General features: G+C 36.0%; 4 protein-coding genes across 5 annotated transcripts; 2 read left to right on the top strand and 2 right to left on the bottom strand.

The window, feature by feature from the left end:
- Positions 1-37,206: 37,206 nt before the first annotated feature.
- Positions 37,207-84,192, top strand: LOC127806894 (bifunctional dethiobiotin synthetase/7,8-diamino-pelargonic acid aminotransferase, mitochondrial). Of its 2 annotated transcripts, XR_008024528.1 has the most exons (15): positions 37,207-37,949; positions 40,178-40,348; positions 40,575-40,836; positions 41,015-41,095; positions 55,800-55,920; positions 67,864-68,012; positions 68,751-68,845; positions 76,640-76,755; positions 76,831-76,977; positions 77,854-77,987; positions 78,065-78,196; positions 78,934-79,068; positions 81,964-82,062; positions 82,736-82,848; positions 83,683-83,698. XR_008024528.1 is itself a non-coding variant. In XM_052344465.1 (14 exons), exons 1-14 carry the CDS (start codon positions 37,252-37,254, stop codon positions 83,876-83,878), a joined length of 2,550 nt encoding a protein of 849 aa, XP_052200425.1. In that variant the 5' UTR covers positions 37,208-37,251; the 3' UTR covers positions 83,879-84,192. The 2 variants fall into 2 exon arrangements, 1 of the variants encoding a protein (XP_052200425.1); XM_052344465.1 differs by lacking the exon at positions 81,964-82,062 and having other exon boundaries at positions 37,208-37,949; positions 83,683-84,192.
- A 3,391-nt stretch (positions 84,193-87,583) lies between these two features.
- Positions 87,584-95,325, top strand: LOC127806893 (calmodulin-binding protein 60 B-like). Its single transcript, XM_052344464.1, has 8 exons — positions 87,584-87,986; positions 90,362-90,437; positions 91,379-91,437; positions 92,316-92,809; positions 92,913-93,073; positions 93,153-93,356; positions 93,717-93,954; positions 94,263-95,325. The coding sequence occupies exons 1-8, from the start codon at positions 87,880-87,882 to the stop codon at positions 94,856-94,858; spliced, it is 1,935 nt and encodes a 644-aa protein (XP_052200424.1). The 5' UTR covers positions 87,584-87,879; the 3' UTR covers positions 94,859-95,325.
- Positions 95,326-98,845: 3,520 nt separating this feature from the next.
- Positions 98,846-101,408, bottom strand: LOC127806892 (xyloglucan endotransglucosylase/hydrolase protein 22-like). Its single transcript, XM_052344463.1, has 4 exons — positions 101,359-101,408; positions 100,170-101,143; positions 99,659-99,852; positions 98,846-99,578 (listed from the first exon to the last, which is right to left on the bottom strand). The coding sequence occupies exons 2-4, from the start codon at positions 100,500-100,502 to the stop codon at positions 99,170-99,172; spliced, it is 936 nt and encodes a 311-aa protein (XP_052200423.1). The 5' UTR covers positions 100,503-101,143; positions 101,359-101,408; the 3' UTR covers positions 98,846-99,169.
- Positions 101,409-106,412: 5,004 nt separating this feature from the next.
- On the bottom strand, positions 106,413-109,065 carry LOC127806891 (xyloglucan endotransglucosylase protein 7-like). Its single transcript, XM_052344461.1, has 3 exons — positions 108,657-109,065; positions 108,354-108,547; positions 106,413-107,081 (listed from the first exon to the last, which is right to left on the bottom strand). Exons 1-3 carry the CDS (start codon positions 108,912-108,914, stop codon positions 106,631-106,633), a joined length of 903 nt encoding a protein of 300 aa, XP_052200421.1. The 5' UTR covers positions 108,915-109,065; the 3' UTR covers positions 106,413-106,630.
- Between the last annotated feature and the right edge of the window lie 2,339 nt (positions 109,066-111,404).

The raw sequence follows: 111,404 nt of genomic DNA, 5'->3' as shown, positions 1-111,404 counted from the left end.
GCTCAAGTTTGCCTCGATGATTGGGAAAGAGCTAACATGCGACGTCAAGAAGAACTTATCCATTCATCATCATCTGACGAATGAGTTAATGATGGTTCAACAACGGCGACTTCCGACTCCAATGAAGATGCGTAGGATCCAACTCATCCAAGTCCATATTTTATTTTTTTTCACATTTGTAAAAATTAATTTCTTGTATTACATTTTTGTTGTAATTATTTTTTAATGAAATTAAGTCTAATTCTATTTTTTATTTTTTATTTTTCACATTTGTAAAAATTAATTACTTGTATTACATACTTGTTTAGTTGTTTTAATTATTTTTAATGAAATTATTACTTATATTTCTTCAATTTTTAGTAGTATTTTTTTATTAAAAATATGGTTGAGAATATTTATATTTACAATTACATTTAACAATTAAAAATCGAAACCAAATCGAATCGAACAACGGAACAAGGACCAAAATTGAATACAACAATATTTAAAAAAAATTAAAAAAATTCGGTTTGAACCGGAACCGGAACCGTTGACCGAACCAGCTCAAACCGTTGACCGAACTGGTCCAAACCGTTGACCGAACCGGCACGAACCGGAACCGGAACCGAACCGTCCCAAACCGCCCTTGGGCGGTTCGGTTCAGGTTCAAAGATTTCTTGAACCGGAACCAGCGGTTCATGAACTGGAACCGACGGTTCATGAACCGTGGCCATGTCTAGCTCATATCTCTCTTCTGCATTCAACGGAATTCATTGTGTTCTCCACAAGGAAATTTTAAATTTGTATAAAAAAGAACACATATATACATATATATATACAACTCTTATACTAAAAAATATTGGTAATTTGCAGGTGAATATAGAAATCCTTTCCTAGCAAAAATCCTTGCCCAAAAAAATAGAAAAAAGATATGGAAGAAGAGCTTCAATTGCAATATAAAAGGGTGGCGCAAGAGGCCGCTTCCCTGAAAGATGTTACAAAAGGGATCCATCATCCGATCATTGTAGCAATGAAAGGGCCTCCGTGCACAGAAAGGAGATTATTAGCCCTTTCGTTGGCAGCTTCGTTTAGATGTTTCCTTCTTAAGGCGGATGACTTTCAGGATTGTATCAGCACAGGCCAAGAATTTTACCACATGGTACCCCAAATTGTTGAATCCCAGCTCCAAGTTGGGCTCTCTATTATTATTGATTCTGAGCTCTCTGATCATTCCCAGTTTAGTCGACTGAAGGACGTGGCCAAAGCTTACGAAACCCCACTGTTCATTGTTGAATGTACAATTCAGGATGAGTTGAAATTATGTAGGATTCAAGAAGAAGAAAAAGAAGACGTAGTTATGGCGTATGATACGGGCGATATCCCCAAATTTACAACTGATGATATTAGCAAGTGTGTCTCCAAGTTGCTGCAATCGTTTGTTGCCCATTTTAAGCCGCCTGATCGAAGTTCAAAATGCAATTGGCATTTGGTTCGCTTACAAGATGAGCCGGAGAAGGAGAACTGCAAACAGTGCCAACAAAGTATCTCAGCACCCTCTTATAGATGCAAATTAAACATTGCGACTTAATATTTCATAAGTCGTGCACTGAGCTTCCACAAGAGTTTAAGATAGATCATATGAACAGCTACGTTATGTCCCTTCGATATGCAGATGATGACCACAATGAAGCTGTTAGGTGCAGCTGTTGTGAACAACTGATCAAAGGATATTACTATGACGATTATCGTGTGAAGTTTGGTCAGCTTGACCTCGACTGCATTTTTCTGCCCGTCAAATGCACAACAAAGTTTCACGATCACCCGCTGTTTCTTTGTTTCCGGAGGGAGGATTATAAATGTGGAGCATGTGGGGTTGTTTCCAAGAAAAGAGCTCGCTACGTTTGCGGCGAGGACGAATGTCGGGGTGATAAGTTCATAAGTATAGATCCACATTGTGCTTTTCCACCAGAGACAGCAGTGTATAAATACCATCGCCATCCCTTCAAGCTCACTCTCTCTCCAGTACAGGAACAGGATGATTCTGGTAAACCGGCTTACTGTGATTTCTGTACGGAATAAATAGAGCCAAATTACTGGAGGTACTGCTGCGCTGAGAACTGTTATACTGCTCATCTCCGCTGTCTCGTTCCAGCAGAAAAGGTTTGGCCTCGTCCGGATGCTGATTCATAGTAGATCGTGTGATTTGATAGAACTTTAGTCGGCAATTGCATTCCCGGTTAGGTCGTTAAAGCTTTTATGGGTTTAGTATTAATTTACGAAGCGCATTTTAATGAACAAATGTGATGTAAAATTAATTAGGAATCAGGGAAGTGTGGAGTGTTTTAAGTAAATGATTGCGAGAAATGAATTAGCGAAGGTTTGAATTTGGGGATTTATTGCTGTTGCAGTTTCAACTGCATTTCTCTTTCTCATAACAAAAAGAAACGCCCGAATGCAATAATTAATCCACCGCCAGGCCAGGATTCAACTTTCCTTAAGTTATCCCCTTCTTGTCTTGAACATTGGAACTAATTCATAGGGTAATCGGTAATGTTAAACTAAATTGCATTTATTATTATTTCTTTATAATTTTAAATAATTTTATTATTTCAAGATAAATATATTATGTCTTAAAACATTTAATTAATTAACACATTACACTTAAATTACGATTAATTCGGCATAGTTAAGGGGAAGTGAATGGGATTGAAAATGATATTCTCACAAAATGTTGTTTAATTGTTATGAAAGAATGAAATAACCCATTTTTTGGTGAATGACTATTTTTATTCAAAATGGTAGAAAGGTTTTCATTACAAAATGGGTAGAAATTTTTTTAATTAGATACCATTATATATATAAATTTAATGTTAATCACTTGAGTGATTTTTTTACATAGTTATTCCTTCCTCTTCTTTGGTCTTTCTTTCTCTACTAACACTTAGGATGCGTTTGATTAGCTACATTTTCTATAAAAAAAATAATCATTTTTCATCCAAATTTTAGTTTTAAGGTATGTGGTTGACTAGCAAATTATTTTTCCACTTTTGTTCAAATGATGCCATTTTTTCACTTTTGCTTAAAAATATTTTATAAGGGGTGTAGATTAAGGCTTAGTTTGGCTAAGCTTTTTTTGAAGAGCTGAAAAGCTGGATAGTGTTTAAGTTGTGTAATAGCGTTTAACTTAGTTAGTGTTTAAGTTGATAACGTGTTTAGATAATGTACTTTTAAGCTATTAATGTAAAGTTATGTGTTTGGTTTGTAAAAACTGATAAGTTGTTAGAACTGAGTAAAAAGACTAAAATGGACATAACACTAAATAATATAAATAAAATTCAAAAAATACAATTTTTTTCAAAAAAAAATTAAATTGATGTCCAATTGCTAAAATACTTATAATTATATGTTAATAAATTATAAAAAAATAAAAAAATATATAATTTTTATACTTTAGGTATTAATTCATAAAAATCTTCAATATATATTGAGATATTATATAAAATTATTTATTTTTAAATTTTATTTACCATTTAAATAAATATTAATACTTAAATTTATATTTGTTTCAAACAGTTAGAAATTTGATATATATATATTATAAAATTACAAGATTATAGATGACATAATAATTGATAATTAAATAAATTTAATAATTATAAATTTCAAAATTAGATAAGAGACACAGCAAGATTATACACAAAATTTTTATCAATACTTAAATTTATTTTTGGGCAGCGATGGAGGCTTGCGACGCTGGGCGAAGCTCGCAGTAGGCCGGCGATGGCAGCAGGGCAACACTGGGCGACGATTTGCTAGCAGGGCGGCTTGCGCGATGGCGACACTGGGCAGCGATGGGCCACGTTGGGCAGCGATGGGGGCTTGCGGTGCTAGTGATGGCGGCGATCTATTAGGGAAGATGAGCGCAATGAAGTGAAGGAGAATGTGACAGTAATGAGGCTCGGGAAAGTAAGGGATAGGGGTTGTAAATTTTGATATTATTGGAGAGTGAAATGGTCATTGATCTGGTCAACTCAAGAAGCTCCAGAGAGCCTTTTTGCAAAAGCAGGTGGGTGATGGCTTTTCAAAAACGCTGTTAGTTAGCGTTTCAGCCTTACAGCGTTTAAGCTGTTAATAACATTCAAATATATAAGAAAATAAGCTCTATAGCTTATACGCTAAATAAATAACTTAAAAACGGTCAAACGGCATTGCCAAACTAGCGCTAAGTTTGTTTTTCAAGGAATTTGAAAGCAACCCATCATGCACATTGTCGTTGTTCGCCACCATTGCACTCGTCACTGTTCGCCAGCCTACAAATTGAATCGACGATTTTCATTGAACATGCGTGACCGATGCCAATGGCAAACTCAGGCATTCTATCTTCTTGTTTTTCAATGGTAAATCTCTTTCTTTCCATTTGATTTCTCGTTCAAGTCTGGTGTTGGTGATGGATGATAAGGGCGTCTAAACTAGTGTATAACGATTGATTGATGTAAAAGTGACGGTCTCTGATTTGGTCTTGTGGGTATTCAATTGATTTGGGTATGTTGACGATGATGAAGATCTTGAAATGTTTATATACATATATATATATGTTTGCATGTGAATAGAAGATAAGATCTAAAAGATGGGCCAATTCAAAGTCTGGGTTGGTTTCTCTAGGTACTGTTCCTATTTTGCAGCGACCGCCGTTCACCTTTGACGCAGCCTCCATCGACGTTGAACGGCGGCCACTGCAAACCAACTCCCAAAATCCCTGATGGGAGTGGCTTCAACAGCGGTGAAATTCAATGGCGGAGTTTGCGTCAGCAGCGAATGGCGGGTTTACTACTGCAAGCAAAACCCAGAGGCGAGAGATAGAAAAAGAGAGATGGAGAGTCGCAAAAAGAATGAGTTGGGTTTGGGGAGAGGGGAAGCGATTTGTAGTTAATGCACCATCGGTCCACATCAGCACTATATATGGTTTTCGTTTAACATGTGTGCATATTCGTTAACTTCAACTAATGGTGAGCTAATGAGTGATGGAAGAGCATCGAAAATGAGTGACTAACGGATAATATTTTAAAATTTAGTAACCAAGTGATAACAACATATAAAATTCAGTAATTATTGGTGTAATTAAACCTCCAATTACACCACAAAAAAAGAAAAAAAAATGACAAATTTTAAGTTCAAATAGATACACTTTCAATGGAAAAAGGAACATTTTTCATGAAAAATAATTACTATCAAACAATCAAATCTATAAAAAATTGACTAATTTCATAAAAAAAAGGTTTTTATATAAATTATTAGAAAAAAATTTAGATAAAAAATTAAGATAATCAAACACCTTTAATTAATCATTTTCATATAAATTATTTCTAAACAATTCAATTATCTAATTTTTTTTTTCTTTCTATACAAGTTCGATAATTATAATTAAACTTACCCTTATTGATGGCTTCCTTTATTGGCGTCTAGCTAACAGGTTTCACCGTGAACCTATAGTTGGTTTTGTTTTGTCTTTTAAAATTTTTGTTCCTATTTTGATTTAATTTACATTAAATTAAATTTAATTAATATTATTTAATTAGCACAATTAGTTAGAACTTAAATACCAATATTAGTATTGTGTTTGCCAAAACACCTAAACTTTAAAGACATCCAAAATTATTTTTAAAATACAAAAATTCTACAACTAAATATCTCAAATTACAAAAAAAAAAACTAAATATGATTTACATTAAAGAAAGAAAGACTACTGATATTTTTCGGTCCTCAACGCATGCTTTATTCATTGGAAGTTAGAACAAAGGACGAGTAAAAAAAAAAAAAAGAAAATGAAAAAAGATACATCATTATAAAAGGGCAAAATAGTAATTTCATAGCTTTGTCGATGCAATCATACAAGTTTATGTTAGGGAAATTCACCTTAATTAGGAGTGTTCAAAAAAACTGTTGAACCGCGATTTCCTATCGAACTGAACTGAACAGTTTTTTGAATTAACGGTTCGGTTTGGTTTGGAAAACTATCAAACCGCGCAATTCATAGTTTGGCAGACTGGCGATTAGGTTCAAAACTGAACCGCCCGTATATAATAAATAATTAAAAAAAATTATAAATATAAAATCCGCCCCTCTTCATCTTTGGCTATGGGCTACCTCTCATCTTTCTCTTCCTTTCCCCCCAACCAAACCCTAACCCACCCACCCGCCGCACTGTCTTTCTCTCGGACATCGCCGCTCGACGCCAACCCACCGGTGGCCCCCACATCGCAGGCTCTGGTGGCAGCTGACGCATCTCACACCGAGCATTCCACTCGCCCGACGCCTGTCGCCTTCTTCCTCTTCCCATTTCGATCGCTGGTTACGGGTATGTCGAGTCTCTCTTTCTCTCACAATTTTAATGTTTCTGTTGTTTACTTATTTTAAGTCACAAAATGCTTCTGAGGAAAAACTTTCAGCGACTGTCGATCCTTCCTTTCAGTGATGTCTTGTATTTTTTGCATTTTTACTTATTTTTCAGAAAATGCTATAGCGTGTATATCTATATTAGCTTGGATTTTCGATTTGTTCTATTAACATTATATTGTTCTGGTTACTTGTGTGTCTGTTCAGTGGCTTGATCCAAATAAGTAGTCTAAATCTGTTGTATTGAGAATGCATTTTGCAATGACTTTATTAAGTGAGTCGATCCTTGTGTTAAAATCGCGAAAATCGAACCGAATCGAACCACAAAATGCAGTGCAGTTTAGTTCGATTTTTCACACCAAATCAAACCGCTCGATTTGATTTGGTAGCAAACCGAGCCTGTGATTCAGTGCATTAAACCGGCTCAACATCGGCTAGACCGAACCGCAAACACCCCTAACCTTAATAATTCTTTGCAACCAATATTTTTTTAAAATACCCTATTTTATTACCATCACACAACCACAACCATCCTCACATAGTCATCCTTGAAACACACCTTCAAATCCCAACAACTCAAATCACAGGCTGGTGTTTATGACCAAGACGAGCTTCATAAGAAGTAGAAAACTATAAAATCAGAGGAATAATGTATGGGTATGGGCTGCCTCTTCAAAATTAAAGGCGACATTACAGTCATTGGCGACTGCCACCATCACGGCCACAACCCGGGCGACGGCCATACTCTCTGGTAGCACCCCCTTCATGGGGGTTCAAGGGGCCATGAAGGAGGTGCCATCGACGGGTATGCACACCCACTACAATGGCTGCTTTCTCGACGATCTCCGTTTATCCAGTGTTTACGTGTATATATATGCCAATTTCATGCGTTACGCTCATGCTCGATTAATTCAACAAAAGCAAAGAAGAAAAAGACAGAAGAAACATAGAATAATAAAAGAGCAAGTAGTAAACTCTTGGCAAATTAATTCTTCTATTTCACACCTCAATTCACCTCATACCCATCCTAGCAGCCCCAATTTTATGCGACGTGGAACACACCAAGAGAGGTTGTAGCGGTGCAGAGAGTCAACTCCCATCCACTACCTAGTCGATTACTGAGGTAGTCGACTCCTAGAGCTGAGGAAAGCGACTCTCAGTGCTCCAACATGCTAACTATTTGTTGATCCATAGCCGTAGCCCTAGTGGCTCCGTGAGACTGTCTGTTGAGACCTAGGAATAGGGTTTGTAAACCCACAATGTGGATAGAGATAAAGAGTTGTGCCTCTGCTAACAATTATTACTTTTGGCACGGTGGTAAACACTTAGTCTTGAAGGTTCCTAGTGGGGTCCAACTAGTATCAGAGCAGATTGTAGGTTCGAGTCTCCTCCAGTGTGCTAGAGAGGACTATTAGTCCATAGCCATAGCCCTAGCGGCGTCGTGACACTATCTTTTGAGTCCTGAGGATAGGGTTGCAAACCCATAGTATAGATAGGGATAAAAAGTTACGCCTCTACTAATAGCTATTGTTTTTGCCACGGTGGTAAGCTCTTAGTCCTGAAAGATCCTAGTGGGGTCCTACTTTATTAACACATTGCTATCATTAATACTTAATGACGTATCTGAGACACAATGAGTGCATACATTATTAAAAAAATTGATATTTTGCAGCGTTTTTTTAACATTTTGTTGCGATTTTTGAAAAAGTGTTGTTAAATTTATAAATAATTTAATAATTAAAAAATTAAATTAAATTAATATTTGTGACAGTTTTTAAGAACCGTCGCTAAATTTATAAAAAATTAAATTTTGTGGCAATTTTTGTAAAATCATCACAAATTTTAGAAAATAATTTAACAATTAAAAATAAAATTAGATTAACATTTACAGCGATTTTAAAAAACCACCACAAAATTTTAGAAAATAAACTAATATTCATATAAAAATATATAAAATTTTTATAATTTAAAAAAATATGTTAACTCTTCTTTTTATTTTTCAATCAATTATTTTATTTTATTTAATTCAATTAATTTATTTTTAATTTATTCCATTATTCTTTTAAAAAATATATTTTTAAGTTAATCAATTAATTTATTTTTCTAATTTATTTTTAATTTATATTAAAAAATTTAAAATATAATTCTGAAAAATAGTGGTTATTTAGTATATAATTAATATGCGTGGATCTATAACAAGGAGGCTTCACAAATCTGCTAGATTTGCCCGTGCACGCGCGTACGGGAGGTCCTAGGATTAAAACTGGCGAAGAAGGAATGCAGCTGGAATAAAATTCTAGCATTGCCACATGGCGCATAGGCAAGCGCGCGCGCACATAGGGGAAAGAATGACAATTTCAAAACCGTTGCTAAAGTTCAATGATTTTGGCATTTTTTAGTGATGGTTTTGAAACTAGCGTTAAATGTTTTAAAAATCGTTGCTGTTATGGGTATTTCCCAAACTACTCCTTATAGGCTAGACTCAACCTAGCGGGCTGGTCCAAATCGCCTCAAGCCCAGTAAGCCCAATCCAAGCTCATTAGAATAAGCTCACACATTGCTGAAACCTGAGCTCAGATTGCGGAACCAAACGAGATCCCAACAATGCTTCCAGCGAGCTCTCAACGATATATACCTAACGAGCTCCCAGCAATCCTTCTAGCTCACTGGCCTAACCGTCCAGCTCGCTGGTCAAACTATTCAGCTCGCGCAACAATAAGATTGCGAAACAACCAGAGACAAAGACCCACATATTTTATCTGAGGCATTTCAAATCTTTGATAATGCGGAGTCCATTCCCGATTTTTTGGAGATGATAAGGACACATTGTCCCCCATAATATCATCTTTTATATTTTTGTATTTTAATGCAATTGTAAACACCCCTCACTATAAATGAAGGTCAAAAACACCATTGAAAAGGGAGAGAAATACAAGAATGCTATACTGTTACTCCGTTGGAATAACTAGAGAACAGTCATGGAATAGGTATCGTTCTGCCCGAACCACGTAAAAATTCACTATGTCTGCTCTTTTTTGTTCTTCCTCCTTGCATTTTGGTTTATTTATTTATTGTAAATCTACGAATCACGGTCGACTGATTTTAAACGTCGACAGAAAGTAAGAAATTTTTTTATTTGACAAAGATAAAAAAAATCAAAGAATTGGAGTTATTATTGCAAATGCCAAGTTTTGTTAATTATTATTTTATAATTTTAAACATCAACCGGAACAACTTGAAATTCTTAATTTTTAAGTTAAGTCACACTTAAAATAAATGGAAAGCAATGAAATGAAATAAAATTGAATGGGACGGTTAAATAAGTGAATTGGTAGCCTATCCTTGTGGCAAGACGAGCCATGTTAAGCCACTCAATTCTCCAAGTTTCCAACTAGGGGTTCAAGTTTAAGCATCATTTTTTACAAAATAAGTTAATGTATTTATTTTTGTTTGTTTATTTATATCAACTTTGTTTATTTATTATTGTTTGTTTATTTATGCACCTATAATCCATTTCATGTTTTGCAAAAAATAAAAAATTTAAGGTAAAAAAATTTGTGCATCCATAATCTCTCTCATTTGACACTAACTGTCTATATGCTTAATAATGTCTTTAATTTTTCCTCAAAAAATCTTTGACAAATTATTAGGTCCATAGAATTAAAAATCATTTGTAATTCTAAACATATTGTTATTAAGTGCAATTTAAACAAAAAATTAAACGATTGGGACAATTGTAAATGCCAAATTTTACTAATTACTATTTTGTAATTTTCAACATAAACTGGAACTTCAGAGATACCTCATACCTGTTTCTATTCTTGAGAAAGGTTTTATCTCCAAGTTTGACTACAATGCATGAAACAAAAGACAGAGAGAAAATATATGATTCTAGTATTTACAAACATATACAAAGTAAGGACTTTCCTTGAGCGTAAGGCCTATCTGAATTCTCAAGTTGATTTCCTCGTTTCTGAACTTGCACACTGAAGCCCATGTATATATCACATACATGCTCGTGGAACTCATGTTAACAAGCAATTTCGGTGGGTACTAAACAACATATCAAGCTAGAAAGCAGTAGCTTCTTTGAAACAGAACTGCAATGCAAAGTTTTCATGGATCCTGGAAGAATGGCAAGAGAAACCTTACCAGCATTGCTACAGCAGTTCCTTTTTCCTCTATATTTGTCACTGCCTTGGCCATGCCATTCCAGCGTCGTCCATGTACGATGCCAAAACTTTCCTGCAATATGAAATGTAATAGCAGAATAACTCAACCTTCAGATTTCACAGCATTCACAGGACAGACAATAACATCATTTACTGTTCTTTGCAGGAAGAAAATTAACATAGAAATGTATGAACAAAAAAATACTATATAGTAGTATAGTACTTATATTGCATGATGACGACATTGAGGCCATTTTGTATCAAGAATTGTATATCACCTAATACAAAAATATTGGAAAAATTAGTCTCATGCAAGTACACAAACATAATAGATTTAAAAAAAACCATACCAAGAGTAAAAAAAAAAAAATGAAAATTCCTAAGCCCTATCCCAATTGAAAGTTGAAACTCACATCTATCAGTCCCCCCCCCCCCGGTTGAAACTCACATCTATCTGTCCCCCCCCCCCCCCGGCCGTGAGTCACTCTTCAAAACACAAGGAAAGGAAAAAACTAGGAATGATGGAGTGGCCGCAAGGCAAAGCCTTGAGGGCAAGGAGCAAAAAGAAAGGAGACGATGATCGTCGGTTAATAGTTGACGACAAAGGAGACAATGGTTGATGAGACAAAGGCCGACGACGAAATGGACAAAGGGTGAGACAAGAATGACAATCGATTGTCCAATGAAATGAATAAAGAAGAAAGAAACAAGGAACAAGGGAGTGCGGCCGAAAGGCAAAGGCGACGAGGAAAAAGATAGCAAAGGACAATCATCAGTCAATGGCAAAAGGAAAGGCAGCGAAAGACGGAGGCAACGAAGGCAATTTCCGACAGTACGGTTTCAGTTTCGATTTAGGGTTTGTGGGTCTCTTTTTCTCTCAATCTCGTCGTCTCTCTCGAAGTATTAGTCGGTCTCTCTTTCTTGATTTGACTTTGTTCTTCATTTGCAAGTGATCGGTCAAAAAACGACGTCGTTTTATAGTTCAGTCAATTCATTTAGTTCGATTATTTCAATCCAAGAAATTAAATTGAAAATCGAAAATCAAACTTTCTAAGAAAGGAAATTATTTTTAAAAAAATCAAACCAAATTAAGAGGTTTAAACAATTCGATTCCATTAATTCGACTTGAGCAAAGTTATGCAATCCCCTGTCATGCGCACCTAGGGAAGAGGACCTAAATTGGACCATATCAATTAATGGGCGACATTATATATCGTGATACATTTGTTTTAATATTTAAAAGACAAGCTCTGCAATGTCTCACAAGTTACGAGCAATACGCCCACTTCAACATTTAATTAAATATGTAAAAGGTGAAAAGAGTGGGTTAGGGTAAGTCTGTCTTTCTCATAGATATTAGTTCTTCAAACGATTTATGCAGATCGATCAGCACGAAAGAACAACAACCGGCGCCGCCCCTAATCTATCTAGCTCTTCAATTATTATCACTCTCTTCTCTCTCAGGTGAGGCGATTACTTTTGATTAATGGTTTCTGTTGATTAACATAGAGAGAAATGGTAGTAATGGCTCTTTGCTTTTCTTAGCCCAGAAAAAAAAAAAGATCTTTGCTTCAGATCTGTTCGAATCTGGCTTCTCTTTTTTACATCGGTGCCATACTCATTGAATCTGTATCTATTTTGTTTTTATACCAGACTTCAACTCGAAGACCCTATTTTTTTTATAAAAAAAAGCTTTATATTGCTGTGGAGCATATAGTAGCATCATCATGATATTTTAGTTGATTTTCCTTTCAGTAAATTAGAAGAGACCAAAGCTAATAATATTTGTAATATTCTGAAATTTGAAAATAAATAATAATTATTTAAACTCGTATTTGTGGATATTATTGAATATTTGAGAATTTAAGAGGAAGTATTTATTTATGTAGTTTTGAGAAAAATAAAAAATTAAGGGTAATTAATTAAATTATTTGAGAATGCCTAATTATTATTAATTATTGTATTTGTGGTAATTATTGAATATTGGTGGGTTAAAAGGAAATATTAATTTATTTGGGTATTTGGAGATTTAAGAAAAATATTTATTTATGTAATTTTGAGGAAATAGGAAATTTAGGTTTAATTAATTTAATTGGTGTTAATAGTAATTATTAGTAATTTGGAAGTATTTATGAAAATAAGAAAATAAATTAAATTAGTGAAATTTCTAAAATTTTGGGGGTATAAGTGTAATAAGTGAAAAATTGGATGTGGGGTGTAAGTGTCAATTTATGGAAGTTCGGGTGTAAGATAAATTATTAAGGAGGGCGCGTGTGTAATTAATGAAAATTATGGGCGCTGAAATATGATTTGCGGAAGTGGCTGAGATTCAATATAAAATTAAGTGAATGCATATATATGTTAAGGATGGCAGGTAGCGCAGGCGGGATAAGGTGGGAGGTCGCGGGTTCGAGCAAGGGGAGATGTGCGCATGCTGGAGGATTTTGGCTGACTTTTTAGCCAAAACCTTGCCCAAAACGACGTCGTTTTGGGCAAGGCGGTGGTAGCCATGCGCGGCTGCTGGCGCGCTACGTGGCGCAGGCTGGGCCCTCTGCTGAGCTTCATTTTTAAGGTCGATTTTGACCATTTCGCGAGCAAAAATCAGAGAAGAAATGGAAGATAGAAAATGAAGAAGAAGCAGCGCGCAAGGGCCAATTTTTGGAGAAAAATTGAAGATTAAACTATGTTTAATCGGGGTTTAATTAATCAGATAAGTAAATAAATATGTAATAATTATTCTGTGCAGTTAGAATTTCATTTAAAGCCTAATTTTATTAATTTTGGTAAATTATTGCGGTGTTACAGTTTGTATAATTTTTACCACTTTAGGACAGAACAAGTCTAAGGATATCTTCGTTAAGGCAAGTTCTTTATTCCTTCTACGATGTTTCTTTCGTTGTCAATTTATTTACCCTCTCTTCGTCTGTTTCGGCCCGTTTATTAATTATGAAATTTTGAGTTGTTTGATTTAAATTTAATTTATTAAGCTGGCTTTGATGATTTTATTAGCGTGATTTAATTTAAAATAAATATGAGACTTATTGGAATTTTATTTGTGGTTAGCCTACGTGGGATTTTAGACGGCTAAATTATGTATATCATGATTAGATTTAATTAATGTGAGCCATGATTTTATTAATTGCTAGAAAAATGTTTTACTTGGCAACGGGAGTGCAAGAAATACAAGAAACGGCCGTGTAAAGGCAAACTTCTAACCCTCTCCTCGTGTTCTTTAATTCTCGTGAAAGACCCCGTGATTTCTTGTATTTTATCACCTCTCTTACTTTAATTTGGCACCTAGCCTTATTTGTTGAATTATTATTCATTTGTTTTAATTTAAATTAAATCCGAGACTTTTAGAATTTTATTCGTTGTGAGCCTACGGGGGTTTATACTGCCCCCACACCTCTTGAGAATGATGCCGAACCCAGTTTGGGGACTAGGTTCTTAGACGTGCGGGTTTATCTCCGATTTTCTCGGGTTTATTTATGTTTCAGTTAGAGCTATCGAGCAGTAAGGCAGGGGTCGGCTGTTTGGTGACGTTGGGGTAGACTATTGTACGGCCCTGAAGTGGACCGTCGGATGGACACTCCTAATCACTAGCCGTTGACCGGTGCCGGGCACTACTGACTAACTCTGCTAGTATGTGATTTACTTCATGTTTAGATTCATTATATTACTGTTCATGATTTGATATGCACATGGGTATGAGTTGCATGTTGGGATATTCATTTATTGAGTATGATTGGATACGGACATTCTAGCTTGGTTAGGTTGCATCCAGCACGGGCATATGCATCGCGTGTGGTTTATTATGTGGCGGAGCATGTCTTGATGCCTGGATGTATAGGCGCCAGTGTATCACGTTGATGCTCACTACGCTATTGCATTTTTATGTGCATTGCATGGTTACTGGTAGTTATAGTTCTCAAACGGGAGGACCGTTCCGATGGAGCCTATGGCTCGGGTGTCGGGAGTACCGACACAGATATACGGGTGACAGGAGCACCGACCCGGGATAGCGCAGGCAGGTTTGTTGGAAATTTATGTTGCCTTTCAGGGCAGCGGCAGGTTGGTATGGGACTTAGCTGCCATGTGTCTTGTGTGGGCCCCAATGACCGATATGTGCTTTCATTTACGCTTTTATACTGTGTTGTGCCTCTCATGGCTTGTGTGTACTTGGGGGTTGGTGTTCTGCGAAGAGCTTATTGGATCTATACAGCTTTCAGCCTTTCTTTCTTTATACTTGCTGAGTCTCTTGACTCACTTTGCTTTCCATCATTCTAGGTCGTGGCAGTGTGGGCCATGGCAAGGGAGTCAGCTTTTAGCAGCAAAGTTGATATGGTGTACAGGCAGTCCCATCAGTCCCAGTCAACTCTAATAGTTGAGTATGATTTACTCTATTATTTTTACTATGTCGGGTCTTTCCTTGTGTCTTATATATGTCGGCATAAGAGTCTAAATCCATTTATTTATCTTGTGGCCGTTGTGCTAGCGGTGTTTTCGTAGTGCATGCATGTATATAGCTTTCGCTTCCGCTGTTCTTATTTTTGTGTATGCATGCCAGGGTAGTTTATGTTTTATGTTTCATTCTTCCCCTTCTGTAGGCGCTCCCGTTCGGGTAGTCCCGATGGTTCGGATATCCGGGCAGGGGTGCTTACATTGTTGGTATCAGAGCGTAGTTTGAGTCAGTTTGGGGGGACAAGTTCCTGTACACCAAGATTGTCGGGTAGAGTTAGAGAGGTCTAAGTGAATCGAATAGGGTTAGGGTCAGGTTTAGTGTTCCTGGTTCGTGTGAGAGACTGTGTCCCAATTTATATTTGTGCAGGGGTGATTAGTGCACGTTAGGATGGGACCATGAGGTGGTATGAATGGGATTTATTTAGGACTTATGCCTGCTCCTAGGTGTTTGGGTAAGAGGTTGGTTTAGCCTCAATATCTTTGTCTGCTATTTGGTGCTGCATGCAGATTTTGAGTATTCCCAATGGAACTCGGAGGCCGAGATTCTGGTGTACCCTTACCCAATCCGGATGATCTCCTAGCATTGGATTGTTTATGGTGTTAGTGGGAACATGAGTTTGCTTCTGGATGGGGAGGCAAGCAAGACGAAGAGGAATACCTAGTGAGTTATATGTATTGGCTTGATGAGTTGTTTTAAGAGGCGATCCACGAGACCTTTTGGGAATTGTCAGAGAGACAAGTCATGTTTGCCTATGAGCACATGAATGACGTGGGGAGACAGCTGACTGAAGTAATGATGAATGATGTGAACCTTCATTCCCATTATGATACTTTTGCTAGGGCTGTGAGGCAACAAGCTGCCATTTGGGAGCCTTACCAGGGACTGGTACAGGACGTGCCCCTGATTGGAGCACCACCGGACACCCAGTCAGTCCGAGCCACCTTGAGAGTACTGTCACAACCGACAGAGGGACCTGTTGGACCCAGTTCCAACGTAGCTAGCAATGAGGACTTAGCTTACTTAGCAGATGAAATTATCTTGGTTGCCAGAGGTGATAAGAGGAGTTCTAGTTAGTATGATTATTAGGGGACAATAATGTAAATATATGGTTGTAAATTATGAGTTTTGTAAGGACGAGAATTGTGTGGGAAACACCGGGTACAATGTTTGAGGGTATTATGTAATGAGATATATTTAGTAAACTTATGAGCCTTGGGATCCCTAGGAATCAAGTAGTTATTGCTATTAACAAAGAGTATCCTAGTGGCCTGATGTGATGAATAGTATGGACTTGGAAAGTTACAGGCCAAACCTGTGATGGATATTTGGTTGCGGGCTGTTTTCGCTAAGACCATGTGGATGGGATACCTAATTTGTGGTGGATTTGTTGGGTCCCTAACCATTGTCTATTAATGATGCAAATTAGAGATAACACGTACCTCATCTGAGGAAAGTGAATAAGGGAACTTCTTTTAAAGTTACATTTAGGGCGCACGTTACTTATGATAAGGGCGTGTATGACTGATTTCCTTCCCCGGTTGTGAATGAGCGTGGGATACTCTTGACCTTCTTAAAGATTTACCGAGGAGGTTGCCTTAGTAAGAGATTGATCATGCAATTGAACCGGATAACCTTGAGGCATACATGTCCTTCCTCCCGAGCAAATGATTTATCGGGCTAATTCCGATATGTTCTCTAACAATTGCTTGTCGTACTCGTACGGCTGCTATAACTATGCAATTGGGGCTGACTGACGCCTTCGCAGTATTTATGGATTGGTCGGGACTAGCGACCGAGATAGAGGTCTGGAGCTCTTTTGGTCTTGCTAGGCATTGCTGACGCCCTACAAAAAGCTTGCGTCAATTCATGAGAGATGAAGTCGTGGTAGAATGTGAGTTGGAGGTTTATGATTGGATTTTGCCAAGAGAGGTACGGAGAGGTCCCACCATGTGGGAATGTGCTATAGGAGCCCGATGGTAAATGGTAGATCCGTAGGTACCAAGATGTGTACATGGTGTATTGAGACGAAAAACTAAAGCTTGGGTAATGCGGTAGCTTATGTGTAGTTGACAGTTAAACTGTCTGTACATATTCGGACAAGAGATATGTCATGTGATGGGGTGTGGAGGCAAATTGAGGTTCTAAGGAGTTTGCATTCCTTGGAGATTTGGCATCACTACCCAGATAGGGTATAGGTGTTTAGTTCTCACAGATGGAGTGAAGTACAGGCGACGTCGCAGTTGGCGTGACAAAGGACTAAGGCTGTGAGATTCTGTAATAAATAGGGTAAAACAAGGGGGGTAGCAGACGTTTTGGACTGTCGTGGAACATCTATGATAAAGTGAATTATAAATAAGAAAACCCCTTTAAGATTGTTGTTGCAGGAGATACTCAGGTGTATGGCCAGAATCAAAAGTTAGTTGTATGTCTAAGTAACTATTGGGTTCTGCTATAAGGATAGTGATTGCTATGAGTACGCTAGGTACTAATTGTGAACCACATGCCCTAGGGTCGGTTATTGATCGAGTGAGGAGATGAGACTCCTCTGGGTGCTGGTCAAGTGGTACATCGATGGAAGCATAAGATGGCCGATTATGCTAGTCAGAAGAATGCTTAACCCACATCTTTAAGTTACTTCTCCTCAATAGTAAGACTGATGAGATGCCTTGAGGATTAGAACAGTTATTGATATGGTGAGGTGCTTTAAGTCGCACAGGCTACGGAGTAGATAACACCGGTTCTAAAGATCATATTCCAGCTAACGTATAGAATCTTTGAAGAGGTCAGGGTTAATATTTAGCATAGACTAAGAATCTTTGACTTTTTCAAGAATGCACATAGACTAAGAAGTTGGAGAAATTGGTCCGCTAACTTCAAAACAAGCGATTGGATTAGATACGGTGGCTATCAACCGATGGTGGACAAGAGCATGCAATCAGCTAGTTGATAGGCATATTAACTCGGTTAACAATTTAAGGAAATAGTTGACCAAATTTTTAGGACGGTCGACGATTTTTAAACTTAGATGAAAATAATAGAGAGTTGAAAATTGCTTTGTCAACAATTCAAGAGAACAATTGACTATTTTTGCTAAAAGACCTAAAATAGTCAACCGTTTTTCCTTTCTTCGACAACTCAAAATTCAAATGCATAAAACGATCGATAGTTACACTAACAAGGTCAATAGTTTTCTCCTGAACAACTCTCCACTATATCCCACTGTATACTTCTACATAATGTCATTTGCATCCAGACTTCACCACAATCTCTTTTAACTTGAGCATCAGAAAGCCCACGCGAGAAAAGACCCCGCATGCTTTTTGACCTGTTTGCTATCTCGCAAGGCTTTTTGGGGCTCACTTCAGTTCTCCCAGACAACTCTCTTCCATACAAGCCTTATTCTCCAGTCGAGTTCTACTGATTTTTTAAGCTCCTCTTGCAATATAAATCTTAATTGTTGTATTTAAGTAATGACATATAGAATACTAATGATAATTTTTAAATGATAGGTTAAAAATTAGTGCAAATCAAAAAAGTCAAAACAAATCAGAAAGTTTTTAAAATTATACACTACAACAAAACAAGCTTTTCATTACGATTTTTTTTTTCTACGTAGCAAATTTCGTCTCAAAATGTTAATCTTATGCTATGAAATTATTAAATTGTAAACAATTTAAGAGAGTTAAAATTTTTCCCACCAAATGTAATTTTTGGTTACGAAAATTTTATATACGCTATAAGTTTTGTAATAAAAAATTAATATTTTGTTACAAGAATTTTAAATCATAGGCAATTTAAATGGGCCAAATTTTTTGCAACAAAATGTAGTTTTTCACTACAAAAATTTTATCTATGATTCTAAATTTCATAGTTAAGAATAAAATTTTATTACCAAATTAATAAATTGTAATTAAAAGATAAGTTTAATTTTTTTCAAATAAAAAATAATGAAATTAAAAAAATATAAAATACAATATATCCGCCACCTGCTTGCCAAAGAAGAGGTAGTTTATAAACAATATTATCAATAAGGGCATGTTTGATTGTAATTATTTTTCATGAAAAATATTACATTAATGAAAAATTTTTCATACTTGCATATTTAATTGATTAACTTTTTTCATGAAAAATTTTCATGGTACAACATATTGAAGTATGTTTTGACTCATTTTCTATAAAAAATTACAATTAGGGGAAGATGAGAATTATTTTTCATGAAATTAAAAAATATTTTTTTTTCATCTTTTCTCAATCAGACACACCTAAGTAAGAGATGTGGTCAAAGTTTTGGCTGCACTTCCCCCTCAAGAGTCCTTTTAGGACTAAACTGCTTAGGCCATGTGGACAATACCTTATGTGGGACACAGCTAACACTTTGACCGCATCATAGACGCTAACTAAAAATTCTATAGTAAGTATTTTTTTAAGACGTTACACTCAGTATTGATGCAAACAGGAACAACACAAATTGGGACAGAGCCCATCAAGAGGAATGCATAGAGAAGCTAATTTCATGAAAGGGCAATTAATTAGAGGAAAAAAAAAAAGATTTTAGATCAAGGATTGAGTTAAAAGGAAATTACATTTTGGTTTCCTGGAATGCTTCTCAGAAGTGAGTCAAGTGACTTGAGATGTTTCTGAGCCTCCATCCGCACTCCCTGCATTCATCTTTCAAATACTTCTGTGTGGAGAACTTTTTTGGAAGAGAAGGGAAACGAAGAGAAAGCTAGGAAAAGAATCAAAGATCATGGCTACAAGACAAGATCAATTTTCTTGGGAATTTTAATTCTTAATTTTTTTTTCTTTATTTGACTGTTTCTTTTCTGTTTCCATAAAAAAAAAAAAGATTTTGGTTGAAGACCGGCGAATCGTGCATTCTAAATCCTCCTCTTCCATTTAGTTTGGGATTTTTTGGCCAAAGCAATTCTAATTTTTCAAAATAATCCTTCACTAAGGCTAGAATTTTAATATGAGATCTTTTAGCCAACAAGAAAGAAGAACCAAAAAACAATGTCACGATCGTGATGAGAGAAAAACACATTAAATCAAATAAACACAGCGGATATAAATAATTCTCCCTTCTTGTGTGAATCTAGTAGAAGCCAAATCAAGCAAATATGGAGTAATAAGTGCAGCAACAAGAACACCAATATTTTTACGTGAAAAATCCCCTCAAAGTGAGGAGTAAATACCACGGGACCGAAGTCCACCCAAAATCTTCCACTATTAACGAATAATTGGTACAATAAATCTTCTCTAGATAACATTAGAGGCACATCACATAATCCTCAAGAATTCAATAATTCTTGGCACACTGGAATAATCCTAAGAGCAACGCAACAATTAATCTAACCACAACTCTCTCAAGAATAAAGATTCTTGGAATACTTTTCAAAAACAAGCAAGGTAAGATCTCACCAAAACCATCACTGTTCAAACACTGTTTCTCCCAGATGAACCATCAGATCTCGATCTTAACCGTTGGATTTAAAGATCAATTGTGAAGCTGCTGTCCGAAAATCAGGATGATCGGACCACGGGATGCAGAGATATCGAGGATTAACCAACGACTGCGCAAGCTGCCCAAAAATTCTGCTCACTGTTGCTCTCATTTTTCCTCTCTGTTTTCTCTCTTATGGCTTCCTTGCTTCTGCAAATCCAATCTCCTCTATATATAAGCTGCCGCCAATAAGTGTTAGGCTGCCTACCTCCTTTGAAATTGAAACCAATGAGTGTTAGGCTGCCTACCTCTTTTAAATTTGCAACTAAGGAGAATTCAAACTGTCTACTTCTTTTAAATTTGGAGAATTCACACTACTTTGATCCACCAAGCATGTGGCGGATGCCTAACAGATGGAGCGTTAGTTGATTTTAGATTTTTCTTAATTGCAAAATGACTTAACTCACCCACAAAAATAACTATTCAGGTATGCATTATTAGCTATTAAAAATAATGAAAACATTACACATTACCATAAGAGTAGACGTGAAAAATTATTATTTTTAAGTAATGATATAGTTATTTGTTGCATGATATCGTTGTTTAGCTCATGGAATTGTAAGATGGGTGCTCTAAGAGATACTTCTGTCTCTTAAGTATTAGGACCATTCGCGTTGATAATATTTAGACATTGTAAGAAAAATGTGCTTTTATTTCTTATACTCTACATATTTGCCTCCATATTCATCTATTTTTTTATTGATGTGCATTTGTCTCCTTAAATATTACTAGTGTTTAACCGTGCATTACACGGGAGTTATAATCATAATAAATTTAAAAATTAAATTTTAATTAATATTAAAAAAATTATATATTAATCTTAAAAATATAATATCTTAAATCTTAATTAGTATTGAAAAATTCATGTATTGGTCTTGCATTAAATTAAAGGCAATGATTGATTAATTATTAAAATAAAATTATTTATTATATTATATATTTATTTATAAATTATAAATATAAATATAAATTAAAACTTCTAAATGTGAGAACATGGATTTTTCAATGTTAATTAAAAATTCATTTGAAATTTTTAATTTTTGATCTTGAAATTTAATTTTTATAGTGATAACAAAACTTTGAAAATATGAATTTTGATTGATTTTTCTTTCACTATATATTAATTTTCTTGCGTCTTACAAATTTGATATATTAAATCTTAATTAACATTGAAAACTCATACATTAATATTTATTTTTTAATAATTGAGGAATTAATCAAAAATAATATTATAAATATTTTTTATTAATAATATTTATAAAAAATATTTATTTTTAATTTATTGAGAAATTATATATCTATACATGACTTAATTAATAATTTAAATTATCTATTCAAATTTTCTATTAATAATATTTATTTAATTGATAATGAAAAGTTTCAAAATACTTTATAGGAGATCTCCAATTGTTTTGGAATAATAAGTACTAAATGCAAATTATTTTTATTTCATATAAATGAATAATTTTTTATGACTTAATTAATAGTTTAAGTTGTTTATTCATATTCTTCAGAAATAATATTTATTTTTGATTGATTGAGGGATTAATTGAGAAATTAATCAAAAATAATATTATAAATATTTTTAATTAATAATATTGATAAAAAATACTTATTTTTAATTAATTGATAAGAAGATTAATTGAGTTTAAAATTAAGTTATAAATAAATATTATAAATAGTACTCGAAACTCATGCTTAATTTTTTAATTTAATTACTATCTTTAATTTATTAAAAATATGAGCATTTATTTAATTACTGCTACTTTTAGTAATTAAGGCAAGTTTTGGGGAAAAATTTTTTTTTACAAACTATCATACTTTTATATATATAAAGATATTATATATTATTATATTATATAAAAATAATATTTTATTTAATGGACAATTTTTTTGTAATTTAATTAATACTTTAAGTATCTATTCATATTTCTCATAAATATTATTTATTTTTTATTGATTGACAGATTAATTAAATATTTAATATTCACATAACAATATATTAAAAAGCCAATGATTAGTATTGAAAAACTCATATATTTAAAATCTATTATTAATTTTACAGTAATTAGTACTTATTATTTCAAAACAATTGAAAATTTTAAATAATTAATGCAAATTATTAATGCAAGTTTTGGGGGAAATTTTTTTTTTTAGACTATTCTACTTTTATATATATAAAGATTTCTATATTTATTTATAGGGTGAAGGCATAAAAATTTTCTCATACTTTATCAAAAAAGTCGTGTGGCATCTCAAAATTTTAAAACGTCCCATTAGACACCTCTACTTTAAAAAAGTGAAATTATTAAACACCTTTATACTTAGTTAGCAAGTTGTGTAAGAACATACACTAGTGATCGCGTTTGGCAAGGTCACTCACATTAGTCAAGGGTGTCGTAGTAGGCGATAGGGAGGCATTGCTTGGGGGTATGGTGGTAATCAATAGAGGACGAGCAAAAAGCACTTGGAAAATTTAGCATGGTTTTGTAGCCATTCATTGCAGAGATTTGGGCTGAAGGCTTGGGTACAGAATCGATCAAGGGTGTTTAGTAAGCAGCAAGAAGGTGGTAGTCGATGTAGACGACTAGGGTAAGGGTTTGGGTGACGATAGAGGAGCATGAGTTGTGGAAGGGCTGGGATAAGACGCTGAAGAGGACAAAGTCGTCACCGTAGAAATACAAAATGAGCGAGAGTTGAAGGATGAAATGAGGTTGATGGGGCGAAAAAGGCAGAATAATGTGGTAATGATGCAGCAAAAAAGTGCAAGAATGAATCCAAGAAATACAAATTCATTGATTCCCATAAAAATACTGAAATTGTATTGAAAAGAGAATGATGAACTTCTCAAAAGTTTCAGCAAATCTTATTTTATTAAAATCCCCCTCGTCTAAAGACAAGCTTGGGTTTAAATAGTACACAAATATTACCATGCAAATAAGAGGAATCTACGTAATACTTAAAATAGTCAGAACTAAAAACTGGAGCAATGATAAATTCAAGCCATAAAAGATGCAATCACTCATTGGTCCAGTTAAATGCCTCTAAATAAGCCAAAGCTCGATCTTGGGCGCCATCATTCCCTATGGGGTTGGAAGGATTTACCCTCAAATCGGAAGCATTGTTATCACTGGAATCAGCATCACCATGGTATGGTACAAGATGACGAACAAAGAAAACGTCTGAAGTGTGAATATGACTAAGCAAATGGAGACGATATGCATTCGAGTTTATCTTTTCCACAATCTCTAGCGGTCCAATCTTACAGGAAGACAATTTATTAAATTCATTAGCGGGGTAATGATCCTTGGTAAGGATAGCCCACACAAAATCACTAATATCGAACTCAAGAGGGCGACGATGTGCATCAATCACGGCTTTATATCGATGAGTATTGGTTTCCAAATTCTAAACTGTAGATGCATGAATAGCCTGGACATTGGAGATGAAATCAATAGAATGGCAATGAAGACGAGTCAAACTTGGCAAAGTGAGAAGATCAATTGGGCTTCGTGGTACAATCCCATAAACAACATAGAAAGGAGAAAAACCAATAGATCGATTAAAAGCTAAATTGTGAGCGAATTCTACTAGAGCCAATTTTTGATAGGGGTGTCAACAGTTCGAATTGGTCCGGTTCTATAAGAATCCAGTAACCAAACCATTTTTAACGGTTCTAAAAAAATAAGAACCGTAACCGAACCATTACATATATAAAACCAAATCATTACCAATCCGTTACACCGGACCAGTTTTAGTTCGATTTCGGTTCTATCCAATTAACATTTAGCTTTTAAACATTTTCACAAAATATGAAATTACAAACAAAATTGTTAATTAAAATAAACCTATAACTTCATTAATACTTCAAGTTTTGAAGTAAAAGTAGAACAAAATAATTTATAAACTACCTCATCAAATGAGATTACATCAACCATTCAGTATAGCAATAGCGCATAAAAGTTTAAAAATAAAAGAGTTCATGAATAACAATAACCAACAACAAAAAAGAAATAAACAAAAACTAACAGATTAAAATTGAAACAACATAATCAAAGCAAAGTCCCAACTACCACTAGTAAGCAATATAGCGAATGTATATATATATATATACCCAAAAAATTATAATATATATAAATATAATATCGATTTCAGTTTGGTTCGAACCACGGTTTGAAAAAAAAAAAAACCAGTAACCAAACCAAATATATCGATTCTTAATTTTTTAGAACCAGAACCTAACATTTGAACTATAGAATCAATTCAAAAGGCATGGTTTGGTTCGGTTCATCGGTTTTCGGATATTTTTTGACACCCTTAATTTTTTATCCCAAGGTCTTCACATTATCACCAACTAAGTAGCGCAACATATTACCGAGGGAACGATTGACAACCTTAGTTTGCCCATCGGTCTGTGGGCGATAAGCACTGCTAAAATTGAGGGTAGTGTTAGCAAGACGCCACAAACTCCTCCAAAAGTGACTTAGTTGGAAAATAATGGAAGAATGTAGCCCATGCAAGCGAAATGTTTCTCAAAAGAACAAGGTGGCAACATGAAGGCTATCCGATGTCTTCTTACATGGAATGAAATGCACCATTTTTGAAAAACAGTCCATAATAACAAAGATTGAATCATTATGTAACACCCCGCTCCATTCGAAGGGCATTAATGCATAATAAATAAACATCATCATGGATTTTGGGGGTATATATATATTTTTTCACAAATACATAACATTTGTACGTGAATAGTACACTAGGTAAGTTCCTAGTAAATAGAGGTGGGTCACAAAAGGATACACTTAAATACCAAGTCTTTCCTTAGACAAAACATTCTTAGATATGCACTTCTACTACTCCACACTTAAGTCCATAACTTCCCCAACAATCCCGATTACCTTCTCAGCACATCAAACTAGAATCATCAAGCTAAGACAGGCAATATCATCATAAATGCGGAAGCTATATCAAAACCTGATATGGTACATAATCGAAATCATTTCCTTCATAACATCAAAATCGTACCATCGTCTAACATGACATCATCAAAATGAAATACATGTAATCCAAAGTACATGTTACGATCCACCTACAAGTTGCCGTCAATCCTCGGTAATTACTTTTCCTTTTGCATTGCTGCTTTCACCTGGAATGTTGAATATTCCAGAGACAAAGTCCAAAAATTAGATGCTGAATCATCTAAGTGAGAATCCAAAAACATTTTCATGAATGTATGCAATGATGAGGAGTTAATTTTTCTAAATCTTAATGAATTATATCCCTATTTTTATCTTATATTAATGTTTAATTTGAATAATTATGCATATTATATACTATTGTCAATATGATATGAATAAATTGACATTTGCGGCATAATTGAAGATGTTAAAGAGTCAATCGGATGGCCAACGTTATTACTCAAATTCTAGTGCAATTGGGTCAACTATTAAATGGAGTCCAACCAAAGAAGGTCCAAGCATTTTAATCCAAAGGAAGGTCCAAATCCAACAAAAAGAAGACCAAAAACCCAACTTGTGAAAATTTATTTTTATTTTTATTTTTAAATATTTATTTCATGAGTGCTTCTTTAGATGTGTCTTTTTTCTAAAATCCATTTAACTTTAGGTGTGTCTTTTAGCTAAAACTCATTTAACTTTAGGTGTGTGAGTGCCCATTAGATATAATTATGTCTAGTTGTATAATTTAAATTGTGTGATTTGTATTGCATCTTGTGTGCTATAAATAACTCACTTGGTTGCAGTTGTAAAGATTTATTATTCTTGAATTAAAACTTAATTGTGTTATTAGAGTTTCTCTTTAAAAATTGCTCTTGTTCTCTTTTCTTTTCTCTCTTGTTTTCTCTTGTGATCTTACTTCGTTTCTCTCTTCTCTTGAATTTTCATGTCATTTATTATTACTTTATTATCCACCACTTGAATGGCGGGTTAATTTTTGCCATTAAATTTTTACAATTTTAATTCACGTCTTTTTATTATTCACCACCTAAATGGCCGATTAATTTTTGCTGTTTTAATTCCTGTCATTTAAATTATGTCATTTAAATTCTTATTAATTAATTTTTAAATAAAGATGAGTAGCTAAATCCAATCTTGGGTTAAGGCAAGGACAGTGTCCAATGCCAATGATTCCTAAAGAAAGTTGCGTTTTAAATGAGTAACATTAATTTAAATTTCAGTATGAGTGTGTATTAATTATTGAGAAATCATTAGGTTTGGATTGGAGCGTAAGCCTAATTTAGAGCTTTCATGCCATGTATGAGAGTTACTAGAACTGGAAACGCGATCATACCTAAACCCAAATGATTAATTTAGTTGTTTTGTGTATTAATAACAATCGAATTTATGGTAGTTGCTTAAACTAGAATCTCGCATATCATGTATGTGGATTGCTTAAACTAGAACTATTATCACCTCTAATTGCATTTAATAGCAGACCGTCATATCTGAAATTAAATTAATGTTAATAATATTTTCTGCTAAAAATTGGAGATCAGCCGGTTGGTGCTGAAATTGTCTTAACTCAAGTGTTATCTAATTCTATATTCTCACATTTAGTGTTTATTTTAATTTTTGCTTTATTTTATTTCCTAGCATCCGATATTTGAAAATCCACAAAAAATCGTGTTGCCAATTCATCCAGATGCGTGTGTGTGCGCGTGACATTCTTTTTCTTTTGCCATAAATAAATCTCTCAGTGGATAATCTCGACTTATCCAAAAAATAAATTAAATTTGGACTAAACTGCACTCGTACACTGGCGAATATAAACGTCTCACTAAAATAAAAGAAAAAAAAAATCTAATATAAATTTTGTTGTGTTTTAATTGTAGGGTGAGAGTGCAACCATGCAAGACATGAAACAATGAAAAAATCATGACAAATCCCAATCTAAGAGAATCCCACACAACACTTAACTTTAATCGGGGAAAATGCAATATCTCTAAAGGCAACACAACCACATCGACACATTGGCACAACACAGTCCTAGCTTAAGAGGGAGAAACGTCAATGCATGAACCTAAGAATCACACCATCATCATTACATTCCCACTCAGAAGCTTCCGAAGCACGTCAACACAAATTTTGGCCAAATGATGATTAACACCATCCTGGGAATCCATGTCCACATCGGAAACAGTATTATCACTCAAAGGCCTCCTAGGGTGGTGTCCACTTGCAGCCCTGCGACTTAAGCTAGTCTAGGTTGGTGTCTACTCTCAGCCCCGTCATTTGATGATTCACAAGGGTGGTGTCCACTCTCAACCCAGGTTGCAAATGGGTATTTTCTCTTTTCACGCCTCCCTAATGCTGTCACTTCAAGTGCCACATTATAAGTTGACAACACATCCTATATGTACAACCCGTCACCCTAGTGTAACTTCCCTGGCCACCCAGCCCAGTACGGAACATCATTCGTTTCCATCAGTATCCTTGGGAAATTACGGCTACATTATCGGGGCAACATCCCAGGTTGACATCCCAACACAAAAACACGCCAATGCCACAAAACATAACTCGATGCATAAATAACATTTCTTGTACACAATTTTTTGCACAAAATTCAATGCATATGCATAAAACATTTCGGCACAAACCCAATGAAACCAACCATCACAAGTTAAAACCATTCACATACAACAAAATCATTTGCATGAAATCAAATCAAGTTTAAGAGAAGAACCACTTTGAATAAACCAATTTTGGGGGTTAGAACTCTCACCTTTGACAAATTTCAAGATACCATGAAAAACGCGCACCGCCTTGGTTTGCATGCCCGACCTCGATTTTTGTGCCAAACTCAAAATTTGCACAAATCACTTCACTTTAATCCTCAAGGCACTCTAATCAACACATAATCATCAAAAACCTATTTTTCTCACAATTTCTTTATTTTCTCTATTTTTCTCCTATTTTTGCCTCTAAAATTTCAAATAAATATCTCCCAAACTATTTTCTCCAATCTTTCTTCACAACAAATCATAATGACCTATGAACTTCAAGAGAAAATTACTGAATTTACCAGGATGTTGCGTTTTCACGCAAAACTATGCTGGTCGATGTTAAAATCGGGACACTGGGAAGGCCAAATCCAAATATCTTTACACAAGCCTCTAGAGCTTGATTTTAAAGGAATTTATCAATTTTTTTCATAATTTTCTGTGCCCGGACACTCCCTCACACACCACAAGAAGTTTCCTCACTCACCCCCACTCGCGGGGCCCAGCTAGCGCGTGTCCCACACGTGCTGGTCTTCTTCCTCCTTCAGCTCGTCGGACTGTTGCACTGCCTATAGTTTTTTGGCCATAACTTCTTCATCCGAACTCCAATTGACCTCCCATTTGAACCTACGGCTTCATCTTCCTCTACTGGATATTAGCTTAAAATCCCTCGAACGGAGCCATTTTCAGACTGCTCAAGCTTGTTTTTTGGCAAAGCTCATTTTTTCGACGAGGCTTCGAATCTCTCTCATTTCTTAACAAAAATGGCTCAAAGTTTCCAAAATTTCTCCTCTAGACATGGGAAACAAAAGCCCCTTATCCGATTCTCAATTTGTTCACAAACTTACGAATCTAACAAATTAATTTTCCAAAGCATTCGGCCACTTCCTATTTATAGGCAACCCAAGCTTCCAAACGCTCAAGGCTTACTAAAACAACCCCTCTGAGGCTTCTACCACCCCTGGATCCATCTAATCTGTGCAAAAATCGACCGTAATGATGACTTTTATTGCTTCCCAAATTTGGCCGAAAAATTGGTCGGAAATCTTCAAATTCCGACCAACCCATGCTTCCTTATCGGCCCAAACCCGACCCATAAGCCTACCCGACCCATTTACTTGAACTCCCCATGCTCACAAGTGGCTAGTCAACATCCAGATGAGGCTAGTCAGCCATGGCAGCTTCTTTCCTCCTTCCATTTTGAAAAATTGCACTTTTGCCCCCACCTAATTTTGTCTCTTTTGCCTTGGCCAATTTTCACAAAGCCCCTGAACTTTCTATAATTGCCATTACATTCCTCAAGTCCTAAAACTTCCATTTCACCCTTGAAGATTCCGAAAAGTCATCGTCTCGACCTCCCTCCGGCGAATTCGAAAAGTTGTACTTTGGCCCGAATATTTATTTTGGTCGCAAACCCTTTTGTTTCTTCCAAAAACCACTGAAGTGTTGTTCTCCATGCCAAATATGACCCTCATTGAGGTTCCGTTGACTTTCCGGAAGCCCCTTACAATTATTCGATTTTACAACTTATTCCATAGTTGTATTTTAGTTATATCAAAAACTATTTCTGATATAATTTCTTTCAATGCCATATATCATTCCTTGAAAGACTCGACAATTCTCTATTTTTTTCTTTAGGCATCTCGGCTCCAGGGTACTCCATGTAGTCGATTCGGTCAATTTCTCGAGCTATTCTGATACATATTTTCCTCAAATCCTATTTTTCTAATAAAATACCTATTTCTCAATTAACCCAAAATTCTCAGGTATTACACATTAGCCCGTTGAGTTCGCGGGAGGCCAAGCACAAATTCCATAGAAATATCTGACCAAGGTTGAGATGGGATAGGCAAAGGACGATACAATCCAGCATTGGTAGTTGTTCCCTTGGGAATTTGATATACACGACAACACTCCACAAAACGAGAGACATCACGTCAAAATGTAGGCCAAAAGTAAGAGCGGGAAACAAGTTCAATAGACCAGTCACGCCTGATGTGGCCTAAACGATGTAATTCCTTAACAAGCTTCAAATGCAAACTGCATGAAGGAATACATAATTGGACACCTCAAAATAGAAACCCATAAAAAATGAGGAAATCCAAGTGGGAGCCAGTATTCACGACCAACCAAATGGGGCCAAAGTATGAGACAGAATGAATCAAATTCAGATACGAAGAGATGCATATTAGTCAATAAGTTGTGACGACGGCTTAAAGCATCGGTAACTTTATTAGCAGACTTAGATTTGTGTTTGATAACAAAAGTGAATTGTTGAAGGAAAGCTGCCCATGAAGCATGGCGTGTGGACACAAAATCTTGGGTAGAGAGATGTTTCAGAGCCTCATGACCCGTGAAAAGAATAAATTCCTCCTGAAAAAGATAATGTCTCCAATGCCGAATGGCTTGCACAATAGCATAGAATTCCACATTGTATGTACTATACCGAGTCTTTGGGCCCGTGAGTTTCTCACTGAAGTAAGCCATAGGACGTCTGCCTTGGCTTAATACTGCCCTTATACCAACCTTGGAAGCATCACAATGTAATTCAAATAGCTGATCAAAGTTTGGCAAGGCAAGAACTGGGGCAGAAGATAACAATTTCTTAATTGAATGAAATGCCCAATCTGCCTCATCCGTCCACACGAATGAATTGGCTCGCATACAATCTGTGAAAGGTGCCACATACAATCTGTGAAAAGTGCCATGATAGTGCTGAAATGGGGAATAAATCGGCAATAAAAAGGGGTGAGTCCATGAAAACTCCTCACAGAAGACAAGGAATGAGGAGTCGGCCAAGACAAAATGGCCTCCATTTTGGCGTCGTCAACAGCAATCTCGTCCCCAGAAATTGAGTAACCCAAAAATAGTATTTTAGGTTGCAATAAGGCACACTTTTTGGTTGCTGCATAAAAGTTGGCCTTGTGAAGAATACAAAAAACAGCTCGGAGATGTTCCAGATGATTTGCCATTGTTCCACTATATACAAGAATGTTATCGAAATAAATGGCAACACAAGAACCAATAAGAAGCCGAAGACACTGATTCATTATCCTCATGAAAGTACTCGGGGCATTAGAAAGACCAAACGGCATGACAAGCCGCTCAAATAAGCCTTCACGCGTTTTAAACGCGATTTTCCACTCATCGCCCGGTCGAATCTGTATTTCGTGATAACCACTTTTCAAGTCAAGTTTATTGAAAATGAAAGCTCCACTTAATTGATCTAATAAATCATCAAGGCAAGGAATTGGAAATCGATAACGTATCGTGATTTTATTAATTGCGCAACTATCCACGCACTTATGCCACTCACCATTTTTCTTTGGAATGAGAATGACGGGTACCCCGTATGGACTTAAACTCTCCTTAATATAGCCTTTGTCCAATAACTCCTTAACTTGTTTGCATAGCTCTTCATGCTCAGACGGGCTCATGCGGTAGTGGGGGCGATTGGGAAAATAAGCACCTGGAATAAGATCTATGTGATGTTGAATATCATGCCATTGTGCTAAACTGGGCGGCAATTTAGATGGGAAAACATCAGAAAACTCATCCAAAAGAGGCTTGATTAAATTTGGAATTTCCAAAGAAGAAGAAACATCACAAGCCATCAAGAAATACACCTGTTTGACATCCATAACGGGCACGATGAAGCTGACCACGCGTGACTAACAAAGAAGAATCACGGGGAATGGAATCTGTGGACTTTATCGATGGAGGTTGCAAAACAATATGGACCCCTTCATGAATAAAGCTGTAGGTGTTAAGTCGACCATCATGAGTAACATTACGATCATATTCCCAAGGTCGACCTAATAGAATGTGACAAACGTCCATTGGGGCGACGTCACACCAAACACCATCCTTGTATTTGTTTCCAATGGAAAAATAAAGCAATATCCGTTGATCAACAGTAATTTCAGAACCACGTTGAAGCCAAGCAAGCTTATATGGACGAGGATGTGGCTGTAATGGAAGATTTAACTTATGGGCAGCTTCTTTAGAAATTACATTCTCACAAGAGCTCAAATTAATGATGAACTTATAGATTTTTTCATTGACTATGCAAGTAGAAAGGAAGATATGATTGCGTTGAGACTCAATCTCATCGTCACGCAAAGATAAGCATAACCACTACAAAAAATCAACGTTTTAACTACAAAAAATTCCGTCGCAAAAACATTAAAATCTGTCGCTAAATTTTTTAGCGACGGATTTAGTGACAGGTACCTTTCCGTCGCTAAAAAGGATGTTGCTGAAATTTAGCGACGGGAATTTTTTAGCCACAGAATTAGTGACGGGGGTTGTACCTGTCGTTAATCAGCTACAGAATTAGCGACGAGGTTGAGCCCGTCGCTAAATTTTAATTTTTTATTAAATTTTATTTATTTATTTTATTTTTTAGCTACAGGGTTGAGCTCATCGCTAAATTTTAATATTTTTTTTTATTTTGTAGCGACGGTGTTGAGCTCGTCACTAAATTATTTTTTTATTTTTATTTTTATTTTTCGCTAATTTCGTTGCTAAATTCAACCCCAAAATTCAAAATTCAATGCACGTCAGGCCCCGACCTCCCCTCATTGCACCACGTGGCCGCGCCTCTGCTCACCACGTGGCAGCACTGGAATATTACTCCCAACTATTATCTAAAACTCTTTATTGAATTTGAACCCCTAAACTCTCAGGACCAAGTTTCGCGCCTGAGCTACCCGATCTAGAAGCCTTCTTGTTTATTGATGTATATAAAATATATTTATAGTATTTTCTTCTAAATATTTCAAAATTATATTTATACACCAAAATTTCTCAAACTTATTTAATGATATTAATTTTAATATTAGTGTTAGTAAAGGGAAATGAATATTAATTTTAATTTTATTTCGTTATTAATTCAAATAAAACTTTATTAATTATTATATTAGTAGTGAAAAATTATGTTTTTATTTTGATTTTAATTTGTAATATATTTAAAAAATTATTAGTTTAATTATTATTATATGTTTAAATGTAAAATTTTTAATTTTTTATTTATTTATTTTATTTTTTAGCGACGGGGTTGACCTCATCGCTAAATTTTATTTATTTATTTATTTTTATTTTTTAGCAACGGGTCACCCCGTCGCTAAATTTGAATTATTTATTTTTTATTTTTATTTTTTAGCGACAGAATTGGCCCGATCGCTAAATTTTAATTTTTTTTATTTTTATTTTTTAGCGACGGGGTTGATCCCATCGCTAAATTTGAATTATTTATTTAATTTTTAGCGACAGGGTTAACCCAGTTACTAAATTTTATTTTTTTATTTAATTGTTTTTATTTTTTAGCGACGGGGTTGACCCCGTCGCTAAATTTTAATTTTTTAAATAATTTTTTTATTTTTTAGCAACGAGGTTTCCCCATCGTTAATTTTTATTTTTTTTATTTTTTAGCAATGGGATTTTCGTCGCTAATTCCGTCGGTAAATTTAGTGACGGGTTTTTCGTCGCTAAATTTAAAAAATATTTAAAAAAATTAGCAACAAAAATTCCGTAACTATAGCGACGGAATAATTCCATCACTGAATTCCATCGCTAAAAACTATTTTTCTTATAGTAAACCGACGAACAACTAGAGCTGGGCCAATATCACCAATAAGAACTACTTCAGGTAACTTGTCTTCAATAGATGTATCAAATAAGGGATTGCTCTCATACAAAACTTTTTCGTCACCAGTGACAAGTCTTCTCTTGGGCTTGTTCGGGCAAGCGACTTGACGATGGCCATATTCCCCACAAGAAAAACACTAGGTATTACCCATACCACGTGAAATTCTTGTTGAGTTGTTGCTGCCCAATTTTATTTGCTTGTGGATTGTTGATTATCGATTGCGCAAACTACCCAAAAACATTAAGAATTTGTAAAACCACAGTTGAACTACTACCAATCGAAGAAAATTTGTCTCGACCACCCAAAGGTGAAGTGAGTGAAGTTGGAATTCTAGAACCACACCTAGAACTTTGTTTTTCAATAAAAAGAGCACGTTGATGTGCTTCGAAAATTAAGGTAGGGGAAAACAAGTTCAATACATCTTGATAAGTGATGCGGAGACCACCAATATATCGCGATACAAGTTGATCATCGTTCTTCATAACATCGGTATGGGCTAAGAGCTGATAGAATTCTTCAGTATAGTCATCAAAGGATCAGGAACCTTGCTTCAAGTTCTAGAATTTTTTTATATAAAAGATGAGAATAGTTAAAAGGAAGAAAAGCCTCTTTCAAGTGTTTCTTGAACTTACTCCATGAAGTAATTTTAGAACAGCCCTGACGAGCACGATTTGCCTTTAATTGTCGCCACCACAGTTGCACGACCACGCAAACAAGTGGCGACCAGAGGTACTTTCTTATCTTTTGGCACTTCTTTAAAGTCTAATAGTTCTTCAATAGCCGCTAACCAATCTAAGAAATCCTCAGGACCCAAGCCACCATGAAATTCTGGCAAATCAAGTTTAAATCCACTATCCCAACGTCTTGCATCTGTGCCATCCCAACCTGCATCATGCCAATCAGGCGCAAAAGGGTTGTCGATAGTAGCTTCATCATCATTAGTGCTTGATCCAGAGGAAAGAGCCATCACTCCAAACCCTTGGTGTTGTTGTCGTGGTGGTCGTCGCACTCTGCCATCCGTTGTGCCATCCTTGGGTTGATCGCGGTGTGCTTGTTCATGACGATGACCAAGAACAACCGCCATGAATTCTTCTTGTTGTGTGCAAACTGCCTCCAATCCCGCCGTTAAAGCCTTGATCTGTTGACGTAATTGATTAATTTCCTTTGCATGTTGGTTGACATTCAAAGTCGGTTAACGTCTCGAAGGCATCTTCTCGGAATGTGTACTAGTATCTGATACCAATATGAAGCAGCAGAGAAATGTAAGAATGAATCCAAGAAATTCAAATTCATTGATTTCCATAGAAATACTGAAATTATATTAAAAAGATAATGATGAACTTCTCAAAAGTTTTAGCAAATCTTATTTTATCAAAATCCCCCTGCCTAAAGACGAGCTTGGGTTTAAATAGTACACAAATATTACCATGCAAATAAGAGAAATCCACGCAATACTTAAAATAGTCAGAACTAAAAACTGGAACAATGATAAATTCAAGCCATTAAAGATGCAATCACTCCTTGGTCCGGTCAAATGCCTCTAAATAAGCCAAAGCTCGATCTTGGGCGCCATCAGGTAGCGAAAGGGTTAAGATAGTGGTCTTTGGAGTAATCCAATCATTTCTCTGAAAGACCCTTCTCGGGAATCATTGGAGGTTTTCCAATCGTCATTAATGGAGGTTTAGTCCCAAGACTGTGTGGGGCCTTTGGGTTTCCGAAGAGTCCAATGTCTCGAGTGATTGCAACGAACGACAATGAAGCTAGCGATGCTAGCTTCGACTTGTTCAAGATCTAGGGCTTTTCCACGCAGTCGTCATCGTCGAATTAACCTATTTGGCTTCAACTTGTTTGGCTTTGACTTTCTACAACCCAACTTCAACCTATTCGGCTCAATGACGTTCTAGTTGTCTTGGATGACAAGAACGAAATAGTTTGACGACCGGAACGAAATGACATGTGCATTTCACATTGAGGTTTTGTCCCTAATCAATGTTTAATAGTTTCATTTTTTTGGAGTTGAGATGTCTAATAGAACATTTTGAAAGTTTGAGATGCTAAACACCCTTTTTTGATAAAATACAAGGATATTTTTATATCTCCACCCTTATTTATATTATACTTTGTGTATTGCTTATACATAATTTATCATTATTATTAGTTGTTGCCCAAAAAAAAAATACCAAATAGGAGGGTGAATAGGATTTTTCAAAAATTAATAATTTTACATCTTGTTGAAAACTTTTGATTTTTGTGATCTTAATAAAATGTGATTGAGTAAGTATATGAAAATTTAAAATGATCAACCACAATGAACAAGAGATTTTTATAGAGGTTCAGCTCTAAAAAGTTTAGTCATCTCTATCAAAACTTAGCTTGAGGTTCTATTAAGGAGAATCAACACTAGTTTTTAATTGTAGCTAGAACCAACAAACAATCACTTGCGTCCTAAGAAAGAACCACTAGCACATTACTAGTAAATACAATAATTTCATACAACATATGAGTAAAAATAATAAACTTACAACCAGATACAATATCAAACAAGTTATCAACGGCTTGAAAATTCCACTAGCTAGCACAATTTCAACACTTAAACTTTCTCACTCTTATTTCAATATTCTATCAAGTTTGTTCAATGTATTGTATCTCTATTTTCTATCTATCTTTAGTTTTCATGTTTACCTTATATTTATACACATCTCTAGAAAACTACTTGTTACAAATAGAGATCAGAAGCAAATTTGAAATTCGAAAATTCTTTCAGCATTTTCAACATCTACAATTAGCATCTATTGGATCAAAGAATTCAAACACATCTTTGAAAATTTTTGTATAGAAAAGTCAATAAAGAAAATTGAGGGAACGACATTTTCAAAAAAGAGATTTTCAAGCATCCATTGGATCAAAGAATTCAAACACATATTTGAAAATTTTTCCATAAAAAAGTCAATAATAAAAATTGAAGAAACAACATTTTCAAAAGAGATATTTTCATACCATTTATAATTATGGTGTTTGTTGATTCCAATTTTAATTGTACCATTCATCATGTTAGCAAATAATTTATTCGATGATTAGTCTTTTGACTAGTATACAATTTGTGTTTTAAAGGTTTGGATGAAAAATAAAATATTATTACAATGATATATTAAATTTATACTATTTATAAATTTGAAAAGTACAAATAAAGTGGGGAGAAATGGAATTATAGAATTATGGAAGACAATTCATGTTAATTTTATTCAAGGAAATAGAAAAACGTTAGCATAGGAAGTTCACTTGGAGCGTAGTGTACGGCCGTTAAAACCCTCTCATAGCCGTTGGTCACTTCGCTGTTGGATAGGTTTCCACTTCACGATGCTCCTCTCCGCTTTCTTCGCCGCCGCTCGCCGCGGCGTCCTCTCCAAACCATTCTCTATCCGCCTTCGTAAATTCTCCTCAACTCAACTACCGCCCTCTATAAACTACCCTCTCTCCCACCCGATTTACATGATATGGGGCGCCAACACTGGCGTCGGCAAGACCCTGGTCTCCACCGGCTTGGCCTTCTCCTTCCTTTCTTCTATCGGCTCCGGCGCCTCCAAATTCGTTTACCTCAAGCCAGTCCAAACTGGTTTCCCGGAGGACTCCGATTCCCGCTTCGTCTACAGCAAATTCTGCGAGCTCTTCCTCCGCCGCCGGCTCTCTTGCACGGTCCTCGCCTCGAACCATACGCTTAAAGCCTCAGTGGGCGGAGAATTGGAGAATGGGTTTAGGGATTTAGGACGGTACGAGGAGAGGAAGCTACAGGGGGAGCCCGGCGACGTGGTGGTGGGGTTGATTTGCAAGACGATGTATGCGTGGAGAGAGGCAGTGTCACCTCACTTGGCGGCGGAGAGGGAAGGGGGGGTGGTAGAGGATAAAGTGTTGTTGGGGATGTTGAGGAGGAGTTTGGTAATTGGTATGGAAGGAGTGTCTGGAGATGGTCTAAATGTGGGTGCTTTGACTGTGATAGAAACTGCTGGGGGCGTCGCTAGTCCTGGGCCGTCAGGTTCTCTTCAATGTGACTTGTACCGGTATGTGATTACCATATGACATTCCAAGATTTTGATGTTACATTCTGAGAGTTTATCCGGATAACTAGTTGGCATTTTTCTATACAAATTTACCATCATACAAGCCATTTTTTGTTGATTACTTTGTGTGTCCTTTGATGAAATTCATATTTATTTTTCCAAATTGTACTGAAAATGTCTAGAGACCATTTGGAGGAAGGATATTGAACCGGCCATTTTAGAATTAGCCATCTGCAAATATATGAATTAACCAAAATATCTGTTTGGAGTCTTTAAGGATATTGAATTAGCCATTTGTGACTTAGAAAATTATGAAATGTGGCTCTATCTATGTAGCTACTCAAAATTTTATTCATTTAAAAACCTGTAACTTTCGTTTCCTTTAGAATGTCAGGAGGTAGAATTTGAATGGTCTCTGCCTATGTAAATTTAAATTAAATTATCTAGGGGTCCTAACCTAAATTTAAATTAACCTATTAAGGGTCTTCAGCAGGGCTTTGGTTGGAGAATCTTTGTGGGGGTTTGTTTATTGGAGTGGTAGACTTTGAAGGAAAGTTATTGAGACAAAGTGTGGATCTTTGGGGCGGGTGGTCTAGAAGTCAGAATCAGTCTCCTTACGGGTAGACATGTGGAAAGTGATAATGAGGGTGTAGGATGACATTTTTTGTTAGTTTATTTTAAGGTAGGTAGCAGGGTCATTTACTAGGTTTTGGCTTGATCTTGGTGCATCCATTGACATTTTCCTGGTCAATTTCCTTATCTCTATGGGTTGGGAAATGATAGGTTAGCTTCTATAAGTAATGGACTTTTCCTTTTATTTGCTACAGTTGTTTGATCTTCATAGTTCTGGCATAATTTAGGATCGAGAATTTATTCAAAACATTTTTTCTGGGGGGCATACTCAAAAATCATTTGAGGACAGGGTAGGGGGAGGATAGGCGGGCTTGGTTTCTGTCAATCAAAGGAACTTCTCATTTTTATTGTTCTATAGTGTATTGTTTGATAAAGATATAGAAAAATTTCCTTGGCGGATTTTGTGGAAGTCAAAACCCAAAAGCTCCTTCCAAAGTGACTTCTTGTTTGAGGAAGTAGGGCCATTTAGATGTGTGATACTTTAGCCTTTCTTTGTTCAATTTTGAAGTTTGATGACATCAAGAAATGGGGCCAGATTGTGACATAGTGGTGCATTTTGAAAGGGGAAGGAGAATTAGTAGATCATTTTCTTTTTCATTGTTCCATGGTGCAATAATTTGGAGCATCTTTGCTACTATTTTTGGTATACAGTGAGTGATTCAAGCACTCGCAATGGAGTTTTTCTACTCATGGAGGTGGCTTGCCCAAATAGAAAACATTGTCATGTTAAGAGTGCTATTTTTCTCTGCAACATGTAGCACAGGAAAGGAATAGTAGATCTTGTCAGAGTGTAGAGAGTCATACTTGTCTTAGATGACTATCCTCATTTCCCCTTTGTAGGTTCAATAGGATCTCGTCTTCGAGACTGAGGTCTTTATGTTTATTTATTACCCATGTTTTTAAGTAGTCTCCCAGTTTGTTTCGTACAGGTTTACCCTCTTTAGATGATTCTTTTTATATACTCATAAAAAAAGGTCAAATAAATAAATAAGACTTATTTTTAATCCCATATGTTTAAGTTAGTTAATTCAGTTCTTGGAGCCAAATGAATCCTCAAGCATCAAAGTTTTTGCTTTTTGTTTCTTTCCTTTTCCTTTCTATTTTCTTTTATTATTTTGGTTGTCCTTGTTGCAAAGTTTTGTCAAATATTTAAATATTTAGAAGCTCTCCTCTATCGCAAGTTATAGTGCTTTTGCTCTCTCTCAAGGTATCCTGTAAACTGAATTTATAATAGACAAAAATTTTTAAAATTCTTTGATTGACTAGTTTTGATTTTCACTGATGTGGTTTATTTAGTAATTCATTCCTTGATTCTCTAGTCAACCAAAGTTCAGCCAGCTAGACATCTTTGATTCTATCATGGATTAGGATCAGTCACAATGTTCTTAACAATTCTTCTATGGTACAAAAATGTTCTAGAAAGATAAAAACTTGTTAATTTGATACAGTTATTGGGAAAGTGATCTGTCCATATACAAGAGGACAGGCATCGGAAATGCACATGGGTACAAGTTATATACCACAAATATGCCTTACTTGATGGCACATATTTTGTTTTTTTCATTGATTTAGGTTCTCCTCAAACATGTCTGCAGGCCTTTTCGGCTACCAGCTATTCTTGTTGGGGATGGGCGGCTTGGTGGGATTTCATCAACCATTTCAGCTTATGAAAGTTTAACACTTCGAGGTTATGATGTTGTTGCTGTTGTTTTTGAAGATCACGGCCTTGTAAATGAGGTTCCATTGATGTCTTATTTGCGAAATCGGTAACACATTCTTCTTTGTATATTCTATTTTGTCCCATTCTTTCTAGTTTATATCTCAGAAGTGTGTGCTATGACAGTAACTATTTATAGAAATATGATACTCTCTCTCTCTCTCTCTTGTTTGTGTTGATCTTAATTCTTATGCTTAAATTGTTTTTCCTCTGTGTGTTTCTCTTGTAATTGGAAGTCCAAATTTATTTGCTTATTTTGTATTTGTTTTCTTTAGGGTCCCTGTACTTGTGCTTCCAACTATTCCTCCAGATATGGCAGACAATCTAATGGAATGGTTTGATGAAGCTCAGACTGTCTTTAGTTCTCTCAAGGAAAAAATAATTTCAGCTTTTATTGAGAGAACAGAAAGACTACATGTTATGCCAAAGAAGGCACAAGATATTTTCTGGTGGCCATTTACTCAGCACAAACTTGTACCAGAAGATTCTATTACAGTAGTAGATTCTCGCTGTGGCGAGCACTTTGCTGTTCACAAGGTTCTCATATTACTATCTGTTGCTTGCAGCAAAACTTTAGGTCCATGCTGTCAATTTTTTTTTTTTTTTTTTGTTGCTGAAAACTGTTTCCAATGTCAGGTAGAAATGTGTCGATTGACTTTCACTGTTTCCAAATCTTCACCAGATTATGTGCTAATATTTTTTGTTCTAAACATAGGTACTGAATCAAGATTTCATAATGGAACAATTTGATGCTTGTGCAAGTTGGTGGACACAGGGGCCGGATCAAACTTTGCAGGTCATTCATCTTTTTTTCTCCCCCTAATACCCAATAGAAAGCTCATTCTTTCTCTTATGATTTAGTTCGCAGCAATCACTCATGTTTGTTGTCCTTTCTTGAGACACAATCTGTTTTCAATGGCATGAATGTAGGACTAGGATGGATGCTTACATTACACTGGATAAGTTCTCTCTCTCTCTCCCCCTCCCTCTCTCCCTCCCTCCCTCTCCTTTTTCTCTTTTTCTTGTGGTGTACTTTGTGGTGATTGTATGAAAATAATGACAAGATGGGCAGCTTGACAGAATTATTGGAACATCTCCTGCTGTTGTTTTGCAATGCTATTATTGCAACCTCAGATCTGCGCTACGTCAGTCATCTAAACCATTGGACCAATGTGATTTTGGATATTGTTATTCTGTTAATTTCAATTGTAGGCATTGAATTTATTTAATCCTTCTAAAATTTAAGCAAATTAGTTCTTCACATTAGTGTTCAGTTACCTAAGAAATAGAAGCCACCTCATCGTTCCCTTTTTTATGCTACAACATGATATGGCATGCTTTCCTTTGTTTTTTCTCTGGCCGTATGGTTTATGATTGCTCAGGATCACTGTGATAGAAGTACTGAAGTCAATGTGTTGCAACTGTGAGCAAATGCATCTTCACATCCATAACTATGAACCCGATGTTCATGTGGTAGTGACCAATGTTATTGATCTCATACAATCCTGGCTGGTACGTACTGTAACCAAAGCTGTCAGGTACAAAAAGAACCTGCTTTTCATTTCATGTGCAATATTGCCTCATACTGGGCAGTATCCCACAGTACCAACATTGTGCAGTGCACCCCAATGTTATGCCAATCTCTCATTTTCTGCTCTATCAATCATGTCTCTTTCTCTTTGTCTCTTTCTACACTCTTTACTTTTTCGCACTGTTTCTCTCTCACTCTTAACTTCTTTGTGCTCATGGTCTAACAATCACCTATGATAAGTTTTTTTTTTTGGTTCTGATTTTCTGAAGGACCAGATCTAGTTTTTTGGACTATGAAGAACTATGTATATATTTTTTGTTTTTCTTTCTATTATTCTTTTAGCTTTTCTTTGGAGAGGCAAAGATCTCTTTGTATCGTCATGACCCAATCCCACATCAGTAGTCCCATGGGTCCATAAGTGTGAAAGAACAAGAATTAATCTTTCATATTAGAAAACTAATGAATACAATCTTACTTATAACACACACTCCTAATCCTTGAAGAATTCTAAGACTATTCAACCTCCTAACAATTCTCCTAATATATAGGAGTTGATTACTCTCCTATAAATTAGGACCCCTACTAGATTACAACACAAGTCAAAATAAATCCAACTGCCAACACTACCCCTCAAGTTGGAGAATGGATGTCCCACATTCCTAGCTTGCTTACTAGATCTTCAAATCTTTTTACTGACAACCCTTTTGTCAATATATCAGCAACTTGTTCCTCTGATAGAACATATGGCAGGTGAATGAGTCCAGCTTCCAACTTCTCTTTTATGAAGTGCCTGTCTATCTCAACATGCTTAGTCTGGTCATGTTGGACCGGATTATGTGCTATACTGATTGCTGACTGGTTATCACACCACAACTTGGCTGTGTCTTGAATTGAAATTCTTAAATCATCAAGAACAATTCATAGCCATAGAATTTCACATAGAGCAAGGGCCATAGCCCTAAATTCTACCTCTGCACTTGGTCTTACCACAACACTTTGCTTCTTGCTTCTCCAGGACACCAGATTCCCTCCTAGGAATACACAGTAGCCACTTGTAGATCTTCTATCAGTCATGGACTCTGCATAATCTGCATTTGAAAAATCTTGAATGTTCAATTTATTTTCTGCTTTAAATAGGATCCCTTTACCTAGAGTAGCCTTGAGATAACACAAGATTTTTCTAACCGCTAGCATATGCTCCTTAGTTGGGTTGTGCATGAATTGACTTACTAAGCTGACAGGAAAGACAATATCTGGTCTTGTGTGAGAAAGATATATCAATCTTCCAATTAGTCGCTATTACCTTCCTTTGTCTATAGACTTGCTAGTAGGGTTGTTCCATAGCTTGCAGTTAGGTTCAATAGGAATTTTTGCCCCTTTTCCTCCAATCAATCCTGTTTCAGCCAATAAATCAAGCACATATTTCCTTTGAGAGAGAATAATACCTGCCTTAGAATAAGTTACTTCAATTTCTAAAAAATACTTGAGTACACCCAGGTCTTTGATTTCAAATTTCTTAGCTAGCATTTCTTTAAACTTTTCCTGTTCTCCTTCATTATTCCCAGTTACTATCATGTCATCCACATATACCAGTAGCACAGTAACTTTTTCTCCTGTCGAGTGTTTGATGAATAAGGTATGGTCCCCCCTACTTTGACTGTAACCGATAGTGTGCATGGCTTTAGATAACTGTCCAAACCAAGCCCTAGGGGATTGTTTGAGCCCATATAAGGCCTTATTTAGCTGACATACCTTCCCATTGAGTCCCTCATGAAATCCTGGTGGTAAATCCATAAACACTTTCTCTTCTAAATTTCCATGGAAAAATGCATTTTTAACATCTAGTTGTTGTAGATTCCACCAAAATGAGGCTGCCAATGACAGGAGAATACGAACTGTGGTCATTTTTTCCATTGGTGCAAACGTCTCTAGGTAGTCAATCCCATGTGATTGAGTGTAGCCTTTAGCTACCAGCCTTGCCTTATACCTCTCAAGTGTCCCATCGGCCTTATACTTGACATTAAAAACCCATCTACACCCCACTGAATTAACTCCCTTAGGTTTGTCCACAATATCCCATGTATGGTTCCTTTTTTATGCCCTAATTTCCTCAAGCATAGCAAGCTTCCAATTCTGATTTTTCAAAGCCTCAGTTACTGATTTTGGAATGATAATTGAATCTAGAGATGTTAGGAAGCTTTTATGGTTTTGGGAGAGGTGATGATAGGATAGGTAATTGGCCATTGGGTGTTGGGTGGTGCAGTTTCTAACTCCTTCCTAAGAGCTATGGGAAGGTCGATATCATCAAGGATTTGGCCGATAGAGGCTGGAGGTATTGTTTGCATGTGATCCTGGCTTTGAATGGGAGAGGAGTTTGGAGCTTGCTGGTCTTCTAGGCTTGGTTGTTTCCGTTTATATACATAGGGAGACCCCTTGTATCTTCCTTGTAGTTGCTGGCAGGCTTCTTGCTCATCTTGCTCATCAAATTTGGCCTGATCATTACCATGGTTAAGGCTATTTGAGTGCTGGGCAGATGGACTGGCTGTAAGGTCAGGATTAGAGGCATGACTAGGCTGACTGGAGACCGAATGAGGATCAGCATTAAGCTGAAGAGTTGATTGGGAAGATGGTAGAGGAAAGAAGATGTCACTTGGGTCACCATAGGAAGTCTCCCCCTGGTGACTAGCTTGGGTAGAGCCAAAGAATGGAGTAGTCTCAACAAATGTGACATCCTTAGAGACATAGAGCTTGCGAGTTGGAGGATGATAACATTTATATCCTTTTTGTGTGGGGGAATACCCAAGAAAGACACTTCACAGCTCTTGGATCAAGCTTATCCCGAGAGGATTTGGAAATATGAATGAAGGAAACACACCCAAATACTCTTAAGAGGAAGAGTGGTGTGGAAATTAGAGTCAGGAAAGTGAGTAGTGAGGCAAGAAAAAGGACTTTGTTGGTTTAGAATTTTGGTAGGCATGCGGTTAATAAGAAATGTGGCCGTAAGGACGGCCTCCCCCCAAAAGAGTTTAGGAACGATATGATGGTGAAGCAATGCTCGAGCTACATTAAGGAGATGTCTCATCTTTCTTTCAGCTACTCCATTTTGTTGTGGAGTATCCACACAGGAAGATTCATGGATAATCCTTTCTTGTAGAAAAAAGTGGTTCATATAAGAGTTAAAATAATCTCGAGCATTGTCGGATCGAAATTTCTTTATTGGAGTTCCAAATTGAGTTGTTATCATTTTACAGAAGCTTGGTAAGACTATTTGGATGGTTGCTTTGTCTTTTAACAAAAAACCCATGTCACCCGAGTACAATCATCAATAAATGAGATAAACCAACGTGCCCCAGAATAGGTAGGAATTTTGCAAGGACCCCATACATCATAATGAATTAATGCAAATGGAATAGAATGGAGTTTATTGCTAATTGGGTAAGACACACGATGTTGTTTGGATATAACACATACATCACAATGAAGAGTACTAGGATCTAAAGAAAGAAATAAAGTAGGAAACATAGATTTTAATGAAGAAAATGGTGGGTGACCCAACCGGTAGTGATGCAGCCAGATTTGGTGATAGTTGGCTGTAATTTGAGATGAGCAAGCCACTGGTTGCTGGTTCTTTGCTGCTTTCCTTGTCAAGCAATACAACCCATTTGTTTCCCTAGCAGCCCCAATTCTCCTCCCGGTTTTCATTGCCTAAAACTCACACACATTAATAGAAAAAACAACATGGTAGTGTAGGTTTCTTGTGAGTTGAGAGATAGAGAGGAGGTTGGCTGATAATTGGGGTACATGGAGAACATGGTTAAGGGTTATGTTTGGGCTTAGATAAACACTGCCATGTTTGATTATAGGGACTGTTTTGCCATTAGCAATGCAGATTTGTTTCGTGGTCTTAAAGGGTTGATAAGTAGTAAACACATGGGAGTTAGGTGTCATATGGTCTGTAGCTCCGGAATCCAAGATCCAAGTATCATTCCTATCAGTGTTTGATGCTGGAAAAATTACAGAATAAGCAACTTACCTGAGGGCTTACCGGAAGAGTCTTGATGAGCTAAGGAGCAGCTGCCATCATCTTGTATGGTCTTCAAAAAGATTTCAGTTTGTTGATTTTCTCACTATTGAGAATAGTGAGATCTGAACTAAAATTTTCCTCCAGCTTTTCCATAGTTCCATCCCCTTCTTGTCCCTTGTGTGATAGATAGGATTGAGTGCTAGGCCGAGTAGCTGTGCTTGGGAATCCTCCCATTTTGCTTAGGACTGCTTCCTTTTCGTGGATCTTGAAGCAATTATCTCGGGTATGCCGAGGTTTCTTGCAATATGTACACCAAAGTCCCTCTCTGTTGTTAGGCCGCCCTTGTGCCCCTGATTTTCCACCTCTTTGTCTTGATCCTTCTCCTTTGTTTGACACTAAAGCTGATCCATCAATGAATGCCCCTTGCAGCATCACTACCCGCCTGTTTTCCTCACTTCTTACCATTGCAAATACCTCATTGAGTGAGGGTAATTTCTCTCGGCCAAGAATCTGCACCCTTACTTGATCAAAAACCGAGTTAAGGCCAGCCAAAAATTCAACGATTCTATCCCTTTCCACGATCTTATTAAGGGTTGCAGCATCAGCACTGCACACCATCTTAATTTTTTTGGTATTGATCCAATTCTAACCACAAGCCATTCATGCTATTGTAGTACTCCGTAACAGTCATCCCCCTTGTTTAGTACTACTTATCTTGGTTTTAACTTCATATATAATCGATGCATCTTGCACTTTAGAGTAGGTTTGCTTAGCTACTTCCTTGATTTCCCTAGCAGTACTTAGAAACATATAATTCCTACTTACATTAGGTTGCATGGAATTCCATAGCCACGACATAATAAGAGAATCCTTTATATCCCATACCTGGAAATTGGGATCCGTTGTTGTCGGAGGAAGAGACGTAAGATGGTTGAGTTTTCCAGTGTTTTAAAACGCACTAGGTGATAGTCGGGCGCTAGGCTGGGGCCTCGCGCCTAGGGCGCCTAGGCGGTCTTAGAAAAACTGTTGATTTTTTTTATATTTTTCAATTTTATGATGTAACTTAATGTTATTTTTAATTAAATCATAGTTAAAAGTGGCATGAAAAAATATATATATCTAATATATATATATATTAGATATATATCTAACATATAAATAAAAATATATATATCTAATATATATAAATAGAAAAATATATATATCTACATATAAATAGAAATAGAAAAATATATATATCTAATATATTTAACATATAAATAATATATATATATCTAACCTATAAATAAAAAAATTTAAATAACATAATATACCCTATACTAACCCCAACAGCGCGAGAAAGAGAGAGAGAGAGAGATCCAACAGCGCCAGCGCGCGCGAGCGAGCGAGAGAGAGAGAGAGAGGGGGGGGTCGGAAGCGGAAGTGGAAGTAAAGATGGAGCTTGACAACGGCGGCAGCGGCGTTGACGCAGCGAGGAAGCGGAGCAAGGATGGAGCTTGACGGCGTAGAGACAGTGAGGAGGTACTAGCGGCGTTGAGGCAGCAGCGGCCTTGGGCTGAGAGGAGTATGAGAGGGCGACGGTTGAGAGGAGTAAAAGAGGCTTCGGAATTGACGAAAGGTAAAATTTAAATACAAAAATTAGGCATCCCAGGCGGCTAGGCCCCGCCTGGGCCGCTTAGGCTGCACCGCCGCCCGAATAATCGAGCCAGCGCTTAGAGGGGCCGCCTAGCGCCTCACCGGTGCCTAGGCGGCCACCCAGGCCGATTTTTAGAACACTGAAGTTTTTCTCTACCTTTGAGAAAAGTTTGAACCAGCTGCGCCCATTAGAGGTAGTTTTTTCCATCCAATCGATAGGGTAGTAGCATTCCAGGAAGCTCACTTACTCCTACCCCAAATCGGTACCAACACTCGAACTAACACCTGTTACATAATTTTCAGTGGCTGCTTCTCCATTGTTCCTGCTAGAATATGAGTTTTCTGCCATTCCTTTGCTAGAGACAACGTGCAGCGATCAAGGCTGAAGATAGGGGCGGCAATTAAGGCCGAGTGGATGAACAGGGAAGCAGCAATCAAGGCTGAAGATAGGGTTGGCTAGAGGCAGTAGTTGCTGCTTTAGATCTGGTGGCAGCGGAAGAGAATGGTGCGATTGCGGTGGAAACTGAGAGAGGAGAAGAAGGCGGCAGGAGACGTGACGGCACTGGGCGGCGCGCGGCGGCCAAAATGAGCAATTAAGGAATTGATTTTAGAATTGGATGGAGAAGGCGCACGCAACCAAGGACGCAACAAGCTAAGGTGCATGTAGCAATAGCCAAGGAAGCACTGTAGCGCGGCGGCCGATCTGCTCACAGGAGGAGGTGCAGTAGATGCAGCTATAGCTGGGCAGCTGAAGGCCAAACAGCGATGAAGGCCAAATATGGTATAAACAAAACCCTAGACAACTGGCTCTGATACCATGTGAAAGAACAAAAATTAATCTTTCATATTAGAGGCAGACCTAAAAAGACTTTGGGAGAGACATTAAAGTTTGATATGAAGTGTATGGACATCAATGAAGATATGACAAAAGACAGAAATACATGGAAGTCTAGAATTCATGTAGCCGACCCCGCATAATGATGGGATAAAGGCTGGATATGTTGTTGTTGTATTAGAAAACTAATGAATACAATCTTACTTATAACACACACTCCTAATCCTTGAAGAATTCTAAGACTATTCAACCTCCTAACAATTCTCCTAATATATAGGAGTTGATTACTCTCCTATAAATTAGAATCCCTATTAGATTACAACACAAGTCAAAATAAATCCAACTGCCAACAATAAGTCACATTTAGCTAGCACTTTTGAGTGTGGACCCTTGGTGTTACATGTGGTATCAGAGTTAACCCAAGACCACTATTGTGTGAGTGCAGGCCAAGAAAGTGTTCTGAATCTGACTTTGGTTAAATAATCAATATGGGAGTTTTAGCCTAGCGAGGATACTGGGTATTAAAGGATGGGAGTTTGTCATGACCCAATCCAACATTGGTAGTCTACTGGGGATGTTGTGGGTATATTACTTACTATCATGAGCCCATAAGTGACCTTTAACTAGCACTTTATGGTGAGGACCCTTTGGTGTACACAGAGAGAGGCGAGTCTCTCTTTTCACTGGTACCACCTTGGATCCCAGAGTACTGATGTATTGAACAGTACACTCCAGTGTTATAAAATGTCAATCCCTTACTCTTTTCTCTATCTCCAATATTCCTCCTTGTATTAGTATCACTAGGTATTCCACCGCCTCTATCCCTTTCTGGTCTATTCCCTCTTACTTTCTCCTGCAATCTTTCACTTCCTCTCTCTCCCTAAGTCCCTCATGGCCACATTCCCCCAACCACCTATGGTAAGTTTGTTTTTTTTTTTTTTTCTCCTGGTTGTGATTTTTGAAGAACTAAATCTATTTCTCTAGACTAGGGCTGTCAAATGGTCGAATTTGTCTTGATCTAATGAGGACTAGATCTGCCAGACCCATTTATAAATGTATTTGGTGGATTTGGTTTTAAACCAAATCCATTACATAAATAATTTATTACAAATACATTGTCACATATATATACATGTATACACATATATCAAAGTAGAGACTCATATTTCTAATTTCTAATATTCAATTACACATTAATTTTAAACTATATTATTGTCATTCATTAATAACAAGAAGTCACATAGCTATATACACACACAACAAGAAGTGACATAGCTATACACACACACATTCATACATATATACATATACATGCAAAATACATATACTTAATAGACATAGATACGTATATGTACATATATATGTATGACACTTCTACATATTCGGCACCTGTATGGGGTTCCAATGACAGAAATTATAAGCAACCTTTATGAATTTCCTACATATGCTGTCTCTTACTTTTGCTTGATTTATAGCTATAGCTAAGAAGTTAGAGAAGACTGATGGTATTTTCTATGAGATAGCATGATGGATAGAAGTTTGTGTTTGGGAGAGATAATGCAGGAATATTGTGGCGGCATTATATGGGAGTTCTTGGGGTGGTTAGCTAGTGAGTATTATGGTGTGAGGGCGTGGAAAAGGCATTAGGAGGAGGTAGGAGGTTTTTGTGAGCTAATTTTTTCTAGGGTAGGTGGTGGTAAAATGAATTTTTGGCTGGACTGTTTTTCTGGGCCCAAGCCTCTGAGGACAGCTTACTGGAAGTTTCTAATATTTTTCTAAGAATTTTTTTTATTTAAAAAAGCCTTAGTATAAGAGAAATTACAGAATTGAGAGGTTGATTACATTTATGAATGCCATATTATAGTTCTGTTAAGGATTGGAACTGGACTGACTTCACATAATGGAAGTTTCCTAGCAACTAAGGGTTTTTTTGGGTTGCTGCATGTGTTTTACAGGTTACATACAGGCAGGTATTGAGTTTTTTTCCCTTGAAAGGTGATTAAGAGGAGGGAGGCAGGCTCCAAGATTGTTTGTTTGGAGGGCATTTTTATGGTCTACTTTATTACTAATATTTTGAGGAAATGTAGGGCATATATTATTGTTGGTGCTATTAGCTTTATAATATTATACATGTTTAGACTTGTACATAGTGCTTCTTAAGTTGTACCTAGTAGAGTGTATACATACCTAATACACAAGAATAAAATATTGAATTTTTTGTCTCTTTCTTGAAACATGGTATCAAAGCCAAGAAAGTCACAAAAACCCCAACCTCACTGGCGGACCAAGGCCTCACCTCACCTCCGGCTCTGCTACTACCTATCAATCACCGATGGGTTTTCTTTGTCGTGCCTCTCTTTGTTGCTATTCTACTGCTTCTCTCTCTCTCTCTCTGTCCTGCTCTTGTCACATGGCTCTTTTGCTGCCACTTCTACTTGCGACAATAGAAATTCGAGGATGATGATGATGCCCCCCTTGCGACTGCTACCCGTCTGACGACTCAGTAGTGGCCAGATTTGTGATCTTCAGATATGTCATTACAAGATTTGCAACCTGTGACCTATGCCCTCCGTTTTGTCCCTTTTCTATTAGTGGCCTTCAAATCTATCTTAGTCAGTCATGGTCCTCGGTTGATATTCTCTTCAGATCTGGTTTGGGTTTGTTTCTGGTTGGTTTGGGTGTGTTGATTATTATTGTTTCTTTAATTTGTGAGATATGGCATCATCAAATTATCGAGTGGTGTCCTCTTCTTCATCTGCAATTGTTCCTATGATTGTGCCTTTGTTTTCTAATATTCCTGCTTTTATACTGAAAAATTGACTGACAAGAACTATTTATCATGGTCAGCCTCTATTCGCATGTGGTTTTGAAGACACGGTGTGAGTGATTGTCTAACTATGAAACTCTTTGACATTGCTGAGTCTGATAGGATTGTATGGAATTATTGTGGCAGTCGATAGATGTTGAGTTAATCCCATTATTTCGTGTCTATGAGACTTGTTTTGATATTTGGTCTCATGCCCATCGACTGTATACTAATGATATTGTACACTTATATAATATCATCAGTAATTTATTCTATCTTTAGAAGGGAGATTCCAATGTGGCTACATACTTGGGTTGTATTCAGTTTGTTATGACAGATTTTAATGCAATGTTCCTTGTTACAACTAATCTTATAGAGCAAAAGAAACAAAGGGATAAACTGTTTATGGCACTTACTCTAGTAGGCCTTGGGGCTAATATGGAGGGTGTTCATACCCAGATTTGAGTAGTCCCACTATACCTGCTATGGAAGAGGTATTTGCTCGAATTTTTCGTAGCACACAAACTTTTTCTAATGTTTCAGATGGAGAGTGATTTATACTTGCCTTTCAGACTCATGGCTCATCTTATGATTTTGGATCTAGAGGTTGTCGTGGTAGGGTGTGGGCATGGCTAGGGTAGTAAGTAACCCTATTGTAACTATTGTTGTCGCTTGGTGATTATAAGAAAACTTGTTATGCACTCCATGGTCGACCTCCTAAGGCCAATATTGTAGTTCTCAAGGGTGCAAAAGTGCAATTAGTGGTACTTGATACTTTTGTCCATACTGAGAGACTAATTCCTTTATGCACAATCTCTGCTAAGGAGTTAGTTGAGTATCATCAGTTACAAGAGGCTTGACATGCATCTTCTCCTATAGCTTTAACCCAAACATCTTTTCCTTCTGTTCAGTCATTTATTGATACTCCTCATATATGCCTTACTCATGCTTCCCTAGTCCTTGGCTTCTTGATGAGTGTATTTCTAGTAATAAATCTTTATTTTTTCATTTTGATTCATGTGTCTCCTTCTTGCCTTTCACTGTGGCCAATGGTTTTAAAACTATTCCCATAGGTATCGGTAAGGTTGGTTTGCTCCCATCTATTTCTCTTAATTTTGTTTTATATGTTCCTTGTTGTCCATATAGTCTCATTTCTATTCGTCGTCTCACTCGATCTTTGAATTGTTGTGTTATCTTTGATTCTAATTCCGTTCTTATGCAAGACCGGGGTATGGGATGGACAATTGGCATTGGATGTGAGTTTAAGGGACTTTACCATCTTGCTCTGCCTTCACCTCCGATGTCTGCTTGTTTTGTTACAGGGGCCTTACCTTTCCAGATTCATTCCCACCTTGGTCATCCTCACCTATCCACTTTGCGCAAGATGTTCCCTTCATTGTCTTCCTTGACCATTCTAGAATGCGAGTCTTGTTAGCTAAGAAAACATGTTTGTACTCTTATCTGAGTCATCTTAATAAACAAGCTGAGGCTCCTATTGATCTTGTGCACTGATATTTGGGGTCCTAGCAGAGTTAAGTCTAAATAGGGTTTCTCCTATTTTGTTACATTCATTAATGATCATCTTTGTTGTACTTGGCTTTACTTAATGAAAGATTGTACTGAATTGTAATCTTTGTTCACTTCTTTCTGTGATGAAGTTTCTACTCAATTTGGTCTAGTTTGGAGTCTTCGAAATGATAATGCTTAGGAAAATTGTACTATTATATTTTAGGCTTTTCTCTCATCTTGGGTATTATTCATCAATTCTCTTGCCCTTATACTTTGCAACAAAATGTGGTAACTAAATGTAAAAATTGTCATCTCATTGAGATTGCTTGCACACTTCTTCACATGAATGTTTTGTTTCCTTCTAGGAGGCAAATATTCTTACCTCTAGCTATTTGATCAATTGTATGCCATCCTTTGTTTTGAATGAGGTCATTCCCCATACCTTACTTTTTTCTCGTGATCCCATTTATCCTCTCCCTCTTGTGTCTTTGGCTTAACTTGTTTTGTCCATCTTCTTTCCCCTAGTTGTGACAAACTATCTCCTCGCTTCATTAAATGTGTGTTTATGGGCTACTCTCATCTTCCGAACGGTTACAAGTGCTACTTCCCTGATCTTGGTAGGTACTTTCTCTCTCTGATATCACCCTTTTCAAGTTTATCCCATTTTCTCTTCTTCATTTGATCTATCCTCCTCCTTTCTTCATGAGGCTCTTCTAGTCCTATCTTTTCTACCTTTGCTCCCATTTCCTGTTCGTGTTCTGCTTTAAACTTATCAGCGTTGTTCTAAGCCACCATTTATGCCTCTTGTTGTCTCTCCACCACACGTATTGTAGATGCTGGTGTGCCTCCTGATGATGCCACTCTTCCATCTCCTTCCAGTTCTATCCGTACACCTGTTCGTTGTGGTACACATTCCACTTAAAATCCTCATCCCTTTATACTATTGTGAGTTCTCATCGTTTGTCCCCTATTTATTCTATTTTTATCTCTAGTCTTTCTTTTATGCTTATTCCTAAGATTGATGCAAAAGCTGTCTCGCCCTGGGTGCGTCATACTATGGAGGAGGAGATGTTTTCCTTGTTGACTAACTTGACTTGGGATCTTGTTCCTTTCCAACTGGGAAAGTCTCCTATTGGTTGTTGATGGGTGTTTATTGTCAAGGTTGGTTTGGATGGCACTGTTGATCATTTGAAAGCCTGGTTAGTTGCCAAGGGCTATACACAAATTTTTGGTCTTGATTATTGTGATACTTTCTCCCTAGTGGCCTTGTTATTAGTTGGATATCAAAAATGCTTTTCTTTTTAGCAACCTTCAGGAGAAAGTCTATATGGAGCAACCACTTGGTTCATTGCTTAGGGGGAGCCTAGCTTGGTATGTCACTTGTGAAATCCGTATATGGTCTAAAACAATCTCTTCTATGTTGATTTGGTCATTTTGGTTTTGTTATTTGGTCCTCTGGTATAAATAGAAGTGAAGTTGATCATTCTGTGTCTTATCGTCATTCTACTGGTGGACTAATATTCTTGGTGGTGTATGTAGGTGCTGATGAGGTTGGTATTGGACAATTGAAATGAGGTTGGTATTAGACAATTGAAGACTCAATTGCACTCTCATTTTCAAACTAAGGATTTGGGTAGGTTAATGTATTTCCTTGGCATTGAGGTTGCTTAATCTGTACATGTGTGTGCATCTCTTCATGGAAATATGCCTTTGATATTTTGGATGAGACTAATATGCTTGATTCCTGGCTTATAGATACTCCTATGGATTCTAATGTTAAGCTTGAACCAGGATAGGGGGAGCCATTGGAGGATCCTTAGTGATATAAGAGATTGGTTGGGAAGTTTAATTATCTCACTGTTACGACTCGACATCTCTTTTGCTGTTAGTGTGGTGAGTCGATTCTTAGACATCCCTTGTGATAGCCACATGCATGCTTTAGTGTGTATCTTGAGGTACATTAAGAGTGCTGCTAATAAAGGCTGCTTGTTTGAGAACAAAGGACACAAATGGGTTGTTGGATCTTCTGATGCAAATTGGGCTGGTTGTCTTACAAATAGGCACTTTGCCTTGGGCTATTGTGTTTTGGTTGAAGGTAATATAGTGTCTTGGAAGAGTAAGAAGCAAAATGTTGTGGCTAGATTTGGTGCAGTCAGAGTATCGGGCAATGGATTTAGCCACATTTGAGTTGGTATGGCTTAAGCAACTTCTTAAGGAGTTAAATTTTGGAGTTCAGGCCCTATGTAGCTTATTTGTGATAATTAGGCAGCCCTTCATAGTGACTCTAATCCAGTTTTTCATGAGCGAACTATACACATAGAGATAGACTATCACTTCATGAGATTAAGAGTTGATTTCTGGAGGAATTGGTTCCTCATTTGTTGACCCTAATGACCAGTTGGATGATCTTCTTACCAAGGCATTACGTGGCCACATTTGTACCAAGCTAGACACCTATGATGTGTGTGCACTTGCTTGAGGGGAGTGTTAGCTTTATAGTATTGTATATGCTTAGGCTTGTACATAGTGCTTCCTAAGTTGTACCTAGTAGAGTGTATATATATCTAATACACATGAATAAAATTTTGAACTTTTTTGTCTCTTTCTCAAAACAGGTGTTGTATGTGTAAGCCCTTGTCAATTACCTTCATCCTCTTATTGAAGTGGCTATAAGAGTGTGGAGCTTAATGTCCTCTTTGTTTGGATGGACTCGGGAATGCCTTCTTCAGTAGCAATTGTAGTCTTGTAGGTGTTGTCTTTTCTAGACCTGATAGCTGGTTTTAGTGTTACTCCTTTTGTGTTATATGGAATATTTGGTGAGAAAGGAATTGTAGAGACTTTGAATGTTTTGAACCCCTATTCAGTCTTAAGGGAAGTTCATTATGTGTATTTTGGATGACATAGTCAATCATTATTGGTTTGTGTTCTGTTCTCGGCTTTTTGGGGTGCCTAATCATGCCTTCTGTAAGGACCTTGGGCTTTTTGTACATGAATAATGTACAGTGATCGCTGACAAATGTTGTTATTTGTGATCAGGTTATAGATTTTACTTCAATTTCCCTTGTTTTAATGTTTATCTTAATTTAAAATAGCTGTCTGTTTCCTTAACAGGCTTGTACGTAAGTTTTCTTTACTGTGTATCATGTTTAGGTGGTTTCAGATTGAGCTTGCAAGAGATATGGGATATGCTGCTGCAAGATTTGGTCATGTGATGTTCCCTGAAAATGTCTATGAACCAGCTTTAAAATGTTCAGAACTTTTGATTGAAGGTGTGGGGAAAGGTATTCTTTACTTCTTTCACCTTCCAACTATTATGAAGATTACTTTTGCAATTGATTTTGTTCACAAGCTTACTAACCTCTTGGTTGATGAAGTTGTCTTATTTGATTATTGAAATCCCTCTTTAGTTCCCATTGTATATGCTACTTTTTCTAAAGATTAATTATAGTTAAATTTGGTACTTGTATCTTTCCATGTGTGACTGACCTCTTCATGAGGGGGTTACTCCTTTCTTTGTTTCTTTTCACTTTTGGCTGAATTAAAAAATTGTTATAATAATTCCCTTTTCTTGGCAACAAGATGGTTTTTCAAGAGCAAAAAGCTTGTGACCAACGAAAAAAATTTCCCTTCTGCTTGGCAAAGGAAATTCATGCTTACTTATGTTTTGATTGGGTTGATGATGCATTTCATTGATTATGTGACATTCCCTAAACAGTAGGAAGTTGATTTGTTGTGGATAATTACACCTGCTATCAAATAATATTCTTTTAACTCACTTTGGTTAGGTTGAATCGTTACCTAGTCTGCTCTGAATTTCTGCACCACATATGTGATATAGTTCTAGACCTAGAAAATTTTGATTACCTTTCTTAACTAGGAAAATAATCTTGATTTTCTGTCTCAAGTTCCTCTTGATACCGCCATGCAATGCGGCATGTACACTTGTTAATGATAAATATGCGTTACATTCTCTAACCAAATGCTATTTCCTATTTCTCTTGATGGACTTGGGAAAATACTTGCATCTCCCTCTGCCCTCATAAGAAGAAAATAACTTCTAAAGTGTTCTGTAAATTAATTAAGTCAATTGTTAGTGCAACAATTTTGATAGAGAAGAAGGATGACCTCTAACCATGTTGAACAAAAAGATGAAATAAGCCAAATACTACAAAAGCTTGCTTGATCTCTTATTGAATTCAAGTATGGGATATATATACACAAGAAACCACCTAAACTATCTCCTAAAAATCAGGAATAGATTTGAATTTAGGATTAGAAGATAAAACACATCAACTGAAATTTAACTTGTTGGAATTAGCCTTATCCCTTTAATCTTGAAATCTCCCTTATCTCCTAACAACCTTATCACCTCCTCCCTTTAATCTTGGAGACTTTTCTTATCTCCTAACAACTTTATCCACTAATTCTTGGCCATAAGGGAAAGAATAGGGATTTTATTTTAATCTTCCAATATTTCCCCTCAAGCTAGTGAATAGCTATCAATCATTCCCAGGTTGCCAACTAAGAACTCGAATCCTGACTTGGACAAGGCCTTGGTAAGAATGTGTGCTTCTTGATTCTTTGTAGGAACATAGGATAGGCTAACTACTCCCGAGTCAATCTCATTCTTGATGAAGCTTCTATCAATTTGCACATGCTTCATCTGATCGTGTTGTATAAGATTGTGAACTATGCTTATTGTTGATTTACTATCACTATACAACTTCATAGGACCTGTTCTATGAATGTTTAGATCCTTTAAAAGTCTCTCAATCTAAATGAGTTCACATACTCCTTGTGCAATTGCCCAATATTCTGCTTTAGCACTACTCCTAACCACTATAGGTTTTTTTTTGCTCCTTCATTTCACAAGATTCCCCCATAACTTCATGCAATACTCGATTGTAGATTTGCTATCCTTAACAACACTTGCCCAATCTACTTTCGAGTAACCATGTCCCTGACCTTGGTTTTCTTAAATAGTAACTCTTTACTTGGACTTCCCTTGAGGTATCTCAAAATTTGATTCACTGCATCTAAGTGCCTTTTTGTGGGAGCATGCATGAACTGATTGACAACGCTCACACTAAAGGCTATGGCTAGCCTTGTAAGAGACAAATAGATTAGTTTGCCTACTAGATGTTGGTAGCTATCCTGATTCACTGGTGGATCTTCCTCAGACACTTTTTGCTTCCAACTTCATTCTAAGGGCGTTCCTGCTGGTCCACACCCAAGCTTACTGGTTTCTTTAAGCAAATCTAGGGTGTACTTTCTTTGTAAGATAAAAATTCCCTTTCTACTTTTTGCAATTTCCATGCTTAGGAAATATTTGAGGGCTCCTAGATCTTTCACTTTGAATTTGGCCTAAAGTTTCTTCTTGTGATTCTCAATCTCCAGCTCATCCTCTCATGTAATTTTACCATATGATCTACATAAACAATGGGAATTGCTTGTTTTCTAGACTTGCCCTTCTTGACAAGTAAAGTATGATCTGCTTGCCCTTAGCCAAGTTGCTTCATTACAGTACTGAACTGAATGAACCATGCCCTTGGAGATTGTTTCAAGCCATAAAAAGACTTCTTCAGTTTACAAACCTTGGCATAACCTCCCTGAGCCTCAAATCTTGGAGGAGCCTTCATATACACCTCCTCCTCTAAAGTGCCATTCAAGAATGTGTTCTTGATATCTAGCTAGTGTAATCTCCAGTCCAAATTTGCAACAATAGTCAGCAAGACCCTAATAGAGTTCCATTTTGCTATTGGAGCAAATGTCTTTTCATAGTCAATCCCGTATGTTTGAGTGCAACCTTGTGCCATAAGTTTCGCTTTGTACTGTTCAATTGTGTCATCTGGTTTATACTTGACTATGAAAACTCATTTGCTGCCAACTATCTTCTTTCCATCAGGTAACTTTACCATCTCCCAAGTCTCATTATCATTGAGTGCCTTCATCTCTTCTAACACAACCTCCTTCCATTTCAGGTCTTGGGGAGCCTCATGAATATCTCTCGGCACTTTAGTAATAAATGCCCTGAAACCATCCAACAACTTGGAATATGTAAGGTAGTTTGAAATTGGATGCTTAGTACAAGTTCTTACCCCCTTCCTTACGGCAATTGGAAGATCCAAGTCATCCACTCCTTCACCATCCTTAAAACAAACCTCTGCCTCCTCTTGAGAGTCTGTTATAGGAGGATCTGCCAGCGGTTCGGATTCTTGGCTTTGTATTGGAGCTCGTGGTCTCCTAGAGTAAACTGGGATTGGTTTCGAATCTGCTATGTCCAACGTTCCCCCTTGACCTAAGACTTGAGTAGTGATAGGCTTGGTGTGAGAGAAAGTATTGGTAGGCTCGGTTTGAGATGCCTTGAGTAAGGACATAAGTATGGAAACAGTGGAATCCCAATATTTGTCTCCCTAAGTATCATTTTCCTACTAGAGAGAAACTTGGGGATAGAAGACTTGATTTTTTACAAAGGAAACATCACAGGACAAAAAAACGTTTCGAAGGAGGGTGATAACATTTGTAACTGTTTTGTGTTGGTGAATAACCAAGAAAGACACAGTTAAGTGCCTTAGAGTTAAGTTTACCCCGGGTAGGTTGGACACTATGAACAAAGACTATGCACCAAAAAACATGGAGTGGGAGTGAGTTATGGCCTCGAGATGAGGAAAATATGCATAGTAGTTCACTGAGAGGAGTATGGTATTATAGAATTTTTTATGGGAGACGATTAATGAGATAAGTTGAAGTAAGAATGGCTCCCCCCGCCCCATAAAGAATGTGGTACATGACTAGAAAACATGATGGACCTTGCAACTTCAAGTGAGTGATGATTTTTTCTTTTTGCTACTCCATTTTGTTGGGATGTATAGGCACATGAGTTTTGATGAAGTATACCATGCTTTTCAAGATATTTGGTTTAGCTCATGAGAAAAATACTCCCTCCCATTATTTGTATGGAGAATATGAATTGAAGATCGAAAGACATTGGTGATGAATTTATGGAATTGTTTAAAAACAATGTCACTTCTGACTTTTCCTTCATTAGGTAAACCCAACAGACTTGGGTATGGTCATCTATAAACGTGACAAACTATCGTCCCCTAGTTAAATTAGGCAATCTAGATGGACCTCGCATGCCGCTATGAATAAGTTGAAATGGATTAGATGGTTTATAGGGGTGAGGAGGATGATGTGCTTGAGATTGCTTTGCCAAAACACAATTATCACAATGAAACGAAGAGGAATCTTTATTAATGAAGAATTGAGGACATGAATGTTTCAAATAAGAAAAGCTTGGATAACCTAGTCTATTGTGCCAAAGTTTAACATTTGAATCGAAAAAGGTAGGAAAAATAGTAGGTGTAGGAAAGCCCATACTTGATAGATAGTGGAGACCATTTTGCTCCTTAGCATTCCCAATTGTCCTCCTTGATGACAAATCCTAAAATTCATATCAGGAAGGGAAAAAAGTTATGGAACAATTAGGATCTCTGGTTATCTTACTCATAGATAGTAAATTGCCCATCAAATCTAGAACATAAAGTACTATAGTCAATTTTAAACCAAAAAATTCCCTATCTCCTCGTCCTACGGCCTTGCACACTGACCCATCTGTCACCGTGATCCCAATAGTCTCCTTACAAGGTTTATAATTGATAAGCCTTGTTATAGAACCCATCATGTAATCGGATGCACTCGTGTCCACAATCCAAACATCATGTGAACCTTTATAAGATAGAAAAGAGGAGATAAGTCTCATGTTAGGTTTTTGAGTTGTAAAGGCAGCAGAACTTGATGAGGTAGGCTTGGACTCTTTGGTAGCCTTTGGAGGATTCAACAATTTCAGAAGAACTTCCATTTGTTCTGTTGTAAATGGTTGTGGGGCTGTACCATTTTTGTCTTTGTCATGTATGCAGCCTTGTTGTTCCTTCTTTGACTTTGTGGCTTCCAATTTGCTGGCTTACCATGTATATCCCAGCATGTATCCTTGGTGTGATAAGGCTTCTTACAATGCTCACACCATAGCTGCTTATCCTTACTGTTAGGAGACTTTGAATTTTTCCCTTCGCTACGGATCATTGCTAATGCGGACCCTTGGGATGCAACATCTATACCTGTGTTCTAAGAGGTTGAGAACATCGCCTTTTTTCTACTCTCCTCACACCATACTTTAGCAAATACTTCCTTCAATGTAGGAAGAGGTTTTGTGCCGGGAATATGCCTAAGAACCTTGTCAAGGTCTTTGTTTAAACCTTATAAAAAATTGAAGTTTCGGTCCTTCTCCAACATTTGTTATACATGACTCCATCATCAAGACATTTCCAAGTTACATTATAAAATAAATCTATCTCTTGCCACAACTTTGAGAGGGTGTTAAAATATCCTATGATAGATATGGTACCTTGCCAAGTGTTTTGGATAATAGAAAGAACCTCGAAGCTTTGCGAGATGTTTTCAAGATCAGCGTACATCTCCCGTACGACATCCTAGATTTCTTTCGCTGTTTGATAAAACAGGTACAATTTTTTGATTTTTTAGGCTCCATCAAGTTGATCAGCGATGCCATTTGATAGAGTTCTTTGCTTCCCAAGTGTTGTAAGTCGCTGAGTTCGCTTCAGGCATCGTCGTCGCCCCTATTAGGTAACCCATCTTGCCTCTGCTCTTGATGACTAGTAAAATAGACTAGTACCATTCTTGGAAGTTACTTCTGTTCATCCTATGTATTGTGATTTGAATTGAAGGATTTTTGGAGCGAGAGGGAATGAGAGATAATTGAGGGTTTGAAACAGTTGGAACTCTAGAGGATTCTGCTGTAGATGAATCTGGCGTTGAGCTCACCATCGGTTGGCACTAGTTTAACTTTGAGCCCCACTAGACTCCCCTTCTGCCACAGTTTTGCCCTTACCTGGAATGACAAAAGCAAGCGAGTCACAAGGCTTAGCAAGCATATATATAGCAAGAGGAATAAAGATAAGATAGACTTATGAAGGCATGCATAAGATAAGAATCAATGGAAGACTACTACCCGGCATTTAGAAACAAAGCTTTTGATCATGTCTTCTTCATTAATAATACCTCAATAATTGGTATCTCTTTGTTTAACAACAAGGCACACATTTAGCTCATAGAGTAATATTTGCACAATTTACATAATGGCATATTACCCTTTTTCCATACATGACTCATAGCACAAGAAGTCACCGATCCATGCTTATGCATTATATATAATGATAGAAATACATGCGTCACACTGGCCCTCTAGGCCTCCACATCCATGTGATTATATATATCAAAATTCATCAGCCACCTACAGTGACAAGAGCATCATCTACCGGGTTTATGGCCACCTCACCCACATCAGGCGCTCAATGAGATATCCCGTCTCACACTTGCGGAACTTAATTGCTCTGCCAAAATAATAATAAGAGGTGCAAAGATGATGGTAGTAATGCATCACACATGAGATTCCATGGACATGCCAACCAAAAAGATTCCTTGACAACTTTCCAAAACGTGATTATTAGGCTTAATTTGGATTGAGGAAAGCATTAACCGACTTAAACCATAACCAAAGTATATGATATTATATATCAAATCGAAACCCTCGAAGTCTAGATTATGACGCTTCAAACAGATATTAATTTGGACTTCTACATCAAAAGTTATGGTCAAAACAGTACAAGGTGCACAATGAGTTTTTGTTTAGACATGTTTCCAAATATAGAGTGCATGTTTTGAAACATAAGTTTCTGTTTGGCCATGTTTCAAAATATAAGTTTCTGTTTGGCTATGTTTCGAAATATAAAATGCATGTTTCGAAATATAAGTTTCTGTTTGGCCATGTTTCAAAATATAAAGTGCATGTTTTGAAATATAAACCCGAAAAATCAACTGAACTCACACGAAACCAAAAACCTATGAATGACCAACTTCCAAAATACCCATGAACACAACTCTAACCCCCAAGTTCCCATTCCTTGAATAAAAGATGGGGAAAACAAGCACCATAGAAACCAAAACGAGACTCAACGAGACCTTTAAAGGAAATCCACAAGATTTGAGAAAAACATGGAACTAATGCATTTAAAAACCACCATTGAAGAGATGATAGCAAGAGTTTTGATTAAACATAAGGATATACCTTACACTAAAAGATAAGAGAAAAGAAGAGGGAAGCTTGCCTTTTTGATGAAAAAGCCAAAGAGAAGAAGAAGCACTCCAAGAGCTCCAAATCTCCTCACTTTGAGAGCTTGATTCTACCACAATTAATGGAAGAAGAAGGGAAGAAGAAGAGGAAGAAGAGGGTGAAGGAAGACTGCTAAGCGGGGGCAAGAAATGAAGAGGAAGAGAATAGAAAAGAGAGGTATGGGGGAGAATGGGGTGCATGTCCATTCTCCAACCACCCCCTCTCCCAAATTCCAACTTTGCCCCCAACTTTTGCCACACACACACAGAGCATATAAGCCCTCTTTGGACATTTTGCATTTTCATTTCCTTTTCCAATTTCCTTATTGATTCATTTTCCACCATATATATATACACACATACATCTCATTAAATAAACCCATATTTATACATGGCTCAAGCCCATTTAAAAGCCCAATTCATATTAGGCCCTTGGGATTATTTTAAACCCACCACTTCCATTGGGCTTCAAACCCTTGGTCCAAGCCCACTTTATAACACATATACATTAATTTACTCACATGCAATGACCCCAACATATTATTTCCCACTAACTTGTCTCTTAGACCCCATATAAAATATTTTCGGTATTCATCAAATAGAGTTTGCATGCGCACGCACTGTGTCGAAATATAATTAACATTTATGACCCACTCAACGGGTTGTTACATTGACTGTATGAGGTGGATTGGAGGGTTGCGCTCCCTGAACTGGCTTGCCTCTATCAAAAGCTGCTTGTTTATTTTCATTCCTATTATATCGGCGATAGTTGTCATTACAGGCTCTCTTACTCAACATTAACTCAGCCTTTAAAGTTAAGTTCTTGCTTCTTGCACACTCAGAACCATCTGAACCCCAATTTTATCACGAGTAGCTGGCTTCAATCCATTCAAGTAACGAGCTACTTGTTGATTGTCACTTTCTGACAATTGGTTTCTCTCTGCCAATCTCAGAAACTCAAAGGTATATTCATTCACACTCTTCATTCCCTGTGCACATCTTTGATAAGCTTCAAACATGTATTGTTCATAGTTAAGGGGTAAAAACCTCCTCTCAACAGCTGCTTCATTCGTCTCCATATCTAAACTAGTTGTCGGCCTTCCCTCAATCTCGTATCTCTCAATTGCTCCCACCAAACAAATGCACCGCCTTTCAATCTGTAAGCCACTAACTTTACTTGTTGTTCATCTGGGATCTCCATACATTCGAAAAATTGGTCAACCTCAGTGATCCAATCTAGGAACCCCTCAATATCAAGATCTCCACTAAAGGTAGGAATATCAACCTTTAGTTTATACTTATCGTTAGCTCAATGGTTGTGCTGATGCTCATTCCTCTTAACCCCTCTACCACTAGGGTTAGCTATTGCTCAACCAAGATCATCCTCTTCATCGTTATCTTCAATCACTGGTCTTCTAAGATTAACAAGGACGTAATTAATGGGTGGTCATCCCGCTCCGGCTTGATTCACCCCATTATTCAGGTTCTTGTCATCATCAACTTGTAGTAAGGCGCCCAGTTAGTTGTTGATTTGCTCTAATTGTTGCTGGATGGTACGAGTTACTTCCTGCTGTTCTTCGATTGCTCTCCAAACTGGGAACAACCCCTGATCACCGTCACGAGGCTAGTTGCTACTGTTACCTTCAAGATTGACCATCTAATTGGTTGATGAACTGCTTTGATACCACCTAACTCTATGTATAGCGCATGTGTAAAAAAAACACATCAAAATGAACCCTTTAAAGAACAAACTTCAATGACCGAAGCGTGGCTTTCAAGAAGACGCAAAAACAAGACTGTTTTGCTAAGAAAATCCAAATAGGTTGCTGAAATTTGCATCGAGAAAAACTAATTACAAACTCTAGATTCTAAGCATATTTATAGTGTTTGGCTAATCCAAATCCATCTAATATTTGTAAATAAAATTCAACTAGAATCTTACTAGAAATAAAACCCTAATCAAATATGAAGTAGAATTCTAAAACATATGTAGTATTAAAATATTGTTTGCTACTATTCTGGTGTTACTGTTCCGGTTTGATCGGGTCAGCCTTGGGTCGAATCTTGATTGGTGACCACATCACTATTACATAGAAAGGATGAAACAATATTTGAATTTCAAGAAAATCTTCAGATTCTTCATCTCCAACTAGCATCTGTTGACAACTTAAAACAATTGAGAGATTTCAATGCAAAAGTCAATTTGTGAGGGCTGAAAAAACATTTTTCTCTAACACTAGATTATATAATTTGCAAGAGAGAATCAATCTATGACTTTGAGGAACATGATGAAATTTTATTTGAAAAATTGTACACTTCACGTGCAATAAAAAAATATGCAGAAAACACGACATTCAAGAATGATTGTTAGACTCCGGTCGATCAAAGGAACAACTTCGCTCAACCGAAATTGTCCAAAGACCAAAATCATAACTTTGGTCGAAGCTTAGGTCGACCTAAAACATTGGACCAACATTCTAGCCAACTTCGGTCGACCTAAATGGCATATCTCCGAAAGACAAACATACTGCCTTACTTCAGTTGACTTAGATAATTTATCAGTCGACCGGAGATGTATATATTCGATGAAAAAAGAATTTATTTGCAAGAAATTAATTAACCTAAATTTATATTATATATATTTTTTTATTATCATCAAAATCTTATTTATCTACCCTTGAGCTTAACAGGAAAGAACAGGGATTTTATTTTAATCTTCCAACACATGTATTAGTATGCCCTATGCCATTTAACCAAATTTATTGTTATTTGACCAGAAAATGAGATGCGCATGTTAATTTTCATTTAATTCCTGTTCCCTTCACGTAAGAAAAGAAGAAAATAAATAATTAAATGACATCTTCTGAATTCAAAATTTTACGTCATTAAATAGTGAAGTTCACATTCTCCAATAGCTTCACAATCAAGATTAGCAAGTTCTTTTCCGCTATTATTTTAATACAATGATTGTAACATGTAGGATGACAATCATCTATATATTATTCTCTTTATGAGTGAGATTCTGAAATGTGGCCGAAAATCATCCAATTCATTCTTTTGGTTTCCAAGAAGAGGTTGTGTTCTCAGTGGACTAAAAAGTCTAATACAAGCATCAAGTGTAAGTGAACTCTTCTTCTCTATATTGTCAGTTCTTAGTTGAAAGAAAAAACAGCAATAATATAAAGTATGAGAAGAGAAATGAAAAACATGAAGAGACTTACAAGGAATTGTACAGTGGGGAGGGAAAAACTAGGCTCATTTTAGACCTCCAATATGTATCCTCACCTTTAGACTGGAAAGTTCTGAAAGATGATATTTTCTCATCTTCTTCCCAGCTATGTTGCATAAAGAAACCAGCCATCAACCTTCCATATGCTTTAATTGTCATTTGTTGTTAGTTTTAAAATTAATTGGAGAGCATTGTGAGACAATGGTGTCAATCTAGCCAAAGGATGGTACTTTCCTGAATGGGGGTCTAAACACTGTTCTTTGAATAGAAGGTTGAATGTGATTGATACTTTTTCTTTTTTCTTTTGTCTGATATCAAAATCTAAGGATAGATGGAGAGGAAAGGGCATGTTATGGACATGAGAAGTGCTTCTTTACCTATCATTCCTTTTCATTTCTGCATTGGTTTACAATTAATATCACACGTTAAGGGTAGTTATGTAGTGTGTCATTTGATATCTTACACAATTTATGAAGGGATGAGTGCACTGTTGACATAAGTAACAATTAAGTTCCTCCTCACTGGATTGCCTTGTGGTCTCTTAAGAGAGAAATAGGACCTGTGCAGTCTTGGGATTTCTATCTCCTTACATCTCCTTCAATTTAATTCAATTATTTAATTTAAATCCATGAGTAGGTGGACATGGTCAGGAAAAAGCATAGTGTGTTGTAAAACTTGAAAGAAATAGAACAAGAGAATAAAGGCAGAAGAGAAATTCTTTAATATAGAATACTTGATCTCTTGAATGATACAAAATGAGTCACATGGTAACCCTTTTTATAATGGTTCACCTCTTCACTATACAGCCGGGATCAATAACGATCCTATGGTTACATTCAAATTACCCTTTTTTATGCAAACCCGTGCATAAATTTTATGGGTTTTTTTTTTTTTTTTTTTTTCTAATTGGGTGTTAGGGGTATTTTGGTAATTATCATATTTTTGGGTATATTTTGGTGTAAGTTAGTTTTAGGGTGCCTTTTTTGTAAGAGCGAGTGTTTTGTTGGGGTTCCTAAAAGATTAGTGAATTTAAGAGGAGTTATTTGGAAAATAGGAGTTGGCTTCTCTTGGAAGCTTGAAGAGATAGAGTTGGCTTCTTTTGGAAGCTTGAGGCTGGTATAAATAGCTTCTTAGCCACTTTTAAAGGACCTTTCAGCATTTCGAAGACAGAATTATCTACAAAGAGTTTCAGCTCCAAACCTTCTAGGGTTTTGAGGATTTGACCTCACGGTGCCTGCCTATCCCTCCATCACTGCCATAGGTGCGAGAGGCTAGTAAGAAGCTGCTGCTACTTTGCTGTGCTAGGTCTCAGTGTGTTGTTTTAGTTGTTATTAGTTGTTTTAGTTGTGTTGTTTTAGTTGTAAATAATTATCACAAAGGTGTGATTTTAGTTGTTTCAGTGTGTTGTTTGCGACTGTTTCAGGACTGCACCTTTTTTGTATTTTTGCTATTTTGCTGTCTTACTTGCATCACTTTTGAGTGGTTATCCATTGTGATAATTATTTACAACATTGTGATAATTATTCAAAAGGGGTGTTCTTTTTGTTTAACTAATCCCAAGTGCCTAATGCAGGACTGGTGCTATTACAGATAAAAGGTTAAGGTTGCAATGCTTGTATTTTACATGTTTCATGGTTCCAATCTATCTATATTCTAATCTCCAGTCCCCATCCCTCCTTTTCTGAACTAACATAATTGAATTTTATGTTAGATATTACTATTATCAGATATAATAGTATATTGCTTATATCAGTTTCTTCTTTTCATTTTGATAACAACATATGAACTGATTTTTTATGAAATGCAGGGTGGGCATCTCGAACCTTCTTTTCAGATAATGGATCCACAGCAATTGAAATTGCTTTGAAGATGGCATTTCGTAAATTCTTGTTTGATCATGGAATCGTTTCAGACCTAGTGAAGATTGACATGGCTGAAAGATGTGTGGAGCTTAAGGTGAGTCACCAGTTATCTCGTCTAAGCATCTTCATTGTAATTGCTACCACTAAGTTTAGATCTTGTAGACTGGATTTTCCATTTTTCCCCCCTTTCTTATATTTGAGTAATTTGTCCCACAATTGGTGACTCAGTCTGGGAGTCGTTGATAAACACATATCTGAGGTCTACCAGTAGTCTAGGAAATTGTGTAAATACAAATACTTTCTCCCCCTGCCCTCTTCCCCCTATTTTTGATTAAAAAATGCAATTTCTCTTTTTTCTTTTGAAAATACAATTTCTCTAAAAATCAGGTGATCACCAAGCTGCTTGCCAGCTGCCATAGCAGAACCTAGGAAACCAAGACTCAGCAAACCTCTGATGCATGTTCACACCAGAGAGACAGCTAATAACTGACCTTTTTTTGTTTTTGTATTTTCTATGTAAAGTATGCTTTGCGGCATAGTAAATCTTTTTGGGCATGTGTTTTATATACATCTCTAATTACTAAATTGATCTATTAAATTATATGTATAATATTGTTTTTCCAAAACAAACATAAATGTGAATTTCCTTGTTGCATATGCACATAGACATCGCAACTATTTTGTTTTTTTTATTATGTTTAGGAGGAGTGAAATATAAAACAATAACATTATGCTATCCTTAGATCAACTATTAGATGCTTATTCCATACTAGGTTAGGTAGATATCAGGCTACTTCAGTGGTGATAATTTATATCTATTTACTTGAAACAGGTCTTAGCTCTTCGGGGATCTTATCATGGTGATACTTTAGGTGCCATGGAAGCACAAGCTCCATCTTCTTATACAGGTTTCCTGCAGCAACCATGGTATGGGCATTTTTCATGAAGATTGTTATTGAGAGTTTGTTGACCTTGAAAATATTTTGATCTCCAAATCTAACGTTCCTTGGCATGTTATATCCTCTCTATTGATTAAGTAAAGCTTATACACAATGAAGGGATTCTAAACACCTAATTAGGATTGTCTCAGTTTTTATTTATATTAAGAAACATAATATATGGATATTACACCTGAACCTAATAATACACATAATTACATAGAATATCTATGAACACTCCCCCTCAAGGAGCATATATGCCATGTGTTCCAAGCTCGTTACAAATAAAGTTTAGTTCCCCCTAAAGCTTTGATATACAAATCTGAAAGCCAATCTTCTCCACATTTCATGAGTAGTGCTGATAACATTTTTGTAATCCATTCTCCCAAATGAAATGATAATATCTTTTCATGAGAGACAGGATTGGAAATGTAGAAAACTGGGGATTAAATTTTTCAGTTTTGTAGCTTAAGCGTACAGTTTTTTGTCAAGTGACAGTTTTTCTTGCATAACCGACTCCATAGGGGTGGTTTCTATTTTATAACATATATATATATATTAATAGAAACACATGTTTTCTGTCCAAACGTCTACATGGTATCAGACCATTCCTGATTCTAGTCCTAGTTCCAACAAATTCCGGCCATGATTCCTCCAAATTCTCCATCTGTTACGAGTTCTCAATGGCATCCTCCACCTTAGAAGTCTCTTGTTTCTCTCAAGTCCCCTCTTTTACAAGTTCTAATGGAGGGTCCAATTCCTCTTCTCTTCACATAACAAGACACAGATTGAATGGGCACAACTATCTTTAGCGGTTCCATTTGGTTATGATGTTTATTTGTGGCCGAGGGAAAGATGATTATCTCACTGGTGTAGCCCCTAAACCGAGTACAACAAATTCGAAGTATAAGGCCTGGAAGGCAAAAAACAATATGGTAATGTCATGGCTTATCAATTCCATGACTAATGAAGTTGGAGAAAATTTCATTCTCTATGAGATGGTAAAAGAAATCTGTAATGTCGCAAAGGTGACATATTCCGACACCAAAGACATAGTAGAGACATTTGACATTGAAGGTATCGTCCATGATTTCCGACAAGGTGATCTTATAGTCACACAATATTTCAGTCGCCTCACTAGATATTGGTAGCAACTTGATATGTACGAGACCACCAGGTGGGATTATCAACAAGACCTTGGATGAAGATCGTGGACGAATCTTTGCCATTAAACCTCTACCAAACCTGAGTGAGGTAGCATCACAAGTTTGATGGGAAGAAAGTCAGAAAAAGGTTATGATGGGCACAACAGTTCAGCCATGAACCACCAAAGCATCTACTATGATTTCTCTGGGAATTAATGACCACAAGAAGAAGAAAGGACGACCCTGGAGTGATCACTGCAAGAAGACTGGTCACACTCAAGACACTTGCTGGGATATCCATGGGAAGCCTGCTAAGTGGAAACTGAAAGGTAAGAAAGAAAGTCATGGCCACCATACTACAATCAAGGAGAGTTCCACTATAGCCCAAACTGGCCAATTCAACAAGGAACAACTAGAAATTCTTCAACGGTTGATCACCCAAGCCCAACAAACATCAATTTCCTCGAATACTATTACCTTAGCAATAGCCACAGTGGCTCAGAAAGGTAATTTTTTTACTACACTTAAGGTTAATTAGGTGGACAATAAAGGTAGTTGGATTGTAGATTTTGGAGCCTCTAACCATATGACAGGTGATATATCTCTCATCCAAGATTTCACACCTTGTTTTGAGAATCACACTATGCGTATTGCTGATGGTTCTATCTCGAGGGTGTCTAGTACAAGTTCTGTTCTCTGAATTAGTTTTATTGATTCTCAATTTGGATTGTAATCTTTTGTCTATTAGTCAGCTTACTCGAGAAAAGACTTGTGTTACTAAATTTTTCCTAACTCATTGTGTTTTTCAAGATTTGAATTCGGGATAGATGATTAGCAGTGCTAAGTTGCATTTGGGACTCTGTGTTTAAAGTGACCAAATCCTCTAGGAGACAACCTTGGAAGACAGTTGAAGGAAAACAGTCTTTTTCTTCTTTTAGGTCTAATAAGGATAGTGAAATAATGTTATGGCACTATTGTTTGGGTCATCCTACTCCTTTGTATCTCAAAAAACTCTTTCCATCATTATTTAATAAAAATTCCATTGATATTCAATGTGAAGCCTGTCAATTGTCTAAGCATGTTCGCAATTCTTATCCAATTCAAAAATACCAAGAATCTCGTCCTTTCTCATTGATTTACAGTCGTGTTTGGGGACCATCTAAAATTAAAAGTGTAACCAAGGCTAGATGGTTTGTTTCATTCATAGATGACCACACTCGTCTCTCTTGGAGATTTCTAGTGAAAAGAAAAAAAAAAAAAATCTGAGGTAGGTCAATTGTTTAAAAATTTCAACAAAATGGTTCAAACTCAATTCAATGCCAAAATTCAAATTCTTCGCATTGATAATGTCAAAGATTATTTTAATTCCATTCTTGGGGCATACCTAACTCAAGAAGGCATAGTCCACCAAAGTTCTTGTCCTAATGCCCCTCAACAAAACGGGATTGTTGAATGGGAAAATGGGCATTTGTTAGATGTTACTCGAGCACTTATAATATCTTCTCACGTTCCTAAAATACTTTAGGGGATTGTTGTTCTTACTGCTACATATTTAATTAATAGAATGTCTTCTCGAGTCCTCAAATTCCAAACTCCATGTCAAGTCTTTCTCAAGTCATATCCTTCAAATCGTCTCATTTCATTTCCCCTTAAAGTGTCTGGATGTACTTCTTTTGCTCATATTCCTTGTCAAAACTGAGATAAATTTGATCCCATCAAATGTATCTTTCTCGGCTATACTTCGAATCAGAAGGAATATAAGTGTTATTCTCTTCTCACAAAGAAATTCTATCATTCAATGGATGTAACTTTCTTAGAAAATCAGCCATATTATTCCAAAACTGACATTCAAGGGGAGAGTGATAATTCAGAATATCGGCTTTGGGATTTTGAATTCGTACCCCCCAATTATCTCTCCTTCTACTATGTTTGATCCACTTGTATTTGTGCCTGGTCTGATTTCTCATGCCACCGAAAATCAACCAGAATCACAGCAGTCACAGCCTTTAATTGAACCAGAATTACAGCTTCTAATTGTTCCTTTAACTGTCAACAACAAAGAGTTCATTGTCTACTCTAGAAGGAAGAAAGATTAGGGAGATGTAGAAGAACAAGTGCAGCCCAAGACTAACCATGAAGCTGAACCAAGTTCAACTCCAAAAGAGACACATCAAGGTAACACTGTTTCTAATTTTGAGGGGGTGAATTTGGATAATCTTGATCTGCCAATTGCCCAAAGAAAAGGTGTAAAGTCTTGCACAAAGTATCCCATCTATAACTTCTTATCTTACAAGAAGTTATCTCCAGAATATTGTGCTTTTACAACTAATCTCTCAGATATTCATATTCCCAACAATATTCAAGAAGCTCTACAAATACTTGAATGGAAGCAAGCTGTAAATGAAGAGATTAGAGCACTTGAAAAGAATGGAACTTGGGATGTGGTCAACCTACCCCCAGGGAAGAATCTAGTTGGATGTAAATAGGATTTTTCTATTAAGCACAAAGAAGATGGAAGTGTTGAAAGGTTTAAGGCCCGCTTAGTTGCTAAGGGTTTTACACAAGTTTATGGAATTGACTATCGGGAGACCTTTGCTCCTGTTGCCAAATTAAACACTATTTGGGTAGTTTTGTCTCTTGCAATGAATCATGACTGGAAACTACATCAACTGGACATCAAGAATGCCTTTCTCAATGGAGATCTAGAAGAGGAGGTGTACATGGAGATTCTTGCAGGTCTTGAGAATTAGACAAACCCAGAAAAAGTTTGTTAGGTTCACTAAGGCAATGAAGAAGTTTGGTTATTCACATTGCTAGTTTGATCATACTTTGTTTATAAAGAATTCTCCTAGTGGAAGGATATCCATTCTTATTGTGTATGTGGATGACATAATCCTAACAGGAAATCACGAATAGGAGATTGAAAAACTCAAGAAGTTTCTTGCACGTGAATTTGAAGTCAGAGACTGTAGAAATTTGAAATATTTTCTCAGAATGGAAATTGCAAAATCTAAAACAGGTATTGTGGTTTCTCAACACAAGTATGTTCTCGATTTACTTAAAGAAATTGGAATGCTTGGATGCAAACCTACAGATACTCCAATGGAGGTTGTCACTAGAGATAGAGGAGAATGGAAAAATACTCCTGCTAACAAAGTAAGATATCAGACACTAGTTGGAAGATTTATATACTTGTCACACACAAGACTTGATATTAGCTTTACAGTAAGTGTAGCCAATCAATTTATGAACAATCCCATCGAAGAGTACATGGATCGATTGTATCACATTTTGAGATACCTAAAGAAAACTCTTGGGGAGGTCTATTATACTTTAAGAAGACTAAGAAGAGGAATATTGAGATATTCACTGATGCAGACTGGGCTAGCTCTACTATCAATCGTAGATCAACCTCTAGCTATTGTACTTATGTGTGGGGGAACTTAGTTACTTGGTGTAGTTAGAAGTAGATAGTTGTGGCCCGGAGTAGTGCTAAAGCCGAATTTCAAGCTATAGCTCATGGAATATGCGAAGGAATGCAGTTAAAGTGGTTACTCCTTGAACTCCTAATTGCAATGGATGATCCTATTAACATGTTGTGTGACAACCAAGCTTCTATAAGCATAGCTAAAAACCTAGTTTATCATGATTGGACTAAACATGTGGAGATAAATAGACACTTCATAAAGGAGAAAATTAAAGGTGGAATAGTCAATATTTCCTACATACCTACTGCTCTACAGATTGCGGATATTTTGACCAACGCTCTACCAAAGAGGCAAAGACTAAATTTGAAGATATGAGATTCAATTTGGCTTTACTTAACATTTATAGCCCAGTTTGAGGGGGAGTTATTCAGTTTTGTAGCTCAAGTGTACAGTTTTTGTTTCCTAAGTGACGGGTTTTCATGCATAACCGACTCCATAGGGGTGGTTTCCATTTTGTAACACATATTTGTCTGACCCAATTAATAGAAACCCTTGTTTTCTGTCCAAACGTCTACAGGAAGCAACACATATTTCTACTTGATTATAACACTAACTCCATAGACTGTGAATGTTGGACTGCAGGCTCTGCAAGAATTTGCTTTAACCATATCAACTCATATGTGGTCCTGTCATGCTTTGTATTCAGATTTAGCATTAAATTGAGCTACCACTGTCTTTTTCTCGCTCTTTCATAATACTAAGTTTCCTTCAACGCATGCCTTTGGATTGATCTTATGATGCTGGAAATGTGAGGGAGAAATAGCAGCGATCAGAAGTGAATGCTTAAGAGAGCTAAGCTTGCCACCCAAAGGAATCTACCTAAGGGATAAGAGCAAAAAGAAGAAGAAAGCCTTCTTCTCCAAAAGCCAAAGGCTAATACCTGTACTGAACTTGATCAGAATAATGCAATTACATCATAGATCATGAGCTTATATAGACTCTAATGTGGAACAACCCTCCAGAAAATAGGCATTTCCCAATACTAGCATTAAAGACTTTAACAAACTATACTAATCCCAAACTTTGGAATGAAAATGGTTAAAACCCTTGACCATAGCGGCCTCTAAAGAAAGAAAGACATATGGGAAATGAAGATATTAATTGAACTCTCCGACTACTTGAAATATTCAGATTAAGAGGGTAAAAAGGCAGTTTGAACATCATCAACTCATAACTGGCAAAGTTGCAGTCAGCTTTGCGCAAATTGGGATCCATAACTGGTGAAGTTATGAGAACTGCCATAACATCTTGTAGAAGACACCAAATTGGGACCTGTAAAATTCTGTGAAACTAGACAGATAGAGCTTTCCAATGACACCAAGATCACCTCCTAATTCATTGTAGATTGATAGTTATACTTCCTCAAAGTTTGGTAAAAATCTAGTTCTGCTTACTCTGCTTCAGGTTGGAATTGCCCTGATTCTTTGTTTCTTTTTGTTACTTTTATTGAACAACTAAACCTCCAAATTAGTGAGATCATTGAGGGGACACTCTGGTGTCAATGTGTGAATCTCTGAATCTGTTTATGACCACGGTTCTGATATAATAGACCACACCTAGCTGCACCATTGAGATATCTTCAAATATGATTGTATCCTAATCACTTATAAACGGTATATCCAAATTGACTAAGAACACTGGTGCAAAAGCTATATCCTGTTTGGTAACAATCAATAGTTCAGCTTTCCAACCAGTCTTCTATACTGGCTTGGATCACTCATGTTGGAAATCTGAGATGATGAGATAACAAGCTATCTTATGATAAAGATAGCTTATGGAAGAGACACGGCCACATGGAGCTAGTTGAAGATAAGGATAAGGAAGATTGAAGAAGAACTTCTAGATAATAGGAGAAATTATAGGAGCTGATATTATAAGAGATAATATGCAACAAATAATAAAGATATGTACTCTAGTTAACCTATCTTTAAGTAGTTGTATATCTGTAACATAATTAAGTTTAGTTGGGATTCTCTCTCTTGTAAAATAGGGTTAGCAACAGAGTAAATCTGTATAAATATGCAGTCTAGCATGAATACAATTCAATGAGTTTGGCTGTTTCTTCCAACTCGGTTCTTCTAGAAGCTGCAGTCCAGGGTTGATTAGGGTTTGTTCAACTCAATAGGTCACCTTTACTGCTACCGTTTTGGTATTTGGATCCATTGAAAGTATCATTGAGTGTTGGACTGTTGGTCCTAACATCTATTTCTGAGATAATTAAGTCAATAACTTGCTTGTGCTGAGATAGAGCAATACTAAATTGTGATATAGCCATTTCATACTGAAGAAATACTTCAAGGATCCCGGATCATTTGTGAAACCAAGTACATCAAAACAATTTTAGCTTCGTTATCCTCTTGATATCATCACTTGTCATCGCAATATCATCAACATATACCAATAAGGCCAATAACTATATCCTACCATTTGCAGAATTATAGTAGAACACAGAATGATCAACACCACATCTCTGAAGACCAACCTATATCACTAAATCTTCTAAACCAAACATGAGGAGACTACCGACACACTAGTCTAGGCTCGCTTTGAGCAACAAATTCCATTTGCTTCATATAGATTTCACTAAGATCACCATTCAAGAATGTACTCTTTAACATCAAGTTAATGAAAGCCCAATCAAGTACAGTAGCTAATGAAATCACAAGGTGAATAGAGACAATCTTTGCCATGGGTGAGAAAGTCTCGTAATAGCCAACTTATAAACTTAAGTATAGTCCTTGCCGACATTTCCTTTCTCTCTGTTTATAATCTAGATGTACTTTCACATATAAACCGATTGACAGCCAACTATAGACTTATCTCAAGGAAAAGGCACAAGTTCCCTAGTATCATCAGCCAGAGAGTAGACATCTCATCTTTCATTGTACCATTCCCCTTAGAGTGATAAAAGGTTGTGCACATGACAAAAGAATAATCTGATGAAGATGGAATCAGCAACACAAATTGGAGATTTAACCTTTTCAGCCATATGTTTATACCTAAAAAAATAATGTAATGGCCATTTCATGTTTTTTGTGTACATCTTTCATGAATAGGTAGGTATGGCTTTCAGGGTTAAAGAGTGGAAATAGAGAGCAAACTGGCTTTAATTTTCTGAGATGTTGCATCTTTCCTAAATTCTTTTTCCAGGTACACGGGAAGAGGCCTTTTTCTGGATCCTCCAACAGTCTATATGCACAATGGTGTTTGGAATCTTTCTCTACCTAACAGGATGCATCCTGAACTAGTGAAGGCAGAAGATACAGGTAAGCTAATCTTTCTCTTTTGTCAATTGTCACTGTTACATAGTGGACTTTAATGACACATGTTGACATTAACAGCTTTTCGGGTGCGTGATGAAATATTTGACAAGAAGAGGGATGGGTCAAGTCTTGCTAGTAGTTATTCATTGTATGTAACACAAGAGTTATTACTACCTTCAGAATCAAAAGGTTCTACTCATATTGGAGCATTGATCATAGAACCAGGTAAAATTTACTGTGCTATACTTCAAGTTCTACTCATATTGTTTTTGGGATCGGTGATTCAAAAAGATGGAGAAATTCATGAGGATGTCACACATAGAATTAAGGCAGGTTGGCTAAAATGGAGAAATGCATCGGGGGTGTTATGTGATAGTAAAATCTCATTAAAATTAAAAGGAAAATTCTATAAGACAGCTATAAGACCAGTCTTATTATATGACTCAGAATGTTGGACAGTCAAATACCAGCATGAGCAAAAGACGAGCGTAGCGGAGATGAGGATGTTAAGATGGATGTGCGGCCATACAAGAAAAGATAAAATTAGAAATGAAGTTATTCGTAATAAGGTAGGAGTAATGCCAATCGAGGGGAAGATGAGAGAGAATAGACTAAGATGGTTTGGTCATGTGAGAAGAAGACCAAGAAACGCTCCTGTGAGGAGAGTTGATGAAATGGAACAATTAGTCAAAAAAAGAGGTAAAGGCAGACCCAAGAAGACTTTGGGAGAGACATTAAAGTTTGATATGAAGTGTATGGATCTAAATGAAGATATGACAAAAGACAGAAATACATAGAAATCTAGAATTCATGTAGCCGACCCCACATAGTGGGATAAAGGCTGGATATGTTGTTGTTGTTAGTTAGTTAGTTTCATTTTTGTTTTTCCCCAGTTTGTAGCTAAGATGTGTATAACTTGTCATTGAAATTCTAAAGGTTTTTCTTTGATTTCTTACTCTTCTTCTTTGAATCCCATCTTCTACGTTGCTAATTTTGTTTGAAGTGGCTAGAGATTATACCACTTGATTTGCTCGTCTTATTTTGAAGTTACGAATACCTGGAAACTATTATGCATTTTGTTGGATTGGGATTTTCTTGCAGTTATACAAGGTGCGGGTGGAATGCTTATGGTTGATCCACTTTTCCAACGTGTACTTGTTAAAGAGTGTCAGATTCGAAAGATTCCAGTTATTTTTGATGAAGTTTTTACTGGTTTCTGGCGTCTGGGAGTGGAGGTTTGTTCCCAATGTAATGTTTATAGCAATTTGTGTTAACAGTTGATTTCTCTTACAAAGTATTTCTTCCTTTCCAGTCTGCTGCAGAACTTCTTTATTGTCAGCCTGATATAGCTTGCTTTGCAAAGCTGATGACCGGTGGAATTGTACCATTGGCTGCCACATTGGCCAGTGATGCTGTTTTTAATGCATTTCTTGGAGATTCAAAGGTAACTAACTCTCTTGCAGTTGGTCATATTGATCGAGAAGTACATCTGGTGTTCATTTGTGGAACTGAAAGTGGAACTTTTGCCCTTGGCTTCCACATTAATGCTAAAGATTTATGTTACTCAAGAGAGAGAGATAGAGAGAGATTTTTGTACTTACAGAACCATATAAATGATGATATCCTCTTCACAGCATCCTAAGCATCATCATGGTCCTCTTCTTTTGTTCTTGAACTTTTTATTATTTCAACTTCAGTCAAACTGGCTAAAAGAATTCCCTTGTAGGCATTCTATTTTTTATTATTTTTTCTCAATAGATGTAATTAGCTAGCTCTATATGATGATGGATGAGTGTTGAATTTCACATTAATTCCATCGTTTTGTTTTTCCTTTCTGGTATTGGAAGCTTTTCATATATTCTTACATTTTTATTCTTTTGTTTTTCCTTTCAATTAATATGTCCTATTTGTATAGATTGGTAACTAGAAGTTCAGTACTTCGACTAATAAAGTTGATCAAGGATCATATTAGAAACTTGAGATCAAATTCCACCTTCATTTGCATTCATGCATTATTTGGGGGGCCACTTCCTCCCCTAGTGGGTAACCTGTCACCATTGGACCAACAGATGAAAAATTGAATGTAGATTTTTAAGTTTGGACTTTGATATCCTTTGTTCTGTGTGCTTGATAAATATTGATATGATCCATAATTGAATGCTTACATTTGCTGTGATTCAGCTCAAGGCTCTCTTGCATGGACACTCATACTCTGCACATGCTATGGGATGTTCTGCAGCTGCTAAATCCATAAAATGGTTTAAGGACACTAAAACAAACTTCAATTTAGTTTCTGAAGGAAGGTTTCTGAGGGAGGTAAGCAGAACTGAGCTTTTTTTATGGGTATTATTTAATTTTCTTTTATTGTAACTTTCTTCTGCTACCCATTTTTAGTGATACTTAATGTCCTGAGCTTATCTATTCTGTTATTTGGACAGAGGAATGGGAGTCCGCCTGCTTAATGCCAATTGGTTTTAGCCCTGTTAGAAATATAAATTTGTCTTAAGTTTTATTATGCTATACTGCTAGTATTGAACCCAACAAGAAATGTGATTTACCCATTGGAAGCTTGGTAACTAATAAAAAGGAAATATGTTTTGTGTCATGGAGGCCAACAATTATTCTACACTAGGGGCTTGTTATACCCATTCATAATTTAGAAGTAAAAATAGTGATTTTAGACATTTAGGAACGTGTCACCAGCAGAATGTGGTAGTTCGGAGAATATTTTCTGTTGTCTAGATGTTCACTGTAAATAAAACCAAATCACCAATCTCTTTGACAGTTATCAAATTACTTGACCATAACAAAGAGAATGAAAGCTAAATGGATAAGAGTTCCATCACATAAGCAAATGAGATGCATAGTTTTACACAAGGGAATAAGTAAAAATAAAGCTAGTAACGATATGAAACAAATCAATCTTATCAAGTACAAGTGTACATGAATCTAAATGTTCATAATGTTCCAATAAAATGGAAATTATAGAATCATCAAAAATAGGACCAATTATGATATTAGGTAAATTAAAAAAAAAAAAGGCTTAGTTATTCCTTAAGTGTAGGAGTTTGTTTGTGCAAACATGTTGAAGTTTTATTTCTCAATGCAAAGAATAAAAATAAGTTTAATAAAAGTTGATGGATATTAGACACACAAGAAAATTTTAAGCGGTATATTGAGGAAAGGGGAGGGAATTTTTTTGTTAAATCTCATTATGCTTGGTGAAATCATTAGAATTTCAATTTTTACTGGTCTTCTTTTTGGTGTGTTAAACAAAAAAAAAAAAAACATTTAGACTGTTTCAATTAAAAGGTTGTTCTGTTTAGCAAGTCACCATTATTGTGTACTTGTATCCTACTTATATATGTATATCAACCTAAGCAATGCATGCATTATTGTGCATCTTAATATTGTGCTAACAAACTGAGGTATAGGTGACCACATCAATAGAATAATTCAAATCTATACTTAATGTTGCAAATTTTTAAATGTTCACAATCCATTTTGTTGGTTTTATGCTTGGTAGGTGAATAATGGAGGGTATCTACCTACTAAGATGTCTAATGAGAGGTCCGGAGATAAAAATAAATAAAGATTTTCATATGGGATTTATAGACTTAGAAAATGTCTCTGACAGATTCTCTAGAAGTCTTGTGGAAGGTGTTGGGGAAGAAAGGAGCTTGGATTGCTTAATACAAGTTATTAAGGACATACGTCATCAAGCAAAAATGCGTTATAGGAGGATTCATGAAAGAGATCCTAAGGCTTTTCCAATTAAAAATTTACAATTGGATTACACCAAAGATCTACATTGACCCATTGCCTCTTAGCTCTTGCCATGGCTGAAATCACAAAACACTTCCAAGAAGAAGTGCGTTGGCGTATACTATTTGCTGATGATGTTGTCTTGGTGGATGGGACAAAAGAAGGCATGAATAATAAACTTGAATTGTGGGGAACACCTTTAATCCAAAAGTTGAGTTAAATCATAATTGAATATGTGGAATGTAAGTTTTAAGTAAAAATATAAGTGTGGATGATGCCATTGTGAGGCTTGGAGATCAAATAATCCTAAGAAATGTTCAATTTTGATATCTTGGGTCAATTGTTTGAAAGGTATGGGAGATTATGGAAGATGTTACTTATAGAATCAAGATAGGACAGTTAAAGTGTAGTAGTGCATCTAGCATTTTATATGCTCATAATATCTGTTTTAAGCTAAAAAGAAGTTTTATCGGACTACTGTATGGTCATTTCTGCTATATGACTTGACTGTTGGGTGCAAAATATGAGCGTTAATGAGAAGAGAATTGTTGGAAGATAAGGCTTACGATGATAAGGCTTCAAGGAGATAGAGAAGCTAGGAAATAATCATTCCAGCTATTCAAACACTTATAAATAAGGATAATTCACCCGAGTTATCCCAAGTTATGCTAGCTGTAAATTAGTTAAGTTCTGTTGTAATCTAGTGCTGTAAATTAGGAGATATCTTAGGAGAAGAATGGGTAATAGAAGTCTTATGTACATAGGACACTTGTATATTTATATTTTCAGAGATAATGGAGAAAGGCACGGTAGTTCTTATCTTCTCTACCGAATTTCTACAAGAATGTTGCAGTGGATGTGTAGCTATACTATAAGAGACAAAATAAAGAACGAGAATGCACATAATTAGGATGGAATGGCACCTGTAGTTATGTGCAAAATGTGCATTGAAGATAAGATGTAAGAGATGCAATTAAGATGGTTTGGACATATGAGGAGAAGATCAATGCATGCACCTGTGACATGAGTAGACAAAATGGAAGAAGCTTGTAGCAAAAGAGGGAAAAGAAAACCAAAGAAAACTTGGTTGCAAATCATTAAATGTGACATAGGATATAATGGCTTGGAGGACACAGCCATGGATGGTGATGGTTGGAGGTCTAGAATTAATGTGACCAACCTTGTTATTTATAGTCTATTATGTAGAACATAGGTTTTTGACATTTGAACATTGACCATGCAAGAGTTTGTAACTTCATTGATTTCCAAAATAGTTAGTCACACTTCAACAAGATGTTTACATGATTTTAGTTTTGAGGTTTTCTTGTGTAATCTTGATCAGGAAGAATGTGTATGTCTTCATATTTGGCGAAGTTTCTCGTATGACTCTTTTAAGATTTCTGATTGGTGAGTTAGGTTATTGATTGTTCTTCTTCCGTGGTGTAGGTATTCACAAGGGAAGAGGAGGTGTTTGTATTTTTTCAGAATTTGGCTTGCAGACAGCACCTTGCTGGATAGAGGCACAGGGAGGTTAAGGCATAATAGGTGTGTCACAGTTAGAGGGAAAGAAGATTTTAAGACTTAGAAGGGAGTTCTCTGAAACCTTGAACAAGGAAAATGTAGAACGTTAAAGGAAATTAAGTAGGCATAGAAAGAAAGGGATTGGGGCCCTTTGAAGTGTGAACAGAGATGAGAGAGGATAAGAAATTGACTTCGTTAAATGGTTTATCATGCCCCAAATTTCTGGGGATGGATGAAATGGCATCTACAGAATAAATGAGAACTATTATGTGAGATAAGCATCTTTTTCAATACCTATAAATGCTGTATTGACATCCTAAACTACAAGGATCTATGTGAGATTCACCTTGAACTCAAATTAAGGGAAAGCTAGGTTTTTCATATGGCTAGAGCAACCAACTGATAAAAATTTGAGCTCACAGTAACAGTTGGGGAGGTCAGTGCTAATGTATGAAATCGAAGGGAGTTAAGTGCCTTTCTATGCATAACTCAAATGGATACATGTGCTGTTTTATTACTACATACCACAACACCGGTCAGCCACTTTCACATCACAAATTGAATGGACTGTCTCAAAAATGAATAACCAATACCTCACAGTAGAAGCCAGCCTTCTTTCAAAACATTTGAGCATCATTCTCTGGTTGTGTTACTCATGATTTCTGCAAATCTGTTATTTGCTTTCAAATGTTTGCAGTTATGGGATTTGGATCTAGTGCAGCAGATCTCATCACATCGGACAGTCCATAGAGTGGTTGCAATTGGAACCTTGTTTGCCCTAGAACTTCAAGCAGAAGGCTCTAATGCCGGGTATTATATCATAACTTCTACTTTTGTAACATTTTGAAATGTTATGTTATGGGAAATATTCTGAGGGTGAGTATGTATTGGTCCAGAGCATGAAAAACCAGTTCTACTTGTATGTGTTTCTGTTGATAAGTTCTCTGAAAGCAGTACTCTGATATGCCCTAGTTTGCAACAATATTTCCAAGTAATTAAGCAAGAGACTAGTAGCAGATATCATTCCCCAAATGAAACCTCTGAATCATCTATGCTACCATATAGTTAGATATAATGGCAACAGATTCATTTTTGGAACCATTGCTAGGGAATTCTAAACAGCAGTAATGACCAAAAAATTAAAAAAAAAAAAAAAAAAAAACAAGAATGAATTCTGCAGGTGCATAAAACTCTAGTTTCGCACACATAATGTCTGAAGTAGAAAGCCACTGTTAGTAGCAGTATTGGCTGGCCTTTTAAGGGTGTGTTCTACACACCAGTACACCATTATGCAAGTCATATATATGGTACTTGGAACAGTCATATTATCTCTACCGCAACACGGTGTTATGATGAGCCAACTTTTGTTAGTCATGCTGCTATTGTTATGATGTGTATTACCCTACGTTTTATTTAGTTGTGACAGTATAGGATTTTAAAGTTGTTCCATTGGCATTCCACAGTTGCTTCCTCCAATTAGTGTTCATAAATGATAACAACAATATATCAATTATTAATCCCACTATGCGAGTTCAGCTATGTGAATTTTTGCCCACCAATCATTTCTATTTATGGCTTTGTCTCTATAAAAAGCTCTTATAATTCAGTTAGAGTTTATAATTAATAAGAGTGAAATCTCTGCAGTTATGGATCGCTATATGCAAGATCCCTTATTCTGAACCTCCGTGAAGATGGCATTTACATGAGACCTCTCGGCAATGTTATTTACCTCATGTGTGGACCTTGCACATCACCTCAGATCTGCAAGCAACTGCTGAAGAAACTTTACCGAAGACTCGAGGAATTCAGCCAAGCCAAGGAGAACATGAACCTGAGCTAAGCTTAGTTGTTACCCCCAGCTTCTGTAGTTTTTGTTTCTGAAAAAGTTGTCATGTTGCTCCTCCAGTAGGTTTTAGCTGTTGGATGGTGTTGCAGGACATCTTAATGTATGTCTAGGCTGCACAACCAGCTCTCTGCTGTGTCATGTCGTGTCGTGTGAGGTTGAACGTAACCTATTGACTTTGCTGCGAATGTGAGAAGATAGAGTAACTTTCTGCCTAACTTAAATGGTTCAAATGGAATTTAGTGACTTGAACTGATCAAGTCATTTTTAGGGATATATCATGGTTGAAATGTACTGGAGATCGTCTATTCTATACCTGCCCCACCTCAAGTGCAGTTGTGTTTATTTTTATTTTTCTCTAAAGCAACAATTTTATATTCACTAATTGTTTGTTCCCTTAAGTCCCAGGGATGTTTGTAATAACACTTCTTTTTTAGTTGCTGAAATATCTATTGTCTCATGAAATTGACGATGATTCACTAATTTATTTAGATTATTTTTATAATTCAATATATTTGATCTAACAAGTTCTATATTAATTATCTATCGAATACTTGATACAATCTCTTGTTCCAAATCCAAATTTATAGATAGAATTGAAATATTTTGACAATTCAAATTATTCTTAAATATTTTAGAATTTTATTTTGGATTTCTGAGTACCATAATTTGAGGCTATTTTCATTTAATCTGGTGGAAAGATGGCCTTTTGTGTTTCTCATTTCTTGCTTTTCTCTTTCTGGTTTTTTAAATTGAGAAGAAAAAGTTAAAATAATTTGGAATACGACAAATTTGCTAGTAGAGTTACTTTTAGAAGATAGACAGACGATAAGGCTTGACAATGAATATTGATTGTTGAAATTGTTGCCAGTGACTGAAAGAATAATTATTTGTGTTTGAGTTTTCATTATAAACTGATTAAATTACTAAACTAGGTCGTAACTCGTAAGCGGACCCACCCCATTTCTGCCTTATTTGCTCCAACCCTAAGCAGCCCAGCAGCACGGAACTTCCATCCATCTGCTCGTTACTTTAGTGAGATCCATGATGCAGATAAAATGCAAATGACGTGGCAAGTCTCGCTCTGGTCATCGCAGCTCACAAAATTTACGGCCAGGATTGCAACGATGAGGCGGCACCAAAAAAGGAAACCACAAAAGATCTCAAGGCAAGAGTAAATTACACATCCACCCCGTAAAGAATAGACCTGTTCCACTTAAATCACCAATTTCGCAAAATATGACACTCAAACCCCTCTCATTTTGTATATCATTCAGCAATGACAATAATAATACGATGGGATGAGAAGATGAAATCTAAAAATTAAAAATAAATATAAAATTAAAAACAAAAAGAATTTGTTATTAAGTGAATGATGGAGGAAATTCATCTTTTTTTATTTTTAAAATTTTAAGGGAATTTTTCTTTTTAAAATTTATTTATTATTTGTCAGTGAAAATAGGGAAATTTGGAAAAATAGGACTCTCGGTACAAAATTTTGCAAAAATAAGACACTTCAAAAATCTTTGTAAAAGTAGGATTTTTGAATGTGTATTAGACAAAAATATCCCCGCTTTTCAATTAACTTTCTCTCCGTGTTCTTCATTCTTCTTTTTCAATAAATCTTTCATTCTCTCTCTATTACTCTATATATAAAGTGTATATATAAATATATATTCACCTACCATTTTTTTCCTTTAACCACTCTATGTAACTTAAATATATATGTATATATTATTTATGTTCAATGATTGAGTTCAAGAAATGTGAGTCTCTCTCATTCTCTTTCCATTGTGTATATATGTATTATACATGTACTGTGTGTTTTTGCATTGGTGAGAAAATAGAATAACCACATGACGGCCATGTATAGAAAAAAGAGTAAAGCGACTGCAGTGACGACCATGGCATTGCTGATATATTAGTTAACAGATATCGATTAACTAATATCAATTAATAGATATCGATTAACAGTTAATAGATATTTGTTAAAATATTAAAATTTTGAACAAACTTAGTTAATTACGTTCAATTTACTTAGGACAAACTTTGTTAATCAATATCTGTTAATTACATTCAATTCAATTATTATTTTAATAAGAAAAAAGATAGAGAGTTTATATAAAAGAATATTTTGATAAATTTTTGATATTTTAACAGATATCTGTTACAGATTTCGATTAACCAATATCATATCGGTTAATCAATATCTGTTAATAATCGATATCGGTTAATCGATATCTGTTAACAATTGATATCACATAACCGACATCTGTTAACAATCCATATCGCTTAACCAACATCTGTTAACAATCGATATCTATTAAGCGATATCTGTTAACCGATATTCTTAGCAGGTATTATTTAATCGAGATATCTTTACAGATATCGATTAAATAGATATCAGTTAAAAATATCAAAAATTTGAATTTGAATTGAATTAACATTAATTAATTTGATTCAATTTTTTTTTTTTTTATCTTCAGTTCAATTTAATTTGGGTATTATAAAAGTTTGAATTTTTCATTTGGTTTGAAGACTATATATTTTGTAAATAATAATTGAAGGAAACAATTATCGTGAATGAAATGGTTATTAAGGTACCATTTATTTAAAGAAATTGAGTTAATTACGTTCAATTCAATTCGATTAATAGATATCTGTTAAGCGATATCGATTGTTAACAAATATCGGTTAAGCAATATTGGTTGTTAACAGATGTCGGATATGCGATATCGGTTGTTAACTGATATCGATTAACCGACATGATATTGGTTAATCAAGATTCGTAACAGATATCTGTTAAAATATCAAAAATTTATCAAAATATTTTTATATATAAACCATCAATCTTATTTCTTATCAAAATAATCGAATTGAACGTAATTAACTAAGTTTGTTCTAAGTAAATTGTACCTTAATAATCACTCCATTCACAATTACTGTTTTCTTTGATTCTCATTTATAGAATATTAGTCTTCAAACCAAATGAAAAATTTAAACTTTTAGAATAACCAGATTAAATTGAATTGAAGATAAAAAAAATTGAATTAAATTAATTAATATTAATTCAATTTAAATTCAAAATTTTAATATTTTAACAGATATTTATTAACTGTTAATCGATATCTGTTAATTGATATCGATTAACCGATATATCAGCAACTCCATGGCTGCAGTTGCGGTCGCTTTATTTATTTATTTTTTTTCTGTACATGGCTGCCATGTGATTCTTCTCCTCTTCTATCAATGTAAAAACACACAGTACATGTATAATACATATATACACAATGGAAAGAGAATAAGAGAGGCCCACATCTCTAAATTCAATCATTGAACGTAAACAGTATATACACATATATTTAAGTTATAGAGAGTGGTTAAAGAAAAAAATGATAAGTAAATATGCACTTTATATAGAGAATAGTAGAGGGAGAAGGAAAGATCTATTGAAAAAGAAGAAGGAAGAACACGGCGACAGTAAACTAAAAAATGGAAGTATTTTTGTCTAATACATATTCAAAAATTCTAATTTTGTAAAGATTTTTAAAGTATCTTAATTTTTGCAAAGTTTCCTACGAGAGTCCTATTTTTCCAAATTTCCCGTGAAGATAAGGATGAGGGGGTGTGAATGTAACATTCTTGAGACAGAGAGAGGTAAGTGACGTGGGCAGTCATAGTTTAAGGGGCTGTCAATGGAATTAATTAGAATACAACGCAGCAACCAACCACTGATCGGCTGATAGGCTTATAGCTACACATAGTCGTCGGAGTTGGAGTGTGCCACTCAATCACGCATCTGGAGATCGATCCCCCGAAATTCCTCACTTTTTCGCTTTTTCTAGTCCCCGAATTAGAGCTCTCGAATACTAGTTCTGGTGGATCTGTGGAAGAACGCTCTGTGTGATTGTTAGGGTTTCGGGAGTTTGGTTGCGGGGTCGGGGGGATTTGGGCGTTGCTGATCTGTGATTTTTGGGGCTTTTGTGAAGTGAGCGTAAATGCAGACTAGGTATATGGAAAGGACTAGCTCCATGACTAGAGGGAAGCGGAGTTTGGATAGTGGCGAAGATGAGCAGCCCGAGCGGAAGCGGCCTGCTTTAGCTAGGTAAATCAGCTTTGTCTGGTCTATTTTGTTGTTTGGGTACTTTTTGTGTTTTGTTTTCAATTCTGATGATTGATTAGAGTGCATCGTGAAAACTTTTATTGATTGTGCCAGATGTTCTTCAGCTGTAGTCTAAGAGGATTACAATTATGACCCTCTGATTTGCCTTGTGATGTTGATGAATTTCTGTAGCTGGAAGCTCGAAGTAGCCTGTCAATTGGATTTGCTATTACCGATGTTATTTTTCAGTTGCTGCTTTGAGATCTCTCTTTTTACCTTTAGTTGATTACATTGGTTTTTTATGGAATTGGCCCTTGGCTTTCGATTAGAATTACCAATTCCAAGTTTTGAGAGTTTGGTGCATTGTTAGTCACCTGTGAATTTTGTTAATTCATTGGTTCTGTTTCCAGAAAGGGGCTCACTAATAGAAGAAATTCTGAAATCTGCAACTTTGTATTTAGTTCCTCGATTCCAACTTGTCCCTTTACTTCATCTTCTTCAAAGGAGCTAAAGCCTGAGAATGAGAAACATGAACTAAGAGGCTTACTTACTTTCCTATTTATGATGGATGGTTGCCTCATCAACTCACTTAAACCTTGGAACAGTTGTTTCCATTCATTCCGTGTCTTGTGCCTTTTTTTTTCTACTCATCATATGCAATCGGTTAATTGTAAATGAAGACCCAAATTCCAGTTCGATTTTAGATTGGCTAAAACCAAAAATATAAACCTATTAGGTTTCTATTATGACTTAATTTAGATCCTGTTTTAAATTTGGTTGTTTGCATGAATTATAATATCTTTATTTAGATTGTTTAGTTTGAACTGGGTAGTTGACTAAAGTATTCAAATGGGAAGCTGGAGCTGTTACTTGCAAAAGACTGAAAGGTGGTTTTGATTTGTGTTGGCATCAGAATTGAAATTATAGAAGAACTTAATATTAGACTTATGGCTGTCATACTCTCACTTTCTGTAATTTGTGCAAATGCTGAGAAGTGTGTAGTAGTGGAGTTTTGAGTACCTTAACATATTGTATTGTCAGTTCTGAATACCATTGCTATAAGACTTGCTAATATGTCCTGAAACTTTAAAATTTTTAGCCTTGATGAATGGTTTTTAAACTCTGAAAACTGATGCTGAAGTGGGAGACCTTATGTGTGCCCTTGTGTCCCTCTTTCTTTTTTTTTTTACTTTTTTGGCCATTGGTATAAATTCATAATCTATCAGCATTAAATGATTTTGGGATCAGTTTCTGGGTTGATTTTTCTGAGAGTGGATGGATCATTTCTATTCCAGTTCTCCTTTCATCCCCACTTCTCAGTGGGTCAACCTTTTTTCCCTTCCAATTCCTTTGGCCTTTCCTGTATTCCTTCCATTCACTTCAAAAAAAAAGTATATATCTCCTTCTCCTTCGATAAATACAATTGGAGCTATATTCATCATTTCTCTTCTTCCTCCCTACCTGTCTTCCTGCCTAACAAAGAGTTATGCCCACCCGTTAGCTTTTCTTGTCAGCTTACTGTCAGTGTAATATTTGGCCTTTCTGGTTTTCTTGGTTATTTCATTTCTTGGGCATACTCTTGAATCCGGATATAATTGTCTGCATGCCTGGGTTCACTACTACTTTTTTTTTGGTCTGTCAGAGTTTGCATAATCTCCAAGTACTCAATTGCCCTTACACCTAGACTTGCTGTAACTGTATTGAAATAGACTTTAGTTAATGTTTCTGAATAATCATAACTATGCAACTGCACCATTAAGTACTCTCAATCTTTACGCGTTCTGGTATTCTATTTGTTTGTTCTTTCATTGGGAAACTGTTGTTATATGAGAGATAGTACAATTTTTGCCATGGTTGAAACACCATTCTCCATTTTAAATTTTGGTACTGAAAAATGGAAGCTGATCTCAAGAATTATATCAAGACCAAACCACATTTAAGTTATTCTTTTTTGTGATCTGTTATGCCATTTGGCTGCCAAGTTCCACGATTTTCTCGCATAGCATATTCCATTCATCTTTTTCTTGGTTGTATAAGTCCTTTTTGAGTTTGCAACTCAGTTTACTTCCATGTAAGTGTTGTTTGCTCATGCTGTGTGCTAATTATGATGTCCTTTGATGTCTACATCCTTGGTATTGTTAGAAGTTCTGCAAAAGTTTTTAGGGAACTTCCTTTTTCTTGGAAAGTGGAAAATGTCTATGGCCTATGGACATGTGTTGGTCACCCTTTAAAATTAACTGTTTGAGAAAATTATTTTCTGTTCTTTTAACATGCTTATGTAAAGTATCCATTTTCTGAGTTCTTACTGTACATTTTTACACTTAAATTCAAGCAAAGGAAAGAAAGTGCAATTTTCTTAATGCGTACATTTCATGCAGTGTAATTGTGGAAGCTCTGAAGGTGGATAGTCTGCAGAAGCTTTGCTCATCCTTGGAACCTATCCTTCGAAGAGTTGTAAGAGAAATTGGCATACTTTTGCAGTACCTAACTGTTTTCCTGTTTTGAAAGAGACTGCGATACCATTATTTTCTGTGCTTGCTAGCCTTGCCTTATTTGAAGAACATGGAGAGCTTTGTCTGTTCTATTTGTTTGTGATTGTCATTGTTATTTTGTTTATCATTATCTAAATAATTCCAGCTAAAAGGCACTTCATTTCATCTGGTTGTGATACTTTCTTATTTTAATTATTAGTTAATTTACTATCATTAAAGCTGCAGCACTATTCTGAATATATTTGATCTTCATTCAGACATTCATGATATTGGATTTTAATTAACCATCGATTTCTTATTTGAAGCTTCAATTGTTCCTTGGTAACAAAAAATGTACATGATATTCTTTTTGTGTTTCTTTTTCATATTCATATTGTTCTTTTTTTTTTTTTAATTAGGGTTCTTGCCTATTTATCTTTTACAGTATCTCAGACTTGTATCTAAGTATGTTCATCAATTTTATTTATTGAAATTCCTGTTCTGTTTTTATTCTGTACTTGATGAGAAGCGCTTTCTATTATTTATTTTTTAAGTTGTACAACTTTGTTTAATAGATCCAAATTAATCTAAGCATGTTAACTTGTTGCACAAGAATAAATGTTTGATATACATGAATATTGAGCTTGCTTCATGATAACTTGAAACTGAAATTCCTTGGCAGATATGCATGTTTTGGTTAAGCTATATGTCGTATGGGCCAGTTGTTAGAGTTACAAAATTTCATATTAGAAAAGATTTACTTTTACTCTATAGGCAGCGCTTTCTTTCTTCGTGTTTCACATGCATGTACAGAAATGCAGCCTTTTTCTTCCTTTCACAGTCAACCTTGTCCTAATATGCCTTTTTGAGACTCTGTATTACTGTACTTTCATTTTGTCTCATGTTGTTATTGGTAATAAGCAGGTTAGTGAAGAAGTGGAACGTGCTTTGGCAAAGTTAGGCCCTGCTAGACTCAATGGACGGTCTGGGTTCTCTCTCTCTCTGAAATGATATTTACATATTTGATTCATTTCTCAGTTCTGCTGATTATGTTAATATTTATGCTTGCATGCCCTTTTTGACTATATAGTGAATATATGTTATTTTTAGTTTCCTTGGTGTTATTAGGCTATGTTTGTTATACTTTGGACTAGCAAACTTTTACCCATAGTGGTAGAAAAATCCTTGGCAGTCTCTATGTTTCCTTTGTGTTGGCCTAGACATAATTGAAATTTTATGTTTAAACCTTGCATCTCAGCTGGGCTATCAGCCGCTCACCCAATACGTAAGCTGCTGTGAATGTTCTTGAATACTCAATCTTGCTATTACCTTGAATGTGGAATGTGGGGGCAACTGAGATCATGGATTTGGAGGCCAACAACTGTTATTATAATTTTTTTATACAAATAAAATGGAGCATGATGACAATCATTTATAATTTCTCTAATTGAATGGATGTCTTGTTTTATGAATTTCCTTTGTCGTTGGAACTGCAATTGGATTATGCATATAATTTTCTATTGTATCCACTTTCCCAATCAGCAATGTTTTCCTGATCATTGACAATTGGATCCCGGATGGTGGATTTATAACCATGGTATACTTGGCTCATGTTGCTATTCCAATTTTCTTTAGTTCTCGCACTTTGTTGAGTTGTTGTGCTGTTTCTGAAACCTTTACCTCTTCTATTTTGAACTTTTCCAGCATCTGTTGACCTTGAGAAACAACTGTGGAAATGGCCACTTGTTTAGAACATTTTTTCCTCAATTTATTTTCTACTCCACCGGTTTTCCTGAGAGTACTCTAATGTCTCTCTTTGGCTATGTTTCTTATTTGTTTGTCCATTCTGTTGAGATTTCAGGTCTTCTCCCAAAAGAATTGAGGGGCCAGATGGACGAAATCTGCAGCTGCATTTTCGTTCTAGATTGTCTCTTCCCCTGTTCACAGGTGGAAAAGTAGAAGGGGAACAGGGTGCTGCAATCCATATTGTTTTAGTTGATGCCAATAGTGGTCATGTTGTAACATCTGGACCTGAATCATCTGTGAAGCTCGATATTGTTGTTCTTGAAGGTGACTTCAACAATGAAGATGATGAGGGTTGGACCCAAGAAGAATTTGAAAGCCATGTTGTGAAAGAGCGTGAAGGGAAGAGACCACTTCTGACGGGGGACCTGCAAGTGACCCTAAAAGAAGGTGTAGGAACACTAGGGGAGCTTTCCTTTACAGATAACTCAAGTTGGATAAGGAGCAGGAAGTTCAGGCTTGGCTTGAAGGTTGCCTCTGGCTTTTGTGAGGGCATACGCGTACGTGAGGCAAAGACAGAAGCTTTCACTGTTAAAGATCACAGAGGGGAATGTAGGTTGCTTAGTGTCTAATTTACCTTCTGTTTTATTTTTTACTTCTGTTTCTGGATTATAGTGGAGTATAATTTGGACTTATGTTTTTTCACCTCATTTAGTATACAAGAAACACTACCCGCCGGCATTGAATGATGACGTCTGGAGATTAGAGAAGATTGGTAAGGATGGTTCTTTCCACAAGCGGCTAAATAAAGCTGGCATATTCACAGTTGAAGACTTTCTTCGGCTTGTAGTACGGGACTCTCAGAAACTACGGAATGTAAGTGCATACTTGGTTTTCTGATTAACTGGACCTCTGCCTTACAATTATTTTCTGACTTTTTCTCCATTGGCTGTAGATCCTTGGCAGTGGTATGTCAAATAAGATGTGGGATGCTCTCATAGAGCATGCAAAGACTTGTGCGTTGAGTGGGAAACTTTATGTGTATTATACTGATGATACAAGAAACATCGGTGTTGTTTTCAACAATATTTATGAGCTAAGTGGCCTCATTTCTGGTGAACAATATTTCTCAGCTGATTCTCTTTCTGATAGCCAGAAGGTTGGTGTGAAATGCTTTTGCTTGATCATGCATTTCTTTTTCTATTAAAATATATTTCTTATATGCAAGCTTTTCAAATCCATCCAAATAACAATAACATTTGTTTGATGCTAACTGGATGACTAAACACTCAGATTGAAACTAACATTTGATGGAGGTTTCAGTAAATTGCTTATCCTTCAACTAATATTTGAAGGAACATGTCATGAGTGTGAATGAAGTATAATGTGTATTTATTTTCATTAAACATCCACGTTCAACCAAACTAGTAATGCAATTATATCAGAAAGGTTATTTTTTACCTTTTGTTCTGGAAGGCTGTCGATGCTTATGGAAACTTATAAAATTTTGCTACTCCAGGTATATGTGGATTCTTTGGTGAAGAAAGCATATGACAACTGGAACCACGTTGTAGAGTATGATGGCAAGTCACTTTTGAGCTTCAAACAAACTAAGAGGTCAAGTGCATCTCGGAATGAACTACCGTTGGGGCCAGTGGAATACCCTAATACTCTGGATAATCAGATCCCGCAACTACGTTTACCCGGTTCTATTCCTTCAGAGCAGTCTTCAGCAGATTCAAGTCTGCTAATTGGGGGTATATATGACCTTTTTTGTATATATCTACGCCTATGTATTTTTGTTTTATTTTTTATCTTTCTTTCCTTTTTTTTATTCTCTTTTTCATTCTTTCTTCCTGTGCTGTGTGTGAGTGGCGGGCATCTTTGTCTGCACACAGCCCAGTTGCAAGCACACACGAGCAGAATAAGAGATTGCAATTACTCTTGCATGATGCAGACTGCAGAGCTTAGAGTGTGTGTGTGTGTGTGTCTATGTATGTATTTCGCTACTTAGTTTCTAACAGGTCATAATACTTGATTATGGTTTCCCATTTCCCGTCTCCAGCTTCAGGTTATAACGAGAATCTAGCTGCTAGATACCCAACTGAGATGCAGTTTGTCAATTCTAATTCCCGTCCACAGTTTGACAATAATATGTTTGCTCCACATGACCAGCAAATCAGCACTCCCCAGCAAATCCAAAGTACCAGATATGATAACAGGGTAGGGTTGGCACTTGGTCCGCCCCAATCATCACCGTCATTCCAGAGCATGAGCTCTTCTGTTCAACCATCCAGTCTTAACCCCTTTGATGACTGGTCAAATAATCGAGATAAGGGTGTTGATGACTTCTTATCAGAGGAAGAGATTCGTGCTAGAAGTCATGAGATGCTTGAGAATGAAGATATGCAGCATTTACTCAGACTTTTCAGCATGGGAGGTCATGCTTCGGTTGGAGGGACTGAAGATGGGTACAATTTCCAACCATACATGACCCCACCCTCACCAAACTTTAGCTTCGATGAGGACCGCAGCCGCTCTGGTAAGGCTGTTGTAGGTTGGCTCAAAATCAAGGCGGCAATGAGGTGGGGCTTCTTTATCAGGAAAAAAGCAGCTGAGAGACGGGCACAGATTGTTGAGTTAGATGATGAATTCGAGTAGCTGTCAAGGTGCCATTTGGTTTATGATGCTGAATACTTATCTGCATTTCATTACCAACCTGACAATTGATGAAACTGTTAATCCATGAAAGCAAAAGCTGTAGGTTTCGGGATTGCATGGAAATTACAATTTCCAGAAGTCTCGAAGATCTCTGGTGTCTTCAGCAGACATCAGGGATTTTCTTCATGTACAGTTGTCTGTACAGTACTCTCAGCTTAACCCTCTTATCTAGACTCCAGTAGGGTGGCTTCTCAATTATCTCAGTACATCTGGCTTGTGAATGACGATGGATTTAGGGAACCTAAATGTTGTATTGTTGTTGAAACTTGAATTAATGACTCCTTTTCAATGTTCAAGACTGTTATATAGGGAACACTTTTATGTAATTTGGGGATGTGTTTACTGTAAGAAGATCTTCAAATTTGATTATTCTGCAAGAACAATGGCTAGTGTTGTTATTATAGTTATATATATATCTCGTGGTTAGTTGTTGGGTCGATGAAGTAGAGCTAAAACCAGCGGTAATGCAACTGCAAATTCAAGGAAAATGCCAGTTTTGCTCAACTGAGGCCTTCAGAAGGCTTTGTTGCGACTCTTTTGGACAATTCTACCTCTGATAGTTGTCTGTATGGATGTTAATGAGCATTTGTTTTGTAATCATCAGTTGGCGGCTGTGTTCGCTAAATATCTTGGAGAGGTTTGGTGGGACAGATTTTAAGCAAAGTTTTCATTATCAGAGGAAGTTTCATCCTGAGTTCTTGTGCTCTCTGCAATTGGTTTGTAACTTCTTACATATTTGTCTTTCAACTACATGATGAGAGGTGATTCCGTTTGTTGTTGTGTGACTTACTAAAATATGGCAATAATATTTAGGGTAAATTACTATTTACCCCTGAGTTAGGTAAAATTTGTGATTGCATCTCTGTTTTTTTAAAAACACTCTTATTATCTATCTACCAAGTAATTCTGTTAACATCCATTAGTAAATTATTATGGCAAATGACTTCCAAAATATCTTACCAATAATCTCACAAATGCCCTTATTTTAATAAAAAAAAATTATATTAACAGATTACACAACTTATTTTAAACTCTTTTAATATATTTAAAATTTAAATTCAACTTATTTTATGTAAAATTGTCTAAATAAATTAAAAAGTAAACCCTAAATCCTAAATTTTAAATTATAATCATCAAAAAAATATTTAGTTTATAATTTTTTATTTTTTTACACTTGAGTTACTCTTCTAATATATATATATATATATAATAAATTTAATGAAAAAAATATCTATAGATAAACTTTGTACATAAATATTTAATGTTAGTGAAAGAAAATAGATAAAATGGAATAAATATTTTTTCTTAATGAGAAATAGATAGAAGAAATAAAAAAAAGAGAAGAAATTAATGAGAAATAGTTAAATATGATATTAATTATAAGAAACTTAGATGAGTTTATATATATATATATTTTGGTTAGTAGTTATTATAATATATAATTAATTTACTTTAACAAAAAGATATTAAATATTATGCTAAAGGATGATGTAATAAATTTAAACATTTTCCGTACACGTAATTATCATACAATTTATATAAAATTGTATGAATTATATATACTTTATTAATAAAGATGGGCAATATAATCTTTTATTAATTTTTGTTAAAGAGTATTGACGAAACTGAAATGTAAGAAGGTAATAGGGGTATTTTTAAAACACAGAATCTGATCAAAATTTTTACCTAACATTAGAAAGAAATAACAATTTATTCCTGAATATTTTATTAATAAAGATAGATAAAATGAAAATTAAGGTAAAAAAATTGTAATTTACCTTAATATCCATCTATTTTACCAGAATGGCCAAAACAAATTACGATCAAAATGCTGAAGGAAGAGAGTAGCGTTTTGTGTCGGTGGTGGTAGTGTAGGGTACCCAGCAGGGGGCAAAACCCTGTTGGAATCCGCGGGTGTGCTGGAGATGTATGTCATTTAGTTCTTCTGTTCCCACTTGATCTTCTTTATTTTTGGTGAAGCAAACATTATCCATTGCTGGAAGATGAACCAGAAAGCCAAATGCAAGCATTGCCATGGAACTTCTCATATAGCCGCACGCATCCTCATTGACTGGTTTTCTTGTAATGGAAAGCCAACGGGCTTCGTTCTTAAACTCCCTCATCTGCTTTTGGTCCATAAAAAGGGCATGTTATACGCTATAAAGATTGAGAGAAGACTGTATTTGTGCATAATCTTTTCATTATATTTTGTGAAAAGATTATTTTCCTAATTTATGAAAGTTCTGAAATAAAGTGAAAAGATCATGTGAATTCTAAATTCAGACATCTGAAAGAGACTTATTTAATTAGTCCTAGTTTATGAAAGTTGGATGGTAGAGGTAGCAACAGAACCTTGAAATTGAAATTTGATGGCTTTCGATACGAATTTTTGAAAACTCTCTTCTTGCAGAAAATTTGTAACAAGTCTCAATGCAAACATTTGCTTGGCTGAAGGCCGGCATTGATACCAAGCTCTATCAGTAAATTTGTTTCCAGCTGTTCCAAGTTCGTGCCAATAAATGAGCTCCCTTTGGCATTCTATTACCACTTGCATTCTTGTTCGTTGACTGTTCGATTGGTCCTTTTTCTTGCTTCTTCTGCTGTTCCCTTTTTCCACTGGGTTACTGAAACATGAAGGTGCCCATCGTCCCTTTTAGAAAAAGCTTTGGGGAATGACGGCCAATAAAGATAATTAATACGGTTGTGTTCTATCTATCATATGGCAACAATGTTAAAACAAATAAATTACAAAAATATAGCAACAATATTATAAGAATATGGGAATGCCGAGGAAAAACAGTTGCGTTTTGTGTCGGTGGCGACAGTGCAGGGTACCCTACTAGGACAAGACCCTGTTGAAATCTGCGTATGTGCAGTAGTCATATGTCATTTATATTTCTTTGGGGAAGCAAATATTATCACTACTGGAAGCAGAAAGTATAACTTGAATTATAAAAGATGTACCCGGAAAACCAAATGCAAGCATTGGCATGAACTTCTCATATATCCTAATTGACTGGTTCTCCGGAGATTGGAACACCAACAGACTCCTCCTTTAAACTCTCCAATCAGTTCTTCATTCGTAAAAGGGCACGTTTTAGTATTATATGAGACTCTCCATTTTGTTATGATAAGAAAAAGATCAAATTTGTACGTAGTCTTTTCTTTTATGTTTTGCAAAGAGGTTATTTCTACAACTTAACCTGTGACCTTCGGTTAGAAGCTGAAATAGAGGGAAAAGATCATGTGAATGCTGAATCATTGGAAAGGATAGTAGAGGTATTAACTGAACCTTGGAGATTGTTGTGTATTGAGGGAAATTGCAATCTTGACCTATCCTGGCACAGCCACCTCCCGGTGAAATATAGAATTCTTCGTTGGCGTTTTCTTTAGGTCACATGGCAAATAATGATATTTGGTCTGAATTAATAGTCCTACAAGGTGAAATGTCTAATATGTTCTTATATTGATTTTAACAAGAATAAACGAAGAATTAGCACCAGATGTATTCTTGTTCATTGACTACTTAATTGGACCTTTTTTCTTTCTTCCTCTGCTGTTCCTTTTTCTTTTACTTCTATTCTCAGCCTTTTAGAAGACATTTTTCTTTCTTGGTTCACCCCTCTAGTCAATTCCAGGTATTCCATTTGGATATGATGCCTATTACTTCTATTCTTCTATAATCTTTATTTTTATTTTTCGTTGATCTCTTAATTGATTCTCCTCTATTTAAATTTGAGCAATTTGAGCAATCTTCCCTGAGCCAAAGTTGTTGATCTTTCAGATAATTAATAGTTATTGTGTGAGAGTTTAATTTAATTTGGCACGGATTTCTGATCTACTAATTGAATATTTTCCTAAAAATAATTCAGTTTTGACAACATTCAAGCAGAAGTTATACCATTTTCAGAGTGCAAATAGAGAACTCCAAAGGGACAAGATTTAATTACATGGATGATTTCTCAAAAGTAAGTGAAGAACAATGGAGACCAGAATTTCAATCCACAACCGGAACGAAATGTAAATGGAGGAGTTTAGACTGAAACCAGCCAGTAATTTAATTAATCTATTAATGTCAAAAAGTTACAATGTAACAGATATTACATGGGGAGAATTGAATCAACTCATATTTCTAATAGCTAAATTGGCAACAAGAATTAGAGGAATTGAATTGTGATAAGTACAAAAGAACCACTATAAATGACCTAATAATCATAACAAAAAAAGAACAAATAGTTGGTTGTATTTCACCTATTTGGTGGCAAAGCATTCTGCTGGAATCCCCCTCGGAAACTTCTTCCTGTCGGCGCAATAGTCGTATATCATGTAGTTCTTCTGCACCCATTTCAGCCGTTCCTGAGAATTGGTGTCCAACCCCTCTGTGCGCCAATCCTTGCTCTTGAACAAGGAAGAAGAAGACGAATTTGAGCTGCAGAAAGACTTCCCAGAAGACCAAAGACAGGCCTCAGCGCGGAATTTCCTGTAGGAAGCAATGAATGGAGCTTGTTTCCAGTTTGTTTTCACAATGCCACCTCTTGTGGCCCAGAAATCAGCATTCCATATGCTGCCATATAGCCTCATCGGCTGCTTGCTCAGGTATGGAACGCTGATAGATTCCAGGTTCTTGAATTCTCTAATGACCGTGCCATCCACTGACAAGCTGAAATGGAATGAAAACCAGAGATGAGTACTAATGCCAGGAACATGTTCAAGATTGTTTCTGAGGTTGGGGGGAATTACAGAATTCGCTTTGGGGTCCAGAGGATTGAGTAGGTATGGAAATCTGCAGTTGGATCAAACCATAGATAGAATTGCTGTTCTCTTCCACCTCCTCCTTTAGTGTACACATTGGTGTGTAGAATGTAGGGATCCCCACTCAAATTCCCCAAGAATTCAAAGTCAATTTCATCATGAGCTGATCCCTGTGATGATAACTGTAGCACAACATCTCAGAATTGTTAAGAAAGGGTATCAAAAGCTCTATTTCAGTTCAAAAGACAAAAAACAGTTTCATACTTCTAAGCTATCTTTAAAGTTTGGTTGCTGCCAAACAGTTTTGCTGTCAGTGGCAAAAACTCAAAAGGTTTGGACACGTCTTATGCAGAATGCATTCAATCTAGGCTTCTTTTTGTATCCTAAAGCTATTTGGGGACACGCATTTGCTATTGTTGGGATCTTTGAGCAGCCCACTCGTCTTTGTTTTGAACAAGAATTTAACCAGAAACAGCATTCACTAGATCTAGAAACTTACATAAAATGAAGTGTCAGTGCCGGCGGAGTTTCCCGGGACAAGCTTTATCTGCATCTCAAACTTCCCAAACAGATACTCATTCTTGGACTGGAAACTCGAACCTGAGGCTTGATCTAGAGACAACGCCAGAGTCCTGCCATTGTCAAGCAATTTAGCATGGTCTGGTCCCCATGTTATGTGGAAATCTTCAAGGAAGTTGCCCTCACAATCAGCCATTAAAGAAATCAATACAAAAATCCATGCCAGCAGCTTCACTAGAGCAGGTGAATGACTTGGATGAGAAGCCATGGATGAGCAAGCTTTGTGTTTCAGGGGACACAAAATCAGACCCATATATCCATCAAGGCCATGAAATCAAGCTGGAAACAGTTGGCTAGGAAACAGAAATGCTAAAAAGGGTGTCAAAATCTTTGCACCACCCAGGTGAGGAATCAAGCAATTTGGCAATATGTGCAGGTTCCGGAGGGCCACCAGAGCACCTGCTGCTGCTGGGTCGTACAGCTAGCTTTAACAGTTGGAAATTGGTTGCAGAATCCCATCACTTTAATTGACAAGTTTTTGACAGAGGACAGACGCGGGATAGCAGAGTGAATCCGCATATCGTCACGTATTTGGAAGGCGTGCCAAGTTCAGATGACTTCATTGCTTTCACTCTCCCCTCTTATGTGAAATTTAATCAAACAGCTTCCGGGCACCACTTAGGAGCGGGCCAGAATGAATAATGAATGCCAGATTGCAAAAATAAAAACGAATTACAGTGCGAGAAACTGTCACTATTAGCGGATCTGAGAAGGATGTTAAGCGGAGGAATTTGCTTATGTGTCCAAGGCTAGGCCTCAAATCAAATCCCATATATATATATATATATTCTGATTTTCAGCTTCAACCAGTCAAAAAACATGGTCCCTTACCTGAATCATGGGGGGATTGGATTTGCACTGCATGGTTAGTTGTCCATTATTTCTTAACTGCACCTGCATGTTAGATAAATTTATCGAATATGAATATTCAGTTACGCGATTAAAACCAAAATATTTAATTGAACAATAAAGGAATGATGGGCACAAGTCACGAGGGGCATTAAATATTAGAGGGAACATAACATGTTACAGTTGTTAATGTAGATTCTATTTTAAGATGGAAGGAATTATTTGAATTCTTGGGAAGGCCAGGCCACGACGGGCCATACCATTGCTTGCTGTTTGCTATTTGTATTTGGTAATTGGAGCTGCCGTGCCGCTTGCTTGCTTGCCTGGCTGCTTTTTGGATTAATCAATTAATGCCACAGCCTCTTCACGTGACATTCATCCTATACCTATTACCTTGGCAAGACTTGTCCGCAAGGGTAATGGTAATGGTAAATAAAGCTTGATTATCTAAACTGGTTTTCTATTGATGATAATTAAATTAGTTTTTTTTTTTCTTTTTTTGGTCACATATCCAAACTCTTATTGAGATTTCGATAATTATGATCTAAGGGTGCGTTTGATAGGAGTGAAAAATGATGGTAGAATTCATTTTCCATCTAAATTTTTAGAAATTCTATCAAATAATTTTTTAATTCCATGAAATTCGAATTCTATCTTAGTTTAAAAAATGAATTTTTTTTTTGAAATCTAGAAATTAAAATTTTTAAGAATTAAGGTAAAAATTAAAATTTCATAGAATTGAAATTTCAATCTTATTTTTCATCTCTATCAAACCCTAAACAATGTTTAGTATAGTCTTATAACCAAATCCCAATTACTTGATTTACTCACAAACGGTTGGGACCCCACCCCTTTCATAATAAAATAGTATTCATCTAATCTTTCCCTTGTGCTGCATAATCATGAAGCATAGTTATCTTAGCTCTTTGGATCTTGTGAATATGTAAGCGGGCCGCTCCTCAAATTTTAAGGGTTCTCAGCTTCTATTAGACCCTGACTATATTTAAAATTAAAATTAATATGAATAAACAAATTTATTATTTAAAATTCATAATATTTCACTTTAAATTTATTCTTTTTAATATTTTAAGATAAAAAATTAACAATTAAACTATTACAATTAATTTGTTCCAATATATATTTTTCAATAGACACTATCGTCAATGTATTAGTATAGATTCACTAATAAGAGAAGGATCACAAATATTGAAATATATATATAATTAATTAATAATTTAAGGGCTAATAAAAAAAATAAAAGATATATATACCTAATAAGTCACACAACGAGATGACGGGGACGAAAATGAAATTGCTAAAAAGAATGCATAGTTGTGAAATTGGTTAGATTGAAAATCTACGCCTGTGCAGATTGATGACAGATGCCAGTAATAATTGATGGATAAAAAATTGAAAAAGAGAGAAACTGAGAAAAACGATAGAATCGTGGCCACTACTAGCGCATGAAAATAGTTATGATATAATTATACAATGGGGATATTGAGATTAATTAAAAATACTTAAAATAGTTGTGAGAGAATAGATGCCATTGTTAGGTACACGAAAATGAGATTGATTATTAATAAAAGAATGTGGGATATTGAGATTAATTAAAAATTTACAATGGCTTGAAATGGGCATAGCCCTCAAACGTCTCTTCAATTTTTAAATTTATTGTTTTTAATTAATTTTATATTTTTAATTAATTTAAAATCTAAAAATTAAAATAGGCATAGCTCTTAAATGACTTGAAATGGGCATGGGCCCTAGTCCGCTGTCTAGACAGCCTATGCTGTAAGTATTATAACCTTTTTATATTATGAGTTCTTAATAAAGATTTTAAGTGCTGCACATTAACATTAAGATTTTGTTATGCACGTGAACACAAGTTGAAGTTTTGGGGTACAAATATAAATTATTGGAACCGTACGTGTTGGTCGTTTCAGTAGTTGGGGCCGGGGGGCCATTAGTGAAATTGTTGACAATGACTCCCAAAGGTTTGTGACTTACAACTAGTAAATAATTTTATGAATGAATGTCATACAATAATTTTAGTAAAGAATTTCATGATCATGGGACAGCGTTAAGTGAATTGGGGTATGGGTAATGGCTAGTGTTAGTGGGCCCATGAGTGAATGAACCTTCTTGTCCTCCAAGGGATGGAAAATGGGTCAAGTGGCCCATAGGCCGGCCCACCTCATAGTCTAGCTTGGCTCGTTATTGTAGCAAACGGGCGGGGTCGGCCTGCCTAGCAAAATGAGGGTCGTGTCGAGCCAGTAATAAGTGGCCCACGGCTCGGCCTGGCCCACCAAAATAGCCCGTGGGCCAGCCTATCAATCGGCCCGCTAAAATGGCCCAGTCTGTCCCACCAAAAAATAAAAAAAATTTAAAAAATTATATTTATATTTAATAATTATAAACATAATAATTAAAAATTATGTTTCTTGTAAACATAATTTTATTGTAATGTTTGTAAACATAATGTTTATTATGTTTGTAAACATAATTTTAGTGTAATTTTTGTAAATATAATATTTACTGTAAACATCATAATTTTACAAACATCAAAATTATAAGTAAAAATTAATAAACATATTGTAAAAAATATTAGTCACATTTGGAAAAAATAAAAAAATATATTTAAAAAATTATATATAAAAAAATTAAAAATAAATGACTCACAGACCAGCCCAAATAGCCAAGCCCACGGGCCGCCTTGCCTAGCAAGCCCATGGCTCGGCTCGGGCCAGCCCACTTTGACCCATTTATTAAGTATCACAGAGCCGTGCTGAGCCCAAATTTCCATTTCCTTGGCCCGCCCGGCCCATTTCTCTTGTGGGCTAAATTCGATCCAGCCCATCAATTTGGTGGGCTAAGCGAGATGCGGGCCGGGCCGGGCCGGGCCGGCCATTTCCCATCTCTAGTCCTCCAAGGGACAAATTATACTTCACTCACGTACATATATATGTATATGGTCTGGCTAAATCTGGTACAAGTTTTATTTAATGCTCTACTTAATTACTCTGAGTCGATTCTTCCACCCAATTGCGCGTGTGGCGCCTATGCTTTCCTTCTTTTTCTCATAATAATAATATAATTTTAATAACTTTTTTAATAAACATAAAAAGTTATACTAAAAATATTATATTTTAATATCAACACACCACGCCCAAAATCAATCAATCAATCAATCTTATGAGCAACATTGCCTCGGCATGTAAAGAGTTTTGGACCCAACCTAGAGGTTACCATAATCTTTAACACTTGAGTTAATTCTTAAGGTATTTGTGTGTGGGTGCGTGTAAAATTATTTATATATAGAGAGAGAGACTAAAAAGGTAAGTCTATGCTAACTTGCTTGTATTATTATTAATAACTTAGGGATTGTTCACGGACTTCTAAATTTTATTAATTATTTTATGTTTAAATTTGATATACAATCGAACACGAAACCTTGTTTAGAGTGCTCAGGCAGGACTCAGGAGCTTATTTGTATGTATTTTGAATGGAATAGGCGAAGATGTTGGCAGCGTGGGCTAAGCCCATTAGCATTCATTCCCATCCGGCCCAATCACTCTTGAAATAAAAGCAGAGGATCATTTTGCACTAGAGAGATGGTATGTATGTGTTATTCTCATACAAATAAAAGATAGAAGATTTTATTTCCAAGTTCACTAGATGGGGCTTCGCAATTGCAATTTTATTTTTATTTTTTAAAATAATAGAAGCACTAGTATATTGTAAATTCCTTGTTATAAGATTTAGAGTTTAGGGTTTATTATGAAAATTTTAGGTTTATTGGTACTTTCATGTTATAAGTTAAGAACAAAATGTTGTGTTTTTTTTAATAAAATATATATATATATGTTTAAAAAATCATTTATTAGCATAACGTAAAAAAAATAAAGTGTTTACTTTTATAATATTAGGGCTAGGTTGTGTATAGCGTTGGGAATGAGGTAGTGGTGAGGGAAAGGCTAAATCGGTTGTTCTGTTCCCAACCCAAAATCCTAATAATTTTAACCCCATCTCCCACCCCAATAGGTCTTGCGGCAACGTGGGGCACCTAAACCCAATCATAGAAGCTAAAATTATGGGCGGGGGGGGGGAAATCATTTCTTAGCAACACAATTAGTCTAATCAATTTGATCTTCATTGTATCTGAATATTTTTTTATTCTAAAATTTATTACAAGAGATAAATTAAGACAATATTACGTATTATTGTCAAATTTTTAAAAAATATATAAAAATAAATAGCAAACAAGTTGAAACCAATTGAATTAAGGACAAAAGGGGTGTGATTTATTATTTGCGTTGTGTTATCTAACGCGAGCATGCAGAGGATAAATGTGGAGAGGGGGGGGGGGGGGGGGTTGGAGCTCACGTCATTCTTTTGATTTTATATGTAAATTTTATGTTATTTAATATAAATAATATAATAATTTTTAAAAATAAAAATACTAAATATCTGTTCTGTTTAAGTAACCTTTTCAACTTTACCTTGATTAAAACAAAAAATGAGAGAGAGATCTTTGGGGGGTGGGGGTTTTATAAATTACACCAAAGATCACTAAATTTTAGTGTGTTTTTCATTTTGATCACCAAACTTTAATTCTTTTCAATGTAATTACAAAAATTTAAAAGTTTTATAATGTAATCACATATAAGATTTTTCAGCCATTTTATAACTAGATTGGGTGACATGGCATTGATGTAACAAATAATAAAAATATTATGTAATAATATTTTAATATAATATTATTATATATTGACACGTGACATAATATGATTGGTTGTAATTACATAATAATTTTTATTATTTATCACATCAGTTAAAAAATTTTATATGTGATCATATTGTAAAATTTTTTAAACTTTGTAATTATATTATAAAAAATTAAAATTTAATGACTAAATTAAAAGTTACACTAAAATTTAGAAATATTTAGTGTGATTTGCCCCAATTTTGCGAGTTTAGATAATTTAGAAACCCTAAATGTGTATTTAGCCTGTGATCTTACTTTATTTTGGATTTGACTTGTGACAGCCTGACAGGAATCCTGCTCTCGTGACATGTGTAGTTGCAATTTGATTTTCTCTCCGTTTTCAATCGGTAGATGATTATTATATTGAATTCTCGTCTCTCGTGATATGCTACTAGCAATTTGAATAAACCCTACTTTCTATATTACCATTTATTTTTTAGTAAATTGATGACACGCTTATGCATTTTGGGCTTTGGACTTAAATAAATTTTAAATTGCATTCATTTAGAATAAACACGTCACCCTTTAGATTAATAAGGGCGTTAATTAAACTAAAAACGTAAATTAATAGTATATCTATTGTATTTTTGGTGCTAACAATGATGAATTCAATTGATTGGCTGTGTAATTACATGCAGGTAGATTAAATTCAACGCATGCCCAACAAAATCAATCCAATTCAATCGACGGTTACAGTAATTACAGAAGTGGGACAACAAGAACGCAATTAATCAACATATCTGTGGCAAAACCAAATCCCCCCATCAAATGCTTTCTAAATCTTCTTCCCTAATAGAGTTTTTGGCAACGCATTCTGCAGGAACACCTCCGGGATGCTTCTCTGCATCGCTGCAGTAGTTATATATCATGTACTTTTTCTGTACCCATCTGATGCTCTCCTGGATCATCAAATCCGACTCTTTTGCAAGCCAATCATCATCATCATCATCATCATCACCATCATCAAGATCGTCGTCATCAGAACTGCAGGATGATTTGCCAGAAGACCAGATGCAGGCGTCGGCATGGAATCTCCTGTAGGAAGCAGTGAAGGGAGCTTGGGTCCAGTTGGTCTTGACTTGGCCGCCTCTTGTGGCCCAGAACTCTGCGTTCCATATGCTTGCATATACCCTCATCGCCTGCTTGTTCGCATATGGAACTCCAATTCCTTCCAGGTTTCTGAACTCTCGGATCGCTGTTCCGTCCACGGAGAATCTGACGATCCGACACAACCATGTGAATACATCGATCCATCATGAAGTATGTTCTGTTTTTTTTTTTTTTTTCTTTCTTACAAAGAATGCGATACAAATGAAATGATGGGTGACGAGAAATGAGACGAAAAATCAACTCTACCTCTGCATGAACACTAGTTTAGATCGAACTTTTTGTCCATTCTCCTCACCATTTGGGCTCAAGCATTCAAACTGAACCACGTCATTCATTATTTTACTGGTATGTAAGGAAACTTTTATGTAAAATTTTAAACTTTTGTATCATTATTGATGGGCTGGACTGGACATGGCTTTCCTGTATTGGAACACTCATATCGTCTTCAGTAACCTGTACCCTCCTACCATCTTTACGTAAAGAACCAGCTAAACTAATGAATGGTACCAATACTGGTAGGCAGTGATATAAATGATAATATTGAAAAGCTGCCATAATTACTCACTTCAGGCGGTATAAATTTAGCGGTTGGACTTAGACATCAATTTTGCAACCCTCAAATTGTGATTTGAGTTGTGTGGAGCTGTTCTATTGCTTGGATGATTTTATATCCTACAGACACCAATCAAGCAGGTATTAAAGATGGCCAAGATAAGGTGATCTTGAATCCCTTTAATTGAATTGGATCGCGTAAATCACGTACAAGAAATAAGAAAAAAATTATATAAAAAGGGGTGAAGTGCCAATCGGCCACTTGTTAACATAATCCAATGCAATAAATACGAAATTGAGTTTCTTAAATGACTTTATTCCTATCTTATTTTGAATTTGTGAAATTATCTAACATATAACCATCCAAGGGCACGGCATGGCTTTCCTGTATTGTACTCTCCACTCCTCTCTTCTCTCTAGGTAAAGATTACCAATTCTTTTGCTCATTTCTATTTTTTATTCGGCTCATCTATGGTACCAAACCAATTGGCAGGCAATGACATACATGAAAATGTAATAAAATTTTACCTAACCCAGAAAAAAAAGAAAGAAAAAAAAGCTGACAAAGGCCAATTAGTTTCAAATCTATATATGCTGTTTGAGTCATTTTTACAAACATCGTGTGATTTAATTTATTCGGAATAATTATAGGTTATTTTTTAAAACATTTTTGTAAGATAAACGCATTCCTTATCTAATCAAAGGGATTGTTGGGGGGGGGGGGGGGGGGGGGGGGGGGGAAATCACAAGCAAGCACCTAAAATACAAAGACATAAATCATAAAAAAAAAAAAAAGGAAATTTAGCGGCCAGAAGAGGGACTTACACGATGCTCTTCGCCGTCCACAGGACGGAATAGGTGTGAAAATCCGCCGTCGGATCGAACCAGAGGTAGAACTGTTGCTCCCTTCCTCCTCCACCTCGCGTAAAAACATTGGTGTGGAGAACGTAAGGGTCGCCGCTCAAATTCCCCAGGAATTCGAAGTCGATCTCGTCATGCAACGCCCCGTGAGACGATAACTACGCAACAATCACCCGATTAAACCAAATATAATATGCATACAACACAATGCGACGTGAATAGAATGTTTATGCAAAAGAAGAAAGAGATTTCCGCCCGGCGACGTACATAAAACGAAGTGACAGTTCCGGCGGAGTTTCCGGGCACGAGCTTGAGCTGAACGTCGAACTTTCCGAACAGAAACTCGTTCCTGGACTGGATGCTGGAGCCGGAGGCTTGGTCGAGCGAGAGGGTGATGCTCTGGCCGTTGTCAAGAATTCTGGCGCGGCCATCGCCCCACGTTACATCGAAATCTCCGTGGAAGCTGGCGGCGGCTGAAGAGAAGAAGAGAGCCAAAGCGAGAAGCATCAATGGCGGAGAAGACATGGATGGCTGGTCCGTGCAAGTGGGTAACAACCAGGGGGGTGGGGTGTGGAAGAAGGGGAGATGGGTTAGAGAGAGAGAGGCACGGATAACGAGGGAGGGATTCCAAGGGGGGTTTTGAGTTGGGTGTGAACAGGAGCGATTGGATTGAATATTGGGTTTTTAGAGTTTATTTGGACCCGGACACGGTTATTGACCTGCCTTTGAGACACGCCAATACCCAGAGCGTAACAAAAACGGAAGCTTGACCTCAAAATTGGAAAAAGTTTCAGACCCCAGTCGTCGGGTCGGATAATTGGGGAATTCGTGGATTTTTTTGGTTAAATAAATTTAAGTGATATATTTAATAAATATTATGTATTAAAAATTAAAAATGATTAAGATTTAACTTTGGGTTTCAAAACTCAAATCAAATTTCCTCAGTTAAGGTTTAATAAATTTTAATATTTAATAATTAAGTAAATAACAGCAAAGGGAGGAGGGAGGGGGATGGGGTTTCAGTTTCATTTTTGCGTGCGGCGCGAGATTCTCCAATCACGCCGTCAATTAAGCAGTGAGGGAGCCATCATTTTGTTTTCTAGTCCCAAATCAAAATATGTGGGCATGGGAATGGGTGTATCAACTGAGGATTGGATCGCTGTGCCTTTGGTATTACTTTAAAAGATTATCAGAGTAGTATTTTGTCCAATTATTTTTGCTTCTTATCTGGCAATGTAATTAATTGGTTATTTTTGGATCGACTGGGGATGTGTGATGCCTATTGAAGCGTTTGTAATCACAAATACAAGCTGTCATATTATTTGTTTATTTTATGGTTCAGGACGACGGTATGTGATGGTTATAATTAAGTGATAGAGGTTATCGTGTTCAAGGCAGGCCGATTTAAAAATTGCTGTAATCTTCGACCAGGGTTATTTTGGTGATTTTTTAATAATATAAATAAATATTAAAAATTATTTAAAAATTATTTTCTTTATTTTTTTGAGATACAAAATTATTAATTAAATTTTTGTATTCAAATTTTAAAAATAATTTTTTTAATTGATAATATAAACAAAAAAAAAAAATCTGAAAACACAAGATTTGAATAAGTAAAAGATTTGGAGAGTTTATAATCAAATCTTACAAATTAAAAAATTATCAATTTACTTTTTCATTTTTTTTAATACCTAGATCAGCCCAAATTCTCTAGATGAAATTTTTATCATTCAAATAATAGTTTTATGAAATTATCTTCCTAAAATAACACTACTTCTTGCTTCTTCTTTTTTTTTTTTTTTGTGTTACTAATATATTCTTCACTATTTATTGTCTAACATTGAAAAATAATCCATAAATTTAGGGAGTTGGAGCCCTCATTATCTAAATAATGCATTACTATTTATTATCTAATATTAAAAAATTATCCATAGACTTTGAGAGTTGGGAACGCTCCTTATCTAAATGATATCTCATTATTTATTGTCTAGTATTAAAAAATAATTTATGAACTTGCAGAGTTGGGAGGTTTTTTCATTCAAGTAGAATAACAAAATAAATAGACATGAATTTAAACAAAAAATTATCATGAAATAGAATTAATAATCTTATATTTTAAAAAATAAAAAAAGTAAAATTTAAATAATTAGCAAATTCATAATAACATAATTTAGTTTTGACAGGTAATAACGAGCCTTACTTATTATTATTTCTTATATAAGCATATTGTATAGAGATTTTAGATAGTTCAAATTTTAGTGAGTTATTTATGAGATTTTAATTAGTTTGTTGGTGTGTTAAATATGGAATCTGAGTCGTAACTTGACTTAATTAGAATAATCACTAATAATAATCATCTCTAATCACTTTGACAAAATCATAATAAACTAGATCCCTTAGATTAAAATGAAATTTTCAACAATTTGAGATAGATGAAACCTGCACGATCCTCAACAATTTGAAGTAGACAAGATATGCACGATACAGCAAGAGCCTTGGAGAACTCTAAGGCACAATCAAATAGTACTATATATATATATATATATATATATGACAACAAACAAAATTCTTTTTTCTTTTTATTGATATTAGGTGAAGGTGAAATCAAAATCCGTTTGGAAATGTCGCCAATTATATATAGCACTTTTGGAGCACCACAGAGAGGCCGTATAATTCGAAGTTTTGAAGTAGATGGTGGGAACTTAAAAATACAAACGACCATGACAAAGTGACACCCAAACGAGGCACATACCATACCAGCTCAAAAAACTAGCCCTTTTTGAGAATGGTGAGGTGGAAAGCTCACTTTATGTTGGGCGCATTCCTCTCTTTTCACAATTCATTCATTCCAAATTATTGTATATATGGTATTGGTTGGGTTTGGAGATTCCTTTGGAGAACAATTTTCTATCAGCCGGTTGTCTCATGGAATATATATATATATATATATATATAATGGAAAGGGACTATATAAGGTAGGCGTATATGCTTCGCCAATATTCTAAGTTTAAGGGG

This window comes from Diospyros lotus, chromosome 7, assembly GCF_014633365.1.
Source record: "Diospyros lotus cultivar Yz01 chromosome 7, ASM1463336v1, whole genome shotgun sequence".
NCBI lineage: Eukaryota > Viridiplantae > Streptophyta > Magnoliopsida > Ericales > Ebenaceae > Diospyros > Diospyros lotus.
This window is presented reverse-complemented; position numbering and strand designations above follow the sequence as displayed.

Bases quoted from the DNA above. Each gene is read 5' to 3' on its own strand.
- LOC127806892 (XM_052344463.1), bottom strand. From the start codon at position 100,502: ATGGGTCTGATTTTGTGTCCCCTGAAACACAAAGCTTGCTCATCCATG. The intron at 99,853-100,169 runs GTAAGTTTCTAG...GTTGTGCTACAG, and splicing joins GCACTGACACTTCATTTTAT to TTATCATCACAGGGATCAGC. The intron at 99,579-99,658 runs GTAATTCCCCCC...ATTCCATTTCAG, and splicing joins TGGACCCCAAAGCGAATTCT to CTTGTCAGTGGATGGCACGG.
- LOC127806894 (XM_052344465.1), top strand. From the start codon at position 37,252: ATGCTCCTCTCCGCTTTCTTCGCCGCCGCTCGCCGCGGCGTCCTCTCC. The intron at 40,349-40,574 runs GTAACACATTCT...TGTTTTCTTTAG, and splicing joins ATGTCTTATTTGCGAAATCG to GGTCCCTGTACTTGTGCTTC. The intron at 55,921-67,863 runs GTATTCTTTACT...TATGAAATGCAG, and splicing joins GATTGAAGGTGTGGGGAAAG to GGTGGGCATCTCGAACCTTC.
- LOC127806893 (XM_052344464.1), top strand. From the start codon at position 87,880: ATGCAGACTAGGTATATGGAAAGGACTAGCTCCATGACTAGAGGGAAG. The intron at 92,810-92,912 runs GTAGGTTGCTTA...CACCTCATTTAG, and splicing joins TAAAGATCACAGAGGGGAAT to TATACAAGAAACACTACCCG. The intron at 93,955-94,262 runs GTATATATGACC...TCCCGTCTCCAG, and splicing joins TTCAAGTCTGCTAATTGGGG to CTTCAGGTTATAACGAGAAT.
- LOC127806891 (XM_052344461.1), bottom strand. From the start codon at position 108,914: ATGTCTTCTCCGCCATTGATGCTTCTCGCTTTGGCTCTCTTCTTCTCT. The intron at 108,548-108,656 runs GTACGTCGCCGG...ATTGTTGCGTAG, and splicing joins GAACTGTCACTTCGTTTTAT to TTATCGTCTCACGGGGCGTT. The intron at 107,082-108,353 runs GTAAGTCCCTCT...TCGGATCGTCAG, and splicing joins TGGACGGCGAAGAGCATCGT to ATTCTCCGTGGACGGAACAG.